Source organism: Monodelphis domestica, chromosome 1 (genome assembly GCF_027887165.1).
Source record: "Monodelphis domestica isolate mMonDom1 chromosome 1, mMonDom1.pri, whole genome shotgun sequence".
Classification (NCBI taxonomy): Eukaryota; Metazoa; Chordata; class Mammalia; order Didelphimorphia; family Didelphidae; genus Monodelphis; species Monodelphis domestica.
Window position 1 is genome coordinate 438,903,713 of NC_077227.1, and position 144,179 is coordinate 439,047,891.

A 144,179-nucleotide genomic window follows, 5' to 3' on the forward strand; every position below is an offset into this window, starting at 1 on the left:
TATCCAAGATGAAAAAGGAGACCTCACATCTAATGAAGTGGAAATTAAGGCAATCATTAAAAACTACTATACCCAATTATATGGCAACAAATATGGCAATCTAGGTGATATGGATGAATACTTACAACAATATAAATTGCCTAGACTAAAAGAGGAAGAAATAAATTACCTTAACAACCCCATTTCAGAAAAAGAAATTGAACAAGCCATCAAAGAACTCCCTAAGAAAAAATCCCCAGGTCCAGATGGATTCACAAATGAATTCTATCAAACATTCAAAGAACAACTAATCCCAATATTAAACAAACTAGTCATAAGAATAGGCCAAGAAGGAGTTCTACCAAATTCATTCTACGACACAAACATGATACTGATCCCAAAGCCAGGCAGTTCAAAAACAGAGAAAAAAAACTGTAGACCAATCTCCCTAATGAATATAGACGCAAAAATCTTAAATAAGATACTAACAAAAAGACTCCAGCAAGTCATCACAAGGGTCATCCACTATGACCAGGAAGGATTCATACCAGGAATGCAAGGATGGTTCAATATTAGGAAAACCATCCACATAATTGACCATATTAACAAGCAAACTGACAAAAATCACATGATTATCTCAATAGATGCAGAAAAAGCCTTTGATAAAATACAACACCCATTCCTATTGAAAACACTAGAAAGTATAGGAATAGAAGGGCCTTTCCTAAAAATAATAAACAGTATAAATCTAAAATCATCAGCAAACATTATCTGCAATGGGGATAAACTAGAAGCCTTTCCAATAAGATCGGGAGTAAAACAAGGATGCCCATTATCATCTCTATTATTTAACATTGTACTAGAAATACTAGCAGTAGCAATTAGAGAAGAAAAAGAAATTGAAGGTATTAAAATTGGCAATGAGGAGACCAAGCTATCACTCTTTGCAGATGATATGATGGTTTACTTAAGGAATCCTAGAGAATCAAGCAAAAAGTTACTCGAAATAATCAACAACTTTAGCAAAGTTGCAGGATACAAAATAAACCCGCACAAGTCATCAGCATTTCTATATATCTCTAACCCATTTCAGCAGCAAGAATTAGAAAGCGAAATACCATTTAAAATCACCCTAGACAATATAAAATACTTAGGAATCTATCTACCGAGACAAACACAGGAACTATATGAACACAACTACAAAATACTTTCTACACAGTTAAAACTAAATCTAAACAATTGGAAAAACATTGATTGCTCATGGGTGGGACGAGCTAACATAATAAAAATGACAATCCTACCCAAATTAATTTACTTATTTAGTGCCATACCTATTGAACTACCAAAAAACTTCTTTACTGAATTAGAAAAAACCATAACTAAGTTCATTTGGAAGAACAAAAGATCAAGGATATCCAGGGAAATCATGAAAAAAATGCAAAGGAAGGAGGACTTCCAGTCCCAGATCTCAAACTATATTACAAAGCAGTGGTTATCAAAACAATTTGGTACTGGTTAAGAAACAGAAAGGAGGATCAGTGGAATAGACTTGGTGTAAATGATCTCAGCAAGACAGTTTATGACAAACACAAAGACCCCAGCTTTTGGGACTCAAATCCATTATTTGATAAAAACTGCTGGGAAAATTGGAAGACAGTGTGGGAGAGATTAGGTTTGGATCAACACCTCACACCCTACACCAAGATAAATTCAGAATGAGTGAATGACTTGAACATAAAGAAGGAAACCATAAGTAAATTAGGTGAACACAGAATAGTATACATGTCAGACCTTTGGGACAGGAAAGATTTTAAAACCAAGGAAGATTTAGAAAGAGTCACAAAATGTAAAATAAATAATTTTGACTACATCAAATTAAAAAGTTTTTGTACAAAGAAAACCAATGTAACTAAAATCAGAAGGGTAGCAACAAATTGGGAAACAATCTTCATTAAAACCTCTGACAAAGGTTTAATTACTCAAATTTACAAAGAGCTAAATCAATTGTACAAAAAATCAAGCCATTCTCCAATTGATAAATGGGCAAGGGACATGAAAGGGCAGTTCTCAGCCAAAGAAATCAAAACTATTAATAAGAACATGAAAAAGTGCTCTATATCTCTTATAATCAGAGAGGTACAAATCAAAACAACTCTGAGGTATCACCTCACACATAGCAGATTAGCTAACATAACAGCAATGGAAAGTAATGAATGCTGGAGGGGATGTGGCAAAATAGGGACACTAATTCATTGCTGGTGGAATTGTGAATTGATCCAACCATTCTGGAGGGCAATTTGGAACTATGCCCAAAGGGCAATAAAAGACTGTCTGCCCTTTGATCCAGCCATAGCACTGCTGGGTTTGTACCCCAAAGAGATAATAAGGAAAAAGACTTGTACAAGAATATTCATAGCTGCACTCTTCGTGGTGGCCAAAAATTGGAAAATGAGGGGATGCCCTTCAATTGGGGAATGGCTGAACAAATTGTGGTATATATTGGTGATGGAATACTATTGTGCTAAAAGGAATAATAAAGTTGAGGAATTCCATGGAGACTGGAACAACCTCCAGGAAGTGATGCAGAGTGAGAGGAGCAGAACCAGGAAAACATTGTACACAGAGACTGATACATTGTGGTACAATCGAAGGTAATGGACTTCTCCATTAGTGGAAATGCAATGTCCCTGAACAATCTACAGGGATCTAAAAAACACTATCCACAAGTAGAAGATAAACTGTGGGAGTAAAAACACCAATGAAAAGCAACTACTTGACTACAGGGGTTGAGGGGATATGACTGAGGAGATACTCTAAATGAACATTCAAATGCAAATACCAACAAAATGGAAATGGGTTTGAATCAAGAACACCTGTGATACCCAGTGGAATCGCGCATAGGCTATGGGAGAGGTGGGGGCGTGGGGGTGGAGGGAAGAAAAGAAAATGATCTTTTTTTCCAATGAATAATGTTTGGAAATGACCAAATAAAAATAAAAATAAAATAAATTTGGTGGGTAGGTGTAAATCTTAAAAATTCTCAGACCCTACTTCATAAGATTTGGTTAAGACCATTCCCCATTTTTAAACAATGAAGGGACTTAGTCAGGAATGTGAGAACTCTACTTCACCCATACTTAAGCATGCCTTAGGGGAAGATAAAGTTGTAAACTCCTTGCCGAACAATGAAAAATACTTAACCTATACTTATAGTAAGGCAAAAGCTCTTAAGCTGTGCCTATTTTTAGATCTAATTCAAAAGGGTGCTATGTACCTATAAAACTCAGACAACTTGTATTCTTGCAAGTGGCAAAGAGGTGAGAACTTACTCAGAGGTTTTAGTCTACTCAGATGTGAATTACTCAAAAGTTTAGTCTACTCAGGTGTGAATTAAGAATAGTTTGTCCTTTGGAAAACGTCTACTGTGAGTGGTAGATGTAAGAACTTAGGGGAGGTGACATTGGAGAAAATTCTCTTTAAAAGGAGAACAGAAACTGAGAGCAGGGGACTCGCTCAGAGAACTCTCTCTGGAGATTGAGCTGGCCAAAGCTTAACTGGTTTCTCTCTGAACACTAGAATCTTGCTTGTGACAAATCTTGTGGTGAGTGGATAAAAGACTGACTGATATCTCTTTTAAGGATGGCCTAAGCTGGTCTAGCCCTTTTCTCATTATTTCCTATTACTCTCTCTCTCCCTTTCATTAATTCCTTAATTTGTATTAATTAATCTCTATAAAACCCAGCTGACATGGGTATATTTAATATTTGGGAATTTTCCCTGGCGACCACTGTATTTTTGATTTGAAACCATATTTTCACAATCTGAATTTAAGGCAACCACTCTTTTATCTGTAACAGTTTATGCCAAACACTACTTTAAATGCCACATAGGGACCTTCTATACAAACTCAGAGCCACAATAATTGCTCCCCAGATGGCTTCTTATCATTAGAAATACCAGAGGAATCTTTAAATTTACTCCCTGTAATTCTCTCAGAGAGTCAGAAGGAAAAGGAGCATCCCACCTTTGTAATACCTACGGATATACAAGAATCTCTTTGGGCCACGTCTTCTTCCGATGTAGGCCTACTTAAATCAGCTTTTACTGTGCAGATAAAAACTAAATCTAGGCCACCTCCCTCCATTCCTCAGTATCCCCTCTGAAAAGAGGCAATACAGGGTATTACCCCAGGAATGAACTCATTAATTGCCCAGGGAATAATAATTCCTTGTAAATCTGAATACAACACACCCATCCTGCCCGGTAAAAAACCAAAAAGGAGGGGGGGACAGTTGGGTCGCTCAGTGGATTGAAAGCCAGGCCTAGAGACGGGAGGTCCCAGGTTCAAATCTGGTCTCAGACACTTCCCAGTTGTGTGACCCTGGGCAAGTCACTTGACCCCCATTGCCTAGCCCTTACCACTCTTCTGCCTTGGAGCCAATACACAGTATTGACTCCAAGACGGAATGTAAGGGTTTAAAAAAAAAAAAAGGGGAGCCTGATGGCAAACACCTCAATAGATTCGTATAGAATCTGAGGGCTGTGAACAATCATATTATAAAGAGACACTCCATAGTTTCGAACATAAATACAATTATTTCCTCTATTCCTACCACAGCTACATACTTTACAGTAGTAGACTTGTGCTCAGCCTTCTTTTCCATTCCCATATATGAGAACTCCAGGCATATCTTTGCTTTCACCTGGAAGGGCTCACAAATACATGGAGTCATCAGCCACAGGGTTACATGGAAAGCCCGAATTTATTTGCACAAATTTTGAGCCAAGACACAGATAATATAACATTTAAAAATAGAAAATTAATCAAATATGTAGATGATCTACTCTTGGCTTCAACAGAAGGAAAAACACATCAGGAAAATAGTAAACACCTTCTTTTGGAATTGCACAAAAGAGAGCATAAAATCTCAAAGGATAAGGTTCAGTGGTGTCTCCCTAAAGTAGAATATTTGGGGTTCATCCTGAATGTGGGTGCCCACTATATTTCTCCCAAGTGAATTGAGAATATTCAAAATTTAAACGCTCCTACCACTAAAAAACAGTTGAGAGCAATTTTAGGAGCAACTGGGTTTTGTAGAAAATAGATTCCTTGCTATGGAGAAATTACTAAACCCCTTATAGAACTAACAGGGGAATTGGTCCCTGAACCCCTCAAATTAGAGGCAAAACACTTGTCAGCTCTATCAGATCTAAAATAGGCTATCCTGTCTCTAGGCATCCCACATTACAACAAGCCATTTACTTTGTATCTACATGAGCAAAAAAGGGGTAGCTTCAGGTGTTTTAACTCAGACTTTGGACCCTTCTCAGTGCCCAATTGTTATTATTCTGCATAGCTGGACCCAGTAGCTTCAGGAGCACCACCATGTCTTAGAGGAGTAGCTGCTACAGCCTTACTAGTGACAAAAACTGTTGACCTAGTGTTGGGATGCCCATTAACAATTATGAACCTACATGAGATAGAAGCATTGTTGCTAAGACATAGAACACAGATATTCTCGGATCAGCGAATTACAAGGTATGAAATAACCTTGATAAATAGTGAAAACATTACCTTGAAACACTGTACAACCCTTAAACCTGTCATCTTGCTTCCAGATTTACCAACTTCAGGAGAACCATGACACAGTTGTGAAACACTAGTGTCCATGACAGAAAAGCCTCGAGATAATCTCTTGGACACCCCCTTAGAGAATCCAGATCTGGTCTTATTTACTGATTGTTCCTCTTTTATGAGGGATGCCATCCACTACACTGGAGCTGCTGTAGTCACAGAATTTGCCACTGAGTGGTCAGCTTTACTGCCCTCTAATATTAATACTCAAGAGGCAGAACTCATAGCTCTGAAACATGCCTGTATAATTGCCAAGGATAAAAGGGCAACAATGCATACAGATTCTAGATATGCCTTTGGCATTTGTTGCTCACTTGGGATGCTATGGCTCCAGGGAGGATTTTTAACCTCAGCTGGAAAATCTATCGCTAATGTAGAAATTATTAATGAAGTTCATTCTGCTCTCCAGTTGCTGGAAGCCCTAGTTGTAGTTCATTGCTCTGCCCATACAGGTGGCACTGACCTTGTGTCTAGGGGAAATGATTGAGCAGCTGCCGCTGCAAAGCTGGCAGCCGTAGAAGGGCCTGAATTAATTTTAACATTAACAACTACTGATGACTTAAATTTATCACTTTCCTACAATGAAAAGAAAGTGGAAAATGGAAGCAAAAATTCAAAGCAAAACAAATTAATGGAGTATGGGTGTCATCTGAAGGAAAACCCCTGCTCCCTAGAAGAAATATCACCAAATCTGCCAATCTATTCATAAAAATGGTAACTTTGGTACCCAGGGCATCGTGGACTCTGTTAAGAGAGTATGGATAGCCCCTGGTATAACTACTATATCCTCTGAAGTGTGTACAGCCTGCTCCACCTGCCAAGCATATAACCAACATGCCTTTTGTGGCAAAGGCTTTGGTGGGGGTCCTCTGGCTTACACACCTTTTGAGCACCTACAGATTGATTTCATAACAATGCCAAAGGCTGGGCATTATAAATTTTGTCTAGTCATAGTAGATCAACTGACCAGATGGCCAGAGGCATTTCCTGCAACCCAAGCCACAGCAGTTTTTGTTGAGAAGGTGCTTTTAAAAGAAATTATTCCTTGCTTTGGCCTTGTGAAAATGGAGATTTGAACTCCGGACTTCAATCCCCAGAAGCCCTTGCGAGTTCCCAAATTGCCCTCTAATCTCCCTAAATCTCCCTGAGTGCGAGATCACAAATAATTATTTAAAGAGACTCCGCCTACTGCTCACTCCCTTGGCTTCCAGGCTCATGCGGCTCTACCAGGCAGGATGTAGAGTGAGTGATTGTGAATGGGCTCTCTGGGACTAGACACGTGTTTTTCTTATTTTATTTTCTATTTCCTTTATTTCTTAATCTTTAATAAAAGTTTATAAAAATATAATATTTCTAGCAGAGAAACTAATTTTAATCTTAACAGCCTACCAGCACATACTGATTCAGATAGAGGAAGTCATTTTACTGATTCTGTCCTAAATCAGATATATTCTTTCTTGGGGATAACTCCCAAATTCCATGTTCCATATCATCCCCAGAGCTCAGGCCAAGTTGAAAGAATAAACAGTGAACTTAAAACTATGATTGGAATGTTATGCACTGAGACACATTTAAAATGACCTGAAATTCTTCCTCTGGCCCTATTTTATCTTAGAAGCGGGCCTAGAAGAGACCTACACTTCTCACCATTTGAGATGCTTTTTGGACATCCACCTATTTAGGCTAAGCCTTTCTTCCCTGCATATACATCACTATTAGGAGGAGATACTACTATTGCTTCCTATATACAGGAATTACAACACAAACTGCATGAACTTCTTGAATCCAGAGCTGCAGTACAAGCCGGACCACTAGACTTTTCTCTTCATGACCTGAACCCAGTACACAAGGTGTATATTAAAAATTTCCAATGTACTGGAACAACTCAGCCTTCTTGGGAAGGGCCATTCCAAATATTGTTAAGTACTCCAACATCTATAAAGATCAGAGAGAAGGAATCTTGGATTCATTGCTCACATGTAAAGAGAGTATCTGCTATTGAAATTGACTGTATCCTATATATGCATTAGAGATAATAATCCATTGACACTTAGAAGCTATTTTTTTAACACATTGAATTCCTGAATTTTTTTTCCTTCCCTCTTTTCTCTTTTTCCTTATTTTAATTATTGCTTTTATTTTATTTTGATTAGAATATTTGATTTTAACCTTTTCTCATTTTTGGTACTTAAGGTACATACAATCAATATTAATTTAATTCCAAAATAAGTTTAATATATATATATATTAATATATCTTAATATTATATATTATATATTATATTATTATATATTATATTATATATATAATAAAAATATTATATAATATATTATATATTAATATAATTAATATATTTATATATATATATATATATATATATATATATATATATATATATATATATATATATATATATATATATATATACTTGCTATAATGTTAATACATACCCAAGGACTTCCGGGTAATCATGGCTGCAATCTAGACGCCACACGCTTCCTCTCCCCAGCACCGAACAAAATAGACTACATCAAAGGAGCATAAAAATGACCTTTGGAGGAACAGAAGGACTCCCCGGTACTCCCCAGTACCCTACAGAGGCAAAGGTACGTGGGGTTTGAACATTTCCACACTATAATAAGAAGGAGGAAAGCTTGCACAGAAACATGAACTGAGCCGCCCTTCCCCCCCCCCACCTCCCCACCAAACCATAGTGAGCTACCTGAGCACTCACTGGGACAGCGAGTGAGTGAAGACTGTCTCTGTCTGGAGGGGCACTCCAGGGTCCTTGGGATCTAGGGACTGCCAGGAAAAAAAAAACACTGGAGAATCCTGCACCGAGCAAAGGGGGCCTAGGGAGCTGTACTCGGGGTGGTTGTGCTGAACATCTGGGCGGAGCTAAACACCAGGGCAGTGTGGCTGTGATCAGGGGCCCAGCTCTATAAGAAACCTTGGAGGCTAGGAAGAACTAGTCTGAGGCAACCTAAATTCACAGAAAACCCGCCCATATCACCCAGACCCCAGACCAAAAAGGAAAGGGGAATAAAACCACCAAAGGGATGGCTCACATGGCCCAAAATCAAGTCTCCAGGAAGAAAGGGAAAAAGGTGACTATTGAAAACTTTTATGGTGGAAGTACCCAAGGAAAAGAGGAGAATGAGGATGAAATCCAAAAAAAAAAAAAATCACAACATGCCTCCCAAAATGGAAACTATCAACAAGCTCTGGAAGATCTCAAACTGGAGCTTACCCAAAAGATGGAAACCTAGAAAAAAATGGGAGAAAGAGATCAGCAGTCTGACAGATAAGACTGCTCAATTGGAAAAAGAGCTTGAAGCATCCAATAGAAGGGCAGACAAAGCTGAAAAGCAAAATCAGGCCCTAACGACCAGAATTAAGCACCTCGAAGAAAGTGAGATCATAAAACAGCAAGAATCAATAAAGCAAAGCCAAAAAGTTAATGAATTAGAAGAAGACATAAAATATCTCACTGAAAAGGTCACTGACTTAGAAAACAGAGGAAGAAGAGACAACCTCCAAATTATCAGTCTCCCAGAAAAACCAGAGATAAACAATAAACTCGATGATATTCTATAGGAGATTATAAAAGAAAATTGCCCACACGTTCTGGAGCAAGGGGGCAAAATAGAAATAGAAAGGGTTCATATAACACCCTCTATACTAAATCCCCAAAAGACAACCCCTAGGAATGTAATTGCCAAATTCAAGAGCTTCCAAGAAAAGGAGAAAATCCTACAAGAAGCCAAGAAGAGGAGCTTCAGATATAGGGGGGCTCCCATAAGGATCACACAGGACTTAGCGGCTAACACACTAAGAGACTGCAAAGCATGGAACATGATATTTAGAAAGGCAAGAGAGCTGGGTCTCCAACCAAGAATCAACTACCCAGCAAAACTGACTATATACTTCCAGGGGAAAGTATGGGCATTCAACAAAATAGAAGATTTCCAAGCATTTGCTAAGAAAAGACCAAAACTTTGTGGAAAATTTGATATACAAGCACAGAAAGCAAGAGAATCATGAAAAGGTAAATATGAAAGAAAGGGAAAAGGAGATAAATCTTATCTTTTTCTTTAAGTTAAACTCTCTTCTATAAGGACTACATTTACATCAAATTATATATATTAATATGTGAGGAAAATGTTTTGTGTAACCCTCAAAAATTGTATGCATCATAAAAGTAGTTAGAAGAAACATGCAAAGGGAAATATTGGGGCATTAAGAAGATTTGGGGAAAGTGGGAGCAATTTGTTGTCTTCAAGAAACACATATGAGGCAGGTTGACACTCACAAGGTTAGAATTAAAGGTTAGAGTAAGACCTTTTGGGCCTCAACTGATAGAAAGAAGGCAGTAGTTGCAATCATGATATCTGACAAAGCCAAAGCAAAAATAGACCTGATCAAAAGGGATAGGGAAGGTAAATATATTCTGTTAAAAGGGAGTATAGAAAATGAGGAAATATCACTAATCAACATGTATGCACCAAACGGAATAGCATTCAAATTTTTAATAGAGAAACTAGGAGAATTGAAGGAGGAAATAGACAGTAAAACCATATTAGTGGGAGACTTGAACTAACCACTATCAAATTTAGATAAATCAAACCAAAAAATAGACAAGAAAGAGGTAAAAGAGGTGAATGAAATCTTAGAAAAATTAGAGTTAATAGACATATGGAGAAAAATAAATAGGGACAAAAAGGAATATACCTTCTTTTCAGCACCACATGGCACATTCACAAAAATAGATCATACACTAGGTCACAGAAACATGGCACTCAAATGCAGAAAAGCAGAAATAATTAATGCAGCCTTTTCAAATCTTAAGGCAATAAAAATATTGATCTGTAAGGGTACATGGAGAGCCAATTCAAAAATTAATTTGAAATTAAATAATATGATACCCCAAAATTGGTTAGTTAGAGAAGAAATCATAGAAACAATTAATAATTTCGTTGAGGAAAATTACAACGGTGAGACATCCTTTCAAACCTTATAGGATGCAGCCAATGCAGTACTTAGAGGAAATTCATATCCCTGAGTGCATATATTAACAAATTAGGGAGGACAGAGATCAAGGAATTCAAAATGCAAATCAAAAAACTTGAGAACGAACAAATTAAAAACCCCCAAAAGAAAACCAAACTAGAGATCCTAAAAATTAAGGGAGAAATTAATAAAATCGAAAGTGACAGAACTATTGAGCTAATAAGCAAGACTAGAAGCTGGTACTTTGAAAAAACAGACAAAATAGACAAAGTACTGGTCAATCTAATTAAAAAAAGGAAAGAAGAAAGGCAAATTAACAGCATCAAGGATGAAAAGGGGGATCTCACCTCCAATGAAGAGGAAATTAAGGCAATCATTAAAAACTACTTTGCCCAACTATATGGCAATAAATATACCAACCTAGGTGATATGGATGAATATTTACAAAAATATAAATTGTCTAGACTAACAGAAGAAGAAATAGATTTCTTAAATAATCCCAGATCAGAAAAAGAAATCCAACAGGCCATCAAAGAACTTCCTAAGAAAAAATCCCCAGGGCTTGACGGATTCACCAGTGAATTCTATCAAACATTCAAAGAACAGCTAATTCCAATACTATACAAACTATTTGACATAATAAGCAAAGAGGGAGTTCTACCAAACTCCTTTTATGACACAAACATGGTACTGATTCCAAAGCCAGGCAGGCCAAAAACAGAGAAAGAAAATTATAGACCAACCTCCCTAATGAATATAGATGCAAAAATCTTAAATAGGATACTAGCAAAAAGACTCCAGCAAGTGATCAGAAGGGTCATCCACCATGATCAAGTAGGATTCATACCAGGGATGCAGGGCTGGTTCAATATTAGGAAAACTATCCACATAATTGACCACATCAACAAGCAAACCAACAAGAACCACATGCTTATCTCAATAGATGCAGAAAAAGCCTTTAATAAAATACAACACCCATTCCTACTAAAAACACTAGAAAGCATAGGAATAGAAGGGTTGTTCCTAAAAATAATAAACAGTGTATATCTAAAACCATAAACTAATATCATCTGCAATGGGGATAAACTAAATCCATTCCCATTAAGATCAGGAGTGAAACAAGGATGCCCATTATCATCTCTATGATTTGACATTGTACTAGAAACACTAGCAGTAGCAATTAGAGAAGAAAAAGAAATTGAAGGCATTAAAATAGGCAAGGAGGAGACCAAATTATAGCTCTTTGCAGATGACATGATGGTCTACTTAAAGAATCCTAGAGATTCAACCAAAAAGCTAATTGAAATAATCAACAACTTTAGCAAAGTTGCAGGATACAAAATAAACCCATATGTCATCAGCATTTCTATATAATTCCAACACAGCTCAGCAGCAAGAACTAGAAAGAGAAATCCCATTCAAAATCACCTTAGACAAAATAAAATACTTAGGAATCTATCTCCCAAGACAAACACAGGAACTATATGAACACAACTACAAAACACTTTCCACACAACTAAAACTAGACTTGAACAATTGGAAGAACATTAACTGCTCATGGGTAGGACGAGCCAATATAATAAAAATGACCTACCCAAACTCATCTATCTATTTAGTGGCATACCCATGGAACGTCCAAAAAAATTTTTTTACTGATTTAGAAAAAACCATAACAAAGTTCATTTGAAAGAACAAAAGATCAAGGATATCCAGGGAAATAATGAAAAAAAAATACAAAGGAAGGGGGCCTTGCAGTCCCAGATCTCAGACTATATTATAAAACAGCAGTCATCAAAACAATTTGGTACTGGCTAAGAGAAAGAAAGGAGGATCAGTGGAATAGACTGGGGGCAAGCAACCTCAGCAAGACAGTATATGACAAACCCAAAGATTCCAGCTTTTGGGACAAAAATCCACTATTTCATAAAATCTGCTGGGAAAATTGGAGGACAGTGTGGGAAAGATTAGGTTTAGATCAACACCTCACACCCTACACCAAGATAAATTCAGAATGGGTGAATGACTTGAACATAAAGAAGGAAAGTATAAGAAAATTAGGCGAACACAGAATAGCATACATGTCAGACCTTTGGGAAGGGAAAGACTTCAAAACCAAGCAAGACTTAGAAAGAGTTACAAAATGCAAAATGAATAATCTGGAATACATCAAAATAAAAAGTTTTTGTACAAACAAAACCAATGTAACCAAAATCAGAAGGGTAGCAACAAATTGGGAAATAATCTTCATTAAAAACCTCTGACAAAGGTTTAATTACTCAAATTTACAAAGAACTAAATCAATTGGACAAAAAATCAAGCCATTCTCCAATTGATAAATGGGCAAGGGACATGAAAGGGCAGTTCTCAGCCAAAGAAATCAAAACTATTAATAAGCACATGAAAAAGTGCTCTACATCTCTTATAATCAGAGAGATGCAAATCAAAACAACTCTGTGGTATCACCTCACACCTAGCAGATTGGTAACATGACAGCTATGGAAAGTAATGAATGCTGGAGGGGATGTGGCAAATTGGGGACACTAATTCATTGCTGATGGAGTTGTGAATTGATCCAACCATTCTGGAGGGCAATTTGGAACTATGCCCAAAGGGTGATAAAAGACTGTCTGCCCTTTGATCCAGCTATAGCACTGCTGGGTTTGTACCCCAAAGAGATAATAAGGAAAAAGACTTGTACAAGAATATTCATAGCTGCGCTCTTTGTGGTGGCCAAAAATTGGAAAACGTGGGGATGCCCATCAATTGGGGAATGGCTAAACAAATTGTGGTATATGTTGGTGATGGAATACTATTGTGCTAAAAGGAATAATAAAGTAGAGGAATTCCATGGAGACTGGAACAACCTCCAGGAAGTGATGCAGAGCGAAAGGAGCAGAACCAGGAAAACATTGTACACAGAGACTGATACACTGTGGTACAATCTAAGGTGATGGACTTCTCCATTAGGGACAATGCAATGTCCCTGAACAATCTGCAGGGATCTAAAAAATACTATCCACAAGCAGAGGATAAACTGTGGGAGTAAAAATACCGATGAAAAGCAACTGCTTGACTACAGGGGTTGAGGGAATATGACTGAGGAGAGACTCTAAATGAACACTCTAATGCAAATACCAACAACAGGGAAATGGGTTCGAGTCAAGAACACATGTGATAACCAGTGGAATCGTGTGTCGGCTATGGGAGAGGGAAATATGGTGGGAGGGGGGCCAGGGAGGAAAATAAAATGATCTTTGTTTTCAGTGAATAATGTTTGGAAATGACCAAATAAAATAATGTTTAAAATAAAAAAAATACATACCTAAACAGCTTTAGACTATGGGAACCTGCCATTTACTGATAATTGTTATGGGACTGTGATTAACATTTGTGTCTGATTCTAGGAAACGAGATAAAAAAGGAGCCAGACTTAAACTGAATAGTGCCAAAAGTGCACACAGATCAAAAAAGAAAGAAACCAATCAAGGTAAGATTGACGCACTTCTAAGCCAATACAAAGGACTTGAACCTAGTGTGAGACTCTAGGTTGCAATGCTTGACATATGTTAGGACATAGACCTTCTTTGTATACACACTCTTTGTGAAAATACTTACAGACAAGTACCAAAGTTTGGCTATCAACGTGGGTCCCTCTATCTCTGAGAATGAAGGTTAAATCAGTCCAGGGAATGAAACTTCCCTATCAAAATAAAATTCTAGTTCCTTTTCTTCTAATAGTATGGCAACTTCCTGTAGTCTTGGCTGCAAATGGGTAAGTGAAATATTACCGAATTCTGTCCTACAGACTTGTGGGATAGAAATTACTTTAAATTGGACCTCTACAAGGGCCTATTATGAATTTATTCTTGCTTACTCAACATTTTATATACATAGATTTTGGTATTTTGATTCTGATTTTGAATTTTTTTCTTTTTCTCCCAAAAACTTAAGTTTCTTCCATTTTTTCCTTATATTTTTGGTTTTGTTTTTCTCTTCTTTTTAATAATTGACTCACACACCCCATAATTAAAACATTGCATTCTGAGCTGAACTGGATTTTTTAAACACCCACTTCAGGGGGGATTGTATTTTAATAAAAATCCAAGATTTTGAAATTTTTGTTTGAGAAAGATCTTCAAGGAAGAAGTTTGCTAACTCCTAAATCCAGAGAATGAACTGTTGCATAAAGATGTCAGAAAACCTACACTACATCAAGAAGATCAAGAATGAACTTTGGATGTGGTTGATTGATTGGAAGTTTGATTGAACATTTATTTGAATCTAAACTTCTATGCCAAATGGGGACTGCCCCCAATTGGTTTTTGTCAATGCACTCAGCAAACATTGGTTTATTGTTTGTCTTTCTTCTATTTCCCTCTTTATCTAACTATTGTAACTTATAATTTCCCCTTAAAAATTGAATATTGTATACATCTGTAATTAGAAGTACTTTAGGACTACAACATGTTTATGTTAAATAATCAGTGGGGAGACTAGTCTCCCAATGATCATCAGGGGGGATTGTGAAGATTCAATTTAGCTATCTCCTGATATGTTACAATGAAGATGCTTATTCTAACAAAATCAGGGATGTCTTGGGAACTTTGAATTACTCCACCCTACTTTGTCTGAAAAAATCGAGAATGTCTGTAACTATGTTTGAGGATTGAGTTTTAAGGGGGTGGACTTTGATAGAGAAATTGACAAATAATAAACAGCTAACAGACTCCTGGGATGTCCTAATTCAAGCTTAGGCTACCATTGGTACAGAGGAGATGCAGGAAAGTGAGGTAGACTCTCCTAGCTTTTTTCATGGGGCTTGCTCTTGTTAGTCTCTTTTCCCGGAGAGGTGGCTCTGGCTGGCAGCATGGTACACATTCCGACATCTTGGCATGGTGGCAGCTATTTGTTCGGGTTTAGGCAGTGAGTTTCCCCTTGAGCTAATTCAGCTTCAGGAATCTTGGCTGAACCCTCTTGGAATTCAAGCTGATTCCTTCCAACTTTACTCTCCAAAACTTTATTTTCCTAGAGCCTCTAATCTTCCCTCCTGGAACAAGCCATGAAGGAGAAATCCTACACCTTTTCCTTCTTCCTTCTTCTTAATTTCTTTCCACTATATTAATTAAATCACCATAAATTTCAAGCTGACTTGGGTATTTTTTTATTTGGGATATCCCATGGTGACTAATAATTAATATAGTTTAGGTCACAACTCTAAAATTATCCTTTACACTATAATCTCACTTGAGTCTCCACCTGGGCAAAATCACAATTAGTATTTAACTGGCAGTAATGCCTGTGAAAGATAATTCTATAGTTATGACTTAAAATATAAATTAATTAGTTGCCATGGGATATCCCAAATAATAAAATACCTAAGTCAGCTGGAAATTATGGTGATTTTAATTAATATAGAGAGAAGGAATTAAGGAGAAGAGAGAGGGGGAGGAAAGAGTTAATTTAAACTGCTCCGGCTCAGGCTAAGCCAGGCAGGAGTTAAAGGCCTTGGCTAAAGGGGTCTTCCTGAGCCCAAGGGAAAAAGAAGTCAGTCTTTTCACTCACCATGAGACCATCTCAAGGAAACTGTCTGAGTGAGCTCCTCCAGGCTGAGTTCCAGGATCGAACTGGCGCCCAGGGTGCTCACAGGAAGTGATCAGCCAGATTCACCTCTCCAGGGAATGAGAGTGAAGGGAGGAAGTAACGTGCCCTATATAGATGGTTTTACGTCATTTTCCTGTGTCTCATCTGTACCAATGGTAGCTTAGCTTGACTTAGGACAGTCCAGGTGTCTGTCAGCTATTTCTGCACGTGTCTGTTGAAGGCCATCCTCCTAGATACTTAACCTTAAGTATGGGTACAGACATTCATGACCTTGTTAGACTAAGTAGGGTGGAGCAATGTAAAGTTCCAAAGGCATTCTTGATCATGATTCTCCAGTGTTACAATAAGGAAATAGATAAATCAAATCTTCTAAAGTACAGTCTGAGTAGGGTGGAGTAGTTTTTGAAGTTTACACGCCTCCCATGCTCTTCTCTTCCATTGCAATGATGTAGTGGTAAACTAAGCTCAGGGATTCTGAATTGGCTAATCAGCCACGGGTACATGATTTTTATTTTGTATCTTCTTTATTCCTTGATTTCTAATAATCCTTAATAAACCTTAAAAAATATAATATTTTTATTACTAGATATAATTTAATTTTTACAGTTAATGGCAACCACAACATTGGATGAGAACTTCTCCATTTTTTTTAAAGATAGCCTAGATAATTTTTTTAAGTCACATTTCTCCTGCCAAGCCTTTTCAGCAAAGCTTCTGATTGAGCTTGCTCCTGCTGTCTGCTTCTGCGCTCCATCCGCGCTTGCCTCCAGGCATCCACTCTGGATCTGCTTGACCCAGATCGCTCTCCCAGTCCCAACCCACCCTGGATCAGCCCCAACTGATCTCCAGCTTCTGAGCCAGATTGCCCCAGGCCCATCCCCAGGATCCAGGTTGCTGGTAGCTGCTCCTGTGTCTTCAGAAACACAAACCAGCTGGTAAAAACTGGGGTGTTCTTTCCTTAGGCAACAATAAGCCTCCACTTGGCAGGGGACCTCAGGGGGGGTGAAAAGAGGAGAAGGAAGAGACTTTTCCAAACAGGAAGTTACAAGTATGGCATATTCTATGGGAGAGCAGTGCATTGCCTATTTCAAAGGATATTTTTTGAGTACACTGATCCTTTTACTTATCTTACCTGAGATTCAGGAGAGAATTCATCTCCCTGCAACTCTTTGCCATTTAGATCTGCCTAATTTGAGATTCCTAAAATCCATGTTCTCCACTATGGGGAATTCCACAGTACTGACAAAAGGCATTTCAATGGATAAAATAAAATAATTTTAAAGAGACTGGAGGTTACATTTTAAGGCTTTTCAAACTCCAATGTTTTATAAAAATCTCTGTATTTTATTGCATTTTGCTTATTGTTTTGTTTAAGATTTAATTTTGTTGGTTTTAAGTTCATATATTAATGTATTCAATACTATTCTGTTACACTGAATCATTTTAATGTACTGGGTTTTAACTACAGTTATGTTCTGTTGCTTTCCCCCAATAACTATACTGAAAAAACATTATGGAATAAGCCCATATATAAAAATAGCCTTTTTTTTTCTATTTTGACTTTGTAAATTGTCACATAGAGGATGGATGAACTTCATCAAAACTGGTTACAATTGGATAATAGCCTTTGGAAATTTTGATGAGCTAAATATCTCAAATTAATTTTAAGGGGTCTTTAGAAATGATTTTTAGATTTTTTTTCAACAACTGATCATTTTGCCTGCCTCTAACAGGAGGTAAGGTCCATTTTAGTAGCTGAAGTGAAATACATTAATAATCCCCACCTCCCACATTTATAAAAATGTGAATGGATGGGACATCACAGTTTCATACCAAAGGAGCCAGGAAGTTAATCCCAGGGCATGGTAACTCTGGATGGCTCCCAAAAGGGAGCATCTCTCATTTATAACTCTTCAGTTCACTTTACTTCCACCAGAATGATCTCTAGATTTCTTGATGATGTTCTAGACCCAAATAAGTTTTTCTTTGTTTAAAAATATATTTACCTAGGTTGAAAGATTTGCTACACCTGAAAAACTTGTGACAAGTATCCATTTTCTTTAAATGTCATACAGCAACTTGTGTGAAATATGATAGTAGGTTTATTTGCTATTGTAATTAACTGGGCTATTGCAAATTTTGGGGATTTTGATACTTTTTGAATGTGCATTACCTGTTGTACTCCTGTTCTTTATACAAAAAACTGTTACTTTGTGAAATTCATTTGCTTATACTCACAGTGGATCATGGCCAGTTATGAAGAGGAAATGGATCTCATTTTTGGTGAGAAACCTTGTATTCTACATTTCCTTAGCTGACACAGTGTGTCAATTATTATAAGCTATATTTTTTTTATTTTTTATTCTTTTATTATATTTTTCTTACATGTACAATATACTATTTCAGTTTTTTATTTTTTCTCTCCTTTTCATATTTGAAGCACATGTCACCAGTATTAAGATTTTCTTTAACTTTTTTTTTTATTTTGCAGTAATATAAGTTTAAAATATAAAATATATTTGCTATAATGTCAATGTATGCCCCAAAAGCTTGAGACTATAAAAATGATTCCATTAATTGTTTTTAAAAAAGTATGGGACTTTGCTTAATGATCCTGTCTGATTCCAGGACAAGAGAATACAAAAAGAGCCATTGCACAGTGCCAAAGAAGCACAAAACTAAACTGCATAGTGCCAATCGAGCACAAGGTCAGAGACCAACCAATCCTGGTAAGGTTGATGAAAATTTTGAGCCATGACAAGAGGACTTGAACATGTTTGAAGTTTGAGGTTGTGGCTGTTTAACATGTGTTAAAGGCCTTGTTTCTTGTTCCATATTCTTCCTTGTTCCATATTCTACCAAGTATCTCAAATTTGGCTCCTACCTGGCTCCTAAAATCTAGTCCCTTTTCTGTCTTTCATAATGTGGCAACTTTCTGTAGTCCTGGCTACTGATTGGGTTAATGCTTAATTGCTTATATCATTTTAATTGGGCCCTGATTCAAGGACCTGTTATAGATTTATTTTTTCCTATACTTAGAATTTTTACATATAAGACTTTGATAGTCTATATTTTATACAGAAATTATCTTTCTTTAATTTGGAGGGTTTTTTTGTTTTTGATTTCTCTTGCCAACTGATCCATATACCTCATAACTCAGCCATGCATCCCTAAATGATCCCTGTGATTTTCAATCACCCTCTTCAGGGCGGGTATGTATAAAATATTATTATTTTAAATTGCAAAGTTTAAATTCCTTTTGAGAGTAATTTTAGGTTAAGAAACATAGTACCTCTCTAAATCCAGAAAGTGAACTGTTTGGAGAAGACACCATTAAGATGCCTGCACAGACCACAAGGTGCACCAGAAGATCCAGAGTGAACTTTGGGATGTGGTGATTTGAACTGTGCAGGGTTTGACTGCATTTATTTTTTATGTATACTCTTATGCCAAAGGGGACTGTCCCCTAACTGGCTTTTTGTCAATGTGCCTAGTAATCATTTAAGGTGATTATGTTTCCATGATCCTTTTGGGGAAACTGGTTTCCCAATAGGATCACAGGGGGATGTATAAATGGAGATTTTAAACCCTAGACTTCAATCCCCAGAAGTCCTTGGTATTTTCCAGAATTCCCTATAATCTCACCTGAGTCTCCACCTGGGAGAGATCACAATTAGTATTTAACTGGCAGTAACACCTCCCACGCTCTTCTCTTCCATTGTAATGATGTAGTGGTAAACTAAGCCCGGGGATTTTGAGTTGGCTAATCAGCCATGGGCACATGGTTTTTATTTTGTATCTTCTTTATTCCTTGATTTCTAATAATCCTGAATACACCTCATAAAATATAATATTTTTATTACTAGATATAATTTAATTTTTACACTCTTCATCCCTGTGTAGTTGCTGTTGTTTTTTTTAAATCCTTACCTTCTGTCTTAGAATTAATACTAGGTTTCTGTTCCAAAGCAGAAGAGAAGTAAGGGCTAGGCAACTGGGGTTAAGTAGCTTACCCAAGGTCATACAGCTAGGAAGTATCTGAGATCAGATTTGAACCTCGAACCTCCTGAGTCCAGGCCTAGCTCTCTATCTACTGAGCTACTTAGTTGCTTCCTCAGTTTTAAAGAAACTCTTTCCCCAAAGGATGGGTTAAGGAGGATGGGGACTCAAAAGACTTCTTAATAATTAGACCTAGCCCAAAGTAGAAGGCATTACTTTGGGAGGTAATAGCTTCCTAGATATTGAAGGTCTTTAGAGGTGTTTTAGCTTGTGAGAGGTATGGATTACAGTTTAGGGAATAGATTCATTGATCTTTTTAGGTCCCTTTCACCTCAGAGATTTCTACCTGTTTCCCAGTCCTTCCTTTTCACCATCCCAAGGAATTAATGAGCTGAGAAATGGCCAGCAACTGAAGATTAAAAAAAAAATACTAGGGCCCTGAATAATCCATTACTAGTTGGATAATCAGTCTCTAAATAAAAATAAAGAGATTTTATTTGATTCATTTGGTAAACAAAGAGGCCTCCTGAACCATAGATGCTTCAGAAGACAGCTTAACTAGGGGTGCATTGAAAACTTTGATAGAGGACCTTTGCTCCAGGAAGAGTTGTCAAAGGAGGAATTTTGTCCCAGAGCTTGGGATTTTAAGAGTACTTAATTGCAATTGTACCCCTTCTTTAGCAAGGAGGAGAGTGGAGATGTGTTCAGACACAACTAGTGACCCAACAGGTTGATAAAAGGAGAATGAAGAAAAGGCCTTTGTAGGGGAAGCAAGGAATATCTTTTAGGATTTAAGACTAGGCTGTGGTCCTGGAAGTCTATACCTCCTCCCCTTTCTACTTACCTATTGCAGTGAGCTGGTCCACTCAGCAACAGTCCTCTGCCTGATTTCTTCAGAGATCTTGCTACAGGGAGAGTTGAGTCATCAAAAGGATCAACTTTAGTCTTGGAAAGGTTCTCCTTTCCCCATTCCTTCCCCACCCACCCCATTGCTCATTGCTCAAACAAAAGCAAGGTAAAATGGTGACAGCACTGACTTTCAGATATAGGTCCCAAGGGGGGGTAAGGAAGGCAACAGCACCTTCTTGATAATAATAATCTTAATCATAATATTAGTTAGCATTTATATAGTGCCTACTATGTACTAGGCATTGTGTTAAGCACTTAAAAAATATATATTATCTCATTTGATCATCAAAACCACCCTTTGAAGTCGGTGTTATAATTATCTCCATTTTACAGTTGAAGAAATTGAGGCAAACAGAGATTAAGTGACTTGCCCAGGACCACATAGTTCATAAATGTGGGAGGTTGAATTTGAACTCAGGTCTTTCTGATCCCAGGCACAGGACTCTATCCACTATTCCACCTAACTGCCTTTTCTACTGGATATTCTGCCTTCCTAGGCATGACTTCTGCCTCCTCATCCAGGCCAGGAAACTATTTTTCCCTCACAGTTTTGCTCTCCAATGAAGATGGTCCAAACCTTTACTAGTGCCAGGTTCAAAGTATAGATTGGAGCCCTATTAGGGGACAGGGAAAAAGGAGGAGGACACTTCAAGAATCTCAGGTCCTGCAGAAGGAGAAATCTTCCCCTAAGTTTAGTTCTCCTCCTTGTTCCATCATGGTTTGCCCAGGGCATTAAGGGCCCAATACCTGATGGGGAGAAAGTCAGCCCCTGAGTCCCATATTCCTGAGGTTTTTGCCCCTCAGAACTTTCCAGACGAGTGAAGGGGATTGAGCATTGGAGTCAAGGTGTCTTGGATCTAGACTCACCCTCACCCATCACCCATCAGCACTCAGTTGTTTGGACATGACAAAAAAAAATTTACTGTGGCTTCAAAGTATACTTCACAAGTATACAATGGGAAGCTATGGTTAGGTAATAGTTTGCTTGAAAGAAGATCTGAGTGGGACAGCTAGGTGGCTTAGTGGATAAAGAACCAGGTCTGGGTAAGGGAGGTCCTTTATTCAAATATAGCCTCAGACACTGCCTAGCTGCATACCTTTGGACAAGTTTCTTATCCCTGATGGTCTATTTAGCCCTTACTGCTTTTCTGCCTTAGATTCTAAGACAGAAGGTAAGGGTTAAAAAAAAATGGGGTTTTGTGGCCTGCAAACTCAAGAAGAGTCAACCAGTATGATATGGCAGCCAAGAAAATAAAAACAAATATGACCTTGGGCTGTTTTAAAAGAGACATAGCTTCTACAAAAGGAAGGTAATATAGTTCCTCTAGTCTGCTCTGGTCAGACATTTGGAGTATTATGTTCTACTCTGACTGCCATGGTTTAATGAATATGTGAATGAAAAGCATTTATTGTTTGTTTGTTTGTTTGTTTTACTATGTACTAACCATTGGTGGGAACCCAAATGGGAAAGTGAGACAGTCCTTTCTCTCCAAAAGCTCATCTTCTAACTGACAAGATAACAGGTTTGGCTTTAGGGCAGATGGAAAGGCCCTGGGATCCTTAAGATTCAGAAGGGTGGGGAGCTGCTAAGAGTCAAGGATCCATATTGCTCAGCTGGGGAGCAGATAGCAGTGCCCAGGGGCCAGAGGTCACTGGGCCTCATAAGGCCTGCTGGTCCAGCATCTAACCCAAAAGATTTTAGCTGATGAATCTTCACACTGGTGTAAGCAGTCATTCCTGCTCCAGCAGCTAGGGGGCCCACAATTGTTGGGAAGCTAGTGGTGGGCCTTAGACTAGAGTGGGACAATGCTCCAGTTTCCCTCTTGTGGGAGAGATGGGGAAAGTCAGCATCCATCCAGGATAGAAAAAAGGAAAAGGATATTGTCCGGAAGGTTTTGGGGTGGCAAAGGCAAGGGAAGCCTACCTCTGCCTGATCCTACTTCTTTCTGGCATGATCTACTCATTGATATGGTGGAGAATATACAGAGGTCAAGTGAGATCTCTATAAAGGATATCTGAAGAAACTAGGGATGGCTGGAAGAGAAAACCCATATTAGGGAACATGAAAGGACCTTCATGTGGAAATGAAAATAGACTTGTTGTATTTATCCCCAAAGAACAGAACCAAGAGTAGCAGTTAGAATTAGATTTGGGCTTAGAGAATAGGGTACATTTGTTTCAATCCCCTTTTCAACTTCTTCTCCCAAAGCATCTATCTATTTGCTAAGGATTACCACTCCATTCCTAATTAGGCCTTGAATGCCAAAGTATGAGGAAGCAATTGACCTTACACCTAGTCCTTAAGAATGATTAGTTTAAATAGGAAGCTACCAAATAGTTCCATTCTTCTGGGGAGTAGAAGGGGACCATATCCCCAGCAATAATTTTCTAATAACTTGATCTCTTCCTCTGCCTACCCATGGTAAGCTCACTCCACCCTACCTTCCAAATGAGGGCACCTTAGTGCAGGATATCTGATCTAGTCAAATGACAGCCTTTTCCCACTAAGAGAAAGGGAGAGCATTGCTCTTCAGAAAAAGCTGTGGCCTCCTGGAAATGCTTTTGCCTTGGGATCCTTTCTTCTGAATGATGAGTCTTTGACCTGGACCCTATTTCAAGACTCAGTCATTCTGTATTCACTTCACTCCCAGCCCTACTTCACATGCTCCTGTCTTCTCTACTTCTCTAGTCCATCTACTTTTTTTTTTTTTAACTCTTGCCTTCTGTCTTAAAATCAATACTAAATACTGGTTCTAAGACAGAAGGGTAGAAAGGACTGGGAAACTAAGGTTAAGCAACTTACCCAGGGTCACATAGCTAGGAAATGTCTGAGGCCAGATTTGAACCCATGATTTCCCATTTACTGGTAGAACTCTCTATCTCTTGAGCCACTTAGCTGTTCTCTCTGACTTATTTTATATGCTCGCTTCCTCTATTAGAATGGAAGATGCTCAAATAAACTCTGAAGCTAGGCAATATCTTTTTTTTTTCCACCTAGCACAGTGCAAGCATTTCCTACCTGGAATTAAGTATGTTTAATAAGTGGGCTAAATAATAAATGTCCTTAAATATGCTACTTGCAACTAGGTAGGTGCTAAATAAGTCTATTTTCTGTCTATCCGTCCATCCATCCATCCATCAATCTCTAAGGTAAACCTTGGGCAAAAGGGTACATGAAATGGAACTGATGGTAAGCAATGAGGAAAATCAGCCATAAGTGGTGTGTAAAAGGAAAATTTCCCTCCCCTCTTTTTACTATGTGTACCTGGTGTGAGTTTCTGGGCATGAGTTGGGAAGTGAGGACTTGTGAGGGAAATCATTGGATAAATTTAGTCACTAGGGTAGAACAACAACCAGAAAGGTGAATCAATGGAGTCAAGAATATCTTGAGACCAGAAGGGCAAGATGATCTTCCCTGCAATGCCCCTGGATTGCCCCTCTGGGTGGCCCAGGCAAATTAAAAAATCATGGTTGGCTCCTGAGACATCACATGTGAGAATCAGTGGGCAGAGAATAGGCTTGATAAACTGAGGCAAGATGGGAGCTTGCTTTCTGAACTTCCATGTTTCCTAGTGATGGCTTTCTTCAGTGTTAGTGTGAGTAGGGGTCCCAAAACAGCAGTCATAGATTTAGCAAGCTAATGTATCAGTAAATGAAATATATATATATATATATATATTTCTTCTATTTTTGTTTTTTTCTCCTACTACTTTTGATTTAAGAAAATTACTAATTCTAAAGACCAGTCTCCTAATTTTAATTCTTTGCAATGGACTTTAAAAGATAATTCAATTCAGAAAAGTCCAGTGGGATAACCTGAGTCTCCTGGGGGCTAAATGAGAGAGAAGGGATATGTGGTCTGTCAAGAAGTATAGGAAGAGGAGGAACCCTCTTGAGTTGTAGATGGGTAGTCAGATTGAGGGTGGGGACTTTCACCTTTCTTTGTATCCCCAGCCTTATATGTGAAGTGAGATATTAGTGCTATTCTCGTTATTAATGGTTATTAATATCTCCAAAAAAAGTTAGTAAAAGCTGCCCCCCCCCCCCAGGCTCACCCTTTCAAAGGCTTTAAAGCCTTAAGTGAGTTTTTCTGGAAATTTTCCAGGGGCACGAGTCCTAGATCCCGAAATGCCCCGTGATCAAATTTCTAGTACCAATCTTAAGTATCCTTTTGTTTGTTTGGAAGTCTCCCATTGCATCAAACCTAGTGGCTGGAATGATAACATCAGTCCTACCCAGACAATCCAGTCCCAAACTCCTCCACTTTGTATCTGTCTCCAACTTCTAGATAATTCTTTAAAATGTTAATTAGCTTGAATGTGTTCATTGTAAAGCCACTGTAAAGCTATTCTGTCTCCAACCCTTGTAAAAATGTTATAATCCCTTTAGGAAGCCTTGATTGCATCAGGATTCTCCTATAAGTAAGGGGTATTTCTGTGAATTTGGGGGCATTTGTCTTAGGTCTATGTCTTGAGGCAGTGTCCTGCATTTTCTCTGTAAATCCTTGGTGAGGTGGGCATCTGTTTCAAGTCAAAGACTTGAGACACTGCTCTCCTACTTCCCTCTCTTTCAGTAAAGCATTATATTTTAAGTGGTAGATTTCCCTGGTCCTATTATTTTAGTGATAAAAGAGGGTGAACTTTGAAATTTCCAAATTCCTCTCAATTTCCATTCCACACATTTAGCATAGAGTCTGGCACATTTGTTCTGTGTTTTCAGTCATGTCAAATCTTCATAACCCCATTTGGGGTTTTCTTGGCAGAGGTACTATAGTGATTTGCCATTTCCTTCTCCAGCTCAGAATTGAGGCAAAGTTAAGTAACTTAGCTAGGGTCACACAGCTATTAAGTATCTGAGGCCAAATTTGAACTCAGAAAGGTGAGTTTTCCTGACTCTAGGTCCAGTATTCTATCCACTAAATGACAGCTCTGGTAGACTTAACTTTATCTCATTATTAACTAGATGCTAAGATGAGTTGTTTGTAGCTCCTTTAGTAATCAAGTAAGTTCTGGGCCTTCTGATTGAATTTCTGTGCCCTGGTGAAAAATCCCACTCTAATCAAGATTTCGCTTTCAGGCTTCTTCAATTCAATTCAACAAACACTTCAATTAATTTTTTTTATTTTATTTTAGTTTTATTATGAACTTAACAGACAACAACAACAAATCAAGTGAGCACTTCCATATACATTGTTTAGCATAAAGGACTAAATGTAAAACAGGTAATATTCATTACATAGAATTTGCTTTTCTTTTAAAACATTTAATTAGTTCAACATGTAACTTTCAGAACTGGCTTTCAAAGCTTCCTTCCTTCTGAGCTGCCCTCTGTTCTCTTATTTAACCCAGCTCCATTCTCCTTCCCCTAATCCCCCCACCAAAATGAAATAAAAAAGAAAATCCTGAAACAGTGCATGGTCAAGCGAAAAGAATTGCCACATTGATGAATCATGTCCAAAACAGGTCTCCTTCTTGCTCTTGAGTCCATTTCCTTTCTTTGGTGAGGCAGGTAGCAGCATAGTAATTTCATTAATCAGAGTTCTTAAAGTCTTTCAAAATTCAAACATTTATTAAGCATATACTATATACAAGGATCATAGGACAACAAATCTAGATTTAGTTGGAAGGGACTTTAGACCTGTCATTTTACATATGAGGAAACTGAAAGATAGAGAAATTGAGCCATTTTGTTGAGGTTAAATGGGTGGTTAGTAGCAGAGGAGCAATTTGAACTATGTTCCTCTTATTTGAAAGCTAGTGTTCTCTTCCTCTGTACCACTAGATGCTGGTATGCAAAGAAAAGAATGAAACAATCTTTGCCCTAAAGAAGTTTATATTCTATGAGGAGGGATACAAATACATATATGAGATTCCCCTGGATGCTTCATCTCTGTCCCAGCAGAGCAACAACTGACATGTAAGTGACCTAGTCACCTGTATTCAAGAATCCTGATGCTTACTAGCTTCTTTACTATGGCCACTCTGATGTTTTGTTTGTTTGTTTTAACTAATTAATTTGTTTGTTACATTCAAATATTCCCTTCTTCCTCTCTCCCTACTAAAGAAGGCATAGTTTGACAAGAAGATATATTATATATGTAACTATATCTTATTTATATTCATCAATTCTTTCTCAGGAGATGGACATCCACAAGTCATTCTTTATTTTCTGTTGCTGCATATAATGTTTTCTTGGTTCTGTTTATTTCACTCTCCATAATTTCATGTAGGTCTTTCCATGTTTTTCCAAATTAACTGATCTTTGGTTCTAATTCTCACGATGAGCTATGCCTCTCCATCTGATGGTGGGCTCTGTCTAAAATAATGTTCCCTTCATCTCCCTCCCCCACTCTCCATATCTCATTGCTGTTCCTGTCTACTGAGAACCTAACTGCTAACTCCAGAACCCTTCCCAAGGACCCTAACACAAAAAAGATTCTAAGCCTAGCTGTCTTTCCATTTGCGTTCTGGAGCTGATTGTAAAGACTTCCCATCCATTCTGGCCAGTTTTTTTTTTTTCCTGGGAGTTCTGGGAATGAGTGTAACAATTATTTAAACTAGCTTTGCCACTATCCTAAACTATCTAGAATAGGCTTCAAAAAGAAAGACAGTTGCTAAAATTTAGAATTCTTAAAATATAGATTTGTGACCCTAAGTAGGATGTACCAGAAGCTTTCCCCCAAGGGAACAAGGATCTTTAGCCTTGCACTACATAATCTTAGGTCCTCATAGAATCATGTAAACTAAGAATTTAGAGGGACCTTAGACGCCTCTCCATGCAGAGATCCCCTCTACACCATCCCTGACATAGTCATCGGATCCCTGCTTATATAGCTCCAGGGACAGGGGACACCTCTAGATGCAGCCAACCCCATCATTGGCCTGCTCTTAATATTAGGGAGTTTTTCTCTCTTTTTTTTTTTAAGCCAAATTCTTACACTGTCACACTTAACCCTCCGCTCAATTGGCTCAATTGGCATGCTTCTTGGGGCCCAAAAGATGAAGTTGGCTTTCTCTTTGTAGAGTGGTATTCTAGTTCAGTCTAAGGATGGATGTATATGAAATTATAGGATCTTGGTTTAATCTGTGATTCAGCCATTTGTTACCTGTGTGGCCAAGAGGCAAGTCATTTAACATTTCTAGGGTCACTCCTGTATAAAAAGAGATGGGGGCTAGATAACTTCTAAGGTTCCAACTCTCAATCTAGAATTCTATGATGGGGAGGTGTCATGTGATGAAAAGGGCTTGTGAATTGGGGGACAGGAAGAGCTTAAACTCAATTTCTATCTCTGATTCACTGGTTCTGTGACTGAGAAAAATAAATTTTTTTTTTGGTTTTCATTTTCTTTATCTGTAAAATGAGGCTAATATTCTTTATAGGACTTACCTTTAAAGGATTGTTTCAAGGATTAAGTGGGGGGGACTATGTATGTTAAGCAAATTGCAAAGACTCTTTTTTGAATTCCCTTTGGGACTTTGGGCAAGTAATCTTGGGCCTCTGTTTCTCTATCTTTAAATCTATGATCATGTGATCTTTCACATGATTTGCCTTTGAGTACATAAAGGCAATTATCCTAGCCTCCACAAGTCTTCTCTTTTTCAGGCTAAACATGCCAAGTTTCCTTCAAAGAATCCTTGAGTAGTGTCAGAAACAACTGCAAATATAAAATAATATATCTGGGCCACATACACACACAAAGATTTAGTGGCAGGAATTCTACACATATCTAGTTTATAGAAAGAACAAGTATTTGAGGCAATTTTGTCTTGCTCTTTGAGGTGATATTTTCTTTTCTTTTCTTTTTTTTAATTGTTTCTCTTTTTTTTTAATTAATTTACTTAGTTGAGGTGATATTTTCTTATCAGACCAGAGAGGCCTTTTTGAAAAATCATAGTATTGATCTAATATCGAAACTACATAGAGAACTTTGTCAAATTTATAAAAGTAAGAGCCATTTCCTAATTGATAAATAGGCAAAAGATATGAACATACAGTTTTCAGATAAAGAAATCAAAGCCACATATAGATATATGAAAAAATGTTTTAAATCCCCACTGAATAGAAAAATGCAAATGAGGTATCATCTCATATCCATCAGATTGGCTAAAATGATAAAAAGAAAAAGTTACAAATGCCAGAGGTTATGTAGAAAAATGGGGACACCAATACACTGTTGGAACTGTGAACTGATCCAACCATTTTGGAGAACAATAAACAAAGAGTATAAAACTGTGTATACCATTAGATCCAGCAATACCATTTCTAGGTCTCTTTTCCAAGGAGATCAGGGAAAAAGGAAAAGAACTTATTTGTTTCAAAATATTTGTAGCAGCTTTCTTTGTCATGTCAAAGAACTAGAAATCAAGGGGATGTCCATCATTTGGCAAATGGTTAAAAAAATCATGGTTTAAGATTGTAATGGAATACTACTGCATCACAAGCAATGATGAGCAGGTTAACTTTTTTAAAACATGGAAAGAACTACTTGACGTAATGGAATAGAACCAAAAGAGCATTATAGACAGCTCCAAATTTAATATTTGAAGAGCACCTTGTGAATGTTTAATTCCAGATGATGAAATGAAAAATGGAAACACAAAAGGCATAATCTATATAAACCTATCTGTTTGCTGGATCATGCCTTTTACAGTATGGGGAGGGCCTGAGATACCTAGAAATAAATTCTATTAATAAGAAAAAATAAATAAAAACCCAATCATAGTTATCATAAGAGAGAGCAGGGATGTAACTGGCCAGGGCTGAGATGGTAGCAACAGCTTGGTTGTAGTGGTTGGTCCAGCTTTTTCCTACCTTTCTCCTTCAGGGTTTTGGCAAGAAGCCCTGGCTGGTTTGTCTCCTTGGAAAGCAGTCAGAATCTTCGGTGTGGTGCATCTGTGTTTAATCTGGTAAAGTTTACCTTGCATTATCTATGAGGTTAGATAATCTGAAAGGGGACCCAATAGGTAATGATGGTGTCTTACTGATTTGGCCTGAAAATGTATATCAGACTCACCATCACTGAAGTCAACATTCCCCAATTCCTCCCTCTGGGGAAGGCTATCTTGTGGTAGATTTGTTTGTACCACATGGTATGATTTTGAATGCCCTCTCCCTGATAGTCTTTCTCTGGTCACACTTCAATTTAGGAATGTCTTTCCTAACTTTCCTTAGTCCTTAATCCCTAGCACTGAACACCATATTCCATATAAGGCCAGCCCAGAGTAGACTATAGAAGAACAACCTTTCCCTCTCTCTGGATGTGTAAGGACCAGAATGTAAGGGGTTAAAATTAAAGGGTTGGATAAGATATTTAAGAGTGTGGTCACCAAGAATTATTACTCAATTCCAACTGAATTTTTGTGGTAATTTATTTATAAAAGGAGAAAGAATGAAAATAAGAAAATCAGAAAGAGTAGATAATTTACTTTGACCTGGTCTGAACCAGGCAGGGCTTAAGAGGCCCCAGCAAAGGGGATCCAGAGGTAAATTAAAACAAGAGTTTTAGCCACAAGGCCTCCTCTTGGGAGGTTAGTACTACCAGGATAGCCAGAGAAAGGAGTCATCCTTTTTCACTCATCCACATGGTAGTTCAAAGGGAAAATAGAAGCAGTCTAAAGTCCTCAGCTAGAGCTCCTCCAGGGTCTAGTTGAAGGCAAAAGCCATACTTTTACCAACATACCCTAAGTTTACATTAGCTTTTTTTGGCTGCTCCATCACACTGCTTACTGATATCAAGTCATCAGCCAACGAAAAATCTCCCCCATTTTACAGAACCCCCTTACTCTCCCCTAGGATCAGGTACAAACTCATGTTGGCATTTGGGACCTGGTCAGCAATGGGTTCTAGCCTACTTTCTGCGGTTTGAGTTTTTCTTTTTTCAATTGCTGAAATTCTTTCAAGTTCTGAAGATACTCAGCCCTCCCTTCTCTAGTGTTCCTCTCTTCCCACCCTACCCCATCCAAGGAAATCTGATCTGTGTCTGATTCCACATTCCTGAACACATTGCATAACTGGCTCTTCATTAGGTTTTCTTATATGTCTCTTTAAAAAAAAACACTAATATATTAATTTCAATAAATTTACCAAGGTAATGTTGATGTTTTTGCCTGTTGATAATTGATCACATCATGAAGATTTATTCAAGTAAAAGACAATTTTTCTAAGTTAACTTCTGGGTGCAACAAACTTATAGATTGTATAACACTACCATTTGAAAAGGATTTCCAATAAGAAAAGTGTTGTTTATATGTTGAGGTCCCCTAAATCAAAGATGAATTCATTCAGCCAGTTAATCATTCAATAAGCATTTATTGAGTACATATTATATGCAAGGTATACATAGCCATTGCCTACCTAAAGATTACAATCTAACTGGGAAAATAAGATATACACACCAAATAACAAAAATAGAATGACAAGATAGCATGATATTCTAATATAATAAAGTGCTAAATGATATAACAAAAGCAACTAGAAAATAACAATGGTAACTAATAATAATAATAGCACGGATACAGTGTTTTATAGCATATGGAGTTCTTTGCTTTTCTCAGAATAATGTTATAAGATATAACAGGATAAAATGTAATAAGGTGCTAATCGTGCAGTACAGGCATCCTGACTTGGTGTTAGGATGCATTGACAGGGGAACAATTCTACTCAAATCAAAAATTAAACATTGATTAAGTGAATGCAGTAGTATTTATGTAGCAGAGCAATTTGCTAGGGTAGATACTAAGATACATAGCTCTTGCCCTCAAGAAGTTTAAAATCTAATAAAAACAGGCTACATATGTATAGGGTATGATATAAAAAAGACAGTAAGGAGAATTGTGGGAGAAGTGAAAACAAAGTGCGATGTGAGGTACTACGAGGGAAAGATCGATCGTGGACGATGTTTTTCTCTCAATTTAACAAACACTGATTAAGCACCTACTCTGTGCAATTAAATGCCTACAATGTGCAATATTTGAAAGCACCTACTCCGTGCAACATTATTATTAAGTACCTACTATGTGCAAACCAATAAGCGCATACTACATTGCCACATGCAAAAGCTAGAAAAGAAGGCATTCTCAACTATATTCCATATTGATCAGGCCTTAGATATGAAAATTACTTTTTTTTGTGGGCCTTTATTTTAAAAGATTGTGAGAACATGAGGAGGTTTGGGGAATAGCACCAGATTGAAAAAAAGGTGATGGGTTTTGTTTTTTGTTTTTTGTTTTTTTGCCTGGGAAGAGAATACTGAATAATGATTTACTAATGATATTCAAGTCTATAAAGGTATATTATACAAATCAACATTTTCATTTAGGAGAACAATCTCAAGGGAAATAGTTTGAACTTATTTAGAGCACAAGGTGATGTTATTAAACATTAAAGTTGTGAAACATTGGGGGGAGAGGTTATAAAATCTCATACCCAAGAAGATGACATAGGGCTACTATGGCTTAGGTGACCTACCATCTTGAGGGAGGGCTATGTAACATCGCTGAGCTCATAGAACTTAGATCTCAGGAAACTTCACTTGGATCATAACACCCCAAAGTCTCCCGATTCTATTTTTCTAGGCTCCCAATGAAATGAATAACCCTAACTCATTTATCTATTCCATTTCAATAAAACTTCATTCCTCTCATCACTTGAATTTTATCTATAAAATGGGGGTGTCAGAAATGGTTCCTTTTAAAATGAACAAAAATACTTTGTAGCAAAGAAATGGAAACCCAAATGCTCTTCAGATAAGAGATGACTAAACAAATCACTGTCTGTATGGTAATGAAACTGTAATGAAATAAAGAATATATTATACTGAAATAGAGAATGAGTATTTGGAATTCTGAGAAGCAAGAAAATATTTATGTGAGATGATGCATGGTGAACTAAGGAAAAGGTATAAGGCAGAAGAAATAAAATGATGGGGATGGAGAACAGGCAAACCTCAATGAAAAGAAATGAAAATAACAAAAAAGAGAATTTGGGAGGCAAAATAATGAAATATGTCTCCTATATTGGCATAAGAAGAGGAAGAACATTTAACTCAAAGGGGAAATGGAATCACCCTATCTTTATACAGAGTAAAATTTCACTGTGAAGAATTGTTTCTAGAATCATAAAAATACAATTCAACATTGACTTTTTTATTGACTTAAGAAAGGGATACAAAAATTGCTTAGAGTGAATATAAACCTTATAAGTATGCAATTTTCAAAGAACTATTGGTTAAACATTCACTAGCACACTCATTATTTGTGTCCAGTATTACATGACTGGTTAGACAATGATATTCCATTGGAAAACAAATACCAAGTTATATTTATGTATAATAACACATGGTTCAATATCAGTGTAAGGGATGAGCCAAATGATGATAGAAAGATTATATGGGAATACACACAAATTTGAAAGGAAAAAATAAAAATGATGTCTGAGAAAGACTGAAAAAAGGAGATAACATATAATGACTATAATAACAATGAATTACTAGTGATGTAAGAAAAATAAGAAGGTATAGTGGGCCACCTATACTAGAAGATTCAGTTACTGTTATGTGGCTTGTGGTTACAGTCAGTTTTCTTTGCTATGGGGTCCAGGCAAGGAAAAAGGTACATTGGCCTAGAACCCAATTCTGTTTTGTTTTTGATCTGTGAGGAACAGATACCCTGAACTGCAAAGAATTGGAAAGAACCAAGGAGTACTACTGCTAGTGAACAAAATAAACATAAAACCATATACTGTCAAGATCCTGGCCACTGAATAATGGAGACAGGAGATCTGCACTCTGATTGGATATCACAACCCTCCTTGGTTTCAGAGAACAGATGAGAATGTAGGTCAATATGTCTGTGCTCAGAGGTAAGGCACCCTGGGTGAAATGAAGTAATTGCCCTAGCGGACAAAGTAACCATGGAATTGAACCATAACCCAATGTGTGGTCTTTGCTATAGGGACAACACAAGGGGAAATTAAAATGGAGATGGAGCCCATATTCATTCTACCTTGATTCGGCTGTAAAGAGAGTCCTCTGTAAAAAAGAATGAGATATAAAAGGAAATAACCAGCACATGGCAGATGAATGCCTGACCGCTCACTGACAAAAGGCATGCTACTGAGAAATGGAGTCTGATTAGATATGACCCTGCTTGGCTTAAAAGAGCACTTTAGCAAGTAGGTTTATAAAACTATATTGAGATGGGGGTGGTTACGGTTGGAATACAGTGCCTAACTTAGTAAATAAACAAAGGTAGGTTTGACCTGTCTCTGATTGCCTTTTCCTAAGGGATCAAGGCAAAGAAAAAGAGAGAAGGGGTTGTTTACACCTTAGATGTTTTAATTTCATACTGGTGGAAAGGAATGCCATAGGGGCAAAGTGTATGGATATTAAAAAGGGGCTTGATTTGAAAATGGAAGCTATAGCAAATAAGAAGATCCACAAAGATGAAAAGATAGATTAATTTGGGCAAAGTTCCAAATTTCGTAAGTATATGTGGCTATAGCTGTACGAGTAGACAGAGGGGTATAACTATGTTTATTATGGGCGAAGGAAATGAGAAAAGAGAAAAAAATCTTTAAGAATGAGATAAAATGCATAGTAAGAAAAAGACAAGAAATAAGGTAGTCAAAACAGGGTGAAACAAGAGAAGAATTAAGAGGAAGAGTGTTACTCAAATGGCCAGAAAAGGGTTCCCTTTTAGAATGAATATTGAGATGGAGAATGGCAGAAAAAAAAAGTGAATATAGAGTAAAGACAGAAATGAAAATCCAAATCTTAAAAAAACTGAAACAAGCAGGTAGTACAGTGGGTAGAAATAGCTGCAAAAGAAAGAAGATGAGAATAATGTTGAGCTGCAAAGCACACTACAGGTGCAATGTGTTACCTTCACTGTCAGAAAGGGTTCCCTGTTGATGGATTATTGAGACAGTGAAACAAGGAACAAGGTGGGGTCTTATGGGAACAATGTGGTATCAAGCCAGTGAGAAAGGGTTCCCTATTGAATAACTGATGGGAAAGTGAATTTCCTATTTTGGAAGGCTTGGTCAATGAGCATGAAACCTGGAGAGAAATCCAAGTGGAGGTCTAATCAGTGCTGGAAGAATGGAAGCTTCAGGTGACAAAAAAGTCGAAACAAACCAGTGGTCCTACAGTAGGAGAATGGCTGATAAACCTGAGAATTTTAAAAAAAGATGTTTGGTTGGAGGCTAGAGGAAAAATTTAAAGTTAGCCTACTATCAATGAAAGAAAAGACTAAATAGCTACGGAAAAAGGATATGAGAAATGGTACCCCCAACCCTGGGCAGCAAGGTGGGAGACTTCAGTTGCAATGTGATATAAATCCTATCAGACAGGGTTCTTTATTGGCTCACTGATGGGACAGGAATTTTCCTTTCCTACAGGCCTTCAACCAGTATCTCCAACAGCTCATGAAAGAACCATGTGAAAGAATCCTGAGTTATCGTGGAATGGAAGCCTCATGTGACAAAGGAGTGGAAACAAACCTGTGGCCCTTCAGAAGGAGAATGGCTGAAAAATCAGAGATATTCAATGTAGGATTTAGGTTTAGAAGTTAGAGGACAGAATTAAGTTCGTTGTCAATGACTGGAGAGAGTAATAAGTTGTATAGAAAAAATATCAAAAATATTGCCTCCACCCCGGGGCTGAAAGGGGAGAGGCTTGGGGTACAAAGCTTTCTCATCACTGTTAGACAGGGTTCCTTATTGGATGACTATTGGAAAGAGTGAAATTCCTTTGCTAAAGGGCATCAACCAGAATCTCCCACAGTCCATGAAAGAACCGGAGAGAAGCATCCTGGGTTATGGTGGAAAGGAAGCCTCATGGGACAAAGGAGTAGAAACAAACTGGTGGACCTACGGGAGGAGAATGGTTGACAAACCTGAGCTTTTCAATTGAAGATTTTGGGGTGAAATTTATAGGAAATCATTAAAGAAAACTTTGCAGTCAAATAGTAGCAAAAGTAATAAGTTGTAGAGAAAGAGTATCAGAAATATTGCCGCAATGCATGGGATGCAAGGTAGGAGACTTCTGGTAGAATATGGTGCAAAACCTGTTAGGCATAGTTTCTTATTAGCTGACTATTGGGAAGAGTGAAATTCCTTTGCTACAGGGTTTCAACCAGTATTTCCCAGAGTTCAGGAAAGAACTCTGAGGAGGCATTCTGAGTTTTAGTGGAATGGAAATCTCATGTGACAAAAGAATAGAAACAAACTGGTAGCCCCACAGGAGTAGAATGATTAACAAAGCTGAGCTTCAAAACTGAGGATTTAGTGTTGGAGGCTAGAAGAAAGAATTAAAAGAAGCCTCTCTCTCCATGACTACGGAGTATAAAAGAGTGAACAAAACGAATATCAGAAATATTGCCACCACCTCTACGCTGCAAACTGGGAGACTTTGGATGCAATGAGTTGTCATACCTGTTACACACGGTTCCTTATGTGGTCACTGTGGGGACAGTGAATTTTCTTTGCTACAGGGTTCAACCAGAATCTCCCACAGGCCATGAAAGAGTCGGGTGGAAGCATCCATGGTTAGGTGGAAAGGAAGCTTCATGAGAAAAACGAGTGGAAATAAAAGAGTGTACATATGGCAGGAAAATGGCTGAAAAACCAGAGATATTCAACTGAGGATTTTAGGTTAGAAGTCAAAAGGCTGAATTAAAGGACACTGCCTCCAACCCAGGCTGCAAGGTGGGAGAATTCGGGTGCAATGTGGTGTCATCCCTGTTACACAGGGTTCCTTATTTGTGAGGGAATGAAATTCTTTTATGGAAGTCTCATGTGACAAAGGAATGGAAACAAACTGGTGGCCCTACAGGAGGAGAATGGGAGAATAACCTGAGCTTTTCACCTGAGAATTTAGGGTTGGAAGCCAGAAGAAAGATTTAAAAGAAGTCTTGCTATTAATGAATGAAGAGTCTAATAAGTTGTAGAAAAAAAATGAGAAATATTGCCCCATCCCAGGGCTGCAAGGTGGCAGATGTAAGGTGCAATGTGGTATCATCCCTGTTAGACAGGGTTCTTTATTTTTTGATTGTTGGGAGAGTGTAATTCCTTTGCTACAGGGCTACAATCCAAATCTCCCAAATTCCATGAAAGAACTGTGTGGAAGCCTCCTGGGTTATGGTGGAATTCAAGTTTTATATGACAAAGGAGAGAAAACAAACTGGAGGCTCTACAGGAGGAGAATGGTGGACAAACCAGATCTTTTCACCTGAGTATTTATCTTTGGAAGACAGAAGAAATAACAAAAAGAAATCAATCTGCCAATGAATGGACAGTTAAAGTTGTATAGAAAGAACTTTAGAAATATTTCCCCCACCTCTGGACTGCAAGGTGACTGACTTCAGATGAAATATGGTGTCATTCCTGTTAGACAGGGTTCGTTATTTGTTGACTGTTTGGAGAATGAAATTCTTCTGTTACAGGGCTTCAATCAGCATCTTCCACAGCTCATCTAAGAACCATGAAGATGCAACCTGAGTTTGGAAGAAACAATTAAAAGAAGTCTCCTTGTCAATGAATGAAGAGTCTTAAAAGGTGTATAGAGCAATTAATAGAAAAATTGCCCCAATCCCTTGGCTGCAAAGTGGGAGACTTCAGGGGATATGTGGTGTCATCCCTGTTAGACAGGGTTTCTTATTTGTTGACTGTTGGGAGAGTGAAATTCCTTTGCTATAGTGGTTCAAAACAGAATCATCCACATTACATGAAGGAGAAATGTGGAAACATTCTGAGTTGTGGTGGAATGAAAGCCTCATGTCACAAAGAAGTGAAAACGAACCTGTGGCCCTACAGAAGGACAATTGTTGACAAACTTGAGGTTTTAAACAGAGGAATAAGGTTTGGAGGCTAAAAGAAAATGTAAAAGGAAGCCTCGCTGTCAATGAAAGGAGAGTCTAACAAGTTGTATAGAGTGATTATTAGAAATATTGCCCCCATCTCAGGGCTCCAATGTGGGAGACGTCAGGTGAAATGTGGTGTCATACCTGTTAGACAGGGTTCCTTGTTTGTTGAGTGTTGGGGGAGTGAATTTCCTTTGCTACAGGGCTTCAATCAGCATCTTCCCCAGCTCATCTAAGAACCATGAAGATGCATCCTGAGTTTTGATGGAATAGAAGCCTCATGTAACAAAGGAGTGGAAACAAACCGGTGGCCCTACGGGAGGAGAATGGTTGACTAACCAGATCTTTTAACCTGAGGATTTATGTTTGGAAAACAGAAAAAGAATTAAAAGAAGCCTCGCTGTCAATGAATGGAGAGTCAAATAAGTAGTATAAAAAGCAAATGAGAAATATTGCCCCCACCCCTGGGCTGCCAGGTGGGATGCTTCAGGTGAAATGTGATGTCATCATTGTTAGACAAGGTTCCTTATTTTTTGACTGTTGGGAGAGTGAATTTCCTTTCTTACAGGGCTTCAATCAGCATCTTCCACAGCTCATCTAAGAACCATGAAGATGCATCCTGAGTTTTGATGGAATGGAAGCCTCATGTAACAATGGAGTGGAAACAAACCGGTGGCCCTACAGAAGGAGAATTGATGAGAAACCTGAGCTTTTAAACTGAGGAATAAGGGTTGAAGGCTAAAAGAAAATGTAAATGGAAGCCTCGCTGTCAATGAATGGAGAGTCTAACAAGCTGTATAGAGAGAGTAATGGAAATATTGCCCCCACCCCTGGGCTGCAAAGTGGGAGACTTCGGTGCATATGTGGTGTCATCCCTGTTAGACAGGGTCCCTTATATGTTGACTGTTGGGAGAGTGAATTTCCTTTGCTACAGGGCTTCAATCAGCATCTTCCCCAGCTCATCTAAGAACCATGAAGATGCATCCTGAGTTTTGATGGAATAGAAGCCTCATGTAACAAAGGAGTGGAAACAAACCGGTGGCCCTACGGGAGGAGAATGGTTGACTAACCAGATCTTTTAAGCTGAGGATTTATGTTTGGAAGACAGAAAAAGAATTAAAAGAAGCCTCGCTGTCAATGAATGGAGAGTCTAATAAGTAGTATAAAAAGCAATGAGAAATATTGCCCCCACCCCTGGGCTGCAAAGTGGAAGACTTCAGGTGAAATGTGGTGTCACCTTGTTAGACAAGGTTCCTGATTGGTTGACTGTTGGGGGAGTGAATTTCCTTTGCTACAGGGTTTCAATCAGCATCTTCCCCAGCTCATCTAAGAACCATGAAGAGGCATCCTGAGTTTTGATGGAATGAAAGTCTCAGGTGACAAAGGAGTGGAAACAAACCGGTGGCCCTACAGAAGGAGAATTGGTGAGAAACCTGAGCTTTTAAACTGAGGAATAAGGTTTGGAGGCTAAAAGAAAATGTAAAAGGAAGCCTCGCTGTCAATGAAAGGAGAGTCTAACAAGTTGTATAGAGTGATTATTAGAAATATTGTCCCCGTCTCAGGGATGCAAGGTGGGAGACTTCAGGTGAAATGTGGTTACTGTTAGACAGGGTTCCTTATTTGTTGACTGTTGGGAGAGTGAAATTCTTTTGCTACCGGGCTTCAACCAGAATCTCCCACAGTCCCTTGAAGACCTCTGTGGAAACATCCTGATTTATGGTGGAATGGAAGCCTCGTGACAAAGGAGTGGAAACAAACCGGTGGTCCTACAGAAGGAGAATTGGTGAGAAAACTGAGCTTTTAAACTGAGGAATAAGGGTTGGAGGCTAATAGAAAATGTAAATGGAGGCCTCGCTGTCAATGAAAGGAGAGTCTAAAAAGCTGTATAGAGAGAGTAATGGAAATATTGCCCCCACCCCTGGGCTGCAAAGTGGGAGACTTCGGTGCATATGTGGTGTCATCCCTGTTAGACAGGGTTCCTTATTTGTTGACTGTTGGGAGAGTGAATTTCCTTTGCTACAGGGCTTCAATCAGCATCTTCCCCAGCTCATCTAAGAACCATGAAGATGCATCCTGAGTTTTGATGGAATAGAAGCCTCATGTAACAAAGGAGTGGAAACAAACCGGTGGCCCAACGGGAGAAGAATGGTTGACTAACCAGATCTTTTAACCTGAGGATTTATGTTTGGAAGACAGATGAAAGAATTAAAAGAAGTCTCATTGTCAATGAATGGAGCGTCAAATAAGTAGTATAAAAAGAAAATGAGAAATATTGCCCCCACCCCTGGGCTGCCAGGTGGGAGACTTCAGGTGAAATGTGGTGTCATCCTTGGGAGACAAGGTTCCTTATTTTTTGACTGTTGGGAGAGTGAATTAACTTTGCTCCAGGGTTTCAATCAGCATCTTCCCCAGCTCATCTAAGAACCATGAAGAAGCATCCTGAGTTTTGATGGAATGAAAGTCTCATATGACAAAAGAGTTGAAACAAAACAGTGGCCCTACAGACGGACAATTGTTGGCAAACTTGAGGTTTTAAACAGAGGAATAAGGTTTGGAGACTGAAAGAAAATGAAAAAGGAAGCCTCGCTGTCAATGAAAGGAGAGTCTAACAAGTTGTATAGAGTGATTATTAGAAATATTGCCCCCATCTCAGGGCTGCAAGATGGGAGACTTCAGGTGAAATGTGGTGCCATCCCTGTTAGTCAGGGTTCCTTCTTTGTTGACTGTTGGGAGAGTGAAATTCTTTTGCTACAGGGCTTCAACCAGAATCTCCCACAGTCCCTTGAAGAGCTCTGTGGAAACATCCTGATTTATGGTGGAATGGAAGCCTCATGTGACAAAGGAGTAGAAACAAACCGGTGGCCCTACAGGAGGAGAATGCTTGACAAACCTGGTCTTTTAACCTGAGGATTTATGTTTGGAAAACAGGAGATAGAAGTAAAAGAATTCTCACAGTTAATGAACGGAGAGTCTAATAAGTAGTATAAAAAGCAAATGAGAAATATTGCCCCCACCCCTGGGCTGCCAGGTGGGAGACTTCAGGTGATATGTGGTGTCATCCTTGTTAGACAAGGTTCCTTATTTTTTGACTGTTGGGAGAGTGAATTTCCTTTGCTACAGGGCTTCAATCAGCATCTTCCCCAGCTCATCTAAGAACCATGAAGATGCATCCTGAGTTTTGATGGAATGGAAGCCTCATATAACAAAGGAGTGGAAACAAACCGGTGGCCCTACAGGAGGAGAATGGTTGACAAACCTGATCTTTTAACCTGAGGATTTATGTTTGGAAAACAGGAGATAGAAGTAAAAGAATTCTCTCTGTTAATGAATGGAGAGTCTTATAAGTTGTATAAAAATCAAATGAGAAATATTGCCCCCATCCCTGGGCTGCCAGGTGGGAGACTTCAGGTGATATGTGGTGTCACCTTGTTAGACAAGGTTCCTGATTTGTTGAGTGTTGGGAGAGTGAATTTCCTTTCTTACAGGGCTTCAATCAGCATCTTCCACAGCTCATCAAAGAACCATGAAGATGCATCCTGAGTTTTGATGGAATGGAAGCCTCATGTAACAAAGGAGTGGAAATAAACCGGTGGCCCTACAGAAGGAGAATTGGTGAGAAACCTGAGCTTTAAAACTGAGGAATAAGGGTTGGAGGCTAAAAGAAAATGTAAATGGAAGCCTCACTGTCAATGAATGGAGAGTCTAACAAGCTGTATGGAGAGAGCAATTGAAATATTGCCCCCACCCCTGGGCTGCAAAGTGGGAGACTTCGGTGCATATGTGGTGTCATCCCTGTTAGACAGGGTTCCTTATTTGTTGACTGTTGGGGGAGTGAATTTCCTTTGCTACAGGGCTTCAATCAGCATCTTCCCCAGCTCATCTAAGAACCATGAAGATGCATCCTGAGTTTTGATGGAATGGAAGCCTCATATAACAAAGGAGTGGAAACAAACCGGTGGCCCTACAGGAGGAGAATGGTTGACAAACCTGATCTTTTAACATGAGGATTTATGTTTGGAAAACAGGAGATAGAAGTAAAAGAATTCTCTCTGTTAATGAATGGAGAGTCTTATAAGTTGTATAAAAATCAAATGAGAAATATTGCCCCCATCCCTGGGCTGCCAGGTGGGAGACTTCAGGTGATATGTGGTGTCACCTTGTTAGACAAGGTTCCTGATTTGTTGAGTGTTGGGAGAGTGAATTTCCTTTCTTACAGGGCTTCAATCAGCATCTTCCACAGCTCATCAAAGAACCATGAATGCATCCTGAGTTTTGATGGAATGGAAGCCTCATGTAACAAAGGAGTGGAAACAAACCGGTGGCCTTACAGAAGGAGAATTGGTAAGAAACCTGAGCTTTTAAACTGAGGAATAAGGGTTGGAGGCTAAAAGAAAATGTAAATGGAAGCCTCGCTGTCAATGAATGGAGAGTCTAACAAGCTGTATAGAGAGAGCAATGGAAATATTGCCCCCACCCCTGGGCTGCAAAGTGGGAGACTTCGGTGCATATGTGGTGTCATCCCTGTTAGACAGGGTTCCTTATTTGTTGACTGTTGAGGGAGTGAATTTCCTTTGCTACAGGGCTTCAATCAGCATCTTCCCCAGCTCATCTAAGAACCATGAAGATGCATCCTGAGTTTTGATGGAATGGAAGCCTCAGGTAACAAAGGAGTGGAAACAAACCGGTGGCCCTACAGGAGGAGAATGGTTGACAAACCTGATCTTTTAACCTGAGGATTTATGTTTGGAAAACAGGAGATAGAAGTAAAAGAATTCTCTCTGTTAATGAATGGAGAGTCTAATAAGTTGTATAAAAAGCAAATGAGAAATATTGCCCCCAACACTAGGCTGCCAGGTGGGAGAATTCAGAAGAAATGTGGTGTCAACATTTGGAGACAAGGTTCCTTATATTTTGACTGTTGGGAGAGTGAATTATCTTTGCTGTAGGGTTTCAATCAGCATCTACCCCAGCTCATCTAAGAACCATGAAGAAGCATCCTGAGTTTTGATGGAATGAAAGTCTCATGTCACAAAAGAGTTGAAACAAAGCAGTGGCCCTACAGACGGACAATTGTTGACAAACTTGAGGTTTTAAACAGAGAAATAAGGTTTGGAAGCTAAAAGAAAATGTAAAAGGAAGCCTCGCTGTCAATGAAAGGAGAGTCTAACAAGTTGTATAGAGTGATTATTAGAAATATTGCCCCCATCTCAGGGCTGCAAGGTGGGAGACTTCAGGTGAAATGTGCTGTCATCCCTGTTAGACAGGGTTCCTTATTTGTTGACTGTTGGGAGAGTGAAATTCTTTTGCTACAGGGCTTCAAGCAGAATCTCCCACAGTCCCTTGAAGAGCTCTGTGGAAACATCCTGATTTATGGTGGAATGGAAGCCTCATGTGACAAAGGAGTGGAAACAAACCGGTGGCCCTACAGGAGGTGAATGGTTGACAAACCTGATCTTTTAACCTGAGGATTTATGTTTGGAAAACAGGAGATAGAAGTAAAAGAATTCTCTCTGTTAATGAATGGAGAGTCTAATAAGTTGTATAAAAAGCAAATGAGAAATATTGCCCCCATCCCTGGGCTGCCAGGTGGGAGACTTCAGGTGATATGTGGTGTCACCTTGTTAGACAAGGTTCCTTATTTTTTGACTGTTGGGAGAGTGAATTTCCTTTCTTACAGGGCTTCAATCAGCATCTTCCACAGCTCATCTAAGAACCATGAAGATGCATCCTGAGTTTTGATGGAATAGAAGCCTCATGTAACAAAGGAGTGGAAACAAACCAGTGGCCCTACAGAAGGAGAATTGGTGAGAAACCTGAGCTTTTAAACTGAGGAATAAGGGTTGGAGGCTAAAAGGAAATGTAAATGGAAGCCTCGCTGTCAATGAATGGAGTCTAACAAGCTGTATAGAGAGAGTAATGGAAATTTTGCCCCCACTCCTGGGCTGCAAAGTGGGAGACTTCGGTGCATATGTGGTGTCATCCCTGTTAGACAGGGTTCCTTATTTGTTGACTGTTGGGGGAGTGAATTTCCTTTGCTACAGGGCTTCAATCAGCATCTTCCCCAGCTCATCTAAGAACCATGAAGATGCATCCTGAGTTTTGATGGAATAGAAGCCTCATGTAACAAAGGAGTGGAAACAAACCGGTGGCCCTACGGGAGGAGAATGGTTGACTAACCAGATCTTTTAACCTGAGGATTTATGTTTGGAAGACAGAAAAAGAATTGAAAGAAGCCTCGCTGTCAATGAATGGAGAGTCTAATAAGTAGTATAAAAAGCAAATGAGAAATATTTCCCCCACGCCTGGGCTGCTGGTGGGAGACTTCAAGTGAAATGTGGTGTCATCCTTGGGAGACAAGGTTCCTTATATTTTGACTGTTGGGAGAGTGAATTAACTTTGCTGTAGGGTTTCAATCAGCATCTTCCCCAGCTCATCTAAGAACCATGAAGAAGCATCCTGAGTTTTGATGGAATGAAAGTCTCATGTGACAAAAGAGTTGAAACAAACCAGTGGCCCTACAGACGGACAATTGTTGACAAACTTGAGGTTTTAAACATAGGAATAAGGTTTGGAGGCTAAAAGAAAATGTAAAAGGAAGCCTCGCTGTCAATGAAAGGAGAGTCTAACAAGTTGTATAGAGTGATTATTAGAAATATTGCCCCCATCTCAGGGCTGCAAGGTGGGAGACTTCAGGTGAAATGTGGTGTCATCCCTGTTAGACAGGGTTACTTATTTGTTGACTGTTGGGAGAGTGAAATTCTTTTGCTACAGGGCTTCAACCAGAATCTCCCACAGTCCCTTGAAGAGCTCTGTGGAAACATCCTGATTTATGGTGGAATGGAAGCCTCATGTGACAAAGGAGTGGAAACAAACTGGTGGCCCTACGGGAGGAGAATGGTTGACAAACCTGATCTTTTAATCTGAGGATTTATGTTTGGAAAACAGGAGATAGAAGTAAAAGAATTCTCACTGTTAATGAACAGAGAGTCTAATAAGTAGTATAAAAAGCAAATGAGAAATATTGCCCCCACCCCTGGGCTGCCAGGTGGGAGACTTCAGGTGAAATGTGGTGTCATCCTTGTTAGACAAGGTTCCTTATTTTTTGACTGTTGGGAGAGTGAATTTCCTTTCTTACAGGGCTTCAATCAGCATCTTCCACAGCTCATCTAAGAACCATGAAGATGCAACCTGAGTTTTGATGGAATGGAAGCCTCATGTAACAAAGGAGTGGAAACAAACCGGTGGCCCTACAGGAGGAGAATTGGTGAGAAACCTGATCTTTTAACCTGAGGATTTATGTTTGGAAAACAGGAGATAGAAGTAAAAGAATTCTCTCTGTTAATGAATGGAGAGTCTAATAAGTTGTATAAAAAGCAAATGAGAAATATTGCCCCCATCCCTGGGCTGCCAGGTGGGAGACTTCAGGTGATATGTGGTGTCACCTTGTTAGACAAGGTTCCTTATTTTTTGACTGTTGGGAGAGTGAATTTCCTTTCTTACAGGGCTTCAATCAGCATCTTCCACAGCTCATCTAAGAACCATGAAGATGCATCCTGAGTTTTGATGGAATAGAAGCCTCATGTAACAAAGGAGTGGAAACAAACCGGTGGACCTACAGAAGGAGAATTGGTGAGAAACCTGAGCTTTTAAACTGAGGAATAAGGGTTGGAGGCTAAAAGGAAAAGTAAATGGAAGCCTCGCTGACAATGAATGGAGAGTCTAACAAGCTGTATAGAGAGAGTAATGGAAATATTGCCCCCACCCCTGGGCTGCAAAGTGGGAGACTTCGGTGCATATGTGGTGTCATCCCTGTTAGACAGGGTTCCTTATTTGTTGACTGTTGGGAGAGTGAAATTCTTTTGCTACAGGGCTTCAACCAGAATCTCTCACAGTCCCTTGAAGAGCTCTGTGGAAACATCCTGATTTATGGTGGAATGGAAGCCTCATGTGACAAAGGAGTGGAAACAAACTGGTGGCCCTACGGGAGGAGAATGGTTGACAAACCTGATCTTTTAACCTGAGGATTTATGTTTGGAAAACAGAAGATAGAAGTAAAAGAATTCTCACTGTTAATGAACGGAGAGTCTAATAAGTAGTATAAAAAGCAAATGAGAAATATTGCCCCCACCCCTGGGCTGCCAGGTGGGAGACTTCAGGTGACATATGGTGTCATCCTTGTTAGACAAGGTTCCTTATTTTTTGACTGTTGGGAGAGTGAATTTCCTTTCTTACAGGTCTTCAATCAGCATCTTCCACAGCTTATCTAAGAACCATGAAGATGCATCCTGAGTTTTGATGGAATGGAAGCCTCATGTAAAAAAGGAGTGGAAACAATCCGGTGGCCCTACGGGAGGAGAATGGTTGACTAACCAGATCTTTTAACCTGAGGATTTATGTTTGGAAGACAGAAAAAGAATTGAAAGAAGCCTCGCTGTCAATGAATGGAGAGTCTAATAAGTAGTATAAAAAGCAAATGAGAAATATTGCCCCCACCCCTGGGCTGCCAGGTGGGAGACTTCAGGTGACATGTGGTGTCATCCTTGTTAGACAAGGTTCCTTATTTTTTGACTGTTCGGAGAGTGAATTTCCTTTCTTACAGGGCTTCAATCAGCATCTTCCACAGCTCATCTAAGAACCATGAAGATGCATCCTGAGTTTTGATGGAATGGAAGCCTCATGTAACAAAGGAGTGGAAATAAACGGGTGGCCCTACAGAAGGAGAATTGGTGAGAAACCTGTGCTTTTAAACTGAGGAATAAGGGTTGGAGGCTAAAAGAAAATGTAAATGGAAGCCTCGCTGTCAATGAATGGAGAGTCTAACAAGCTGTATAGAGAGAGTAATGGAAATATTGCCCCCACCCCTGGGCTGCAAAGTGGGAGACTTTGGTGCATATGTGGTGTCATCCCTGTTAGACAGGGTTCCTTATTTGTTGACTGTTGGGAGAGTGAATTTCCTTTGCTACAGGACTTCAATCAGCATCTTCCCCAGCTCATCTAAGAACCATGAAGATGCATCCTGAGTTTTGATGGAATAGAAGCCTCATGTAACAAAGGAGTGGAAACAAACCGGTGGCCCTACGGGAGGAGAATGGTTGACTAACCAGATCTTTTAACCTGAGGATTTATGTTTGGAAGGCATAAAAATTATTGAAAGAAGCCTCGCTGTCAATGAATGGAGAGTCTAATAAGTAGTATAAAAAGCAAATGAGAAATATTGCCCCCACCCCTGGGCTGCCAGGTGGGAGACTTCAGGTGAAATGTGGTGTCATCCTTGTTAGACAAGGTTCCTTATTTTTTGACTGTTGGGAGAGTGAATTTCCTTTCTTACAGGGCTTCAATCAGCATCTTCCACAGCTCATGTAAGAACCATGAAGATGCATCCTGAGTTTTGATGGAATAGAAGCCTCATGTAACAAAGGAGTGGAAACAAACCGGTGGCCCTACGGGAGGAGAATGGTTGACTAACCAGATCTTTTAACCTGAGGATTTATGTTTGGAAGACAGAAGAAAGAATTAAAAGAAGTCTCATTGTCAATGAATGGAGAGTCAAATAAGTAGTATAAAAAGAAAATGAGAAATATTGCCCCCAACCCTAGGCTGCCAGGTGGGAGAATTCAGAAGAAATGTGGTGTCATCCTTGGGAGACAAGGTTCCTTATATTTTGACTGTTGGGAGAGTGAATTAACTTTGCTGTAGGGTTTCAATCAGCATCTTCCCCAGCTCATCTAAGAACCATGAAGAAGCATCCTGAGTTTTGATGGAATGAAAGTCTCAGGTGACAAAAGAGTTGAAACAAACCAGTGGCCCTACAGATGGACAATTGTTGACAAACTTGAGGTTTTAAACAGAGGAATAAGGTTTGGAGGCTAAAAGAAAATGTAAAAGGAAGCCTCGCTGTCAATGAAAGGAGAGTCTAACAAGTTGTATAGAGTGATTATTAGAAATATTGCCCCCATCTCAGGGCTGCAAGGTGGAAGACTTCAGGTGAAATGTGGTGTCATCCCTGTTAGACAGGGTTCCTTATTTGTTGACTGTTGGGAGAGTGAAATTCTTTTGCTACAGGGCTTCAAGCAGAATCTCCCACAGTCCCTTGAAGAGCTCTGTGGAAACATCCTGATTTATGGTGGAATGGAGGCCTCATGTGACAAAGGAGTGGAAACAAACCGGTGGCCCTACAGGAGGAGAATGGTTGACAAACCTGATCTTTTAACCTGAGGATTTATGTTTGGAAAACAGGAGATAGAAGTAAAAGAATTCTCTCTGTTAATGAATGGAGAGTCTTATAAGTTGTATAAAAATCAAATGAGAAATATTGCCCCCATCCCTGGGCTGCCAGGTGGGAGACTTCAGGTGATATGTGGTGTCACCTTGTTAGACAAGGTTCCTGATTTGTTGAGTGTTGGGAGAGTGAATTTCCTTTCTTACAGGGCTTCAATCAGCATCTTCCACAGCTCATCAAAGAACCATGAATGCATCCTGAGTTTTGATGGAATGGAAGCCTCATGTAACAAAGGAGTGGAAACAAACCGGTGGCCTTACAGAAGGAGAATTGGTAAGAAACCTGAGCTTTTAAACTGAGGAATAAGGGTTGGAGGCTAAAAGAAAATGTAAATGGAAGCCTCGCTGTCAATGAATGGAGAGTCTAACAAGCTGTATAGAGAGAGCAATGGAAATATTGCCCCCACCCCTGGGCTGCAAAGTGGGAGACTTCGGTGCATATGTGGTGTCATCCCTGTTAGACAGGGTTCCTTATTTGTTGACTGTTGGGGGAGTGAATTTCCTTTGCTACAGGGCTTCAATCAGCATCTTCCCCAGCTCATCTAAGAACCATGAAGATGCATCCTGAGTTTTGATGGAATGGAAGCCTCAGGTAACAAAGGAGTGGAAACAAACCGGTGGCCCTACAGGAGGAGAATGGTTGACAAACCTGATCTTTTAACCTGAGGATTTATGTTTGGAAAACAGGAGATAGAAGTAAAAGAATTCTCTCTGTTAATGAATGGAGAGTCTAATAAGTTGTATAAAAAGCAAATGAGAAATATTGCCCCCAACACTAGGCTGCCAGGTGGGAGAATTCAGAAGAAATGTGGTGTCAACATTTGGAGACAAGGTTCCTTATATTTTGACTGTTGGGAGAGTGAATTATCTTTGCTGTAGGGTTTCAATCAGCATCTACCCCAGCTCATCTAAGAACCATGAAGAAGCATCCTGAGTTTTGATGGAATGAAAGTCTCATGTCACAAAAGAGTTGAAACAAAGCAGTGGCCCTACAGATGGACAATTGTTGACAAACTTGAGGTTTTAAACAGAGAAATAAGGTTTGGAAGCTAAAAGAAAATGTAAAAGGAAGCCTCGCTGTCAATGAAAGGAGAGTCTAACAAGTTGTATAGAGTGATTATTAGAAATATTGCCCCCATCTCAGGGCTGCAAGGTGGGAGACTTCAGGTGAAATGTGCTGTCATCCCTGTTAGACAGGGTTCCTTATTTGTTGACTGTTGGGAGAGTGAAATTCTTTTGCTACAGGGCTTCAAGCAGAATCTCCCACAGTCCCTTGAAGAGCTCTGTGGAAACATCCTGATTTATGGTGGAATGGAAGCCTCATGTGACAAAGGAGTGGAAACAAACCGGTGGCCCTACAGGAGGTGAATGGTTGACAAACCTGATCTTTTAACCTGAGGATTTATGTTTGGAAAACAGGAGATAGAAGTAAAAGAATTCTCTCTGTTAATGAATGGAGAGTCTAATAAGTTGTATAAAAAGCAAATGAGAAATATTGCCCCCATCCCTGGGCTGCCAGGTGGGAGACTTCAGGTGATATGTGGTGTCACCTTGTTAGACAAGGTTCCTTATTTTTTGACTGTTGGGAGAGTGAATTTCCTTTCTTACAGGGCTTCAATCAGCATCTTCCACAGCTCATCTAAGAACCATGAAGATGCATCCTGAGTTTTGATGGAATAGAAGCCTCATGTAACAAAGGAGTGGAAACAAACCAGTGGCCCTACAGAAGGAGAATTGGTGAGAAACCTGAGCTTTTAAACTGAGGAATAAGGGTTGGAGGCTAAAAGGAAATGTAAATGGAAGCCTCGCTGTCAATGAATGGAGTCTAACAAGCTGTATAGAGAGAGTAATGGAAATTTTGCCCCCACTCCTGGGCTGCAAAGTGGGAGACTTCGGTGCATATGTGGTGTCATCCCTGTTAGACAGGGTTCCTTATTTGTTGACTGTTGGGGGAGTGAATTTCCTTTCTTACAGGGCTTCAATCAGCATCTTCCACAGCTCATCTAAGAACCATGAAGATGCAACCTGAGTTTTGATGGAATGGAAGCCTCATGTAACAAAGGAGTGGAAACAAACCGGTGGCCCTACAGGAGGAGAATTGGTGAGAAACCTGATCTTTTAACCTGAGGATTTATGTTTGGAAAACAGGAGATAGAAGTAAAAGAATTCTCTCTGTTAATGAATGGAGAGTCTAATAAGTTGTATAAAAAGCAAATGAGAAATATTGCCCCCATCCCTGGGCTGCCAGGTGGGAGACTTCAGGTGATATGTGGTGTCACCTTGTTAGACAAGGTTCCTTATTTTTTGACTGTTGGGAGAGTGAATTTCCTTTCTTACAGGGCTTCAATCAGCATCTTCCACAGCTCATCTAAGAACCATGAAGATGCATCCTGAGTTTTGATGGAATAGAAGCCTCATGTAACAAAGGAGTGGAAACAAACCGGTGGACCTACAGAAGGAGAATTGGTGAGAAACCTGAGCTTTTAAACTGAGGAATAAGGGTTGGAGGCTAAAAGGAAAAGTAAATGGAAGCCTCGCTGACAATGAATGGAGAGTCTAACAAGCTGTATAGAGAGAGTAATGGAAATATTGCCCCCACCCCTGGGCTGCAAAGTGGGAGACTTCGGTGCATATGTGGTGTCATCCCTGTTAGACAGGGTTCCTTATTTGTTGACTGTTGGGAGAGTGAAATTCTTTTGCTACAGGGCTTCAACCAGAATCTCTCACAGTCCCTTGAAGAGCTCTGTGGAAACATCCTGATTTATGGTGGAATGGAAGCCTCATGTGACAAAGGAGTGGAAACAAACTGGTGGCCCTACGGGAGGAGAATGGTAGACAAACCTGATCTTTTAACCTGAGGATTTATGTTTGGAAAACAGAAGATAGAAGTAAAAGAATTCTCACTGTTAATGAACGGAGAGTCTAATAAGTAGTATAAAAAGCAAATGAGAAATATTGCCCCCACCCCTGGGCTGCCAGGTGGGAGACTTCAGGTGACATATGGTGTCATCCTTGTTAGACAAGGTTCCTTATTTTTTGACTGTTGGGAGAGTGAATTTCCTTTCTTACAGGTCTTCAATCAGCATCTTCCACAGCTTATCTAAGAACCATGAAGATGCATCCTGAGTTTTGATGGAATGGAAGCCTCATGTAAAAAAGGAGTGGAAACAATCCGGTGGCCCTACGGGAGGAGAATGGTTGACTAACCAGATCTTTTAACCTGAGGATTTATGTTTGGAAGACAGAAAAAGAATTGAAAGAAGCCTCGCTGTCAATGAATGGAGAGTCTAATAAGTAGTATAAAAAGCAAATGAGAAATATTGCCCCCACCCCTGGGCTGCCAGGTGGGAGACTTCAGGTGACATGTGGTGTCATCCTTGTTAGACAAGGTTCCTTATTTTTTGACTGTTCGGAGAGTGAATTTCCTTTCTTACAGGGCTTCAATCAGCATCTTCCACAGCTCATCTAAGAACCATGAAGATGCATCCTGAGTTTTGATGGAATGGAAGCCTCATGTAACAAAGGAGTGGAAATAAACGGGTGGCCCTACAGAAGGAGAATTGGTGAGAAACCTGTGCTTTTAAACTGAGGAATAAGGGTTGGAGGCTAAAAGAAAATGTAAATGGAAGCCTCGCTGTCAATGAATGGAGAGTCTAACAAGCTGTATAGAGAGAGTAATGGAAATATTGCCCCCACCCCTGGGCTGCAAAGTGGGAGACTTTGGTGCATATGTGGTGTCATCCCTGTTAGACAGGGTTCCTTATTTGTTGACTGTTGGGAGAGTGAATTTCCTTTGCTACAGGACTTCAATCAGCATCTTCCCCAGCTCATCTAAGAACCATGAAGATGCATCCTGAGTTTTGATGGAATAGAAGCCTCATGTAACAAAGGAGTGGAAACAAACCGGTGGCCCTACGGGAGGAGAATGGTTGACTAACCAGATCTTTTAACCTGAGGATTTATGTTTGGAAGGCATAAAAATTATTGAAAGAAGCCTCGCTGTCAATGAATGGAGAGTCTAATAAGTAGTATAAAAAGCAAATGAGAAATATTGCCCCCACCCCTGGGCTGCCAGGTGGGAGACTTCAGGTGAAATGTGGTGTCATCCTTGTTAGACAAGGTTCCTTATTTTTTGACTGTTGGGAGAGTGAATTTCCTTTCTTACAGGGCTTCAATCAGCATCTTCCACAGCTCATCTAAGAACCATGAAGATGCATCCTGAGTTTTGATGGAATAGAAGCCTCATGTAACAAAGGAGTGGAAACAAACCAGTGGCCCTACGGGAGGAGAATGGTTGACTAACCAGATCTTTTAACCTGAGGATTTATGTTTGGAAGACAGAAGAAAGAATTAAAAGAAGTCTCATTGTCAATGAATGGAGAGTCAAATAAGTAGTATAAAAAGAAAATGAGAAATATTGCCCCCAACCCTAGGCTGCCAGGTGGGAGAATTCAGAAGAAATGTGGTGTCATCCTTGGGAGACAAGGTTCCTTATATTTTGACTGTTGGGAGAGTGAATTAACTTTGCTGTAGGGTTTCAATCAGCATCTTCCCCAGCTCATCTAAGAACCATGAAGAAGCATCCTGAGTTTTGATGGAATGAAAGTCTCAGGTGACAAAAGAGTTGAAACAAACCAGTGGCCCTACAGATGGACAATTGTTGACAAACTTGAGGTTTTAAACAGAGGAATAAGGTTTGGAGGCTAAAAGAAAATGTAAAAGGAAGCCTCGCTGTCAATGAAAGGAGAGTCTAACAAGTTGTATAGAGTGATTATTAGAAATATTGCCCCCATCTCAGGGCTGCAAGGTGGAAGACTTCAGGTGAAATGTGGTGTCATCCCTGTTAGACAGGGTTCCTTATTTGTTGACTGTTGGGAGAGTGAAATTCTTTTGCTACAGGGCTTCAAGCAGAATCTCCCACAGTCCCTTGAAGAGCTCTGTGGAAACATCCTGATTTATGGTGGAATGGAGGCCTCATGTGACAAAGGAGTGGAAACAAACCGGTGGCCCTACAGGAGGAGAATGGTTGACAAACCTGATCTTTTAACCTGAGGATTTATGTTTGGAAAACAGGAGATAGAAGTAAAAGAATTCTCACTGTTAATGAACGGAGAGTCTAATAAGTAGTATAAAAAGCAAATGAGAAATATTGCCCCCACCCCTGGGCTGCCAGGTGGTAGACTTCAGGTGAAATGTGGTGTCATCCTTGTTAGACAAGGTTCCTTCTTTTTTACTGTTGGGAGAGTGAATTTCCTTTCTTACAGGGCTTCAATCAGCATCTACCACAGCTCATCTAAGAACCATGAAGATGCATCCTGATTTATGGTGGAATGGAAGCCTCATGTGACAAAGGAGTGGAAACAAACCAGTGGCCCTACAGGAGGAGAATGGTTGACAAACCTGATCTTTTAACCTGAGGATTTATGTTTGGAAAACAGGAGATAGAAGTAAAAGAATTCTCTCTGTTAATGAATGGAGAGTCTAATAAGTTGTATAAAAAGCAAATGAGAAATATTGCCCCTAACCCTGGGCTGCCAGGTGGGAGACTTCAGGTGATATGTGGTGTCACCTTGTTAGACAAGGTTCCTTATTTTTTGACTGTTGGGAGAGTGAATTTCCTTTCTTACAGGGCTTCAATCAGCATCTTCCACAGCTCATCTAAGAACCATGAAGATGCATCCTGAGTTTTGATGGAATGGAAGCCTCATGTAACAAAGGAGTGGAAACAAACCGGTGGCCCTACAGAAGGAGAATTGGTGAGAAACCTGAGCTTTTAAACTGAGGAGTAAGGGTTGGAGGCTAAAAGGAAATGTAAATGGAAGCCTCGCTGTCAATGAATGGAGTCTAACAAGCTGTATAGAGAGAGTAATGGAAATATTGCCCCCACTCCTGGGCTGCAAAGTGGGAGACTTCGGTGCATATGTGGTGTCATCCCTGTTAGACAGGGTTGCTTATTTGTTGACTGTTGGGGGAGTGAATTTCCTTTGCTACAGGGCTTCAATCAGCATCTTCCCCAGCTCATCTAAGAACCATGAAGATGCATCCTGAGTTTTGATGGAATAGAAGCCTCATGTAACAAAGGAGTGGAAACAAACCGGTGGCCCTACGGGAGGAGAATGGTTGACTAACCAAATCTTTTAACCTGAGGATTTATGTTTGGAAGACAGAAAAAGAATTGAAAGAAGCCTCGCTGTCAATGAATGGAGAGTCTAATAAGTAGTATAAAAAGCAAATGAGAAATATTTCCCCCACCCCTGGGCTGCTGGTGGGAGACTTCAGGTGAAATGTGGTGTCATCCTTGGGAGACAAGGTTCCTTATATTTTGACTGTTGGGAGAGTGAATTAACTTTGCTGTAGGGTTTCAATCAGCATCTTCCCCAACTCATCTAAGAACCATGAAGAAGCATCCTGAGTTTTGATGGAATGAAAGTCTCATGTGACAAAAGAGTTGAAACAAACCAGTGGCCCTACAGACGGACAATTGTTGACAAACTTGAGGTTTTAAACAGAGGAATAAGGTTTGGAGGCTAAAAGAAAATGTAAAAGGAAGCCTCGCTGTCAATGAAAGGAGAGTCTAACAAGTTGTATAGAGTGATTATTAGAAATATTGCCCCCATCTCAGGGCTGCAAGGTGGGAGACTTCAGGTGAAATGTGCTGTCATCCCTGTTAGACAGGGTTCCTTATTTGTTGACTGTTGGGAGAGTGAAATTCTTTTGCTACAGGGCTTCAACCAGAATCTCTCACAGTCCCTTGAAGAGCTCTGTGGAAACATCCTGATTTATGGTGGAATGGAAGCCTCATGTGACAAAGGAGTGGAAACAAACCGGTGGCCCTACGGGAGGAGAATGGTTGACTAACCAGATCTTTTAACCTGAGGATTTATGTTTGGAAGACAGAAAAAGAATTGAAAGAAGCCTCGCTGTCAATGAATGGAGAGTCTAATAAGTAGTATAAAAAGCAAATGAGAAATATTTCCACCACCCCTGGGCTGCTGGTGGGAGACTTCAGGTGAAATGTGGTGTCATCCTTGGGAGACAAGGTTCCTTATATTTTGACTGTTGGGAGAGTGAATTAACTTTGCTGTAGGGTTTCAATCAGCATCTTCCCCAGCTCATCTAAGAACCATGAAGAAGCATCCTGAGTTTTGATGGAATGAAAGTCTCATGTGACAAAAGAGTTGAAACAAACCAGTGGCCCTACAGACGGACAATTGTTGACAAACTTGAGGTTTTAAACAGAGGAATAAGGTTTGGAGGCTAAAAGAAAATGTAAAAGGAAGCCTCGCTGTCAATGAAAGGAGAGTCTAACAAGTTGTATAGAGTGATTATTAGAAATATTGCCCCCATCTCAGGGCTGCAAGGTGGGAGACTTCAGGTGAAATGTGGTGTCATCCCTGTTAGACAGGGTTCCTTATTTGTTGACTGTTGGGAGAGTGAAATTCTTTTGCTACAGGGCTTCAACCAGAATCTCTCACAGTCCCTTGAAGAGCTCTGTGGAAACATCCTGATTTATGGTGGAATGGAAGCCTCATGTGACAAAGGAGTGGAAACAAACTGGTGGCCCTACGGGAGGAGAATGGTTGACAAACCTGATTTTTAACCTGAGGATTTATGTTTGGAAAACAGAAGATAGAAGTAAAAGAATTCTCACTGTTAATGAACGGAGAGTCTAATAAGTAGTATAAAAAGCAAATGAGAAATATTGCCCCCACCCCTGGGCTGCCAGGTGGGAGACTTCAGGTGACATATGGTGTCATCCTTGTTAGACAAGGTTCCTGATTTGTTGACTGTTGGGAGAGTGAATTTCCTTTCTTACAGGGCTTCAATCAGCATCTTCCACAGCTTATCTAAGAACCATGAAGATGCATCCTGAGTTTTGATGGAATGGAAGCCTCATGTAACAAAGGAGTGGAAACAATCCGGTGGCCCTACGGGAGGAGAATGGTTGACTAACCAGATCTTTTAACCTGAGGATTTATGTTTGGAAGACAGAAAAAGAATTGAAAGAAGCCTCGCTGTCAATGAATGGAGAGTCTAACAAGCTGTATAGAGAGAGTAATGGAAATATTGCCCCCACCCCTGGGCTGCAAAGTGGGAGACTTTGGTGCATATGTGGTGTCATCCCTGTTAGACAGGGTTCCTTATTTGTTGACTGTTGGGAGAGTGAATTTCCTTTGCTACAGGACTTCAATCAGCATCTTCCCCAGCTCATCTAAGAACCATGAAGATGCATCCTGAGTTTTGATGGAATAGAAGCCTCATGTAACAAAGGAGTGGAAACAAACCGGTGGCCCTACGGGAGGAGAATGTTTGACTAACCAGATCTTTTAACCTGAGGATTTATGTTTGGAAGGCAGAAAAAGAATTGAAAGAAGCCTCGCTGTCAATGAATGGAGAGTCTAATAAGTAGTATAAAAAGCAAATGAGAAATATTGCCCCCACCCCTGGGCTGCCAGGTGGGAGACTTCAGGTGAAATGTGGTGTCATCCTTGTTAGACAAGGTTCCTTATTTTTTGACTGTTGGGAGAGTGAATTTCCTTTCTTACAGGGCTTCAATCAGCATCTTCCACAGCTCATCTAAGAACCATGAAGATGCATCCTGAGTTTTGATGGAATAGAAGCCTCATGTAACAAAGGAGTGGAAACAAACCAGTGGCCCTACGGGAGGAGAATGGTTGACTAACCAGATCTTTTAACCTGAGGATTTATGTTTGGAAGACAGAAGAAAGAATTAAAAGAAGTCTCATTGTCAATGAATGGAGAGTCAAATAAGTAGTATAAAAAGAAAATGAGAAATATTGCCCCCAACCCTAGGCTGCCAGGTGGGAGAATTCAGAAGAAATGTGGTGTCATCCTTGGGAGACAAGGTTCCTTATATTTTGACTGTTGGGAGAGTGAATTAACTTTGCTGTAGGGTTTCAATCAGCATCTTCCCCAGCTCATCTAAGAACCATGAAGAAGCATCCTGAGTTTTGATGGAATGAAAGTCTCAGGTGACAAAAGAGTTGAAACAAACCAGTGGCCCTACAGATGGACAATTGTTGACAAACTTGAGGTTTTAAACAGAGGAATAAGGTTTGGAGGCTAAAAGAAAATGTAAAAGGAAGCCTCGCTGTCAATGAAAGGAGAGTCTAACAAGTTGTATAGAGTGATTATTAGAAATATTGCCCCCATCTCAGGGCTGCAAGGTGGAAGACTTCAGGTGAAATGTGGTGTCATCCCTGTTAGACAGGGTTCCTTATTTGTTGACTGTTGGGAGAGTGAAATTCTTTTGCTACAGGGCTTCAAGCAGAATCTCCCACAGTCCCTTGAAGAGCTCTGTGGAAACATCCTGATTTATGGTGGAATGGAGGCCTCATGTGACAAAGGAGTGGAAACAAACCGGTGGCCCTACAGGAGGAGAATGGTTGACAAACCTGATCTTTTAACCTGAGGATTTATGTTTGGAAAACAGGAGATAGAAGTAAAAGAATTCTCACTGTTAATGAACGGAGAGTCTAATAAGTAGTATAAAAAGCAAATGAGAAATATTGCCCCCACCCCTGGGCTGCCAGGTGGTAGACTTCAGGTGAAATGTGGTGTCATCCTTGTTAGACAAGGTTCCTGATTTGTTGACTGTTGGGAGAGTGAATTTCCTTTCTTACAGGGCTTCAATCAGCATCTTCCACAGCTCATCTAAGAACCATGAAGATGCATCCTGAGTTTTGATGGAATGGAAGCCTCATGTAACAAAGGAGTGGAAACAAACCGGTGGCCCTACAGAAGGAGAATTGGTGAGAAACCTGAGCTTTTAAACTGAGGAGTAAGGGTTGGAGGCTAAAAGGAAATGTAAATGGAAGCCTCGCTGTCAATGAATGGAGTCTAACAAGCTGTATAGAGAGAGTAATGGAAATATTGCCCCCACTCCTGGGCTGCAAAGTGGGAGACTTCGGTGCATATGTGGTGTCATCCCTGTTAGACAGGGTTCCTTATTTGTTGACTGTTGGGGGAGTGAATTTCCTTTGCTACAGGGCTTCAATCAGCATCTTCCCCAGCTCATCTAAGAACCATGAAGATGCATCCTGAGTTTTGATGGAATAGAAGCCTCATGTAACAAAGGAGTGGAAACAAACCGGTGGCCCTACGGGAGGAGAATGGTTGACTAACCAAATCTTTTAACCTGAGGATTTATGTTTGGAAGACAGAAAAAGAATTGAAAGAAGCCTCGCTGTCAATGAATGGAGAGTCTAATAAGTAGTATAAAAAGCAAATGAGAAATATTTCCCCCACCCCTGGGCTGCTGGTGGGAGACTTCAGGTGAAATGTGGTGTCATCCTTGGGAGACAAGGTTCCTTATATTTTGACTGTTGGGAGAGTGAATTAACTTTGCTGTAGGGTTTCAATCAGCATCTTCCCCAACTCATCTAAGAACCATGAAGAAGCATCCTGAGTTTTGATGGAATGAAAGTCTCATGTGACAAAAGAGTTGAAACAAACCAGTGGCCCTACAGACGGACAATTGTTGACAAACTTGAGGTTTTAAACAGAGGAATAAGGTTTGGAGGCTAAAAGAAAATGTAAAAGGAAGCCTCGCTGTCAATGAAAGGAGAGTCTAACAAGTTGTATAGAGTGATTATTAGAAATATTGCCCCCATCTCAGGGCTGCAAGGTGGGAGACTTCAGGTGAAATGTGCTGTCATCCCTGTTAGACAGGGTTCCTTATTTGTTGACTGTTGGGAGAGTGAAATTCTTTTGCTACAGGGCTTCAACCAGAATCTCTCACAGTCCCTTGAAGAGCTCTGTGGAAACATCCTGATTTATGGTGGAATGGAAGCCTCATGTGACAAAGGAGTGGAAACAAACCGGTGGCCCTACGGGAGGAGAATGGTTGACTAACCAGATCTTTTAACCTGAGGATTTATGTTTGGAAGACAGAAAAAGAATTGAAAGAAGCCTCGCTGTCAATGAATGGAGAGTCTAATAAGTAGTATAAAAAGCAAATGAGAAATATTTCCCCCACCCCTGGGCTGCTGGTGGGAGACTTCAGGTGAAATGTGGTGTCATCCTTGGGAGACAAGGTTCCTTATATTTTGACTGTTGGGAGAGTGAATTAACTTTGCTGTAGGGTTTCAATCAGCATCTTCCCCAGCTCATCTAAGAACCATGAAGAAGCATCCTGAGTTTTGATGGAATGAAAGTCTCATGTGACAAAAGAGTTGAAACAAACCAGTGGCCCTACAGACGGACAATTGTTGACAAACTTGAGGTTTTAAACAGAGGAATAAGGTTTGGAGGCTAAAAGAAAATGTAAAAGGAAGCCTCGCTGTCAATGAAAGGAGAGTCTAACAAGTTGTATAGAGTGATTATTAGAAATATTGCCCCCATCTCAGGGCTGCAAGGTGGGAGACTTCAGGTGAAATGTGGTGTCATCCCTGTTAGACAGGGTTCCTTATTTGTTGACTGTTGGGAGAGTGAAATTCTTTTGCTACAGGGCTTCAACCAGAATCTCTCACAGTCCCTTGAAGAGCTCTGTGGAAACATCCTGATTTATGGTGGAATGGAAGCCTCATGTGACAAAGGAGTGGAAACAATCCGGTGGCCCTATGGGAGGAGAATGGTTGACTAACCAGATCTTTTAACCTGAGGATTTATGTTTGGAAGACAGAAAAAGAATTGAAAGAAGCCTCGCTGTCAATGAATGGAGAGTCTAACAAGCTGTATAGAGAGAGTAATGGAAATATTGCCCCCACCCCTGGGCTGCAAAGTGGGAGACTTTGGTGCATATGTGGTGTCATCCCTGTTAGACAGGGTTCCTTATTTGTTGACTGTTGGGAGAGTGAATTTCCTTTGCTACAGGACTTCAATCAGCATCTTCCCCAGCTCATCTAAGAACCATGAAGATGCATCCTGAGTTTTGATGGAATAGAAGCCTCATGTAACAAAGGAGTGGAAACAAACCGGTGGCCCTACGGGAGGAGAATGTTTGACTAACCAGATCTTTTAACCTGAGGATTTATGTTTGGAAGGCAGAAAAAGAATTGAAAGAAGCCTCGCTGTCAATGAATGGAGAGTCTAATAAGTAGTATAAAAAGCAAATGAGAAATATTGCCCCCACCCCTGGGCTGCCAGGTGGGAGACTTCAGGTGAAATGTGGTGTCATCCTTGTTAGACAAGGTTCCTTATTTTTTGACTGTTGGGAGAGTGAATTTCCTTTCTTACAGGGCTTCAATCAGCATCTTCCACAGCTCATCTAAGAACCATGAAGATGCATCCTGAGTTTTGATGGAATAGAAGCCTCATGTAACAAAGGAGTGGAAACAAACCGGTGGCCCTACGGGAGGAGAATGGTTGACTAACCAGATCTTTTAACCTGAGGATTTATGTTTGGAAGACAGAAGAAAGAATTAAAAGAATTCTCTCTGTCAATGAATGGAGAGTCAAATAAGTAGTATAAGAAGAAAATGAGAAATATTGCCCCCAACCCTAGGCTGCCAGGTGGGAGAATTCAGAAGAAATGTGGTGTCATCCTTGGGAGACAAGGTTCCTTATATTTTGACTGTTGGGAGAGTGAATTAACTTTGCTGTAGGGTTTCAATCAGCATCTTCCCCAGCTCATCTAAGAACCATGAAGAAGCATCCTGAGTTTTGATGGAATGAAAGTCTCATTTGACAAAAGAGTTGAAACAAACCAGTGGCCCTACAGATGGACAATTGTTGACAAACTTGAGGTTTTAAACAGAGGAATAAGGTTTGGAGGCTAAAAGAAAATGTAAAAGGAAGCCTCGCTGTCAATGAAAGGAGAGTCTAACAAGTTGTATAGAGTGATTATTAGAAATATTGCCCCCATCTCAGGGCTGCAAGGTGGGAGACTTCAGGTGAAATGTGGTGTCATCCCTGTTAGACAGGGTTCCTTATTTGTTGACTGTTGGGAGAGTGAAATTCTTTTGCTACAGGGCTTCAACCAGAATCTCCCACAGTCCCTTGAAGAGCTCTGTGGAAACATCCTGATTTATGGTGGAATGGAAGCCTCATGTGACAAAGGAGTGGAAACAAACCGGTGGCCCTACGGGAGGAGAATGGTTGACAAACCTGATCTTTTAACCTCAGGATTTATGTTTGGAAAACAGGAGATAGAAGTAAAAGAATTCTCACTGTTATTGAATTGAGAGTCTAATAAATAGTATAAAAAGGAAATGAGAAATATTGCCCCCACCCCTGGGCTGCCAGGTGGGAGACTTCAGGTAATATGTGGTGTCATCCCTGTTAGACAAGGTTCCTTATTTTTTAACTGTTGGGAGAGTAAATTTCCTTTCTTACAGGGCTTCAATCAGCATCTTCCACAGCTCATCTAAGAACCATGAAGGTGCATTCTGAGTTTCGATGGAATGGAAGCCTCATGTAACAACGGAGTGGAAACAAACCGGTGGCCCTACAGGAGGAGAATGGTTGACAAACCTGATCTTTTAACCTGAGGATTTATGTTTGGAAAACAGGGGATAGAAGTAAAAGAATTCTCTCTCTTAATGAATAGAGAGTCTAATAAGTTGCATAAAAAGCAAATGAGAAATATTGCCCCCACCCCTGGGCTGCTAGGTGGGAGACTTCGGGTGATATGTGGTGTCACCTTGTTAGACAAGGTTCCTGATTTGTTGACTGTTGGGAGAGTGAATTTCCTTTCTTACAGGGCTTCAATCAGCATCTTCCACAGCTCATCTAAGAACCATGAAGATGCATCCTGAGTTTTGATGGAATGGAAGCCACATGTAACAAAGGAGTGGAAATAAACCGGTGGCCCTACAGAAGGAGAATTGGTGAGAAACTTGAGCTTTTAAACTGAGGAATAAGGGTTGGAGGCTAAAAGAAAATGTAAATGGAAGCCTCGCTGTCAATGAATGGAGAGTCTAACAAGCTGTATAGAGAGAGTAATGGAAATATTGCCCCCAACCCTGGGCTGCAAAGTGGGAGACTTCGGTGCATATGTGGTGTCATCCCTGTTAGACAGGGTTCCTTATTTGTTGACTGTTGGGAGAGTGAATTTCCTTTCTTACAGGACTTCAATCAGCATCTTCCCCAGCTCATCTAAGAACCATGAAGATGCATCCTGAGTTTTGATGGAATAGAAGCCTCATGTAAGAAAGGAGTGGAAACAAACCGGTGGCCCTACGGGAGGAGAATGGTTGACTAACCAGATCTTTTAACCTGAGGATTTATGTTTGGAAGGCAGAAAAAGAATTGAAAGAAGCCTCGCTGTCAATGAATGGAGAGTCTAATAAGTAGTATAAAAAGCAAATGAGAAATATTGCCCCCACCCCTGGGCTGCCAGGTGGGAGACTTCAGGTGAAATGTGGTGTCATCCTTGTTAGACAAGGTTCCTTATTTTTTGACTGTTGGGAGAGTGAATTTCCTTTCTTACAGGGCTTCAATCAGCATCTTCCACAGCTCATGTAAGAACCATGAAGATGCATCCTGAGTTTTGATGGAATAGAAGCCTCATGTAACAAAGGAGTGGAAACAAACCGGTGGCCCTACGGGAGGAGAATGGTTGACTAACCAGATCTTTTAACCTGAGGATTTATGTTTGGAAGACAGAAGAAAGAATTAAAAGAAGTCTTATTGTCAATGAATGGAGAGTCAAATAAGTAGTATAAAAAGAAAATGAGAAATATTGCCCCCAACCCTAGGCTGCCAGGTGGGTGAATTCAGAAGAAATGTGGTGTCATCCTTGTGAGATAAAGTTTCTTATATTTTGACTGTTGGGAGAGTGAATTAACTTTGCTGTAGGGTTTCAATCAGCATCTTCCCCAGCTCATCTAAGAACCATGAAGAAGCATCCTGAGTTTTGATGGAATGAAAGTCTCATGTGACAAAAGAGTTGAAACAAACCAGTGGCCCTACAAATGGACAATTGTTGACAAACTTGAGGTTTTAAACAGAGGAATAAGGTTTGGAGGCTAAAAGAAAATGTAAAAGGAAGCCTCGCTGTCAATGAAAGGAGAGTCTAACAAGTTGTATAGAGTGATTATTAGAAATATTGCCCCCATCTCAGGGCTGCAAGGTGGGAGACTTCAGGTGAAATGTGGTGTCATCCCTGTTAGACAGGGTTCCTTATTTGTTGACTGTTGGGAGAGTGAAATTCTTTTGCTACAGGGCTTCAACCAGAATCTCTCACAGTCCCTTGAAGAGCTCTGTGGAAACATCCTGATTTATGGTGGAATGGAAGCCTCATGTGACAAAGGAGTGGAAACAAACTGGTGGCCCTACGGGAGGAGAATTGGTGAGAAACCTGAGCTTTTAAACTGAGGAATAAGGGTTGGAGGCTAAAAGAAAATGTAAATGGAAGCCTCGCTGTCAATGAATGGAGAGTCTAACAAGCTGTATAGAGAGAGTAATGGAAATATTGCCCCCACCCCTGGGCTGCAAAGTGGGAGACTTCGGTGCATATGTGGTGTCATCCCTGTTAGACAGGGTTCCTTATTTGTTGACTGTTGGGGGAGTGAATTTCCTTTGCTACAGGGCTTCAATCAGCATCTTCCCCAGCTCATCTAAGAACCATGAAGATGCATCCTGAGTTTTGATGGAATGGAAGCCTCATGTAACAAAGGAGTGGAAACAAACCGGTGGCCCTACAGGAGGAGAATGGTTGACAAACCTGATCTTTTAACCTGAGGATTTATGTTTGGAAAACAGGAGATAGAAGTAATAGAATTCTCTCTGTTAATGTATGGAGAGTCTAATAAGTTGTATAAAAAGCAAATGAGAAATATTGCCCCCATCCCTGGGCTGCCAGGTCGGAGACTTCAGGTGATATGTGGTGTCACCTTGTTAGACAAGGTTCCTGATTTGTTGACTGTTGGGAGAGTGAATTTCCTTTCTTACAGGGCTTCAATCAGCATCTTCCACAGCTCATCTAAGAACCATAAAGATGCATCCTGAGTTTTGATGGAATGGAAGCCTCATGTAACAAAGGAGTGGAAATAAATGGGTGGCCCTACAGAAGGAGAATTGGTGAGAAACCTGAGCTTTTAAACTGAGGAATAAGGGTTGGAGGCTAAAAGAAAATGTAAATGGAAGCTTCGCTGTCAATGAATGGAGAGTCTAACAAGCTGTATAGAGAGAGTAATGGAAATATTGCCCCCACCCCTGGGCTGCAAAGTGGGAGACTTTGGTGCATATGTGGTGTCATCCCTGTTAGACAGGGTTCCTTATTTGTTGACTGTTGGGAGAGTGAATTTCCTTTGCTACAGGGCTTCAATCAGCATCTTCCCCAGCTCATCTAAGAACCATGAAGATGCATCCTGAGTTTTGATGGAATAGAAGCCTCATGTAAGAAAGGAGTGGAAACAAACCGGTGGCCCTACGGGAGGAGAATGGTTGACTAACCAGATCTTTTAACCTGAGGATTTATGTTTGGAAGGCAGAAAAAGAATTGAAAGAAGCCTCGCTGTCAATGAATGGAGAGTCTAATAAGTAGTATAAAAAGCAAATGAGAAATATTGCCCCCACCCCTGGGCTGCCAGGTGGGAGACTTCAGGTGAAATGTGGTGTCATCCTTGTTAGACAAGGTTCCTTATTTTTTGACTGTTGGGAGAGTGAATTTCCTTTCTTACAGGGCTTCAATCAGCATCTTCCACAGCTCATCTAAGAACCATGAAGATGCATCCTGAGTTTTGATGGAATAGAAGCCTCATGTAACAAAGGAGTGGAAACAAACCGGTGGCCCTACGGGAGGAGAATGGTTGACTAACCAGATCTTTTAACCTGAGGATTTATGTTTGGAAGACAGAAGAAAGAATTAAAAGAAGTCTCATTGTCAATGAATGGAGAGTCAAATAAGTAGTATAAAAAGAAAATGAGAAATATTGCCCCCAACCCTAGGCTGCCAGGTGGGAGAATTCAGAAGAAATGTGGTGTCATCCTTGGGAGACAAGGTTCCTTATATTTTGACTGTTGGGAGAGTGAATTAACTTTGCTGTAGGGTTTCAATCAGCATCTTCCCCAGCTCATCTAAGAACCATGAAGAAGCATCCTGAGTTTTGATGGAATGAAAGTCTCATGTGACAAAAGAGTTGAAACAAACCAGTGGCCCTACAGATGGACAATTGTTGACAAACTTGAGGTTTTAAACAGAGGAATAAGGTTTGGAGGCTAAAAGAAAATGTAAAAGGAAGCCTCGCTGTCAATGAAAGGAGAGTCTAACAAGTTGTATAGAGTGATTATTAGAAATATTGCCCCCATCTCAGGGCTGCAAGGTGGGAGACTTCAGGTGAAATGTGGTGTCATCCCTGTTAGACAGGGTTCCTTATTTGTTGACTGTTGGGAGAGTGAAATTCTTTTGCTACAGGGCTTCAACCAGAATCTCCCACAGTCCCTTGAAGAGCTCTGTGGAAACATCCTGATTTATGGTGGAATGGAAGCCTCATGTGACAAAGGAGTGGAAACAAACCGGTGGCCCTACAGGAGGAGAATGGTTGACAAACCTGATTTTTAACCTGAGGATTTATGTTTGGAAAACAGGAGATAGAAGTAAAAGAATTCTCACTGTTAATGAATGGAGAGTCTAATAAGTAGTATAAAAAGGAAATGAGAAATATTGCCCCCACCCCTGGGCTGCCAGGTGGGAGACTTCAGGTGAAATGTGGTGTCATCCTTGTTAGACAAGGTTCCTTATTTTTTGACTGTTGGGAGAGTGAATTTCCTTTCTTACAGGGCTTCAATCAGCATCTTCCACAGCTCATCTAAGAACCATGAAGGTGCATTCTGAGTTTCGATGGAATGGAAGCCTCATGTAACAACGGAGTGGAAACAAACCGGTGGCCCTACAGGAGGAGAATGGTTGACAAACCTGATCTTTTAACCTGAGGATTTATGTTTGGAAAACAGGAGATAGAAGTAAAAGAATTCTCTCTCTTAATGAATAGAGAGTCTAATAAGTTGCATAAAAAGCAAATGAGAAATATTGCCCCCACCCCTGGGCTGCTAGGTGGGAGACTTCAGGTGATATGTGGTGTCACCTTGTTAGACAAGGTTCCTGATTTGTTGACTGTTGGGAGAGTGAATTTCCTTTCTTACAGGGCTTCAATCAGCATCTTCCACAGCTCATCTAAGAACCATGAAGATGCATCCTGAGTTTTGATGGAATGGAAGCCTCATGTAACAAAGGAGTGGAAATAAACCGGTGGCCCTACAGAAGGAGAATTGGTGAGAAACCTGAGCTTTTAAACTGAGGAATAAGGGTTGGAGGCTAAAAGAAAATGTAAATGGAAGCCTCGCTGTCAATGAATGGAGAGTCTAACAAGCTGTATAGAGAGAGTAATGGAAATATTGCCCCCAACCCTGGGCTGCAAAGTGGGAGACTTCGGTGCATATGTGGTGTCATCCCTGTTAGACAGGGTTCCTTATTTGTTGACTGTTGGGAGAGTGAATTTCCTTTGCTACAGGACTTCAATCAGCATCTTCCCCAGCTCATCTAAGAACCATGAAGATGCATCCTGAGTTTTGATGGAATAGAAGCCTCATGTAACAAAGGAGTGGAAACAAACCGGTGGCCCTACGGGAGGAGAATGGTTGACTAACCAGATCTTTTAACCTGAGGATTTATGTTTGGAAGACAGAAGAAAGAATTAAAAGAATTCTCTCTGTCAATGAATGGAGAGTCAAATAAATAGTATAAAAAGAAAATGAGAAATATTGCCCCCAACCCTAGGCTGCCAGGTGGGAGAATTCAGAAGAAATGTGGTGTCATCCTTGGGAGACAAGGTTCCTTATATTTTGACTGTTGGGAGAGTGAATTAACTTTGCTGTAGGGTTTCAATCAGCATCTTCCCCAGCTCATCTAAGAACCATGAAGAAGCATCCTGAGTTTTGATGGAATGAAAGTCTCATTTGACAAAAGAGTTGAAACAAACCAGTGGCCCTACAGATGGACAATTGTTGACAAACTTGAGGTTTTAAACAGAGGAATAAGGTTTGGAGGCTAAAAGAAAATGTAAAAGGAAGCCTCGCTGTCAATGAAAGGAGAGTCTAACAAGTTGTATAGAGTGATTATTAGAAATATTGCCCCCATCTCAGGGCTGCAAGGTGGGAGACTTCAGGTGAAATGTGGTGTCATCCCTGTTAGACAGGGTTCCTTATTTGTTGACTGTTGGGAGAGTGAAATTCTTTTGCTACAGGGCTTCAACCAGAATCTCCCACAGTCCCTTGAAGAGCTCTGTGGAAACATCCTGATTTATGGTGGAATGGAAGCCTCATGTGACAAAGGAGTGGAAACAAACTGGTGGCCCTACGGGAGGAGAATGGTTGACAAACCTGATCTTTTAACCTCAGGATTTATGTTTGGAAAAGAGGAGATAGAAGTAAAAGAATTCTCACTGTTATTGAATTGAGAGTCTAATAAGTAGTATAAAAAGGAAATGAGAAATATTGCCCCCAACCCTGGGCTGCCAGGTGGGAGACTTCAGGTAATATGTGGTGTCATCCCTGTTAGACAAGGTTCCTTATTTTTTGACTGTTGGGAGAGTAAATTTCCTTTCTTACAGGGCTTCAATCAGCATCTTCCACAGCTCATCTAAGAACCATGAAGGTGCATTCTGAGTTTCGATGGAATGGAAGCCTCATGTAACAACGGAGTGGAAACAAACCGGTGGCCCTACAGGAGGAGAATGGTTGACAAACCTGATCTTTTAACCTGAGGATTTATGTTTGGAAAACAGGAGATAGAAGTAAAAGAATTCTCTCTCTTAATGAATAGAGAGTCTAATAAGTTGCATAAAAAGCAAATGAGAAATATTGCCCCCACCCCTGGGCTGCTAGGTTGGAGACTTCAGGTGATATGTGGTGTCACCTTGTTAGACAAGGTTCCTGATTTGTTGACTGTTGGGAGAGTGAATTTCCTTTCTTACAGGGCTTCAATCAGCATCTTCCACAGCTCATCTAAGAACCATGAAGATGCATCCTGAGTTTTGATGGAATGGAAGCCACATGTAACAAAGGAGTGGAAATAAACCGGTGGCCCTACAGAAGGAGAATTGGTGAGAAACTTGAGCTTTTAAACTGAGGAATAAGGGTTGGAGGCTAAAAGAAAATGTAAATGGAAGCCTCGCTGTCAATGAATGGAGAGTCTAACAAGCTGTATAGAGAGAGTAATGGAAATATTGCCCCCAACCCTGGGCTGCAAAGTGGGAGACTTCGGTGCATATGTGGTGTCATCCCTGTTAGACAGGGTTCCTTATTTGTTGACTGTTGGGAGAGTGAATTTCCTTTCTTACAGGACTTCAATCAGCATCTTCCCCAGCTCATCTAAGAACCATGAAGATGCATCCTGAGTTTTGATGGAATAGAAGCCTCATGTAAGAAAGGAGTGGAAACAAACCGGTGGCCCTACGGGAGGAGAATGGTTGACTAACCAGATCTTTTAACCTGAGGATTTATGTTTGGAAGGCAGAAAAAGAATTGAAAGAAGCCTTGCTGTCAATGAATGGAGAGTCTAATAAGTAGTATAAAAAGCAAATGAGAAATATTGCCCCCACCCCGGGGCTGCCAGGTGGGAGACTTCAGGTGAAATGTGGTGTCATCCTTGTTAGACAAGGTTCCTTATTTTTTGACTGTTGGGAGAGTGAATTTCCTTTCTTACAGGGCTTCAATCAGCATCTTCCACAGCTCATCTAAGAACCATGAAGATGCATCCTGAGTTTTGATGGAATAGAAGCCTCATGTAACAAAGGAGTGGAAACAAACCGGTGGCCCTACGGGAGGAGAATGGTTGACTAACCAGATCTTTTAACCTGAGGATTTATGTTTGGAAGACAGAAGAAAGAATTAAAAGAAGTCTCATTGTCAATGAATGGAGAGTCAAATAAGTAGTATAAAAAGAAAATGAGAAATATTGCCCCCAACCCTAGGCTGCCAGGTGGGAGAATTCAGAAGAAATGTGGTGTCATCCTTGTGAGATAAAGTTTCTTATATTTTGACTGTTGGGAGAGTGAATTAACTTTGCTGTAGGGTTTCAATCAGCATCTTCCCCAGCTCATCTAAGAACCATGAAGAAGCATCCTGAGTTTTGATGGAATGAAAGTCTCATGTGACAAAAGAGTTGAAACAAACCAGTGGCCCTACAGATGGACAATTGTTGACAAACTTGAGGTTTTAAACAGAGGAATAAGGTTTGGAGGCTAAAAGAAAATGTAAAAGGAAGCCTCGCTGTCAATGAAAGGAGAGTCTAACAAGTTGTATAGAGTGATTATTAGAAATATTGCCCCCATCTCAGGGCTGCAAGGTGGGAGACTTCAGGTGAAATGTGGTGTCATCCCTGTTAGACAGGGTTCCTTATTTGTTGACTGTTGGGAGAGTGAAATTCTTTTGCTACAGGGCTTCAACCAGAATCTCCCACAGTCCCTTGAAGAGCTCTGTGGAAACATCCTGATTTATGGTGGAATGGAAGCCTCATGTGACAAAGGAGTGGAAACAAACCGGTGGCCCTACGGGAGGAGAATGGTTGACAAACCTGATTTTTAACCTGAGGATTTATGTTTGGAAAACAGGAGATAGAAGTAAAAGAATTCTCACTGTTAATGAATGGAGAGTCTAATAAGTAGTATAAAAAGCAAATGAGAAATATTGCCCCCACCCCTGGGCTGCCAGGTGGGAGACTTCAGGTGAAATGTGGTGTCATCCTTGTTAGACAAGGTTCCTTATTTTTTGACTGTTGGGAGAGTGAATTTCCTTTCTTACAGGGCTTCAATCAGCATCTTCCACAGCTCATCTAAGAACCATGAAGGTGCATTCTGAGTTTCGATGGAATGGAAGCCTCATGTAACAACGGAGTGGAAACAAACCGGTGGCCCTACAGGAGGAGAATGGTTGACAAACCTGATCTTTAACCTGAGGATTTATGTTTGGAAAACAGGAGATAGAAGTAAAAGAATTCTCTCTGTTAATGAATAGAGAGTCTAATAAGTTGCATAAAAAGCAAATGAGAAATATTGCCCCCACCCCTGGGCTGCTAGGTGGGAGACTTCAGGTGATATGTGGTGTCACCTTGTTAGACAAGGTTCCTAATTTGTTGACTGTTGGGAGAGTGAATTTCCTTTCTTACAGGGCTTCAATCAGCATCTTCCACAGCTCATCTAAGAACCATGAAGATGCATCCTGAGTTTTGATGGAATGGAAGCCTCATGTAACAAAGGAGTGGAAATAAACCGGTGGCCCTACAGAAGGAGAATTGGTGAGAAACCTGAGCTTTTAAACTGAGGAATAAGGGTTGGAGGCTAAAAGAAAATGTAAATGGAAGCCTCGCTGTCAATGAATGGAGAGTCTAACAAGCTGTATAGAGAGAGTAATGGAAATATTGCCCCCACCCTTGGGCTGCAAAGTGGGAGACTTCGGTGCATATGTGGTGTCATCCCTGTTAGACAGGGTTCCTTATTTGTTGACTGTTGGGAGAGTGAATTTCCTTTGCTACAGGACTTCAATCAGCATCTTCCCCAGCTCATCTAAGAACCATGAAGATGCATCCTGAGTTTTGATGGAATAGAAGCCTCATGTAACAAAGGAGTGGAAACAAACCGGTGGCCCTACGGGAGGAGAATGGTTGACTAACCAGATCTTTTAACCTGAGGATTTATGTTTGGAAGACAGAAAAAGAATTGAAAGAAGCCTCGCTGTCAATGAATGGAGAGTCTAATAAGTAGTATAAAAAGCAAATGAGAAATATTGCCCCCACCCCTGGGCTGCCAGGTGGGAGACTTCAGGTGAAATGTGGTGTCATCCTTGTTAGACAAGGTTCCTTATTTTTTGACTGTTGGGAGAGTGAATTTCCTTTCTTACAGGGCTTCAATCAGCATCTTCCACAGCTCATCTAAGAACCATGAAGATGCATCCTGAGTTTTGATGGAGTAGAAGCCTCATGTAACAAAGGAGTGGAAACAAACCGGTGGCCCTACGGGAGGAGAATGGTTGACTAACCAGATCTTTTAACCTGAGGATTTATGTTTGGAAGACAGAAGAAAGAATTAAAAGAAGTCTCATTGTCAATGAATGGAGAGTCAAATAAGTAGTATAAAAAGAAAATGAGAAATATTGCCCCCAACCCTAGGCTGCCAGGTGGGAGAATTCAGAAGAAATGTGGTGTCATCCTTGGGAGACAAGGTTCCTTATATTTTGACTGTTGGGAGAGTGAATTAACTTTGCTGTAGGGTTTCAATCAGCATCTTCCCCAGCTCATCTAAGAACCATGAAGAAGCATCCTGAGTTTTGATGGAATGAAAGTCTCATGTGACAAAAGAGTTGAAACAAACCAGTGGCCCTACAGATGGACAATTGTTGACAAACTTGAGGTTTTAAACAGAGGAATAAGGTTTGGAGGCTAAAAGAAAATGTAAAAGGAAGCCTCGCTGTCAATGAAAGGAGAGTCTAACATGTTGTATAGAGTGATTATTAGAAATATTGCCCCCATCTCAGGGCTGCAAGGTGGGAGACTTCAGGTGAAATGTGGTGTCATCCCTGTTAGACAGGGTTCCTTATTTGTTGACTGTTGGGAGAGTGAAATTCTTTTGCTACAGGGCTTCAAGCAGAATCTCCCACAGTCCCTTGAAGAGCTCTGTGGAAACATCCTGATTTATGGTGGAATGGAAGCCTCATGTGACAAAGGAGTGGAAACAAACCGGTGGCCCTACGGGAGGGGAATGGTTGACAAACCTGATCTTTTAACCTGAGGATTTATGTTTGGAAAACAGGAGATAGAAGTAAAAGAATTCTCACTGTTAATGAATGGAGAGTCTAATAAGTAGTATAAAAAGCAAATGAGAAATATTGCCCCCACCCCTGGGCTGCCAGGTGGGAGACTTCAGGTGAAATGTGGTGTCATCCTTGTTAGACAAGGTTCCTTATTTTTTGACTGTTGGGCGAGTGAATTTCCTTTCTTACAGGGCTTCAATCAGCATCTTCCACAGCTCATCTAAGAACCATGAAGGTGCATTCTGAGTTTCGATGGAATGGAAGCCTCATGTAACAACGGAGTGGAAACAAACCGGTGGCCCTACAGGAGGAGAATGGTTGACAAACCTGATCTTTTAACCTGAGGATTTATGTTTGGAAAACAGGAGATAGAAGTAAAAGAATTCTCTCTGTTAATGAATAGAGAGTCTAATAAGTTGCAAAAAAGCAAATGAGAAATATTGCCCCCACCCCTGGGCTGCTAGGTGGGAGACTTCAGGTGAAATATGGTGTCATCCTTGGGAGACAAGGTTCCATATTTTTTGACTGTTGGGAGAGTGAATTTCCTGTCTTACAGGGCTTCAATCAGCATCTTCCACAGCTCATCTAAGAACCATGAAGATGCATCCTGAGTTTTGATGGAATGGAAGCCTCATGTAACAAAGGAGTGGAAACAAACCGGTGGCCCTACAGAAGGAGAATTGGTGAGAAACCTGAGCTTTTAAACTGAGGAATAAGGGTTGGAGTCTAAAAGAAAATGTAAATGGAAGCCTCGCTGTCAATGAATGGAGAGTGTAACAAGCTGTATAGAGAGAGTAATGGAAATCTTGCCCTCGTCTTAGGGCTGCAAGTTCGGAGACTTTGGGTGAAATGTTGTGTCATCCTTGTTAGACAAGATTACTCATTTTTTGACTGTTGGGAGAGTGAATTTCCTTGGTACAGGGCATCAATCTGCATCTTCCTCAGCTCATCTATGAACCATGAAGATGCATCCTGAGCTTTGATGGAATGAATGTCTCATGTGACAAAGTAGTAGAAATAAACCGGTGGCCCTACAGATGGACAATTGTTGAGAGACCTGAGCTTTTAAACTGAGGAAAAAGGTTGGAGGTTAAAGAAATTTTTAACATAAGCCTCACTATCAATTAATGGAGAATTTTACAAGGTGTATAGGGAGATTATTAGAAATATTGCCCCCATCTCAGGGCTGCAAGGTGGGAGACTTCACTTGAAATGTGGTGTCATCCCTGTTAGACAGGGTTCCTTATTTGTTGACTGTTGGAACAGTGAAATTCCTTTGCTAGAATGCTTCCACATTACATGTAAGAGAGATGTGGAAACATTCTGTATTGAGGTGGAATGGAAGTCTCATGTGACAAGGAGTGGAAACAAACTGGTGGCCCATTTGGAAGAGAATTATCGACAAACCTGAGCTTTTCACCTGAGGTTTTAGGGTTTGAATCCAGAAGAAAGAATTAAAAGAAGTCTCACTGTCAATGAATGGAGAGTCTATTAAATTGTATAAAAAGAAAATGAGAAATATTGCCCTTACCCTGGGGCTGCAAGTTGGGAGACTTCAGGTGAAATGTGGTCATCCTTTTTAGACAAAGTTCCTCATTTGTTGACTGTTGGGAGAGTGAATTTCCTTTGCTACAGGGCTTCAATCAACATCTTCCACAGCTCATCTAAGAACCATGAAGGGGCATCCTGAGTTTTGATGGAATGAAAGTCTCATGTGACAAAGGAGTGTAAACTAATCTGTGGCCCTAGAGAAGGAGAATTGTTGACAAACCTGATCTTTTTATATGAGTGTTAACGTTTGGAGGCTAGAAGAAAATTTTAACGGAAGTCTCACTGGCCATGAATGGAGAGTCTTACATTTTGTATAGAGAGATTATTAGAAATATTGCCCCCTTCTCAGGGCTGGAAGTTTGGAGACTTCAGGTGAAATATGGTCTCATCCCTGTTACACAGGGTTCCTTATTTGTTGACAATTGGGAATGTGAAATTCTTTTTCTACAGGGCTTCAACCAGAATCTCCCACAGTCCATGAAGAGCTGTGTGTAAGCATTCTGTGTTATGGTGGAATGGATGCCTCATGTGACAAAGGAGTGGAACCAAACCAGTGGCCCTACGGGAGGAGAATGGTTGACAAACCTGATCTTGCTATCTGAGGATTTATCTTTGGAAGACTGAAGAACGAATTAAAAGAAGTCTCGCTGTCAATTAATGGAGTGCCTAATAAGTTGTATAGAATGAACATTAGAAATATTGCCCCCACCTCTGGGCTGCAAGGTGGCTGACTTTCAATGAAATATGGTGTTCTCCCTATTAGACAGTGTTCCTTATATGTTTACTATTGGGAGAGTGAAATTCCTTTGCTCTAGGGTTTCCATCGAAGGTCCCACCATCCATGAAAGAAGTGTGTGGAAGCACCAAGTTATGGTGGAATGGAAGTCTTATGTGACAAATGAGTGGAAAGTACAGGTGGATCTAGGGGAAGAGAATGGTTGACAACCATATCTTTTCACCTGAGGATTTATCTTTGGAAGACAAAAGAATGAATTAAAGAAGTCTTGCTTTCAATGAATGGACCGTTTATGTTGTAAAGAAAGAATATTAGGAATATTGCCCACACCTCTGGGCTACTAGGTGGGAGATTTCGGGTGTAATATGGTGTAATCCCTGTTAGATAAGTTTCCATATTTGTTGTGTGTTGGGAGAGTGAAATTCCTTTGCTATATGTATTCAATCAGAATCTTCCAAATTCCATGAAAGAACTGTGTGGAAGCATCCTGAGGTATGATAGAATGGAAGCTTCACGTGACAAGGGTTTGGAAATACTCCGGTGACCCTATGGCAGGAGAATTACTGAAATACCTAAGATATTCAATTGAGGATTTCGTGTTGGAGGCCAGAGGAAATCATTAAAGGAAGCTTTTCTGTCAATGAGTGTGTAAATCAATAAGTTGTAGATAAAGAATATCAGAAATAGTGCCCCTATACCTGGGCTACAATTTAGGAAATTTTGAGTTCAGGGTTTGTTAATCCTGCCTGGCCAGATTCCCTATTTAATGATTGTTTATAGGGTGAATTTCCTTTGCTATAGGGCTTGAAGTTGCATCTTCTTGTCATGGAACAATCATGTTCATGTCTCTTGGTTAATGGTGAAATCGAAGCTTCATGTGACAAAGGAGTGAATAGAAACTGGTCCCCCTAGGGGCCTGGAATAGCTGAGAAACCTGTGTCATTGAATGATGGTGAATGTTTTGATGGTACAGGAATGAAATGAAGAATTCTTTGTTGTTAATGAATTCAGCAACTGTTGAAGTTTCCTGTAATGATATCAGCAATGTTTCCTGAATCCCTGCACTTTCATTTGTGAAACAATGTGTCAGAATGTCAAAGCAAACCAGTTGTCCTACCCAGGATAAACTTTTGGAAAACCACTGGGTTTTTTCTGATTATTAAGTGTTGGTGGCAGAGCAAAGCAAAAGAGAAAGCCTCAATATCAATTAATTAAGAGGCTAGCAACATTGGTATTATGGAAATCAGAAATGTTGCCCCCATATTTTGATGCAAGGTGGACATCTAATGGTGCAATATGGGTTCTCACCTTTCAGACCGGATTACCTTTTTTCTTGCTCTTAGGGGAATGAATTTCCTTTTCCCAAGGTCTTGTTTAAGGAGCAACTGACATGTGGGTCGACACTTAAGTGGATGTCTCTTGGATTCCATCAGAATTGAAGAACTGTGTCTCAAAGAAGAGGAATTAAACTGATTCTCCTATGGGTAGAGAATAATTGAGTAACCTTTGCAATTTGCATGATGTTTTGGTGTGGGAAGCTAAACAAGAGTGAAATGCTGCTAAGGCCATTGTCATTGAATTTAGATTGTAGTAAGTCTGACAAAAAGGATATTAGAAATGATGATCCAAACTTTACTGACAGTCGTGGGTTGGAGGTCAAAGAAGAGAGAAAGGAAGCCTCTGTATCAGTGAATTCAAATCCAACAAGGATAGAAGAATAAAAGTTATAAAGAATGTCCCCACCCCTTAGTTGCTACTTCAGGGACTATGGGTGCAATGTGATGCCTACTCTGTCAGACAGGATCCCTTTTGATTGACTACTGGGAAAGTGAATTTCCTTTGCTAGAGTGCTTGGTCATGGAGCATTCAACCTGGCAGAACACATTCATGTAGACTGCTCCTAGGTTAGGTTAAAATGGAAACCATATGTCACAAAGTAAGCGAAACAGACTGGTGGTCCTATGTTTGAACAATGCCTGAAAACTTCATTTTCCCACCACTGATCTTCCTTGAAAAATGAAAGAAGTCTGTTTTAATTGAGACCTATTTCCTCATTTGTTTTCCTTTTTTTAAATTTCAATTGTGGTTTTAATGTGTTTTCTTTTTTCTGCTTTTGAGTATTGGTCAAATTTCACTGGTCTAGAATCCAATAATACCTTTATACTTTGTGATGGGGCACTGTGTAGTACTCTTGGTAGTCACTTTCAAGCTGAGTCATGATTCAATATTTGGTCTTTGTTATAGGAGTAATCCAAGAAGTAAATTTTTGTAAGTAGAGTCCTAATTTCATTCTACTTGATCCTATAGTAAAGATAGCCCTGAGTTGCAAAGCCTGGGAAAGAAATGTTGACTTTCTTTAAGTGGGAAATGAGAGACCAACCCTTGACCCATTCATTGATGGAAAACATGCAACTTACAAATTGAGTGAGAAGACCTGCCCTCTGACTATATATCCCAACCCTGCTTGGTCTCAGGGAGCATGTTGGTAGTGGTGTTTCCACACCTCTGTGCTTATGGGTTGGCAACTATGTATGCAATGTGGTGCCCCTGCTAGTAGAGAGAGGCACCTTTAATCTACCTTCAATTTTCTTTGCTAAGTGGCCAAGGCAAGGAGCAAGAGAGAGGGTACAATGCCATGATCATTGTGCATTCATCCTGATAGAATCCAAGGTCTCCCTTAAAAAGTACTTGTATAAGAAAATGAGATTTTTTTCTGGCATTTAAAATGTTTAACAAACCATGGTCTGTGCAATGTACTGAGTCTCTATGTTATTGAGTATTTTGCATTTCATTTATTCATGTTTGATCTGTGGATCTGTTTTTCCTCTTTTGTGTGTGTTTGTGTATCTTTTTGTGCATGTAAGTATATTATGGAGGAAGAAACAGGGAAAATGAAATTGATGTTTTTGGACTTAAATTGTGTGAAACATAAGGATAGAAGAATGGTTAGAAAGAAACATGCCACAACCATAGGGTTTTGTGGTGGGGGACTCTAGGTATAATGTAGTGCCTACTCTGTCAGACAGGGCTTCCTTTTGGTTGACTGTTGGGCAACTGAATTTTATTTTTTACTACAGGACTAGATTAAGGATCATCTCAAATGAAGTCAGACACCCATGTGTCTGACTTCTTGATGACTCCTTGATCATGGTGGAATGGAAGCACCGTGTAACAAAGAAGTGGAAATGAATTGGTTGATCTATGGATGGAGAATGGCTGAGAGACTTTTGTTTCTTCACTGAGAATTATGTGATGGGGGCAAAAGAGCAGGAGTATGGGTCTGCATGAGTCATTAGAGTGATCAGTAGTGTAGAGAGATTACCAGCTAGTATATCTGCTGCCTATGTCTGGTGAGAAAGATAAGCAACTCTAAATGCAATAGGACTCCTATTTTAGCAGGTGGGGTTAATTTTAGGTGGATTGTGGTTCCACTGAGTTTTCTTTTCTCTAAGATTTGGGCAGGAGGCACAGGGTCTGAACCCACTGCTCTTTTGCATTTGTTCTCAGTAGAATGGATACCTTGAATACCAAATAACTGTTTAGAAACCAGGGCACTGCCCCTGGAGAATGGATGACTAACCTAGAAACATACACTGCTGAAATCCTGACCACTGAAGAACGGAGACAGGAGTGCTGTCTTCTGAGTGGATATCATGACTCTCCTTGGGCTCAGAGAGCATTTGATGTTGTTGGGCTTACTCTGTGCTCAGAAGTGGGGCACTCTGGGTGAAATATGGTACCTCCCCTGGTAGACAGGGTCACCATGTAGCTGAGTCATGATTCAATGTATGGTCTTTGCTGCAGGACCAATGCAAGGAGGAACTTACATGGAGGTGGAGTTCTATTTTCATTCTACCCAGATCCTGCTGTAAACATAGCCCTCAGTAGCAAAGATTGGGAAAGAAATGGGGACCTCTTTCAAATGGCAAATGGCAGATCAACCCTTGACTGTCCACTCATGAAAGCCATGAAACTGAGAATTGGAGTGAGTGGACCTATACTTTGCTGGATATCATGATCCTGCTTGGTCTCAGAGAGCAGGTTATCAGGTGGGTTTCCACATCTCTGTTTTTAGAGGTGAGCAACCATAGGTGCAGTGCTGTGCCTCCCCTGGTAGACAGAGGACTCTTTGAGCTGCCTCTAGTTTTCTTTGCTAGGTAGCCAAGGCAAGGAGCAAGGCAAATGGGGGTATAAAGCCATGCTCATTCCATCTTTATCCTGGCAGAATGGAAGACCTCCCTGGCAAAAAAAAATGGTGTTTTTATGAAACTGGAATGTCTGATAAACTATGGTCTGTGTACTGGACTGATGGGTATATAGCTATGTGGCTGTGCATTTTGCAGTTCATTTTTATGTGCATGCCTGCCTGTGTGTGTGTGTGTGTGTGTGTGTGTGTGTGTGTGTTATAGAAGAAGGAAACAGAAAAGACAAAAGTGTTGTTTTTGGACTTAAAATAAATGAACAGAAAGGATAGAAGAATGGTAAGAAAGAACCATGTCACCACTAGATGACTTTGAGGTGGGCGAGTTACGTATGTATTATGATGGGTACCCTATCAGATAGGGTTTCCTTTTGGCTGATTGTTGGGAAAGTGAATTTTCTTCACTACAGAGCTAGGTCAAGGAATACATAGGGACAGATTCCTCCTTGATCCAGATGAAATTGAAGCACTCTTTTATAAAGAAATGGAAATATGTTGGCAGATTTAGGAGTACTGACTGAGAAATTTTGATCTTTACACTGAAGATTATTTCTTTGTTGTAATAGAATAAGAAGAGGAGGTCTTTACTTGAGTTATAGAACCAACACTAGGAAAATTAAGCTGTTCATAATATTGCTGTCCTGTTCTTACTGGAGCTATTGGGAACGTCAGGTGCAATTTGGTGCCTGCCATAGTAGACAGTGTTTCTTTTCACCTGATTATTTTTTCAGGTTTTTTCCCATGAGAAATAACTCAAGGAATGTTACAAAAAAAAAAGACCTCTTTTTTCATTTTCCTTGGGCTTGAGTTAATAGTATGCCCTCAAGTAACAAAATACCAAGTTCTACATAGTGACTCTACTTTTTTTGTTTGATAAATAAGAACAAATAGTTCCTAGGTTTTCTTCTGTTTATAGTTTCCAATTTGGATGCTTTTAAATAAAATTATTAATCAATTTTCCTTCTATTCCAAAGACCTATAGGAGTAAGAATTCAAATAATACTTTTTTTCTCCGAAACATGGCCACTTTTTCCTGAGCTATTGATTAATTCCTCCCCTATTCTTCTAACCATGTTCTAGGTATCATTTACATAGTTGTAGACAACCATGCTCATTTTACTTTTTTTATTTCAAAATTAATATACTTTCTAGCCACAATGTGAAATGAAACTGAAGGCTCTACAACTGAACAATTCTGGACAGTCAGTTGTTATTGTCTCTATTCTTATGGCTTCTGCTAATCAATAAAGAAGAAAAAAGCAAACTGTTGTCTAAATAATATTCTAATTCCCAGTATATTGACCTATTTATTTGTATGTCAGTGAACATGTAAAAGGTAACAAAGGAACCCTCTTCTAGTTTTACATTTTGATGCCTTTTCATTCATGGGGTTCTCATTAACTTTGATTTTTGCTCAGGTCTCCAGTTGCTTCTTTGTTTTACTACAAGGCAAGTTAATGGTGGAACTTACATAAGAGAGGTCAATCATACTCCTCCTACCTGAATCAAGACTAGAAATAGAAATAGAAATCACCCAGTAACCTTTCAGATGAGAATGACTGACAAATTTCTGACCAGATACTGACTATAATCTTGTAAAGGAAAAAAGAATGAAGAAGAATTTGTTGTCTGTGTATTTCCAAAGAACAATCTAGATTTCAAAGAGTAAACAAAGAAACATGACACCTTTCTCCCTATGTGTTGAGACTCTGGTGGATTTTTCTAAAACTTCGTCAGTTCAATGAATGCAATAAGCAAGTGAAGGAAAAGAACATTTTGATGAAGCCTTTCTTTTTGATAGTAACTCAATACTATTTTATAAGAATATGTGAATGTCAGGAATTTTGAGAATTCCTAGAAGATTTTTAGTAAACTTATATAAAGAAAATAGGTCTGAAATAAAAATATTTTCACTGTTTATAGTAATATATAAGTAAAAAGAATCTAAACTGAACAATTTTCAAGACCAATCCCCCCTCCCCCCAAGAGTAGATATTGACCCATGTCTCTCTCTATTGATCTTAGAGTTTGGGCTCTACAGTTTCACTCTTTTTACATTCGTTGCCTGACAGGGTCACCCTTTGGGTTGTTATTGCTTGTGTTTTTCTTTGCTACAAGGCATGTTCAAGGTGGATTTCCAGTGGGGACGACCATACCTGCTCTTTCTACCTTTTTATAGGTGCTGTCAATATACTTTGTAGTAAAGAATTGGAAACAACCCGGGTGCCTTCCCCTAGAGGAATGGGTGAGTAAATCATGTCCTCACGTACGAACGTAACATATTATTGTACAATAATAAAAGGAGAAATATTAGGAAATGAAGAAATATTTAAAGACTTCTTTGATCTTATGAATAAAGTAAGCTCAATTAGGAGCACAATATATACAATGACTACTATAATCTAAATGGAAAACAAAAACCAAACACTAAAAAGAAGCTAACCTCTGGCTAATTATAATGACCAGTCTTGGTTGTAGAGAGCACTTAATGCATTGTGCCTCCCCTCCTTGAGAAGAGAGGTTTGGATCTATAGCTACACAGTGTTGCTTACACTGTCAGCCAGGATGACCTTGGAGTTGCTAATGCCTAACTGTTTTCCCCTGCTACAAGGCAAATTCAGTGTGGAATTGAAATGGTTCTGATCATACCTGTTATACCTAATGACATGAACTATATATTTTTGACCAAAAAAAAAAAAAGGAAAATAAACCAAGTGCTCTTCAATCAGGGAATGACTGAATAAATTGTTTTCCAGTACCCATGTAATGGAGTATTATTATGTCATAAAAAAGAAAAAATTTGAGAAATTCAGAAAAATACGGGAAGATCTATATAAACTGATATAATCAAGTAAGTATATTCAAGAGAAGAGTATATAGATATATAGATATATACAATAAATGAAAATAATGAAAAAAGGAACCCAAATTCTTGTTGGTTCCAAGGACCAGATAATGAAATATGCCTTCTTCCCTTGACTGAGAGTTGGGCAACTATGGGTATAACCTATTGTATTTCCTGTCTGAGTTACTAAATTAGTGACTATTGCTTGTTTTTCTTTATTACAATGAATTATTTAATGCTGAAATAGAACAAGATTGACTGTTCCTGCTTCTTTTACCTTGATGTAGGTGTTGTGACTATTCCTAATGTGATAGCTGTGAATTTGATGCATTCCCTGGATGAAAGAAACTATGAAAATAAGTTGCAATACTATTGGTGCATGCAACAAAACCCATATATAATGCTGGTGTAGTAAATGATGGATAGGCTATAACCAGCACTATAATGGGGGAAAGGCACCAAGCTATTATGTAAGTTCTGTACTAATCATATTCTACCAGATTTTTGCCTACAGCCAGTGTCAGGAGACATGGTTTGGCTTGCAATTTTTGAAATAATTAACTCTTCCATAATGGGATCTGTCCTTATTGTGGTTATAAGATTGCTTTTCAGGGTCAGGAGAAGGCCCTTTTCTAGGTAGGAGAATTTCTTGCTCCTCCCTCTTCTTCTTTGCTAATCATACCCCCAGACCAAGAAATCTTGCTGCCTTTGCAGCCACCTGGAAAGTCACACATGCCAGTGTCACAATGTTCCCAAAGAGGGGCAAAAATCAAGTCTCTAATTGCAGAGGCTTGGTTATGGTTGCCTTGGGCCACATTCTAGCCAGTGCTTTCTCAAGCACAGCCAACAAACAAATTGGAAAGTCCTTCCAAAAAGGAGCTCAATCGGGGGAGTGAGCAAAGAGGAGGAGGGAAGGGGGAGAAAGTAAGATCTCCAGCTGTCAGCTCTCAGACTGCAACAAGCGTGGTGCTGTTGGAGAAATTTTTTTGTCCCCCTTCAAAATGATCCCCTTCCCTCATGCTAGGGTCCAAGAGAAGCCTTTGGCCAATGGACTTTCCTTTTTATGATGGCCCAGCTCTGTCCTTCACAACTCTTGAATGCTGTGACAATTACAAGATTCTCTATAACATCTCCCTTATAAACTCTGTGACTCTCAGGACAGTGTCCTATGCAGAACCATAGCTCTACTGGCTGAGGAGCATCTTACAGATCTCCCCACAGCAACTCTCTAAAGACCCACTTCTAAGTTGTAGAGGGGTCGCAACATTTATAGGGAGTACCCACAATATTCTTAAAGTGTTTAAGTAAAGACTCAGAATTGGGAAGGATTTTCAAAGTGAGCTAATCCATCTTCCCACTCTATGACATCATTGTTGGGGGGAAGAGAAGCTTCTCTGAGCCTCTGTTGGAACTTTACAGTGTCAGGAAGCTCACTCTCTTATAAAGCCCATTGATCTATTGTGGGAAAGCTCTGATTGTTAGGAAAATTGCTCCTAGTACTAGGTTACAATTTCCCCACTGTGACTTCCACCCAATGGTACACACTCATTTGGCGTAGTCTTCCCACAACTATTTTCCCTTTGTTGAACATGCCTCTCTTGCTACCAAGGAAGGACTGAATCCCAAAGGGGAATACAGTTCAGCAATGTTGAAGATTCCAAAGACTGAGATGTTTGTGAGCTTCTCTAAGGTCCAGAAGGAAACATTTTCCTTTTAGGACTTTAACCAAAGAAATAATAACCCAGCCTAACAAATAATAATAATAATAAGTACCAACCCAAGAGAACTGTGTGCCTAGCCCAATGCTAGGTCTCATTTACCCTGGGAGCTACAAAGACATATAAAGCACGTTCCCGGCCCTCAACACAAACTTGAGCTCACCATTAGGCTAGGGAGCCCAGGCTCACACATAAGTTAAGCTGAGTAACAATACAAGACAACAATAGAAGAACACTCACTGGACAGTATATGATGTGAGTGCCAACTAAACAATACAGTACAGACAAGTGCTTTTTGAGTTCAGAAGAGGGAGAGGAGACCCCCCCCCCAGATTGTGTGGGTCAGGGAAGGCTTCATGGAGGATGTAGGGCTTGAGCTAAGCCTTTGAAAGATGACAGGGTTCAAGTCTGATCTCCTCTGTAAAGCTCAGCTCAAGTGACTCTCTTCAGAGGTCTCACTGTGGTGTGGAGAAGATGACTTGGGATCCTTGAAGTCTGTGCCCCGGGGTGGGGTGGGGGTGAGGGAAATGGGTAGGATAAGTAAATCCCCTTGGCAAGTCTCCAAGGATGGGCCGAGGACAGACTGATGTTTGAGGACCAGCCAAGCTAAGTTCAAAAAGCCTCAGGGCCAAGTAGACCTCATGGTGATGGAAGCTTTTGAAAACAGTATCTCTCAAAGAACGTCGGTTTAGGCTTAGCCACAGAGAGGGTTTACAACCTGTGTCAGTGGAAGGAGTTCCCACACCAGTAAAATGACAGATCCTTGAAGCGTTGAATCATTTGAAGGGTGGGAGATAGGGTTGGAAAAGACAATATGGGACTGGAATGTGGCCACCAGCCTAATGAACCTGTATCTGATCCTATTAAGAATAGGGACTCGCTGAAAAATCTTTCAATAGGGAAGTGACATAATGAATGAAATCAGTAGTCTAGTGACAACTCTGGCATAATCCCTCCCTCTCCCTGAGCGACCAACTCTTCCAACCAACAGGCTTCACTCAGCCATCCTAAGAGGGAGTTTAGCCTACAGTGTCTGTGGCCCCAGAGCCCCTCCAGGAGCATACCTGGAGCCACCCAGAGCCCATGCTCCGTTAGGCACAATGGTTTCCAGGAGCCAATGCTCCATTAAGCACAATAGTTTCTAGGAGCCAATGCCCCATTAAGTACAATGGTTTCCAGGAGCCAATGCTCCATTGAGGAAAATGGTCTTGGGCCAAAAGAATAGGGTGTGGCTCCCTGGAGAGATCACATTGCTCCATGGTTCTGATTATTTTTATCGCCCAGCAGCTGCTTGAGCCCAGAGTAATAGTTTACACCAAAGTGACAAAATGATCTGTTTGTGTCAGTTATTACCTAGGCTGAAGCTGTTCTTCTTTAGAAATGCCAGGAAATAATCAAATGCTTTCTACCCAGGTACATGCATTATTTGCAAGGATGCTGGGATGCTTACTTCTACAATAAAGCTAATTAATAGTGAACCAGGAGGTCAGGCCAGTTTGCCCTCAAGGCCTCAGTTTTACCAGCTGCAAATTTACCGAATAGGACCAGAGTATCACTAAGGTCCCTTCAAAAGAGCCTTGGAATTGAAATCAGAAGACTGAGTTCAAATCCCAGCTTTGCCACCTTTGTGATTTGGGGCAAGTACTTCCCAAGATGGTTTCTCCATCTATTAAATGAGGGGGATGGACTGGACAGTCTCTAAGAACTACAGAATAACTCTTCAACTCTGAGGTTTTATGACCCAATTCCAGGCCATATTTTCCTGAGGGGTTACAGAAATCATCCCTCAACTTGTCAGTGTAAAAATCCCCTCTAAGTTTCTTGCCGGATTTTAGGGAGGCATCCCCAAATCCTCCTTATATTTCTTGTCCTCCTTTTGATCTTCTCTCAAGACCCCAGATGAGATAAGGCTAGATACTAGGCACTGATTAATGCAAAGAGGGGGCTGTTACTGCAGAACATTTGACCGACCTTTGTAACCATCTTCGAAGAATGTTCTTCCAGTCCAGCTTCCTTTTCCGCTTCCTCTTCCTCTTCCGCTTCTTCCTTCTCTTCTTCTTGCTCTTCCTTTTATGCATCCCGGTCGACGATCGATCTGTTCTCTCTTACATGGGTGATTTGCTTCTGATCCTAAAAGGAAAAGAATGAAATCATCAAAGCAAAGTCTAAGTGTGCTTTTCTTGTGCTGCCTGGGAGAGAGGCATGACTTTTACTTTTTACTAGGTAATGATTTATCCAATAATTTTTTAAGCCATCATCCTTCATTAGAAAAAGAACAGACTGGAAGAAAAACAAACATTTCTATCTTGCAGTAACAGCAACCTCACAGACAAGGGTTTTGGAATGTTCAGTTCAATGTTCATTTTCATGAACACAGCTAGGCACATTTATGATCTTCAAGGGAAAGAGAGAGAATTGGTGAAGAGGACTAAAAACACAGGAGAGTTTATGCTAGAGCTGGATCTTTACTTTTCTGACATCTGCAAAGGCAGACCTTTCCATCCTCAATATAAAAAAGGGAGGGTGAGGGTTCAGGGATGGCCATGTGGACCTAGGTCCCATTACAAGTTGGAGGCAGTCCATTATGCCCTTCTGGGAAGAAGTCCCTCTTGCTGGAAAGAGGAGGTGTTTTCTTTCCCTGATATGAGATTGCTCTTACCCTTCTAAATGGTTCTCACCAGTCAAGCCAAGGGCACCTCACAGGTGAACTCACTTTCATGTTACAAGCAAATAAAATCTTTAATAGTAGAAGCAGGAGGATTTAGTTTTTAAATGAATATTTAAAAAATAGAATCTGGTTTTAGATGTGTGAATCAAGTTGACAAAGTGGGAAGGGGGCACAGAATTTTGGAAACATTTTCTCCAAAATGTTAATAAAAAATCAGCATCTTATTGTTCAGATACATGACTCCTAAAGATTTCAGGATTCAGTTCCACATACCCTGGGGATGAGGCACACTGAAAACCATGTTTAAAAGTGTTATCCATTAGGTATATTAATTTAGAGGAAGGGGCTACCCTTGAAAACCACACTGGGGTACATATTATTCCCAGAGCATGAGTTCTTGGGCCTATCAGAGCCAGTCCCACTGCTCTCTGTTCCCACTATCATTTTATAGGATGGTTTGTCAAAAAGACACTTGAGTGGTTTATGTATAAGCTCTGTAGCTTCTTCTTCTTCTTTTAAATTTATGTTTCTTAAAAATCAGCGCTTGTCCATATATGGTCAATAACAAGAATAAGCCAGGTTCAGACTATTACTTTCGATTGTACTGAATTATTTTCAATTGTACACCCTGGAAGAGGAATTCTTGGCTTTTCTAACATGTAAATGCTAGTTACAGAATGTAGGGCTTTTTTTTTTTTAAAACCCTTACCTTCTGTCTTGGATTGGTTCCAAGTCAGAAGAGTGGTAAGGGCTAGACAATGGGGGTTAAGTGACTTGCCCAGGGTCACACAGCTAGGAAGTGTCTGAGGCCAGATTTGAACCTAGGACCTCCCATCTCTGGGCCTGGCTCTCAATCCTCTGAACTACTTAGCTACCCCCTAGAATGTAAGGTTTTAAAGCTAGAAATTTCAGAGGTCAGCTTATCTATGTCCTCTTTTTACAACTTGGGAAACTGAGCCCAGAGACAGAAAGTAGTTTGCCAAATGTCAAATAACTGCCTAAACTAGTAAATAGGTCAGCTTACTCTAAAGTCCTCTGTTCTTTTCATCATAAACCATACTAGCTCTCTTCCCATCTCAAGGGACAGAATTCTAATTGAAGTTCTTTCTTCTTTTCAGAAATGAAATCAATTAAATTTTTTGACTTAAAAAAAATAAATACATGGTTCCAAAGTGGGCAAGGGAAATGTTAGAAGAATTAAGGATTTTTTTTAGCATATTTTCTTTACCAACATGAAAATGTCATCTTTTCCCTTTTGTGTTCCCTTTCTCCACCCCAATTCTTGAAGAAGTTTATAATTTTACAAGGAAGTTAATATATCGCCTTTAAAAATTTCTTAAAAAACAAGTTAAGCAATTCTTGTATGTGTTACAAGCCACATCTTCAGTGCTTTGCCAATGTCTCTTAGTGCCCCCCAGAGCCATAACAAAAACACTTCCACTAGGGGCCAGCTTCATAAAATACGAGTTGTGCCAGTTGTAGAAAATGCACTTTCAGATCAATATTTAAAGATACATTAGGCTAGGTGAGAAGACTGAGATGGTGAATCTTTTGAAGGAGGAGGTGGAACATAAAAGGAACTTACCTGGGGTATAACAGCTAGGGGGAGTAAGTGGGTACCTTCTGGGAACTTCCTAGTTTAATGGGTTGTGCTTACAGTTAACTAAATGGTCAACTCAATCATATCTATGCTGCTGAAGGAGTATGAATGCTAACAGTGCCCTCAAAATGTCACCTCTATAAAGAAAAGCTTAGGTTACCCCATCCTAATTATGACTCTGAAACCCATTTTCCTTTTCAAACACCCTTTATTTTCCTTTTTTAAATAAAATCGAGATGTTAGGGATTGTCTTAAGTTGCTTGTTGACTACAAGAAAGGACTTGAAGATGCCCTTAGATTAAAAAAAGCTTTCCTACCTTCACTGAATAAATAGGCTTTCAGGATCAGGACATCTCAGGGTTTCACTTTGAGGTCATATACAATAGTGAAAAAAGCCCTGGATTTGCTTCATTTTTGTTTTTGTATCCTATGTCCAGCCTAGTGCCTGGTACAGCATGCCTCAGTTTAATATATGCTTGTTGACTGATTGATTGTTGGAGCCCAAAGACCTGGATTAGAATTCTACTTTAGTTAAGTCACTCTCTCAGCCTCAGAAAAGAGGAAATTGGACTTGAACCATAAGGGTCTCTTTCTGTACTATGACGGGGTATAGGAAACGATCAAAGAAGAATGAAAATGTTCTAAGAAGAAGTTCATTTTAAACTTCCACTATAGCAAAGAGAGAATTAAGGCCAATTTATTCTGGAATAATCAGAGTATAGAACTGCTCCCACCGACAGGGGATACCAATAAAGTGCCAGGTGACTTCAAACTGTGAAGTCCGCTGTGCCCCATTTCTTAAAACTTATTATAGTCTTTTGTCTGCAAAGCCTAGTTTGCACTGATGAGGAAAAGAGAAACACTAGCATCTGAAAAGGATGAAAGAGTCCAAGACTGGAGAATCAGTGGAACCAGGTTCTAATTCCCACCCTATCACTGATTCAGCAGCTAGATGTCTTAGTGGATAGAGTGCCTGGCTTGAAGTCAGGAAGACTCATCTTCCTAAATTCAAATCCAGCCTTAGACACTTTCTCGCTGTGTGACCCTAAGCAAATCACATAATCATATTTGCCTCAGTTTCCTCATCTGTAAAATGAGCTATAAAAGGAAATGATAAACCACTCACTGATATCTTTACCAAGAAAACCTCAAATAGGGTCACAAAGAGTCTGACAGGACTTAAAAAACAGCTGAACATCTGACACCCCTAATTTGCTATGTGCCATTGGATAAGTCTTCCACTCTGGGCCTCAGTTCCCCCAAATTGTAAAAGAAAAGGTTGGATTATGCCATTTCTAAGTTCTCTTTGGGCTCCAGCATTCTATGACTCTGTGATTCTGAATTTGCCTCTCAACACATTTGCCCTGGACCTTCTACACAGGGTTGGTCTGAAGAGCAATTGTTATCATGGTGTCCAAAGTGCTTTGTAAATACTCCTGATCCACACTTACAAAGTGCTTTGAAGTTTACAGTGTGTCTAGAGTTGTACAAATGTAAGATGTATTATTGTTCTTGTAAAATATTGCAAAGGCAAGTAAGTGCCCACCTACCTCAAAAACCTTGATCATAAAATGGCAAATTTGTGACCTACCCCTCTTGGGATTAGATAGCTTTAGTTCTCCTTCACACACACACACCTGCCCCCACCTCTCCTCCTGGTTATGTCTGGGTAAGGGGAGAGTTGGAAGGACATAGTCTTCTGTTTGGACAAGACATGTTCCCCTCAGTTAGGTTTATTGCCCACAAAAGAGTTATAGATTGGCCCTGGCCAAAATAATGTATCCCTTTCTGTCAGTTAGCTCACAACCCCAGGCAGAGTAGGAGTAGTTTCAATATATGGGGCATTGTGTGCAGAACTGGTACTTCTTTACAAGTAGCTAGTCTCCTGTACAGTTGTGTACTCCCACTTCTGTCAATATTCACCTCAACCCCTCCAGGAAGTCTCTGGAAGAATGGAAGGACAGAGTGGAAAAGACTATGACTTCTTTGAGAATAAGGATTATAGGGGGAGATGTTGGGGTTCTTTGTATTCCTAGCACTTAGAACAATGCTTGGAACATAACAGGTGCTTAATAAATTCTTGTTGACTTGCATTGACTTTAAGGGAGAGGAGAATAAGGAGCCATTAAGGAAATGAAAAATTTGGTTGGGCAAAATCCTTCCTTTTAAAGAAAGAAAAAAAGAAAAAAAGAAAAACAAGTGGAACAGATATCCTATTCCTTGCTTCTATTCCCTTGGGTACATATATCAGAATATTCACAATGGGATGGGTTAGGGCAAAGATTCTTAATACATGTACCCCTAGAAGGTATAAAAAAACTTGTCAAGGGAATATGAAGAGTATTTGGGAAATAATTCTATTATCCTAATGAAATTAATCATATCTATTATTTAATTGTTTTCTTATGTGCATATGAGTTATAACCTCTAGTATTTAATTCTTTTTCATGTTGAATAGGGGGTTCAGGAAAGTTTGCCAAAAGCCAAAAGTGTATCCAAGTGAAAAATGTTGAGAACCCCTTATATATACGAGGAGAGATGGAAGAATGATCCGTGATCCTTGGGTTACATGACGCCAAAGGAGCTTTGGGGCTGACTGGATCCTTGGGAACCTTTTATATTGAAGGCACCTTTGGTGCTTGGGGGCCAGAGGGTCCAGGGCGTGGTCTGCCAACTGAGTTGGGTATTGGCTCTTTGGACTAATTCTTGGCTCTAAGCCCTGAGAGTGGGGTGGGTGAACTGGTTCATATTTCCACAGCGCTTTAAGATTTACAAAGCACTTTTCTCATTATCATTCAATGAGGTAGATAGAAATAAGGGATTATTATCCTAATTTTACATAGGAAGAAACAAAGACTCGGAGAAATGCCCAGAGTCAAACAGCTAGTCAGTGCCAGGATTCAAACTTGAATCTTTCCCGAAATCTGAATCTAGCACTCTTAAACATTATGCTAAAAAAAAAAAAATCCTTATATTTCTTTCTGGATTGTCCAATCAAGTAGCTCAGGATAGGAAAGAAAAAGGAAATTTGAGATAGACTGACTAGAGCTGTGTCCCTCATGAAATTGAGCATGGTGGATGAGGTGTGGAGTGAGAAATCCTTCCAATGGCCAAAATACCTACCCCACCATCCTGTTCTGGATACCTGAAATTCCACAATTAAGGATCCAGTTGACCGAAGAAATTGTCTTGGTTAAAATGCAAATTAAGCCTTTGCCAGACCTAATTCATCATTAACAACTTAGTGTGGATTAGTTTAAAATACTCTTTTCTGAAGATATAGTTGGTTGAAAACTTTACCCTGCTCAAATAAGATACTAGACAGGTTAGTTTTGATAAAGGAGATTGTGATCATCTAGATCTAGAATATGGTTAAGATAAGAGGGCACCAATGAAAAATCTAAGCTAACTTGCCAATGGCCATGCCTTACTTGGCGATACTCTCAGATCTGGCCAAAGGGAGAAGTGTTACCTCTGAGTCCCTTGGGTCCCAAGAATAGACTTGGCAGTTCAAAGATGGCAAGAGCTGGGGCGGGGGGGGGGGGGGGGGGAGGAGGTAAGAGGGAGGGAGGGAGAGGGGAGAGATTTGATTTGGAACAAACTCAGGGAGTCAAAGTATACTCTTTGTTCAGTACTACTACTTTGCCCACATTTCTAGTAGAACTATGTTCAAAATGGGGAACCCTACAGCAGGCATCCAGAACCCCAAAATCACCACTTCTTTCTCAGCGTATCCTGATTTTTGCTCTGAAAGCCAAAGAGGCTAGTTGTAGCTCACCTGAACTGCTGAGCTAGGTGGGACAGATGGTTCCACGCAGTTTCAATGCTCATTTTCAGAGCAGCCGCTCTAATTTTATCTGCCAACGTGGATGATTTACTCTGCCAACATATACGATTTTCTGTGTCAAAATAGATGCTTTTCTCCATTCAGGAGACTGAATAGGAGATCTGAAGTTCCTGTAAGGAAGAAGAAAAAAAACCTTTAAAATTCTCAAGATAATAGCCCTTTCTTCTGTCCCTTTACAAATTATTAAAAACATATAGATTCATCATGAATCAAGCCATTTGAACACACAATTGGGAAAATAGTGTCTTCATTTAACATATAGCGTCGCCAAGTGCTAGAGTGCCCCTATCAATCCTTCTCATGAGATAACTCTGTTTCTGGACACTTAAAAAAGATTATTTTATCGATAATATTTCTACAAAACACCAGGATCTGGTATAGTTCTCTAAATGGTGACCTTGGTTTTTTTTTTTTCAAACTTGAACTTCTCTTTGCATTTCACTCCCTAACTCAATGCCAGCCCCCTGATGGAAAAGTTACACATTATTCACATGCTGACCAGAATTCAAGGGCTCCAGTTATCTACCCTACAGAGTCAAAGTGCAAGACTTTTTTTTTTTTCCCAAAGTGTATATTGTATTGACCTGGCTCTGGGAGCTTTCTGACCTTCCTTGTACATTTATTATCCACGTATTGTAACAATTCACACAATCTATCTTGATCATGTAAAAACAGGTAGTTGAATTAAGTCTTTGCGTTGCCCCATACTTCTCTTAATCCTTTCTATTTATGTAATTTTTTCCTCTAAAACGACAGGAACTCAGTACCAGCAAATGAACCCAGACAACAACAGTAGAAACCATGAAAAGGGGAATCCAGAAGACAGAAGTATTTCAAAATAAAATGTATCTCCGTTTTACAGATGGGGAAAACTGAGGGCACTGCCAAACTGATAGACTTGTCTGTCAAATGACTGAGCAACTTCTCTGTTTCTACAAACAGAAAAGAGACAAGTTTCTGTGTGGGCAAAGATTCCTGAATATTACTTTGTAATTCCTAACAAGGTTGGGCATCTGGTCTGGAACATGTTTTTAAACTGTGACACTGCGCTATTGCCCAGGAAATCACAAGAGTTTTCTACAGATGGCAATAAGTGGCTTTGTTAAGAATCCTTGCTCTACAGTAATATACGGCGCAAATTTTACATAGAAGAATAAGCCTCACATCCTCTTCTTGCTAAAAGTTCTATTGTATTTTTTTAACCCAAATTTAAGAGACTGCACTTTATGAGAGCTAAAAGGCCTGGCTTCTAATTCTATTGGAGATTTTATTTTTTTAGCCACTCCAAACTCACTGAAATAAGTATTTACTTTGGATCGGATTTGGTGGGTTCATCTTGGAACCCACCCAAGAGTTTAGTTAAAGTAATTAAAAAGACCTTGTTACAAGTATGTCTCTCCAGTAAAGCTCAGTACCTGTCCCCCAACCTTTAAAACAATGGGATTATAAACTCCCCAAGGGCAGGGACCCTGCCTCCTCCTTCCCTTCCTATCTTCCCCCACAGCGCCTAGCACGCCAAGAGCCCCGTACATACTTATTGACGAATTGACAGCGTTTCAAATGCATAGCACATTAGTTTCGCGAAGTTCCCGGAGTGTCCCACGAAGTCCAAACTCGCCGGGGAAGCGAGGGGAAATTCGGCCGTCGTCCAGATGTTCCGCTGTAGAATGCGCTGCAGCCGAGTCACGGCACTCTCTGCAGCCAGAGGGTCTCTGCAGAGATGAAACAGGAGACTTTGGAAGAGTCAGGGGCTGGTGTTCGCCCCGTGAAATAACTCATCCATCCTCGCGTCTCTGCAGACGCAGGAGTTGCTCCTGATCTCAGCAGTGGTGACTCTGCTCTGAGCGCAGCCCCTTTTAAATGTTGGGTCCTGACTCACCTTCCCTCTTTCCTCCCACAATGCCCAATGAGAGATTGTTAACAAGAAGAGATCCCAGGGTCTGTTTTCGGAGCAGATGGAAGCCTGCCAAACACGGAGGAGAGACTCGGCTTGCCTCCCAGCTCCACACAAGCTCACTGTCCCGGCAGAGCCAAACACCAAGAGCAAACTCCGGCATCCTCCCTCCTCCAAACTCCTCGAACTTCCAGCCCTAGTTTCGCAGCAAAATGGACCCCAGGTGAGTTCTCCAGTCCCCACAGCAGCAACAAGTCAGCCCCTTAGAGGCCAACTTCTCTATTCAAAGCCTGCTGGGGAAATGTCTGAGGCTCCCTTTGCTGAGAGGCCTGTCTGGCTGGGGGAAAAAAGGGGGGGATCCTTTTTTAAAAATTTTAACTTACGTTTTATTGCTGATTAAAGGAGAGCTTATTAGCAGAGATTGCTTGCAGAAGAAAAACAAAGCCCTATTGCAGTCACCAGCTATCTGCCCAAAGATGCTGAAGGAACCTCCTGTCATTAGTCTCATATAGAGACCCCCACACATAACAGAGGGTATATGTTGCCTTAAAAGGTATGTAGTTGAATACACTGGAAAAAGCACCTCAATATAAGGAGCATAGGACCAAATATCAGGAGATATGAGTTCCTGCCACTAAAAACCTTGTATGATTTCCTACTTTGCCCCTAAAACTCACTGTCCCTTGGAGAATCACTTCCCTTCTCTTGTCCTCAGTTCATTCTGCAAAATGAGATCAGACTAGATGATCTCTATGGTTCTTTCCAGTTTTCTGACATATATAATTCAAAGACTTCATTCCTCTCAGCCTCAGTTTCCTCACCTGTCAAATAGGAATCATAAGTCTTGCTGCACAGTTTTTGGGAGGATCAAAAGAAATGTTAAATGAGAAAGTGCTTTACAAAACACTTTGCACTATGACCTACAGAGGTGTCACAACAATCATTTCTAAGCATTTTTAAAGTAAAAGGATGACCCTTAACAAACATCTGATCCAGCTGGGAGCTTCCTAACTCTTAAGTTCCTTCATGGTTTTATGCCCTGATGGTGGAGGACCAGAGATGAAGGACAACTTTATCTTTCATAAAATCTTAGCAACTGAAACTATGGAAAGATTATTACCCAGTACTGCTTTCCTTCCCCTTTGAGAAAGGACGCTCCCTTGGGGCTGCAGCTGCAGTGGGGTGTTTCCCAACCTTTTTCAATCAGAGCTCCACCTGTGAACATGCTGGGACACACCATGCCCCTACCCACCTGTCCCAACGTGTCCATCCTTCACCATTCTTGACACCTGTCTATCCACACTTCCCACTACTTGCACATATAAGGCTATCCTCAATCCTCTCCTCAAAATAGCTGCTACCATCCTTCCATCCCCACCACTCCCTAACCGTAAAAAAGTTGACAGATGGAAGTAAGGACACAAACCTTACCCAACCTTTAAGGGCCAGCAAAATCCCACTTGTTCTATGAAACCTTCCCTGACCACTCTAACCTGTTCTGATTTCTCAGTATAGAATACCCATCTATAGCATTTAGAATCTCTGTCACACAGCAGAACTCTTAATTATGTTCTGTCCGTATTGCTCTATGTTGTTTGAGGATACAAGTCCTATCCCTACAATTAAACTCAGTGATCCTTAAGGACATTGAGTATGTCTTATTTCTGTCTCCCCAAGTACAGGCTAGTGCAGTGCTTGATGCACAGTGGGTATCCCCTTCAAAAAAAAAAATCAAAATCCAACTATTGGATTGATTCTTTAGAATAAACCAGAGCGTCCTGGTGCCCTCTTTTATCTCTTTTTCAGGTTCTATCCTTAACCTAAAATGAAGTAAGCTTTTCAGATTAATTCCTTCTCACACAAGATAGGTGAGGCGGGGACCTGGAGGACTGAAGAAGTGTTGAAATAGAAGGGTGGGGTGGGTGACAAATTACTAAAAACAAATTTATGCACTTTCCATAATGTCCATAATTTAAGTATTGCTACAGTTTCAGGACTAGAAAAAGTGCAGGACTTGCCATTTTGCATTTTATAGAAGGTATCTGATTTGAAAGAAATTTTTGGAGAGCAGTAGTAACACTGGCATTGTCGGGGTTCCGAGGGAACTGTGTTGAGAATTCCCGCTTTATCCCAGACTGAGGGCATGGTCACACTTGGATCAGCTCCTCTCGATACCCCTAGAACCTACTAGATCAACCATCCTCAAAAGCTGGGGTTCTTAATCTTTTTGTGTATCATGAACCCTTTTGACAGCCTGGTGAAACCTATAGACAACCCCCCTTTTCAAAAAACTTACAAATTAATAAATGACTACAAATGAATAAAATAGATAGTATTACAAAGGATACCAATTATGATTAATTGTGATTAACAACATATTTTTAAAACAAGTTCTACGACCCTGCCCTAAGGAAAATATTGCCTCTGATAATATACGGAGTGCCACCAGAGTGCTGGGCTGGCTATAAGAGACTTAGATATGTGGGTCCAAAATTAATCCTCAAAAGATTACATGTTTAACGTATTAGTTTTATTAAGTTCCCCTGAGCCATATTTCTACCTTTACAGCCCACCTAGTTCCTGTTAATGAAGCCTGTAGGACTAGCAATCAGGCAAAGTCAGGTCGGGAAATGCCTACCTTATTAATAGAAATTTTCTTTTTGCTTTGATTGAATGATAACTCCCTAAGTCTAAGAACTGGCCCTTAGATTTAATGAAAAAAGGTTAACACCCATTACTCCAGTGAGGTCCCCAAGAGCAGCATGAAATAAGTGCCCTCTCTATCTCTGAACATCTTATACTGACTGTCCGGCTGTGTGGTCTGCTCTAGTCTCTCCATAGAGGCAGGGTTCCCAATGCCAGAGAAACCGGCTAGTATGTTTGTCCTTGGGAAGAGTGAGAAAAGGAGCAGAAAAACCCAAAGAAGCTTAGTTTTCTTGCCCCTTCAATAGAAAAGCATTGGAAGGGTGGTGTCGGGAATCCACATATCAGCCGACCTAGCAAGTTCTAACTTTGGCCATGATTTTCAAAGACTAAAGGTTCCCCGTCTTGCATAAAGAGCATGAAGAAGAGTCAGAAATAAGATAATTTTTTAAAGTACTTAAATACAAAAGTACAAATATAGGGTCATGAATATGGAATCAGCTTATTTGAATGAACTGAATGATTGATTATAGATGCTTTGATTTCCTGTATATGAATTTACGTGAAGATTGAAAAAATTCAGGGAATCCTGTTTAAATCTTTTTGGGGCCTGATTTTTAAAAAAACTTAAATCATTTAAAAAAAGTGACTTAGCCCAAAATTTTAGGTTTTAAACTCTAAGTGTAGATTTTGTAAATATCCCATACATTTTCTATTAAAAAATTTAAAAATCATACCTACAGTACTTTAGTACCTGACTTGTATATTTATGTGACTATTGTTAGAAGTGACTAATTGGGTTTGATTAGCTTCATCATTAATATTCTGTCCATAATTTAACATGCTTCAATAAAATACCCTAAAGCAGTATAATGATTAGATTTCAGGAATATGTGTTTTGCAATTAAGTTGCTCTTGATTTTGATATGCAGATTAAGAAATGGTGGTCTCATTTAAAAAAAAAAACTGCCCTTATTAACTCAGCAGTATACTCTGAAGATTAGGTAAGAAATCCAAGATTTTCTCTTTGTATATGCTAGTTAAAATGTATTTCAATCAAGCGTATGTGGGCAAATCAGATTTGATTAGTTTAAGTTCACAGTCATTCTATCTAAATGAATAATGTGTCACCTAACATTGCAAAAATTTGATTAATAGTTTATCAGTTAATTAAAAACGAGGTTTAATTTTTCTTTTTTAGGAAAATGCAAGGTAGATATTCCTTGTGTTCATCATAAATGCAAATTATTTCAGCTCGAATCTATTGTTCCTTGTTCCCTTCTAAGCCAACTAGCAAGAAAAATAGAGCTCTTCGAATTATCTCTTGCGGGGAGTAGTAAAACTTTGTTTGCTTCCACATATGGTTGCCACTTGTCCCAGGCTTAGAAAAGATTTTCATTGTGGGCTGAGTCTGAGTCCGAGCAACCTCAACTTTTTCTCGGAGCTTTTCCCCGTCTCCGTCTCAGTCCCACAGCTCCTTCTGTCTCCTCTCCTTTTCCTCTTGCCATCAGCTTCTTTTTTTTCATCAAACTATTCTGTGTGCCTACTTCTATCGCAACACTCTCACCCTTCACCAGTTCATGGAATCAACTTTACTAGTCACCTCTTAGAAATAGCAAAGAAGTCACACCGTGACCCACTCACGTACCCACATTATATATATACACACTTCTATGTATATGTATGTGTATATAACATGCACAATTTAGAGGCTGAATTTTTGATATCCGGTCTCAAAAGACAGCTCATGAAATCTTCCCAGGTCTTGGTTTTTTTCATTTGGCAAATGAGTTTAGCCATTCCCTTCCAGCTTTAAATCTATACTCTTATCTGGGCTATTTCTAAAACCATCTAACTGGGTCAACCAGTACCAGTCATTTAATGTCTTCTAAGAGACTTAAGTAAATCGTATTGCCTGAGCACAAATGTGATATCCTTGTAGTTACTGGTTGTTGATTTGCACATGATTCAAGGGATCTATCTATAGGCAAATATATTTGACTCTTTTAATGAGATTATCTGAAATGAACAGTTAACATTTATTTTTACTCAAGTCTTTTGTATTTAAGGCTCTGAAATCTGTGCTCAGGGAAGGGAGATACCAAAAAAAAACAAAAACAAAAACAACAATAACAACAACAACAAAAACAAAAAAACCCAAACCAAAAAAAAAACAAAACCAAAATAACAAAAATCCCATCAGAATGAGTCACCAGTCCTCATGACAGAATGTAGCCTCCTTGAAGTCAGAGATTGTTTCATTTTTTAAATTTTATATAGTCAGCACAGTGTCTGGCACATAGTAGGAGCTAAATAAATATTTATGAAATTCAAGTTAATTAAATTAGGGTAGTTTGGACATGAATATGAATAATTATAATAAAAAACACTTTATGGTGTCATAAAAAGAGGAAGAAAAAGTTATGGATGAGGATTCAAGGATGGGAAAAAACACTGGGGTGGGGTAGAAATAATTGTTTAAATATCTTAGCTTCCTTCCATCCATCCTCTGTGTCATTTTTCCATTAATTAGGTTAATTAGATGAAGCATCTTAGAACAACATAGAGTTGTGATTTTTAGAGTCCTTTAGATGAGGGAGGTCATTTAATGAGCAGTAAAAAAGTCCTGCCCACTAGGGTGTTGTGCAGGGAGAGGCTGGATCCCAGGGTAATTGCTGAAGGGACAGACAGCAGAGCCCAGTAACAAAAGAGAATGTCCTTCTTCCATTGAAGAGCTGGTCTCAATAAATATTAAATGAATTTAATTTAAAATAAAGGAGTTGATAGCCTGATTTCCCCCCTTGGAGTCAGGGAGGAGGCTACAAAAATCTAGATCCAGGGAAGTGGAAGCTATTCTTCTGACCAACTGGGAGTCTCTTCCTGACCCCAATAGCTCAGTCTTTTGATGTTGCTTCCAAGACAGTCCCCCCAAAACGGACTTAAGCCTCTCTACACATACCTTTTCTCCCTTCTCCCACTACCCTACCCACACCTTCCAGGCCTTCCTTCTTGTCAGATCTGGGCAGAATCAATAGAATACTCCCCTTCCCACTTCGAGCATGAAGTTGCTCCTTTCTACTTAGTAAAATCCATCCTTCAATGCCCACTTTGTCATGCACCTGCCAGAAAATATGCCCTGATTTGTGATACCATAAATTTAGATCTGGAAAGAGCCTTTCAGAAATTGCAAAGTCCCATCCCCTTATCTTAACAATTGCAGAAATTGAGACGGAGAAGTTTAGCAACTTGACCAGGCTCACCCAGCTAGTAAGTATCTGAAGCACGATTTAACCCCACTTCTTCCTGGTTTCAAGTCCAGTGCCTTATCCATAAATGGCCCACCACCTTTCCAGTCCACCTTAATTTCTTATAATCAGTATCCCATAACCTAGGGTCATAGCCTGTCCTCTATTGTTCCCTAATTGCTTTTGGGAGATTCTTGTGCCTTAGGGAAACATTAGGAGAGCAGGTCTCTTCTATTCCTGCTGCAGGGATTGAGCCCTCAGTGGGGGATCAGAAAAAAAAAAAAAACCTTGTCGTCTTAACTTGAATTTATTCTTAAAAGTCTCTCTACCCCCAGCCTCCATGCAAACTGATTTTCCTGCTGGGGAAGAGTCGGGGAAGAGAAGGGAGAGCGAGAAAGAATAGGAGAATAAATCTCAGAGTAAAATAAATCACTTGTTCTAAAATTATTTGTAAAAACATATTCAAGGATAAATCTTCAACTGGCTATGAGATAAAAAATGTCCGTGTAGTTTTGTTTTGTTTGGGTCCTAATCTGTAATTTCATCAATTTAGGCAACTCATCTGTAACTTAGGGTTTTAGAGAGTCGCCTGGGTCACTGAGAGTTTAAAGACGAGTATGTTTCAGATGCAGGACTTGCCGACTCCAAGATTGCTCTCTTCAGGGTCAATGGCCAAAGAGTATCATTTTTAAAAGTCATCAAAACTTCAGCAAAAGCTTTTGCCCACCACCACCTCCTCCCCAAACAAAAACATTCCACAGCAGATTAGGGACACCATTGTGCCACCTTTTTGAATTCAGATCTTCCAAGCTAATACGTCTTTTTCTTTTCTCCCAGAGATTGTAAATCCATTTTAAAAAAAATGTGGAAAAATTGACCCAAAGCCACAGAAAAGAATTTCTAAAATTTCTGATGTTATTAGTTGAATTTCTGATGTTATTAGTTGAATTTCTGATGACATTTCTATAAAGATTTCAGAGTAAGATCCATTGCTTTGAGGAGATTACAGAATAGATAAATTGTATGGATTTTTAAAAAAAAAAATCGAATTTAACCATGATATTCAAAAGGAACCATTCCTGGTCTCACTTTGACAATGGTTTTTCTAAACTGTACAGAAGCCAAATTTCTGAGTGCTCAGCGGCATCTGGTTATAATAAAGCCTTTATCCAGCATCTAGAATTCAGGCATACACCACTAAATTTGCAGGATGTATCTGGCCTGGGAGAGAAGTGCAGCTACATAAATGAATAGATAAACTCCTATCTATTTTATCTTTGGAGGTAGACAGGACAGAGGATAAACTGTATCCCTGCAGCGTCACAGATCAGTCAGCACCTGATCAAAGATGAGTCCACTTAAATAAGGGTCGTATTTTCAAAGGAGGGCCAAATTTCACTGTGAGATGTGACTATATAGGAGTGTATGAAGAAGTCATGTGTGAGCATCCAAGGGCAGAATTAGCATCTATGTTTGTAGCTCACACTGTCAAACTCTGCAGAAGTATTCTGAATTGGGTCTGGTACTCTCTTCCTCCTGTGCCTAGCAGCTCTCTCAAGACCCAAGTGTGATCTGTGTGAGGTGCACCCAGTAGGCAATTAATAAATGCTTGTCTAGCAGAATGTTGAATTTAGGCATGAATTCTGCTGGAATGGAGAAGGGGCAGAATGAGGATTTAGAGAAGAGAACAGAGCTTGAAATGTTGTCTTTTGGAGCTCATGGCTGAACAAGCCACGAAGCTGTCAGGATTGACACTTAAGATGAAAGCATCAGACTGAATACATTTCATTTTGTTCAGCTACATTTCTGATGCCAGACATTTTTCCTTTTCCATGGAATTGCTTGGCTATTTTGGCACCCAAGATGTGATCAACTAAGTCTCCACAAACTATTTCATGTGTCAATAATAATAATAGCTAGAATTTATAAAGAATTCTAAGATTTACAAAGCACTTTCCATGGTATCTCATCTGATCCTTGTGTCGACAATCCAAAACAATTTAGTAGGTACCTACTGTGTGCCAGCAGAGATTTTATTCATTCTCATAGCTTCAGTTATTACCTCTAAGAAAATGAATCTCCCTGTCTTAACAATAGATCCCTTTTCCAAGCTCCAGTTCTACATTTCCAAATGTCTACACAATCTACAAACATTTATTATCATATGCCTGGTATGGTTCAAGGTTCTAGCTATAAAAAGACAAAAATTAAGCAATCCTTTTCTTCAGGAACTTACATTGTTTTGGAGGAGACAAAGTACACATAAAAATATAAACAAAATTTATATAAAATAATTTCTGGGTAAATTTTACAGGAAGCTACTAACAGTTGAAAGGAATAGGAGAGGTGTTCCTGTAGAAGGTAGTTCTTAAGAAGAATTTTCTGTCTCTCTCCACTCCAATTCCAAACCCATTTCCATTAAGAATACCATCATTATTATAGTTCCCCAGGTCCAAAGACTTATAGTCATTCATCTTCCAAACTTTCAGTTTCTTGATCCCTTAGAGCTAACTTGTCACAGTGGTCTGTCAGTTCTTGCTTTGAAACACCTCTTGGATTTGACTTCTTTTTCTCTATTTCTATCATCACTGCCATAATTCAAGTGCCCATTCCTTTCTATCTATCTTTTTAACAGTAGCGTCTTAGTTAGTTATCCTGACTCGGCTTTCTCCCCATTTCTCTATATCCTGAATGTTTCTTTCTGATTAGACTTTCTTCTAAAGGAAATTTCTCCCCCTTTACTCCCTGACTCTGGAAGTTCTAATGGTTGCTTGCTGCCTATTGCCTTAATGAAAGGGCCATCCAAATTTGGCTTGGCTTGGCTTCCTTACCCACTTCAGAGGGTGCACCCTCCACTTCAGTCAGACTAATCATTCAATATTCTTTGTTTATTCTCAGAACCAGAGTCTTAGAATCTTGGAGGGAAAAGGGGATCAGTTGTACCAACTTCCCATCCCTTGTAGTAGAGAAAAGAACATTGGCCTTGGAATCAGAAGGCTTGGCTTCAAGTCCAAATCCTAACATTTATTATCTAGATGACCCTGGGCAAATCACTTAATATCTCTGGTCCTAATTATCCATATCTGTAAAGTTAGAGGATTGAAAGAGAAGGTTTAGAATTCTATGAGCCTATGTGGGAATCTTACCTGAGTACTTTTATTTATATCATCATCTCATTCTATTCCCTCCATTTTAGGAATTCTCTCCTCCTGCTACCTTCCCTGTCCAAAGCTTTTCAAGGTTCCTCTTCCATGTTCAAATAGTATGTGTTTAAAAACAAATACATTGATTGATTACTCCAGTTCACATTGGTGTGTCCTTTGGAATTGGTATCACACAGTTGAGCCTTAGATTGTTCTATAATTATTTTTTGTGTAGGGTGGATGATTTGCTTCTCCTAGACTGTATCTGACACAGGCTGCTGGACAGATAAATACTAAGCCTGTAGTCAGGAAGATTAGCACTAAATCCATCCTCAGGCACTTAGTATGTGTGACCCTGGCCATGTCCCTTAAATGCTATTTGCTTCAGTTTACTGTAAAATGGAAATAATAATAATAATAATAGAAGATATCTCACAGGTTATCGTGAGGATCAAGTAAGATAATATCTATAAAGCACGTAGCATAGTGCTTGGTACATGCTGGATAAATGCTTATTCTCTTCTCCTTCTTCCTCTTCCCTTTCCCTTATTTTCCCCTTATCATTTAACATAAGTCTAGGCTAGATAAAAGTTCATTTTTTTATTAAAATGCTTAAATTGGGGAAAATAATAGGGAGATAATTGGGCTATGCCCCTATGAGGTACCTACCACTTGGAGATGCCAGAACTCTAGTAAGAAAGGCCCCATATCCTATGCCTGATTCCTAGGTCGATTCACCCTTGAACTATTATTGACATTTGCATGTTCTCTATAGCTCTTTTAGGGTGCTCATTAGTACTAAATTCTTTTGTGCAGTCCAGAAGAGAAGAGAAGAGAAGAGAAGAGAAGAGAAGAGAAGAGAAGAGAAGAGAAGAGAAGAGAAGAGAAGAGCTTATTTTTAATTCAATACTTAACCTCCTTTGAGAAATCTTAAGGACAAAAACCTACTGTTAATAGGAGAAATATGAGCCTGAAACAACTAATAAAGTTGATGTCAGTCCAGTCGTAAATTGCCAGAGATTTGCTGGATTTCAGAAAATGGAGTCCCTGGTCCTTCCTTGGCCACATTTTCCAAAGGAAAAGCACAGAATTCAGTCAGTCTTCACAGGATGCATTGGGTTCAGCTTATTGAAGCCTTTTGTGCTGTTTATGGACCATTTCTGCATGTAAAACAGGAAATTAGAGTACTAAAAATGACTAACGGGCCAAATTAGCCTGTTTTCATCCTCATAGAATCCCCCCAAGGCCAAATTAACTGTGACCCAAGGGGTCACCTCAGGAGCCAGGGAGCCGCCTTGGAGCCAGGCTGGAGGAAAGGGGGCCCTCCCACCTCCCAGGACTAGGAACCCAGGCTCTGTTTCCTCTGAAAACACAGAAGGATGGGTAACCCCCACTCCTCCCATGGAAGCTCACTCAGGGATACTCCACCCAGTGCACAAACACAGTGAATGCCCACAGCTTTGTCTTAAACCCTTCCATCAACTATATTCAACTTCATTCAGTAGGCATTTATTTTTTCCTATTATATACAGGACCCATCCTGGGCCCATTCTGAGTCTCCAGGCATCCAGAAAATGGGGGCATGGGGATATGGTACAGGACAGCAATGCAATGACCTTTGGGGAAGAGGTGATAGTAGAGATGGGAGCATCTGTATAGCCTCCTCCTCCTCCACCCTTCTCCCAGCAAATTCAGAGATAACAATTATCATAGCAACTCCCATTTATACGGCATCATACAGTTCAAAGCAGATAGTACAGGTATTATTACTGACATTTCCAAATAAGGGAAACTGAGACTCAGAGAAATGAAGTAATTGTCAACATTCACACAATTGTAATCCTTGAAGCTAAAATGGAAAGCTTGGACTGCTTATTGATGAACTACCTATTCATTACTTCTCTCCCAATTCTACCCATACCCCATTGATAGGGAAACCCTAATATAAACTTTTTGAGGGCCAGAGACCAATTTATGTTTTATCTTTGTATCTGTAGGACCTAGCTCATAGTGAACATTTGTTGAAACTATGAAAATTAAAAATCACCTAAATGAGAGGAAATTGTTTTATAACAAAGGAATTCTTTCATTTTGCAAAAGATTCCTTTAGGAATTCCTTTAAGTGCTTTTTTATCATGCCTTAAATACTTGAGAGCCTAGAAAACCCTAAAATGGATGTGTGGAACTGTAGATCTTGGGAGAAAACTCAAGTCAGTCTGGTCTGTCAGGCTCTAGTACTGAATCTACTAGCCATACACCAGGTAACCTCCCTCGAGCCTTGGTTTCTTTATCTGTATACTTACAATAATAACCTGTCCTACTCACCTCCCAGGTTTACTGTGAGGATCAAGTGAGACAAAGAAGCACCTATACAGTTACGGCTGGAAGAGGCTTTAGATATTGAATCCAACCCTTCACTAGGTTTCCTCATTCACAAATGAGGAAATGGAATGCAAATGAATTTCCAAGGTTATGGTCACAATTAATTGTTATTAAGTAGGCTTCAACTTGTAGCACTACTTCAATTTGGCAGAGCTCTTCAGGGAAACTAGTCCCTTTGTTGTTATTTTGCATCTTTTCTCAGCCTCTGTCTCTCATTCTCCATTTCTTCCTTTCTCTCTTGTGCTCTTGTTTTCATTTTCTCTCCCTTCCCTCCTCCCTCCCCTGCCTCTCAACATACCTATTTCTCAATAACCACCTCCTTGGGTGGAATAATATCTCACTGGTGAGCACAAGAAGGTTGACATCTGTGGTAATATTTATTTTCTAGAGTGAGCGGAGTACCAATAACTCACCAATGGTACCTCTTCTAATGAGTAAAGACAAATACCATAACAGGGATCAGCTACAATGCACCCAACAGAGCAAAAAATATGCAAAAATAACATAAAAATTCACTTTGCATTAGTGGGACATATATATCACCCCCAGATTAAGGAAATTGGAATTTTTTCTTTATGAGACTGGGGTGACATCTGTCATGATAGTACTGATGCAAGGGAATAATAAGGACAGACCTTCTGAAGGGAAATAAATCCCAGTTCTTCAGTAAATCCAGGAATGAATCTTAGAGAGCTGATCTAGGCAATCTGAATCATTGTTTCACAGAGTAATAGACTGTTCCCAGCCTCAGAGATCTTCTAATCCAATCTTTTAATTTTACTGATGAGAAAAAAAGAGACAGAGAAGAGGAATGACTTACCATTAGGTAAGTAATCTAGACTGTAAACAGTAGAATTAAGAGCAAAACCTTTGTCTTCTGAATTCAAATACAGCCTTGCCTGACACAAAAATACTTTGTGAATAGTAAAAACAAACAAACAAAAAATGACAAAAACCAGTGTAACCAGATAATTTTTTTCTTTCCCTCTGACTTGCCATAGCCCCTTTATTTCAGATGTATTGCTTTCCCAATAACCTCCCAGTGAGACAGGTTATAAAAGTATAATTGTTCCCATTTTACAGGTAAGACAACTGAGACTCTGAACATCTAAGGGCCTTAATAAGCATAAGATAGCAATTATGTATTTGGGGTAGGTTTGTACCCGGTCTCATCTCCTGATTCTAGATACATAACTCTTTCAATTGTCCCATACTTTTTTTTTTTTTATTGGATCAAATCGTGCTTCCCCTTAGCAGTGTCTAAATCCTTCTCTTACTTCTCTTATGAGATTACAAACTCCTCCAGGAAAAAAACAAAACAAAACACCTGTCTTGTCCAAGGCTATATAGCTTCCTCACTACCTGCCTGGTATAGGGTCCCACACAGAGTAAGAGACTCAGTGAACATTTAATCATTAAAGACTCTATTTGGTGTTAAAAAAAAAATACATTCCCTTTGGAGGGATCCCAGCTGCTGGCTCTCCAGGGGAGCTTCCCATATTGGCAGCAAAGATGGGGAGAAGCAGGAGATTCACAGGACTCCAGGGAGGGACCCCAGAAATGGAGGCATAGTAAAATGCCAGAATCCTTCTCCTTTGAATTCCCACCCATGGGTATCTGGCAGCCTGCTGTTCTACAAGATTGTTATTCAGATAGATAGATTATTTTGTGAATGCCTGTGTGTGTGTAAGAAAGGAACACCAAAAAAAAAAAAGCAGAGGAAGAGAAATTGAGAAAGAGAAAAAAGCACAAAAATGAGAAAGAAAGAGGTTGAAAAGTGAATTGTAGAAAAGAATAATAGCTCTCATTTTTTTATAGTGCTTTAGGGTTTATAAAGCACTTTCCTCCTGACAAAACAGGAAAATAAGGCAACTATCTGATGAGTGAAATTTAGAAAATCATTTGTGAAGAAGCCCAGAAGGGCCTGAAGCAAAAAGTGGGGGAGAAAGGGCATGAGATTGGCTAAATTGGAAAAGTAAGATTTGGTTTGCCCATAAGATATTTAGGCAAATCCACTGCACTGGTTACTGGACCATGGGTTTACGTATAGTACACATTTAATAAATATTGAGTCAAATTGAAGTAAAAGATTGTCATCCTACTCCAAAGATGCCCAATCTAAACCTTGAGTATGGAGTCTTTGGAAATGGTGACTCTCATGTCCATAGGAAATCAGGCAGGTGATCCCAAGACTCTGAGTTTGTTTGATCCTCAGAGTTGACTCAGGCACATTAAAACTAGAATGAAATATGGGCCCTGCTCCAGAATATGTAGATTCCTTCTGAGTTGGGAACTTGGAAATCCAAGCTGAGCATCACCAAAATTCAAAGTCAATGAGAGGGACTCACCCCTGATTCTAGCCAATGGCATCCAAGCTCTACTATGCATAGACCACAATTTGGTGTGCATGAAGATAGCCTATATATCTATCTTCTCTGAATGAGATGAGCAACTTTTCAAGAACAAAACCGTATCTTCTCTAGATTCAACACTCTCATCCTAATCTGTCTAGGAAGACTTCTTTCCTGGGAAGCCAAAGTTAGGCAGGATCTCGCACAAGTCCTGCCAAGGTCAAACACCAGCAATCCTCGAATAGGAGACACATGGCCAAATTCAGGGAACAAGGAGCAGACATGAGTCAGGGATTGGGCAACAAGCAAAACCAGATAGATTGCGGTCAATGACCCATCTGGCTCTTGGCCTTCCTTTCATGTTATCCCTGGCCAATCTTCAGAACTCTGGGAAATGGTCCAGGCTAGAGTCCATGACTAGGCCAAGGGACAGAGTTTGGAGACTAGGACAAGAGCAATATTTGCCTTGGGTCCAGGCACAGATAGCAAGATGACGAATCTAGGTCAGAGGCTAGACAGGCCTGGATACTGCAATTCCTCTGTAAATATCTGCTGCTGTTGGTGGGCCTTTTAAATGAGTGGTATCCTACCCCTACAGCCACACCTGAGTGAAGCCAGAAGACTCAAAGTTGAGACCTCTTTCCCTTTTGAATTCTCATTTTTAATCTAGACAGATCACTTGTTGGGATCTTGGGAACAAAAGAGGGAAAATATTATGGGGCTCTGTTGTAGGATTCCTGATTGAAAGAAATGAATATTAGTTTTATTTTCCAGTTACTTCAGTATTTCAAGGATCAAATTTTCATCAGCAATAGGTCACTCTTAGCCTTCATGAGTTACTGTGTCTGAAAAAAAATCATCTGGTGATGAACTTCTTGGATATGAGCTTCTCTAAACTTGAATGGAAGACAATATATTTGGGTACCAAGACCATTCTCAAAGCCTTCCCCATCTTGCTTTCACCTACCAGAGCATGGCTGACACAATCATAGTATTCAGAAAGACTGTGTTACCTCCAAGCCATTATAAGGTGCTGAAGGAGGACTCTAAGAGTTTTCAATTTCCTCTGATGTCATTCTGTCAGAAAGCACTTCTGGCTCCTTCCATATTCCTCTGCCAAAGACCTCTGAGTATCTGGAGCAACAATTCTTTAGTCCAGTTCACTTTAGTTCACAAGCATGTTTTCATAACTCAGCCCAGTACAGGATGAATGATTCTAGTCTGAGATCTTCATGAGAACCTTCGCTGGCTGCCCATTAGCCTATCTTATATCACCTAAGGTGACCTTAGTCTTCTCATCTGCAACATGAGAATACTAGAGGAACCCTTAAATGCCTTCTAGCACTAATATTCTATGATCCTCTACCATTCTGGTCTCATCCTCTACTTGTCCTATCCCCTGCAACACTCATGCATGATATCTGACCTGAGGATCCCTCTGTGGTGTCCTATCTCCTACCCCTTCATCATCGATGAACAATTAGTATTTGTATTTTAAACCTTCTCAACTACTCCAGCTCAGAGTGACCCTTCTCTTCTCTGACTCCATATCATACCACAAGACTGACTGCAGATATACACATCACCTTCTTAGCAAGGCTGGGACAAAGAGCTACGTCTTCCTTTATTTCCCACAGACTGCCTAGCCCAGACTTTAGATCACGGTAGGTGTTCAATAAATTCATAATTAATTACAACATAGACCAAGTTGGGAATTCCCTACAGTCCCAGAAAAAGCTATGGTGACCTTTGCCTCCAAACCCTGGCAGAGAGAGCGTGTGGAAGAGGAGGAGGCAGGGCAGAGACATGACTGCACACAGCAAAGCTTGCAGTTAATTCTAGGCCAAAGGGGAAGATGGATAAAAGTAAATGTATGAGTGAGCTCTTGAAGTAATGAAGTGAAAGTAATACTGATTGGCCTCATTTAGAATAGTTCAGAAATGGATTGCCACCACTGAATAGCAGAGAATCAACTGACAATCATCACCATGGCCCAGCAACCACAGCTACCTCCAACAGTCAATGGAGAGATGTAATTAGGACCATTTAAACTGGATCACTTAGGAAAGGTGAATTTCCTCTCCCTACTAGTAAGTACCATGGAAAGGGAGGGAAATACAAGTATACAAAAAGAAAATTTGAGATACACAGAGACAGCGAAAGAAATAGAGAAAGGGAGTTGCAATGCTTGCCCTAAAATAAATTATTAAAACATCAAGTTCTTTAAAAACAGTAAGAATGTGCTCTTTATTGGGCACACCTGAAGTGGCAGACATCAAGGGGGAAGCTTGCTGCTCCCTGCCTCTATACAGCAGTATGACTTCAAGTTACAAAGACCAATTAATATAAAATTCTCTAGAGATTGTCATCTGCTTATATCAGGATGCAAAATTTCAGATTTGAACCTTAGGGTTCTTTGATAGGAAGCATATGACTAACTATCAAACAGAGTTTACCTAATGCCTAAATAGATGTTACTCCTGTTGCAACTGTTTGCTAGAAGGTAAATGAAAATATAAACACGTGAGTACGTCTGTGCATGTATGTGCGTGTGCAAACCTATTATCCTAGAAATTATTCTTAGGCTGTAGAACAACTTTCTCCCCAGAATAGACAACATTCTAATCCAGAAGGGAGGCTTAGGAGAAATAAAGACATCGAGTCTAGATCTGAATTAGCTAGTAGTATATTATTTGAAGAAATGTTGAACAGCTAGGCAAATATTTGATACCTTTGAGTTTGAATATAGCCATCAAGTCGGAGGCTGAGTTGGTGTTTTCAGAGCCAAAGCAAATGCTACTTCTTGAGACCCTTTTCTCTTTTGTCTCCCTTCTCAGTGATGTATCAGGTTATTATAATCTGCTTAGAAGGCAACCTCATGTTATGTGCTGAGACATAATTATAGTAGCCTGCCTGATGGGATTGTCTGTGACGTATACATAGCTTGATTCATTGGCCCTCATACTCAAGAAAAAGTCTCCAGGGGTGCAGGGGGAAGTAGACTAGATCAAACCCATGTCTTTATCTATGTGTGTGTATACACATACATATATATATATATATATATATATATATAGAGAGAGAGAGAGAGAGAGAGAGAGAGAGACAGAGAGAGACAGAGAGAGAGACAGAGAGAGACAGAGAGAGACACAGAGAGAGAGAGATGGCAGTTTATCCTCGCATTCCTTAGTCTCATTCAAAGATTAAAGCAAGTGTCTTCAGTTTCTGACTGATGCTTCTGTTGAAAGAGGTCAGAATGTCAGGGGTAAAAACTGCAGGATGGACATCTAGTTTGGCCCCTGATGAATAGTTTGTCTGTTATCATGTGGCCTTCTTGTGTGTCCTTCCAGAGTCAGTATGTTGATTTACTTCCCCTTGCAAACAGACACTTACCCTCAAGGAATGAGTTATGTCTGCTGATGATTTAATTTATCGTATAATTGAGTCAATTATAGATCCTCTGGGAAGAGAACAGGGTGGTAACTCATTTAGGTGGGCTGGTAAATTCTTTGCCCTTATTTTCAAGACAGAATTAAATCATTATTGTAAACCCTAACTTTGTTTATTATCATACACAGCACTATTTTTATACATCTCTTTGGCCCTTACCATGTTCTGTTTTGCACTACATTTATTTGTTTTCCCATCTCATGCATTCAACCAGACTACAAGCTCTTTGAGGGCAAGACTTGTGTCTCATTCATCTTTATATCCTATGCTCTGCACATAGTAGCTGTGTGAAGCACTTAAAGGTGGCATACAGACTACTGTGTCCCAAAAAGGCATCTGAAAATAGAAATGACTTTATATCTTTTAAATGGGGCATTCCTTGGGCATGCTACATGTACCATGTACCGATTGATATCAAGCATCATTGCCTCCAAAGAACCCCAGATTTCTGCAGATATATTTTTGGCGCATAGTTCTCTAGGCTTTCTTGTGAAGACACAACAAAACATACGTTATTTGGTAGGAAACCTCTCTCAGCATTTTCACATTGGAAGGCTGAAGGAAAGCATTCAGATGGTATTTTGGAGACTGATACAACTGATTTGATATTGGTTTTGCTGAATTTTATTTCTGTGAAGGAAAAAATAAGTTAATTTAAGGCCTTAAATGAGACCAAACAAGTCATCCACTCAGAGTGTTTTCATGGGTCCCACAAGCCTTTGGACATCTTGAACCACTAATGCTTTGAGGATTAAGGATGAACCTTGTACATAAAGCAGTGACCTCTACACAAAACTTTGTAGGTGTCTCCACAAGATGGCAGTAGAATCTTTGGAATCTCCCAATCTGAGTACTAACCTAGCACTTACCCAAAAAGGGAAAAAAAAAATATATATATATATATATATATAATTATATATATAATTATATATAAATATATATATATAGAACAGGATGGCAGTCTAACTGCAGCGTCCCGGAATCTTAAACCTTAGACTGGAGACAGAAGTGGCTTTATTTGGGACCATGAACCAGGGCGGTGTCAGCTGTGCCTGGAACATTCTGTCTCAGAATCTCAGCCTCCAAGACTGACTGGGGGGGGAAAACAGAACTCACTAATGCCGGTGTTTGGTTGTAAATCAGTCTCTCCTCCAGTTAATCAGCGCTACTAATTCCCCACCACCCCAAAGCTCTCATCTTCCCTAGTGTCACTGCCTCCTGCTGTTCCAGACAGTAAGGATGCTGATTGGCTCCTGCTGAACTTAAAAACAGAGAGAGAGAGAGAGAGAGAGAGAGAGAGAGAAAGAAAGAAAAAGAAAAAAAAGAAAGGAAAGGAAATTAACCCTCCTGGGAATAGAAAGCAAGAAAAGGAAAGTCTAAGAGGGCTATGTTGTAGTCTCTGGCTCCTGGCCACAGGGGTTTCATCCAGCCAGCCAGCCAGCCAGTCAGCCAAGCCAGCCAGACAGCCATCTATCCATCTATCCATTCATTCATTCATTTGAACATTTACTATGTACCTATTGCGCTTAAAGCTCTATGCTGGTCACTGGATAAAGCCTAAAGATGAATAAGATTGGGTCCTCCTTAGGCCTTCGGATGTCCAGACCAACATTTCAGTTTAATTCAACTTGACAAATATTTACTAAGCACCTGTTGTGTAGAAGACAGAGTGTCCTGAGGATACAAAGATTAAAACTATGCAGTTCCTGCCTTCAAGGAACATAAAATCCAATAGTGGTAATATAGCATATCCACAAATAAATATGATGCAAAATAGACTATGCTAGAGGCGAAAGAGAATGTAAAGTACTCTAGGAAAACTAGAAGAGGGAGAAATCCCTTTCAATGCAGGAAATGAGAGGAGGAAGAGGTATAATACATAAGCTGGAGAGGGATTTCAACCAGAGGAAATGAAAAAGGAACACAGTAATGTGATAGGAGACTGTGCTTGAAGATGGATCATCCAGCAACATACTTTCTCACTTGTCTTATGTCCCTGCAAACACATACAACACCACACACATACACATACATGCATTCACACACATATACACACACATACACATACACCTTCCTTTGTAGCAAGAAGAATTTATGAGAGTCTATATAACATACTGGGACCCCAGAAGGCATTGATTGTCCTGCTGGAGAATACCAGGAGAAAATATGACATTTTCTAGTTATCTAGATTCTAGTCCTAGATCTGCCACTAACTTAGCCTGCTCTTGAGCAAGTCTCTTCCCTTTTCTGGACCTCAGGTTTCTCCCCTATAAAATGAGGGGCTTAGGCTAGATGAACTATCTCAAGGGTCTTTGTCAGCTCTAGGATTTCATTATTCTCTGGTTCTGCAATTAAAGGCCCACTAAGGTTGGTTGGGAAAGTGGGAAAGTAGGAAAGACCCACTTAGGCTGAGCCTAATACAAAGGGTCAAGGGAAGGAGGTGAGAGGTATTAGGGTATTTCTCCCCTCTTCTCTGTTCCTAATGTCTTCTCCTTGGGTCAGTAACATCCATTACCAACCATGTCCACCCACAATTCAATCTGTCTCTCTATCTGTCACTCCTACCCCAGCAGAACCTAGACGATTTAGTGAGTACTTCTAATACTCATTGATGGCAATTTCCTCTAAATAGCCCCTTTTTCTAGGTGGTTCAGCAATTCAGACAATGAAGGATTCCTCCATCCATCCATTTATACATTCAGGGAAAACATTACTAATTGCAAGATCCTACTCTAGGATAGGTGCATAGGAGAAGACTAAATTTAATTTATCCAACCAAGAGGGGGCAGACAGCCCCAAGATAACAACACAATAGAAAGAGCACTGGGCCCGGGTGGCAGAAGAACCTAGTCCTAATTCTAACTGTCACTCACTACCTATGTGATGTTAGGCAAGTCAAAAGGAATCTTAGATTAGAGGAGACCTTCATATAAATTATCCCAGTCAAGTCCCTTAATTTTCAGATGAAGAAAGTAGGGCCTAGAGAAGTGAGATTTTCCCCAGCCAGCTAAGGAGAGTTGATCCTCAAGCCCATTGTAGTGAATATAATTTCAGGCCCAGGTTTCTTTTTTTATTATGGTGCACTACTATGAACCCTTTTTTTTTGCACCTTAATTTTCTCATTTATAAAATAAGGATCAGAAAAGGTAACTTCTTAGGGCCTCTCCAGTTCTTTCATTCTGTGCATCAAGGACAAATTTGGGATGAAGAAAGAGAGAAAGAGGAACCATCAGGGGATATGTAGACAAAGAGGAGTAAAAAAAGGGGGGAGAGATAAAGAGAAAGCAATAGTTCTTTTTGTTTTTTCATTTGAGAAAAAAATGAACATGTCTCAGTGAAAAGTTGTAAAAACCATTAATAAAAATTAACTCAAGGACTGTGACTATAAAAAATACACCTGATTCCTGGTGTGTGAACACTATTAGGAATGAGGTCCTGGCAGACCAGGACCAGGGTTAAAAACTACAGGATGGGCAGTAAAAGTACTCTTTCACCCTCACTTGCCTGATTGTTGAACTACTTACTGGCCTTCTCTGTTCTCTCTCCATAGATTGGTCAAGAAGATAGAGAGGTTTAGTATGAAGTAGGACAAGAGATAGGACTTTGGCAGTCTACTGGGAGGGAAATAAGGACATGAATTGATTGTGAGGGTAAGAAGGACCAGGGCCTTCACTTCAGTGACCTCCATCCCTTCTGATATCTCCCCTAAGGTCCTGTTAAGAACCTAAAAAATTTGATTTGGATGAAGTCTATTACTTCATTTTAAATTCAAAAGTCCTCAAAAACCTCAATATGATTGAGTTTATCAGACTGATCTCTTCTAACAAAAGAGGTCCCTTGTTTCAAGAACAATGGAAAGAGGAGATGGGGAGGAATAGGAAGGTGGAAAAAGGGGTAAAGGTCAGAATAAACTTTTCCAATTTCCAGATTTTGGAAATCAGGAATATAGACAGAACTTGGGATAACCTTCACTTGGAACAATATCCTACAAGAACCATCTGACTACAAAAATCAGCCTCAACTTCATCTGAAAGATGGATCATCCATTTGGCCTCTATGGAGAACTAACATTGGGAAGTCAAGGGCTGGAGAGAGTATCACTGAGATGAAATAGCACTTATGTTGCCTACCTCTTTGGGCCTTGGTTTCTTCATTTGTAACAGGAGAGGTCCCCTCCAACTCTAAATCTTAAGATTTTATGATCCTTTGACCATGTCAACATTCTTTCCTCTCCATTCCTTGTTTTTTTGGGTTTTTTTTTTGCTCTACGATTTCTGACACATGAAACCTCTTAGCACCATGCTCCTAGTCTCACTAATTTGCTCCATTCCCTGACCCCATGACCTAGTGCCTTGCTTCTAAAATGATGCAGACAGAGCAGGTCTCAATTTCCAGGAAAAGTAAGTGCCCCTCTTCCCTTATTATTAGCTTCTTCTAGAGTTCCAGTACTTGTGTCTCTGTATTCAGAGAGGCATTTTCTGAAGCCTGATCTGAATATCTTGAACTACAACCTGAAGTCAGAGTCTTTTCCATTCCTCTGTCCTTGAGATGTCAAAGGTAAGCCAGCTATGATAGACAATAGGAAGAAACAGGGTAGTAGGAAAGAGCAGGATATTTGGCATCAAACCTTTAGCAGGTTGTGTAATCTCTGTAGGTTGTGTCGCCTTTTTAAAAGAGGTCATGATCCCTGTGCTACCTATCTCCCACAATTGTTGTAAGGAAAATGACTTACAACAGGACCACGGAGATGGAACCTGTAAGATTTAAACCAAGATCCAATAACTCTAAGTATTATATTTTATAAGATTTATTAATAATCACTTGAAGTAGAAAACAATTTAGGAACAAAAGTAAAAGCCTGAGTAAAGACAAATGAGAAAAATTCTCTTGCCTCTCACCTCACCCCCACCTCCACAAATTGCAATCAGGGTTTCCCTGAGGGGTTGGGTCATACCCAAACTTTATCTCCAAAACGTAAGGACATAATGTGAGAACAAAAATGGGATGCTGGGATTTAGAGTCCTGGGGAGCAGATTCTAATTATTGGTAGTAATCTCTCGGTAACTGAGGATGACAATTGTCTGTAAGTTTTCATCTATGGTGTATAGATGAGTGCACAAAGACACTTGTAGGTGAAGGAGGTTTAAGTGGAAAAGTCATTGCACAGAGACAGTACCACTCTCTTGGCGTTGGAAGCCTGGGTCCAGTGGCACGAAAAATCGTTACACCTGGAAACTTCCTCAGCTGCATTGGATGGCCGTGTTGTCCTTTGTGCTCCAACACACCCTAAGCACTCCACAGTGCTTTGCTGCGTCGCCATCTCATCCATTGAACCTTCTTATTGGTTTCTTCTGTCTGTTCAGCCGAAGCAGTCTTCACATGCTGGGTAAGCAAAGCCTTAGTTCACCAGGGGTCGATAACGACCCGATGGCTACCCTCACAAGGTTTAGCTGGCCTGTGGAAGCCGTTGCCTGGGGTGTGGCTGCTGCCGCATGCTAGCAGCTACTGAGAGCCACAAGTGAGAGCTGGGTGTAAAGCTTCCTGGAAAATAAAGAGCTACATGAACCACTGTGTCTTAGATCAAACTAGAAAATCATTTGACCAAACCTCCTTTCTGAGCAATAATTTCGTTCACGTGCTTCTTAGTTTATACAAAATACCTCTCTTGGCTTTAATCCCCCACCCCATTTGTAAAATGGAAGTGGCTGGACTAGATGATCCCTGAGGTCCCATCCAACATTCATGTTTCAAAGATCTATAGCTATACTTTTCATTTTCAAAAAAGGTAAACCGAGGCAGGAGAGTGGAAATGACATGTTCAAGGTTGCACATATAGTGAATGGGAAAGGTTCAGACCAAAACCTGGTTGTCTTTAATTGAAGTTCAATGGAAGTCCCCTCCCTACCTTGCTGCCTCCTATAAATTATCCCAAAAGTTCTTTCAACCTTCAAGTCTAAAACCAATATAAAGTTCTATAAAAATGAGTTTGTCCTTGGGAGAAACAGTATCCCATGCAGAAAACCAGCATTTTTTCTATGGAGTCTAGACTCCAGACAGCAAAGGCATATTTGGGGGACTGGGAGGAAGAAGGAGGGAACTTCTCATTTCTGGCTCCAGTGCCCTCATCTTTTATTGAATAGCAGAGTAAATATTTAAATAAAAAGTAGTGTAAACTGCTGGCAGGTATGTGCCATACTAACTAGTCAGCATTTGCTTTTAAATAATTAAAAGTCAACACACAAGTACAACGTTCTTTTCAATGAAGAATACGAGAGACCATTGTGGGAAGAGAGGGCATTTTTGGCAATCATAGGGACACACGTGCATAGGCAGAAGTAAAGTCCCTGGTCTGAGAGACCCATAGATTCTTAGCCTTTGGGCTCATAGGGTTGAAATTATTTACACTCAGCTGCTAAATTGACAGTCCTTTTAGTCAGGAGGGTATGGAGGAAAGAAAGTCTTGATTTCCTTTGAATTATGCATAGTGGAAGTGTCAGGATAGCTTTGATGGCATTTAATTAAATATTTGGCAGCATTTAATTAATTAAATATTTAAACCTTAAATACCAAATAGGATGTGACTTAGTAGACATTTGTTATATTTCAATAGCCATTAGTCATTCAATAGTTTTCAGATCAGCTCCCCCCACTTCTGCCCTCCCCAGCAACTAAGGGAGGTCTTAAGTAGTCACTTAGAGAGCCTCATTCATTAATTAATAACTGAAGCTACCTTTGAGTTCTGCTGTCCAGAACCCATCAGCCACTCAAATGTAGATAAATGAGAATGTCACAGTTGGAAAGGACCTCAGAGATTTCTCTAGTCTTAAACTGAGCCATTTTACAGATGAGAAAAATATTTAGGGAAGTGAGTTGCCTGAGTTTACAAAGAAAGCTATTGCCCTGGGTGAGAGAAGAGAAGAGAAGAGAAGAGAAGAGAAGAGAAGAGAAGAGAAGAGAAGAGAAGAGAAGAGAAGAGAAGAGAAGAGAAGAGAAGAGAAGAGAAGAGAAGAGAAGAGAAGAGAAGAGAAGAGAAGAGAAGAGAAGAGAAGAGAAGAGAAGAGAAGAGAAGAGAAGAGAAGAGAAGAGAAGAGAAGAGAAGAGAAGAGAGGAATAAGATGGGAGAGGAGAGAATGGGAGAGGGAGAGGGACTATTTGCTTTCCATGAGTTCCTAGTTTTTCCCAGGGTTGGCTCACCTCCTTCAAGGTCTCTCTCCCTCCCTCAGATCACACAAGCAGTCAAAGGAAGGGTTTTCCCCTAGGAGTGGGTCACTCCCTGACTTTCTTGCGAAATGAATTGGGCTCTTGGCAAAGCTTTAACTAAAGTCAGACAATGTTCAGGTCCCAGGGGCACTGGGATTAGAACAGCAAAAATGTCTTACATTGACACTGTATTTTACAGCTACAAATAATCATAATAATTCACATTTATGTAGCACTTCAAGGTTTTTCAGAATACTTCATATCCATTCTCTCCTTTGATGCTCATAAGAAACCTGGGAGGGAGGTACATTTATGCCTATTTTACAAAATAGAACCTAGGTTTTCTTGATGTCATGTTCTGTCATTGATACCATGTTGCCTTTTTTACCAGTGATGGAACCTGTTCCCGTCCTTCAGGAATTTATAGTATAAAAGATAGGAAAAGAATAACAAAATAATTGGAGAAGAATGCTAGACTATATATAATTCAGCCCCCAATTTTTTTTATACCCTTACCTTCCATCTTAGAATCAGTACTGTGGTTTGGTTCCAAGGCAGAAGAGTGGTAAGGGCTAGGCAATGGGGGTTAAGTGACTGTCAGGCACCCAGTTTTTGAAGTCTAGGCTCTCTATGTATGGTAGAAGATAAGGGAGGAGGGAGCAGCATGGACTGAAATGGTCAAAGTAAAAAAGGCTTCACAACTTCACACTTGAAGAACAGATTTACTTGGAAAAGTAGTAGGGAGAGTGAAAGATATTCCAAGGAGAGAAGACAGGTAGGAAGGTACCCATGTTTGTGCTCTGTGTAAAGGGCAGTAGAAGTCCAGTTTGGCCATAGTAGGGGATGAATTATATGCCTGGGAACCATACCTTATTAGGATTAGGAGAAAGAACAGAAGGGGAGATTTAAGGAAGTCAAGACCACCATCGTCCATTTAATTAAAATTTAAAAGCATTTATTAAGTATCTGCTAGATCCACTGGAGAAGGAAATGGCAAGCTACTCTAGTACCCTTGCCAAGAAAATCCCACAGATAGCTATGGACTATGGGGAAATGAAGACTTAGACAAAACTGAACAAGAAAAGCTTGGCTGACATAGAGAAGAGTGAGAAAACTGGTCCTAATTCTGTCTTCCAAAGACAAATAGAAATTAAAGAGAAGGTTTGAAGGCTTCATATAAATTCTTATCAACTGAACTTGTCCAGATATGTTTGGGCTCCCTCAAGTGGATCTGAGTTTCCCATTCCTGGAATTCTTCCAGGAAAGCCTGGGTGACCAACTGCCAGGGATTGTACTGAAGGTGGGCATTCTTCATCATGTATAAATTAGACTAGATGACCCCTGAGATCCCTTCCTACACTGGGATTGCATGATTGAACAGGTAGGGTGGTCCTAGTAGAGAAGGCTGGATTCACTATGAGAAGCAAGAGGGAGCCAAAAAAGGTGTGTTATATGATGAAAGTGTTGTTAATGGTCTGACAATATTAGGGAGGGTGGAGTATAGTCAAAGTCAGCAAAATTTGACTCCACCACCTTCCCTTCACTTCTGTGCCCTCTCTGATCTCTGTAGTGCACCCTTATTTTCCTTTCAGGTGTTTTGCTCTTTCTTTCCCATCACCTGTTCAAGAATCCATTCACTACCACTGTAGATTTTCCTTCTCTATAAACCTCAGTTTCCTAATCTGTAAAATGAGGGGGTAAAGTGAATTATTTGACCTCTTAAGTTCCTTCCAGCTGTAACATTCAGTGATTTTATGATTCCAAGTCCTTCAACTAGCGGGACTTCCCTTGAGCAAAGAATTGGACAGTGGTGGATGGGTGGGGGCAACAACTCAGGGGCCCTCCTCTCCTTAGCAGCTGCCCAGAGCAGCTGCCCTGAGCAGCTGTTAAACACACAGACCCACCAAACAACCTAGAGATTGTTTGGCTTTATTTTTTATTTTTTTTTTAACATTTGTTTGCCATGCTACACAGTTGACAGTGTGGAAATTCAGGGTTGAAAAGCAAAACCCTTCAGCTCAATCCATCTTCCTGTGGCCAGAGCCAATTTAAGAAGTTATGACAAGGGTGGGCATAACCCACCCGTGCTGGCTGGGCACAGCCCCAGGAGGCCTGGCCATGGAGCTGAGTATCCAGGGGCTCCAGCTGCTGCTGCTTTCCTTCCTCCCTCCCTCCCCCACTGTCCCCCTTCCCACCACACAAGAACAGAAAGGGCCCCATAGGACAGCTTTCTTGTGTATTGGCCCCTCTGTCCCCTGGATATTGTGTGCTAACTGACCACTCTGAAGAAGGCCAGGATTTCTTTGTTTTTCTCCTTTAAGGGATTTTCTCTCACCCTCAAGTCACAGGTCTTTCCTTACCAGTCAGTTCCCCTGGCACGTCCATCCCAGTCCCTGTCCTCATTCTCCTCACCCCCAGACCCTCTCTTCTTTGTTTCCTGGCTGTTTATAAATATGTATTGGACCTGAAAGATGGGGGGTAAAGCATTTGCTGTTCCCTTTTTTAAGGGAAAATTAAACATGACAAACTTAGTTATTCATGCAAACCATCAGCCTGTTATCTCTGATTATGCAGGATCCAAACTGTGAATATTTGAGTGGAGACGAGCACTCATCAAAGGCTGCTGTCACAGGCGGCGGGCCTGCTCCTCCTAACCTAGCCTTACCTGTTTTCCTTTGTACTCAGATTTCATCATCCACACCAGGCAGTTGGGGTGCCTCATACTGACAGTGCCTGTTCCCAGCAAACAGGCCTCTGTACAAGTGTATTTTAAAGGGATTAATTAACCTTGTGAGATTTGTGGGGAAAATCTCCACCTGGCTATCTATTGAAATAAAGCATCACTTCACCAGTGTATTTTAAGCTCACAGTGCAGAGCATATGGTATTTCAAAGAACAGAAGTTGAAAGTACAGTACATATTTATTCCTTCCACAGAGTGCATTAAAGGGGTTTAAGTATTTTATTAAAGCCTATATGTGTGTGTGTGTCTGTGCATGTGTGTGTCTCTCTCTGTGTCTGTGTGTGTGTATGTGTGTGTGTGTATGTGTGTGGGTGAAATAAGCGGAAATATACTTCACGCATAGAAAAAAAATAAATTACACAGATTTATTTTCATCTCTCTGCCAACCTACCCCATAGCAACAGTGAAAATTTGGTCTATGTAAACTTGAGAAAACAAGAAATATTTTATCAAGTCATCTCAATTTATGGCTATTGCCAAAATTTACTCTCATGTTTGAATTGAGAAGTTTCCTCAGCTCCAGAGCTGCCAGTGAGGGAAAAGAGTGGGCGTGAGATGAAAAGGGCAAGAGAAGGAACAAGAAAGCCAGTGGCCCCCCATTCCCCTGCTTCAGGGAAGGGACCCTCTGGGAGCTCTAAGTGCATTCCAACCGAGAGCCACAATTCTGCTGTGGACTGGCATCTCTGGCTTCTGGAAAGTTCTGGAAAGAAACACCCAGCAGGGTGTTGGTTAACTTTCAGGAGAAGGCAGAAGAATGAACATCTGATCTCCACTGCTGCCTTTGAAGGCCTGCCCAAGGTTAGGGTCTCACATGGCACTCTGTGCATTGCTCAGGGTCCATTTCCTTTGCGGCTCCTTACAAGGGCAACCAAATGGTAGCTGTTGGGTTATTCCAGGGGACAGCTATTTCTAATCAATCAATCTTGGGATTTTAAAGCAGGAAGGAATGCTTGAGATCATGTAGGCCAACCCTCTCATTTTACACATGAGGGAGCTAAGGCCCAGAAGGTGAAGCAACATCCCCAAGGTCACACAGGTAGTAAGTGGTAGCTGGCTTTTATACCACGGACTTTTGACTTCAAATTTAGTAGTTTTTTCACTAGACAATGAATCAGTCATTAAGGATTTACTCAGTAGTACCCAGGGCTTGTGGAAGGTGTTGTGAAGGCTACAAGAAAGCGAACACTGTCCATGAGAAGCATAAAAACAAGAACACAGAATCTAAGTGCTGGAAGGCAGCAGTGTCAAATCTAAGTAGAACTGGGGACCACTAATCCATAAGGATCCCTACCAGTCTCACACAGATGTGTGTGGTCTTTTCATTATTATTATTTTATATATATATATATATATATATATATATATATATATATATATATATATATATATATATATATATATATATAATAACCTTTACCTTCTGTCTTAGAATTGATACTAAGTATTGGTTCTCAGGCAGAAGAGCAACAAGGGCTTAGGCAATTGGGATTAAGTGACTTGCCCAGGGTCACACAGGCAGAAAGTGTCCGAGTCCAGATTTGACTCCAAGTCCTCCCTATGCAGGCCTGACATTCTATCTATTGAGCCACCTAGTTGCCCCCGACTTAGTTTTAAAATATAATAAGGTTGTCTATACCCTTTTGTATTTGTATTTTTATTATTTCCCAATTATATATTATTTGGATTGAGACACATGTCTGATACCTCTGTTATAAGGGACCCCAAAGAACTTTGAATCTAACTTGTACCTGAGCACAAATTACCTTCACAGCATTCCTGACAGGTGGGCATCAAAACTTACTTGAAGACTTCCAGTGAGAGTCAACTCACTCTTTTCCAAAGCAACCTATTAACTTTTGGATAACTGTATGTTTCCTCCTCTTACCACCAAAATGTTCTCTTCGGGCTATCCAACCCTAATCCTTTCATGTGATCCTCAGATGGTCTGATTTCAAGAGCACTCACTGTCTCCTCAGTCTGCTCTCCAAGTTAGCAGTATTCTTCTCAAAATGTGGTGCCCAGACCTGAATACAATACTCTAGATGTGATCTGACCAGTATGATACAATGGAACTATCATCTCCCTACTTCTAGACACTATGCTTCTCTTAATGAAATCTTTGCATTAACTTTTGTGTGGGGCTATATATATAACCTTGCCATATTGTTGTTGAGTTTCCTTTAAAATACTCTTTTTTTTTTAGACCCCTACCTTCTTTCTTAGTATCAGTTCTGAGACAGAAGACTGGTAAGGACTAGACAATGGGAGTTAGGGTAACACAGCTAGGAAGTGTCCAAGGCTAGATTTTAATCCAGGACCTCAGGTCTTTAGGCCTGGCACTCCATTCACTGTGCTACTTACTTTGCGGCCCATCAATCATTTTTTAAAAACTGTTATCTATCCATGCCTCCTTGACCTTGTTATGAAGTTGATTTTTTGAGCCAAAAAAGACTTTACGTTTATCATTATAAATTTTCATCTTCTTAGATTCAGATCGATCTTATAGTCTATTGTAATATTTTCCCTGTCATTCAGAGGGTTAGCTACCATTCTCAGCTTTGTATCATCAGCAAATCTATCAGTTTCTGCTTCCACTCAATCCCTTGATAAAAATGCTAAAAAAGCACAGATTCCTGGGGTGTTAAACTAGAAACCTTCTTCCAAGTTGACATCTAAACATGTATAACTATTCCTTGTTTTCTAGTCAGGGACATAATTAGCAAAAATATAAAATAGCATAATACTAAATATTAAATTACAGAATATTAAGCAGCAAAATATTAATTATCCTGGAGTTCTGTGGTCAGGAAAGAAGAGAGTTTTAAGGTGGGGGGTCATAATCACAAGTCAAGTCTTACCATTCCAGGCAAATACTTCAGATTCAAGGTGACATTGAAGAATACTTTAGTCTCTCCCAGATCCCCAAAACCTTTATTTTGGTACTAAATTGACAAGTCCTAGGACATCAATTCATTTATTCAACAAATAGTTTTTGTGGAGCTGGTTCAGACAAACTGAGTTGTATCATTTGAACCCAAATCTATTTGTAACAGCCTGGGAGGATATCTAAGGCATCCAGAGGTCCAATGCAAACTATTGTCAAGAGGAAAATATCCCTGAGGATACAAAAAACAAGTGGGTTCAAAAGAATTTTCTTTACTGGCTTGGATCTCTAAATAATTGTATATTTCCTGTGATGTTCTCTTCTTGGTGTACTTATATAATGAAAACTTATAGATAACTATTGTATAAAGACCCAGGCAATTTTTGTTAGGACCAAAACTGCTCAGTCATGGGAAAACATTAGGGCAAGGCAGGTTGGTTAAAAGAAACAAAGGTTACTAGTGGTGGGAACTGGTGGGGAATGAAATGTTTGTAGGGGTGGGGTCTAGTCTATTTCTAGAAGTCCAGTGGAAAGCCTGAGTATACAGTTTAGCAATGGAGTCCAGTTGCTTCATTGGGAAGATCTTAGAATAGTAGAACTGTATTTGGTGCCAGTGGCTTTAGGTTTGAATGCAAGTTCCATGATTTACTCTCTATATGACCTTGGGCATTTGTTCCACTTGATCTCTGGTTCTTCCTTTTTTCCTTTGGAAAATGGTGTGTTTGTGTGTGTGTGTGTGGGGGGGGGGGTTATATGAGTATATGAACTCTAAAGCCTCTTGCAAGTCCTATATGGGATCTTCTGGCTTTTTAAAGAATTAGCTAACATCCAACAAGAAGCTAGGATCACAGGAGAGAGCAAGAACTCAGATACAGAACTCTGATCAGGGGAGGTTCCAAAGATAGGAACAAATGGAATAGAAGAGGGGAAGAACATTAAACAGAATTGATTGTGTATTTACTAGCCCCCAGGCTCTTCCCCTTTTTCTTCTTCCCTCCCTCTTCCTATCTACCTTTTGGTCATGACAAACAATAACAACCAATTTTTAGGAAGTACCTACTTCCTATCAATGAAGATAGAGCAAGACATGGTTTTTCTTTAATTTCTTCCCATCTACTTTGTATGAGCCCTCTACTTTTCCACCTCCCTTTGAATCAGTCCTCTCCTTCTCTGGGTTCCTCATGGAACCCTCAGTTGCCCCCTTCTCCCTGCTCCCCACATCCTCACCTTCCTAAATTATTCATCTCCTCATGCTTTTCATTCAAAACTTCGTTCCTCCCCAGCTTTAGAGGAAAGTAACTCGATTGTCTGATTACAGTAATTCATCCTAAGGGGAGAACAACTGCCATTAAGCTTAGCCCTCCTAGGAGGTATTTGTATGTTAAAATAGGGACTTGTTAATTCAAGTGAATCATAGAATCAAAATTTCTGAGCTGGAAGGGAGTCTTTGGAAGAACTGGTTAAAGAAAAATTTTTTGTGTTTGGGAGATCCTTCTTGTGGCCCTAGCCTACCCCTCTCCTGGGAAGAGCAGGAGTCAGCAACTTGGCAACCTACTTTTGAAAAGTTGCCAAGAAATTCTGCTCTTTTTTAGCAGCCCTTTTTAGGTCTGGGCAGGTGGTGTTGAAGCTGTTAGTTAAAATGGGATCATGGGATCATAAGTTTAGAACTAGAAGAGGTTTTAAAGGTCATCTAGTCCAACCCTTAATTTTTTTCCCCCATTAAATTCTTACCTTCTGACATAGAATCAATATTAAGTATTGCTTCCAAGGCAGAAGAGTGATAAGGGCTAAATAATTGAGGTTAAGTGACATGCCCAGACCCACAGGGCCGGAAAGTATCTGAAGCCAGTTTTGAATCCATGTCTTCCCATTTCTAGACCTGGCTCTCAATCCACTGAATCACCTAGCTACCCCTACCCCCCTTAACTTTTATAGATGAAGAAACTGAGATCCAGGGAGATTATATGACATGCTCAAGTTCATCCAATAGCAATGCTTAGGTTCTAACTCAGATCCTCTAATTCAAAACCTTGTATTCTTTCCTCTGTGGCACACTGAGTTGGGAGTTTTCTGCTCCTTTTAATTATATGCCCTATCTCTAGGCTCACCAACTATACATCCTTTATTAGTATGTATTTGCCTTACCCCCCAAATGCAGGCACAAAGTAAGAAGCCTGCAAAATTTGGGATTATAAGGGAGAATCCCAATGGAAAGAGGATACTTAGTCAACTAATTAGAATTCATTTGACATTTATGATCAAGTGTGCTTCTAGCTTTATTCTAGGCAGCCTATAGGAGACCAATCAGAGGACTTGGATTCAAATCCAAGCATTATATAACCTTGGGTAAATTCATTTTCCCTTTCTAGGTCAGTTCCCTCTTCTAGAAAATGGAGAAACTGAACTAGGTAATCTCCAAGACTACTATAAAATCTAAATCCTATAATCTCTCACTTGGTCCCAGTCCCGATAGAGGTCACAATCCAGTCAAAGAGATAAGACACACTTATACTTGCAAAGATAACTAGTCAGATAAGGGCCAAGAGAATGGCAGAGATAGTAAAAACCACTAGAGATTTTACTCAATGGTAAAAACTATTTAGTAGTATTAATAGTGGCATTAAGGAGGGAACCCAAGGTCAACTACCCTACAACTTCAGTGAGACCTCACCTCTCTTTCTCCCCTTCTTTGACAATATATGTCGATGAGAAGCCAGACTACTTTAGAACTGGGTGATCTGAGATGGGGAAGGGCTGAGACAGAACCTAACTAAAGGAGAACCTAATCTCCTTTTCACTCTCACCCCATTCTCCAAGATCAGGAGGAGTGATATGATCTTCCTCCAGAAAGACTCACATTCTACACCCCACCCCTCATCCCATGTTTCTCTGAGAACTAATTTTTGCACATATTCCTCAGCCAATTTCCTACCAGGCCCTGGAGGCCCAGGTAGACAACATCAGCTTCTTTGTCAACAGTTCAGTTTTATAGCTAGGAAAACAAATCATTCATCTACACATCAAGCATTGGAAGGAGACAAAATAGAAGAGAAATAAAGTAAGCATCTAATGCAAATCTTTATTTCTTCTTATCACTGTTATCTCTCCTTATCATGATAATGAAGAGGTGGGAGAAGCTTCTGTTGGCATGGGGAAAAGATGACTTCATAAAAAAGGACAATCTTTGGCTTCAGAAAGTTGGGAGACCCAGCATCATTGAATTACCTCTCAAAGAATAATAAAATGGTAGTGCTAACCCATTCCTATTGAAAACACTAGAAAGTATAGGAATAGGAGTGCCTTTCCTAAAAATAATAAACAGTATATATCTAAAACCATCAGCAAACATCATCTGCAATGGGAATAAACTCAAAGCCTTCCCAGTAAGATCAGGAGTAAAACAAGGATTCCCATTATCACCTTTATTATTTAATATTGTACTAGAAACACTAACAGTAGCAATTAGAGAAGAAAAAGAAATTGGAGGTATTAAAGTTGGCAATGAGGAGACCAAGCAATCACTCTTTGCGGATGATATGATGATTTACTTAAAGAATCCTAGAGAATCAACCAAAAAGCTAGTTGAAATAATCAACAACTTTAGCAAAGTTGCAGGATACAAAATAAACCCGCACAAGTCATCAGCATTTCTATATATCTCCAACCCAGTTCAGCAGCAAGAATTAGAAAGAGAAATTCCATTTAAAGTCACCTGAGACAATATAAAATACTTAGGAATCTATCTGCCAAGACAAACACAGGAACTATATGAACACAACTACAAAACACTCTCCACACAATTAAAACTAGATCTAAACAATTGGAAAAACATTGATTGCTCATGAGTGGGATGAGCTAACATAATAAAAATGACCATCCTACCCAAACTTATCTATCTATTTAGTGCTATACCCATTGAACTCCCAAAAAACTTTTTTTACTGAATTAGAGCAAACCATAACAAAGTTCATTTGGAAGAACAAAGAATCAAGGATATTCAGGGAAATGATGAAAAAAAAAATACAAAGGAAGGTGGCCTTGCAGTCCCAGATCTCAAACTATATTACAAAGCAGTGGTCATCAAAACAATTTGGTACTGACTAAGAGACAGAAAGGAGGATCAGTGGAATAGACTTGGGGTAAATGACCTCAGCAAGACAGTCTATGACAAACCCAAAGACCCCAGCTTTTGGGACAAAAACCCACTATTTGATAAAAACTGCTGGGAAAATTGGAAGACAGTGTGGAAGAGATTAGGTTTGGATCAACACCCCACACCCTACACCAAGATAAATTCAAAATGGGTGAATGACTTGAACATAAAGAAGGAAACTATAATTAAATTAGGTGAACACAGAATAGTATACATGTCAGACCTTTCGGAAGGGAAAGATCTTAAAACCAAGCATGACTTAGAAAGAGTCACAAAATATAAAATAAATAATTTTGACTACATCAAATTAAAAAGGTTTTGTACAAACAAAACCAATGTAACTAAAATTAGAAGGGAAGCAACAAATTGGGAAACAATCTTCATAACAAAAACCTCTGACAAAGGTCTAATTACTCAAATTTATAAAGAGCTAAACCAGTTGTACAAAAAATCAAGCCATTCTCCAATTGATAAATGGGGAAGGAACATGAATAGGAATTTTCAGTCAATAAGGAAAAAGACTTGTACAAGAATATTCATAGCTGCACTCTTTGTGTGGCAAAAAATTGGAAAATGAGGGGATGTCCTTCAATTGGAGAATGGCTGAACAAATGGTATATGTTGGTGATGGAATACTATTGTGCTCAAAGGAATAATAAAGTGGAGGAATTCCATGAGGACTGGAACAACCTCCAGGAAGTGATGCAGAGTGAAAGGAGCAGAACCAGGAGAACATTGTACACAGAGATTGATACACTGTGGTACAATCAAATGTAATGGACTTCTCCATTAATGGCAATGCAATGTCCCTGAACATTCTGCAGGGATCTATGAGAAAAAACACGATCCTCAAGCAGAGGACAAACTGTGGGAGTAAAAACACTGAGGAAAGGCAACTGCTTGACTATAGGAGTGGAGGGGATACAATTGAGGAGAGACGCTAAATGAGCACCCCAATGCAAATACCAACAACAAGGAAATGGGTTCGGAGCAAGGACACATGTGATACCCAGTGAAATCTCGCCTCCGCTGGGGGAGGGTTGGGGTGGGGAGAAAATGAGCTGTTTCCAATGAATAATGCATGAAAATGACCAAATAAAAATAATGTTTAAAAACTGGTAGTGCTATTAGGGGTCATCTAGTGGAATCCCCTCATTATGGAGAAATCATGATCCTGAGAGAGAGATGCTTGCTCCTTCCCCCCCACCCCCGCCCTGCCTTTTTTCTTCTATTATCAACTTCAAATTTCTTTCTTAGTATATATGTGGAGGAAGAGGCAGAAATAGAGCCAGAAGTTTGTGGGGAGGGCTTGACAAGGAAAAAAAAGATAACCAGATTATTGGTTGATGGTTTGTTGTAGTTTTTTAAGATTCTACTGCCTAGCTAGTGAGGCAGAAGCTATTTTAGAAAGGGTAATATTAGAAAAGTGTGTCCTGTTTCAAAAATAGACATTAGGACATAATGAAAAAATGAACCTAAATTGGGCTCCCTGACCAGAGACCAATCCAAACAAACCCACACAACTTCCATTTTCACTTGACAGTCTACTTGGAAATCTAGAGATAGAACATGGATACAATTAATTCTCCAGAACTAAGTTTGAACACACAGAGGAGGCTTTAGCATTCTGGGGACTGGATAGGTGCTGAGAATTACTAGCATTTCCTTTCCTTTGGTCAGTGATTTATCAATCAGCAAATTACTCTCCATTGTAATGGGAGTGTGTGGGGAAAGTTCTATGAAAGAGATTTCTATCCTAGGGATGAATTTTAGCCTACAATTGCCCTGCCATAAAAATTGAACTTTAGTGAAACATTTAAAGGACTCAATATGTTTGTGTTGATGAATCTCTAGAATTGTTGGAGAATTATAACACTATCAGTGTCTTTGTTCTAATGAAGTGGATCCCCCATTGTGAGTGGCCAACACTGGAGGTTACTCCATATGTAAGACAACACAGAAAGAAGAGTTCCATTTGGTTTTGCTACCTATTCATTGTGTGGCCTAAAGCATTTTTGTTGCTGGACCTCAGTTTTCTTTTCTGTAAAATAATGGGCCAGATGTTCTCCAAGAGCCTGATCAGCTCTGACATCTTTTGAATCTACCTCTGGTTTGGAGGTGTGAATTTCAAAACTACTCAACCCTGTTCAAACCATTCTTTAGAGGATGGGATTTGGCTATTTCCTGATCAATAACAATAGAGATACTTGGAATGACAGAATCAGGTCTTGGAAACTACAATCTCCACCCTACTCAAGGTAACAGGATTTAGAAAGGGCTACAGCAAAGCTCAAGATTTAATTATTTGAGAATATGACTTTCAACAGACATGTGCAAAGGGGACAGACCTCTGGGAGGTCCTGGATTAAGCTAGAGCCACCATGGCATAGGTGAGACACAGGAAGTGAGGTAGAGGAGAGCTGAGGAGGCCGGGGCTTGCTGTGTGGAGAGAGAGTGTGTTGGTTGGAGCCTGGTGCTTGGAGTGGAGGCCCTCAGACTGTTTCTCCATTTTGGTCATGTGAGTGATAGGGACTGATCTCTTTTCTTTGCCTTGGCTATCCAAGGCCTTGGGCCTTTGGCCCAGCCTAAGCAGAGTGGGTATTTAAGCCCTATTCCCTTCTCTCCTCTCTCTCTCTCTCTCTCTCTCTCTCTCTCTCTCTCTCTCTCTCTCTCTCTCTCTCTCTCTCTCTCTCTAATACCTTTCTTCCTCCTGTTAGTAATTAAAAAAAAAAACAAACTCCATAAAAGGTTGATTGCTGACTTGAGTTTTCATTTAGGAATTACATAGCTGAATTCCTTGGCAACCTTAAATTAATATATATCAGTCTTTTAAAGTGATTTCCACATCACATTGTGGCTGACCACATGGGAATCTAAAGAATTCTCTCAATAAACTTCTGAATTTTCTTGCCTTTTTACTCTACCTTCTCACCTAGTCCCTTTTAACAGCTAACTTGGCTTAAAGACACAGCTGCTAGAACAAGTGAGTATAAAAAACTACCCCCCCCTATACTAATGAACCCCACATTACTTTAAAGGTGGGTAACACCTATTATGATTGTCTATTAGACACTGGAGCTTCCTGGTCTGTATTAAAGAGAACATCTGATTTACAATGTTATTCTATTGGCTCAGAGAATGTAATGGGAGTATCAGGAATAACCCAAAGAGTTAAAAGACTTCCTTCTAGAATGGTGTCTCTAGGACCCCTAGAGGTACAACATTCCTTCCTTTTGATGCTGACTCCCCTTTAAATTTGCTGGGGAGGGACCTTCTATGCAAACTCAGAGCCACAATAACCTGCTCCCCAGATGGTTCCTTATCATTGGAAGTACTGGAGGAATCTTTAAATTTACTCCCTGTAATTCTCTCAGAGAGTCAGGAGAAAAAAGAGCATCCCACCTTTGCAATACCTGAAGATATACCGGAGTCTCTTTGGGCCACATCTTCTTCCAATGTAGGCTTACTTAAGTCGGCTGTTCCTGTGCAGATAAAAATTAAATCTAGGCCACCTCCTTCCATTCCTCAGTATCCCCTCTCAAAAGAGGCAATTGAGGGAATTACTCCAGTAATTAATTCATTAATTGCACAGGGAATAATAATCCCTTGTAAATCTGAATACAACATGCCCATCCTGCCCATTAAAAAAACAAAAAGAGGGCCTGATGGCAAACACCTCTATAGATTCGGGCAGGATTTGAGGGCTGTGAACAATCACATTATAAAGAGACACTCCATAGTTTCCAATATCAATACTATTATTTCTTCTATTCCTAGCACAGCTACATATTTTACAGTAGTAGACTTGTGCTCAGCCTTCTTTTCCATACCCATACATGAGAACTCTAGACATATCTTTGCTTTCACCTGGCAGAGCTGTAAATACTGCTGGAGTTGTCTGCCACAAGGTTTCGTAGACAGCCCGAGCTTATTTGAGCAAATTTTGAGCCAAGATACAGATGATATAAAACTTAAAAACAGCAAATTAATCAAGTACGTAGATGACCGACTCCTGGCCTCAACAGATGCAGAAACATGCCAGGAAGATAGCAAGCACCTTCTTTTGGAATTGCACAAAAGAGGTCATAAGATCTCGAAGGATAAGGTTCAGTGGTGCCTCCCTAAAGTAGAATATTTGGGGTTCATCCTGTCTACAGGTGCCTGCTTGATTTCTCCCAAATGAATTGAGAATATTCAAAATTTAAGTGCTCCTACCACTAAGAAACAGTTAAGAGCAATTTGGGAGCAACAGGGTTTTGTAGAAAATGGATTCCTTGCTATGGGGAAATTACTAAACCCCTTATAGCACTAACAAGGGATTTGGTCCCTGAACCCCTCAAATTAGAACCAGAACACCTGTCAGCTCTATCAGATCTAAAACAGGCTATCCTGTCTGCCCCAGCTCTAGGCATCCCAGATTACAACAAGCCATTTACTTTGTATGTACATGAGTGAAGGGGGGTAGCTTCAGATGTTTTAATTCAGACTTTGGGACCTTCTCAGTGCTCAATTGCCTATTATTCTGCCCAACTGAACCCAGTAGCATCAGGAGCACCACCATGTCTTAGAGGAGTAGCTGCTACAGCCTTACTACAAAAACTGTTACAAAAACTGTTGATCTAGTATAGGGATGCCCATTGACAATTATGTGCCCACATGAGGTAGAAGCATTGTTGTTAAGACATAGAATACAGGCATTTTCTGAACAGCAAATTACAAGGTATGAAATAACCTTGTTAAACAATGAAAACATTACCTTGAAGCGCTGTTCAACTCTTAACCCTGCCACCTTGCTTCCAGATTTATCAACTTCAGGAGAACCATTACATAGTTGTGAAACACTAGTGTCCATGGCAGAAAAGCCTCGAGATGATCTCTTGGACACTCCCTTAAACAACTCAGATCTGGTCTTATTTACTGATGGTTCTTCTTTTATGAGAGATGGCATACGCTACACTGGAGCTGCTGTAGTCACAGAATTTGCCACTGAGTGGTCAGCTTCACTGCCCTCTAATATTAGCGCTCAAGGGGCAGAACTCATAGCTCTGAAACATGCCTGTATAATTGCCAAGGGAAAAAAGGCAATAGTTTATACAGATTCTAGATATGCTTTCAGCATTTGTCACTCAGTTGGGATGCTATGGCTCCAGAGAGGATTTTTAACCTCAGCTGAAAAATCCATAGCTAATGCAGAAATTATTAATGAAGTTCTTTCTGCTCTCAAACTGCCTAAAGCCCTAGCTATAGTTCATTGCTCTGCCCATACAGGTGGCTCTGACCCTGTCTCTAGAGGAAATGACTGAGCAGATGCCGCTGCAAAGCTAGCAGCCATAGAAGGACCTGGATTAATTTTAACATTAACAACCACTGATGATTTAAATTTATCACTTTCCTATAATGAAAAGGAAGTGGAAAAATGGAAACAAAAATTTAAAGCAAAACAGATTAATGGAGTGTGGGTATCATCTGAAGGGAAACCCCTGCTCCCTAGAAGTTTCTATCACCAAATTTGCCAATCTGTGCATAAAAATGGTCACTTTGGTACCCAGGGCATCATGGACTCTGTTAAGAGAGTATGGATAGCCCCTGGTATAACTACCATAGCCTCTAAAGTGTGTTCAGCCTGCTCTACCTGCCAAGCATATAACCAACGCGCCTTTTGTGGAAAAGCTTTTGGTGGGCATCCTCTGGCTTACACACCTTTTGGGCACCTACAGATAGATTTCATAACAATGCCAAAGGCCGGACATTATAAATTTTGTCTAGTCATAGTAGATCAACTGACCAGATGGCCGGAAGCATTTCCTGCGACCTGAGCCACAGCGACTTTTGTTGCTAAGGTGCTTTTAAAAGAAATTATTCCTCATTTTGGCCTGCCAGCACGTATTGATTCTGATAGAGGAAGTCATTTTACCAATTCTGTCTTAAACCAAATATATTCTTGCTTGGGGATAACTCCCAAATTCCATTTTCCATATCATCCCCAGAGCTCAGGCCAAGTTGAAAGGATGAATAAAGAACTTAAAACTATGATTGGCAAATTATGCACTGAGACCCATTTAAAATGGCCTGAAATTCTCCCTCTAGCCCTATTTTATCTTAGAAGCAGGCCTAGAGGAGACTTACATATTTCACCATTTGAGATGCTTTTTGGACATCCGCCTATATAGGCTAAGCCTTTCTCCCCAGTATATACATCACTATTACGGGGAGATACTTCTATTGCTTCCTATATACAGGAATTACAGCATAAACTGCATGAACTTCATGAATCTGGAGCTGCAGTACAAGCTGGACCACTAGACTTTTCACTTCACGACCTAAACCCAGGAGACAAGGTGTATTTTAAAAATTTCCAGTGTGCTGGAGCAACTCAGCCTTCGTGGGAAGGACCATTCCAAATATTGTTAACTACTCCAACATCTATAAAGGTTGGAGAAAAGGACTCTTGGATTCATTGCTCACATGTAAAGAGAGCATTTTCTGCTGAGACTGATTGACTGTATCCTATCACATGCATTGAAGATAATAATCCATTGACAAGTGGATGCTGTTTTTTCAAAAACACATTGAATTCCTGATTTTTTCTTCTCTTTCCCTTATTTTTTTTATTATTGCTTTTCTTTTGAATATTTGATTTTTTCCCCTTTCCTCATTTCTTGTACAAAAGGTACATACAATTAAATTTTTTTCCCTCTCTCTCTGCAGTAATATAAGTTTAAATATACATACCCAAATAGCTTTAGACTATGGGAACCTGCAATTTATTGATAAAATGTTATGGGACTATGATTAATGTTTGTGTCTGATTCCAGGAAATGGGATAAAAACAAGGAGCGCAGACTTTACCTGAATAGTGCCAAAAGAGCACACAGGAAATACTAATGTGGACTCGAGGTTGCGACGCTTGATGTACGTTAAGTCGTAGGACTTCCTTGTATCTATACTCTTTATGAAGTACTCATACAAGTACAAAAATTTGACTATCATGCTGGCTCCCTATATCCTTAAGAATGAAAAAAAGTCAGACCAGGGAATGACTCTTCCCTATCAAAATAAAACTCTAGTTCCTTTCCTTCTATAATATGACAACTTCCTGTAGTCTTGGCTGCAAGTGGGTAAGTGAAATATTACTGCATTCTGTCCTACAGACTTGTGGGATAGAAATTACTGTAAATTGAACCTTTACAAGGGCCCATTATGAAGTTATTCTTGTTTACTCAACATTTTATACATAGATTTTGGTCTTTTGATTCTGATTTTGAATTTTTTTTCTTCCCTTTCTCCCAAAAGTTTGACTTTCTTCCATATTTTTCCCCTTTATATATTTTTGGGTTTTTTGTTTGTTTTGTTTTTATTGTTTTTGAATTCTTTTAATAACTGACTTATATATCCCCATAACTAAACAATACATCCTGAGCTGAACTGGATTTTTTTAACACCCACTTAAGTGGGGATTTTATTTTAATAAAATTCCAAGATTTTGAAAAGTTTTTTTTTTGTTTGAGAAACATCTTCAAGGAAGAAGCTTGCTAACTCCTAAATCCAGAGAATGAACTGTTGCATAAAGATGCCAGAAAACCTACATTACATCAAGATCAAGAATGAACCTTGGGGTGTGGTTGCTTGAACTGAAGGTTGATTGAATTTATTTTAATGTACACTCTTCTGCCAAAGGGGACTGCCCCCTAATTGGCTTTTGTCAATGTGCCTCTCTTTATCTCTCCTATTTTTCCTTTATCTCTAACTATTTTAATTTCATAGCTAGTATGTTTACAAGACCCATCGGAGAGGTTAGCCTTCCTTGGGCCTCAGGGGTGATTGTGAATTTCAAAACTACTCAACCCTATTCAAACCATTCTTTAGAGGATGGGATTTGGCTATTTCCTGATCAATAACAATAGAGATACTTGGAATGACAGAATTAGGTCTTGGAAACTACAATCTCCACCCTACTCAAGGTAACAGGATTTAGAAAGGGCTACAGCAAAGCTCAAGATTTAATTATTTGAGAATATGACCTTCAACAGACATGTGCAAAGGGGACAGACCTCTGGGCAGTCCTGGGTTAAGCTAGAGCCACCACTGGCACAGGTGAGACACAGGAAGTGAGGTAGAGGAGAGCTGAGGAGGCCGGGGCTTGCTGTGTGGTATGGAGAGAGAGTGTGTTGGTTGGAGCCTGGTGCTTGGATTGGAGGCCCTCAGACTGTTTCTCCATTTTGGTCACATGAGTGATAGGGACTGATCTCTTTTCTTTGCCTTGGCTATCCATGGCCTTGGGCCTTTGGCCCAGCCTAAGCAGAGTGGGTATTTAAGCCCTATTCCCTTCTCTCCTCTCTCTCTCTCTCTCTCTCCCTCTCTCTCTCTCTCTAATACCTTTCTTTCTCCTGTTAGTAATTTTAAAAAAACTCCATAAAAGGTTGACTGCTGACTTGAGTTTTCATTTAGGAATTACATAGCTGAATTCCTTGGCGACCTTAAATTAATATATATCAGTCTTTTAAAGTGATTTACATATCACAGAGGTAATCCAAGTAGAGCTTCCAAAAAGAAACATAATGCTGTGAATAAAATCTCTACTTCCAGTCCCACTCACCACACTGAAGTTGATCTCTTCAAGAGAAACCGTCATTTAGTGATTCAAGAATCAAGTATAAAATCCTCTGTTTGGCTTTTAAAGTCTGCTATAGATGGATCCCTTACTCCTCCATTCTTTTCTCTTATATTTTTATACCACCTTTCTTCCCATAGCCATCCATATAATCTTATCTATTAACCGTGGCCATCTTCTTGTTCTTTGTACAAGAAATTCAATTTCCAACTCAAAGCATCTTCAGTTGTCCCTGTGCTTCCAACTCTCTCCCTCCTCATCTCTCCTTCATAACTTCTTTGACTTCCTTCAAGTTGCACCTAAAATCCCACTTTCTGCCTTGTCCCTTTAATACCTTCTCCTTACATTTTGTCTCCATCAGACTGTGAGTTCCTTGAGGGCAGGGATTATTTTTTTTGCTTTTCTTTGTATGCCCAATGTTTAGCACAGTTCCTGGCACACTGATTAATGTGATTAATAAATATTTGTTGACTTAACTAAGGTTATACCAATAGTTAAATTTTATATAGCAGTTGGAAATGGTTCAAAGTACACAATCCTTAATCTAAATGGAATCTCACTATAGCATTATCTACCTACGTATCTATCTATCTAGTAGATGTCATAAGTATTGTTATCTTCATTTTTACAGATGGAGAAATTGAGGCTCAGAAAAGTAATATGACTTGCCCACAGACATACTAGTAAGATTCTGAGGCAGTATTTGAACTTTAGTTCCTCCTGACTCCAAATTCAGAGATTTTTCAAATATATCTCTCAGCTAGAAGATCCTTGATAGTCTACAGTGTGATCTGAAAAAGCAATGCTATAAAATCAAAGGATGATCTTTGCTGGTAAGAATCCTTATTTTCTCTACCACTTCAAACATAAGTTCTTATGTATAGTGGATATCCAAGAGATAAGTGTACATTTTCCATTCAATAAATATTTACTGTGAGTGAATTACTACATGCAAAGTACTGGGTTAGATGCTGGGGGGAAGGGAAATATAAAGGTTATATGAGAAAAATACAGTTCCTGCCTTGGCGGAGCATATCACCTAATGGGATAAAGCCATTGACACAAATCAATGTAACAGACTTAGAAGAAATGCACTTAGGGCTAAACAGCATGCTACTGGAGATCCAAGGGAGTTTTTGAATAAATTAATCCAATAACAACAACCAGCATTTGCTGGAGAGGAGTGACTTGGGCTTGGGGAAGTCCAGAGAAGGCATCATTTTCTAAACTTTGAAAAGTGAATCAACTAAAAACCTCTCAACTGTCATGTGGCTTAGGTATTGGGGGTATAAACACAAAAGTAAAACACTTGCTGCCCGGTGTGAGTTTATGAATCCTACTAGAATGAATGAGATGGAAGGACTCAGTTTCGCCCCAAACTAAGAAGCTAACTTCACAATCTCCTTTCTTCAGCCACTGATAAACAAACATAGATTGTGGTCTGAGGGAGGAGGGTGAATGGGTCAGAGTTTTGGGTTCTCTACCCAATTTTGTGTGATTGCTTTTCCAAGTCAGCCCAGCTGTCCTCAAACTCGCCTAGAGATGTGCCGATCATTCTCTGGATTTCCACAATGAGGAGAGCAGGAGACCCAGAGTGACACCGGAACTACATCTCCCGAGGCCTGACTCAGCCGGGATCAACGGGTGGGCATCAGGGCAGCTTCAGCAGGCAGCTGTATAGTTTGTCCTCATAGGTCTGGATCAGGTCAGAGCAGGCATGGGAAAGGCCCAGTCAAAGGCTGGAATGCCTAAGCCAAGAAAGTGATATGGTCCAAGAAAGTGATATGGTAGACAGAATCTGGAGGCGTTAAATGAAGAGGGGGCGGGGCTTAGAGCAACTGGGCCTGGGGGGCGGGACTTACACAACATGCGGAGAAAGAAGGCTTGGTATTGAGGCTTCTTGGTCCAGTTGGGAAAGGGTGGAGCCAGGCCCGAAGATGTAACAAGGTCCTCAAGTAACAGATGAGTTGGAGAGAAAGGGTGAGAAGAGGGAACTAATTTAGCCCCTCATGTGGCACTTGCTCTTTATATTTCTGCTCTTTCCGGTGTGATGGAAAGAGCCTTGATCTAGGAAGTAAAAGAACTGAATTCTATTCCTAGATCTGTCATGAATTGCCTGTGAGGCCCTGGTCCCATCATTTTCCCTCTCTGGCTCTCAGATTTTCTGTCAAATGATTGAATTGCACTCAGATGACTTGATTGAGCTTTTGGTTCTTCAAATACTGTACTTCTGTGCCCTTCCTATCTCTCTGAGGGTTCCTAATCTGTCTCTACTGCACCCCCACCCCCCCTTGACCTGACCCTTTTACAACAAAGTTATTTCCCATGTTCTGTCTTTGCCTCTCTTTTCTCTATAAGCCTTCTTTGGTGAACTCATCTTCCAACAAAGCTCCATCTGTCATCTTTTTTTTTTTGCAAATGATTCCTAAATATGTATCTTCAGTCCTTACTGTTCAGACTTGTCTTTCCAGCTGCCTACTAGATGTCTATAGTTGAATATTCCCACCACACCTCAAACTTAACACAACTAAAATCAAACTCATATTCATTCTCTCAAATCAGTTTCTCCTCCTCCTCTTTCAAATCAGTTTCTGGAAGTGGTACCATCCTTTTCCTTAAGTGCCACAGACTAAAAACTTCAATCATCTCTGACTCCCTTACTCTTACCTCATGCCTAACTCTAGCCCTCAGTCATCACCAGCTCCTGTGAATTATTTTTTCCTTTATCCTCCACCCTGTCTCCAGTAGAATGTAAGCTTCTTAAAGGGCAGGGATCATTTTGTCTTGATCTTTATATCTCCAGCACCTAGACTGGTGCCTTGTGAGATTATCAGTGAATAAATGTTTGTTGAAGTCTATTGTTTGGTTGACTTTTCATTTTACTCTTCTACTTGAAGTCCTTCAAAAACTCCCTGTAAAATTTAGGTTCTCCACAATCTAGTGCCAATCTACATTTCCAACCTCAGCTCAGTCTATTTCCCTTAAAACTCTATAGTCTTCCTCACAACTTCAAACTAGGTGATTCCCCATTCTCTGACAAATTTTCTTCTTTCTTGCTTACACCACAGCTAATGCATAGATTGTTATCCTTCACATATCTACCTATTGAAATATTATCCATTCTTCCAAATGTGGCTTGAATGTGACCTGCTTTCTGAAGCTTTCATACATGTACACACAAAGAGGCAAAAAGGGTCTTATCTTCTTTTTAACTCTTAGCACTTCATTCATTCTTTTCATATTCATTGTCATATTTTACCTTATTTTGTAGCTTATGCTTCATTTGCTATCCCCTAGATAGATTTTATGCTCTGTAAGGACAAAAGCTATGCATTGTTGATCTTTATATTTTCTTCAGTGCCTAGTTCATGGTATCTCATACAGTAGATACTCAGTAGAAATCTGTTGAATGAGGAAATGAATAAAGGAGAGAGTTGTTCTAGATGACTTCTAGAGTACATTCCAACTCTAACTTTCTATTATTATTCTATATTCTATATAATGAGATTATAGAATTTTAGAGCTGGAAAGGAACTTGGAGTTTGTATCTTTATGTAGTATTCCTATCCCACCATATGCCTATATTATACACAATGTTGATTGTAAAGGCTCTCCTTATTGTATAATAATCATACATATCATCAATGATGTACTAAGCCCATTATTACATTATGTGAGTCTTTAGAGCTTTTTTTTTTTTCAAATGAATTGTCACCACTTCCCCAGAGCTAACAATATACCCAAGTCTCATTTTTTAAAACCCTGTCTGATCCAGCCATCCTCTTCCTCATCCTCAAATTCAAATAGTTCTTTCATTAGAGCCCACATGGCCCAGGGATCTGTTCACCAGAGCAAATGAAACAGATGTAGTCTCTGCCCTCCAGATGTTACTGTCAGTTTTTGCAAGATTTCCAGCCAAGCCAAGTTGTTTGGGTCTGATCCGGGGGCCTCCTGGTGGTATTTTGGTCACATGTGGGAAAAACAAAGAAACCCAAAGATTCATATTTCCACTAGTAATGCCGATGGCAACAGGTGGGTGCTTTTAGTGACATGGGAGAAATGACCGAGCAGAAGTGTATTATACAGATTCCAAGGATTACACCAATATCCAATGCTCAATTAGGACAGGAAACTACACATTCCAAAGTGAGCATGTTTGGGGGCCTTTTCTCACCCTGTGTTCCCAGTTCTCAATTTTGAAGGTTATGCTTCTTGATAAAATGCTAAGATCATGCCAACCCAACCTGTCCCCATAATGCAGATGCTTGTGGGTAAGAATGTTGTTCAGACAAATGCAGGTAGTCCCTTCTCTTAGAAAACCCAATGAGCAAAAATCTAAATCTATAAAGCAAGTGTCTCATCTCTCAGATCTGTAAGGTACTTTCACTAATTCAACCTTTCCAGAGGAAGAAGGCCAGAGATAAGTGACTGACTTAAGTGCATAGTGAGTTAAGGGCAGGACCAAGGACAAAATACCAGTGTCTTTTGAGTCCCCAGTGTGGTGCTTTTCTCCCTATGGCTGTAGTATTAGATTAGAGCTAGCAGATATTTTAGAAGTCATCTCCCTCTCCATTTTCTGTAAGAGGATCCTGAAGCCTGGAAAGCCTATAAGCAATTCAGACCTAGGTATTCTAATTACAAATACAGCAGTCTTCCCCCTTTTCATAGGGTGACCTTTTTTTCTTTTCTTTCTTTTTTCTCCCTCTTACTTTTTTGAGATTGGGTCTCCTCCCTATCTTGCCTTGGCTGGAAATGTAGCAGCCACTCCCAGGCGGATCCCAGTACTGATCAGCACAGAAGCTTTAACCTGCTCTGTTTTTCCAACCTGGACTGGTTTGCCCCTCCTTAGCCAGCATGGTGGCCCTCCACTCCCAGAGGCTCAGCATATTACCCTCTTGCATTTCAGAACGCCCAAACTTAAGTGATCCACCAACCTCAGCCTCCCCAGTAGCAGGGACTACTAGTTTGTCACCACACCCTGCCATCCTTTGCTTTCCAAAGAATCTTTGAACAAGGTCTCTAAAGCAGAAAGTGAGTTTGGTGCATTTAGAGCAAGATTAATTTTACAAAAATTGAAACACATTAAGTCAGTAATGGAGTCATTAGGAGTATGCCAACAGAACTCTGTTTAAGAATTAAATTTCCACCAGCATGACCATCATTCACCATTTACAATCTGGTCTAGAGACCCTATTTCAGAATTTCACTTATCCTGTAGAGCCCACTCTCTCATCCCACCTTCGTCTGGGTAACAGGATGATATCCTCACTAATCCCCTCTCTGATAATACTTTTTCCTTGCAAAATAAGGTCACCCACACCTGTTCTTATGAACCTAATGGACCCTTCTGTGTCTTATAATACAATCTAATTTGTTGTCAATGTCAGCATACTTATTCATTAAGAAAAAATGTTTCCTACTAAGTTGATGGAGATGACAGGCATGGAGTTGTCTCTGGCTTCTAGAGATAGGGGACTGAGGTTTGTGTAGGCCTGTTGGAGAATCATCTAACTCAGCACTCTTCTTTTCCCTTATGTGTTCAATCCAGGGGTGGGGTAGTTGAGGGGTGTGTGTGTGTGTGTGTGTGTGTGTGTGTGTGTGTGTGTGTGGTAGAGGTAAAGTATGAGAATTTGTTTCCAGCACCATGGTAACCTTGCTTAGCATTCAAGTCTCCATGGTTCAACTATAAGGAAAGGGTCCACTGGGGACATCACAGGCAAAGATTTATTTCTGAAAGCAAAGCCTTGGAACCCAGTCAGGAAGGAAATGTGGGAGGACATGGGAGAACTCAAGTCCACCAGAGTACTGGCCCTACCAGCAAGTCCTGGAGAGAGAACAGTATCTCCCCTCTGGTTCTAGCACCCCCACTTCCTAGTACCACTGGCTCCTTGAGAATTCTCATTCTGTTGGCTGAGTGTGAGTTGAACATTTCCAAGATGAGACTGAGCAGGGGCGTAAGCTTGGATTCCAGGCCCCTGAGCTAAAATTTGGCAAAGCTGCCCTCTACCCCCCCATTGCTTGACCTTTCCTCCTTCCCACTTTCCACCCCAGAAATGCTGGCTCCTTCACTACCCCCTGCCTGGACCAGACCTCCTGGAGGCCTCTGGTAGGTTACTCCACCCCTCCACCTGGTACAACAAGGGCACATGTGTTCTTTGGCAGCTACTTCTGCTTTCCCTCTTAGGGACATTTCTAGCTTGTCCAGGAACTTCTCAGGAGGGATTAGTCCCTCTGAGATGGGATAAACTAGGGTTGCTATGCTGTTTTCTGGCTTTGATTTCTTTCCCCATGTTTCTCTTCCTACCTGAGGCTGATTTCTGGTATCAAAGTGTGGTTTCATGGGGACAGAGCTGAAGCCTCAATTTGGGGCCTCTACTGGGTTGACCTCTGCCTGCTTCCAAATGTTTTTTTTTTTAAACTTGGTTCTCCTCTCATTTGTTAGAGTGGCAAGGGAACCTTTTTCCCAGATTCAGAAGCTAGTATTCTTTCTCTCCAACTTGATGATAGAGCTCCTACTTCAGCTGTTATCTCAACAAGGTTTTCATTCATGGGTTCTTACTAGACAGGTTTAATCCCAAACAAGACAATTGTTCCAGTTAAGGTCTTGTCAATAGGAATCATAGTCCAAAGTGGCCAATGGCCAAAGTGGAACCTACCTCTAAAGTTTCACTATTGATTATACTTCCTTTGAAGAGGTCCAGGGTCCATGTTTCCAGGACTGCAGGGGAACCTTTTGCATTCCCCCTGTTTGGAAAGCTCAATCAATCAACAAATATTTATTAAGCACTCATGAGGGCAAGGCTCTGTGCTGCTTCTGTTGGAAAGATTAGAAAACATCTCTTCCCCTTATCTTTTCCTTTACCCCAAGGGGTCCTGCCTAGCCATTTCAAAGTGAACTAAGTTTATAAGTAACATTTTAACCCAACTTTGTAAATAAGTACAAACAACTCACTAGTCCACATTTCAGTTTCCCCTCACCCTAGACCTGCATCCACTGAAGTGAGATCCTGTGGGTACAGTGGGCAATTGGGCAATATTAGAAGTCATACTATCAGTTGTGAATTGATCCAACCATTCTGGAAAGCAATTTGAACCTATGCCTAAAGGGCACTAAAAGAATGCATGTCCTTTGATCCAGCAATACCACTACTAGGTTTGTTTCCCAAAGAGATTTAAAAAAATGATTGTACAAAAATATTTATAGCTGTGCTTTTTTGTGGTGGCAAAAAATTGGAAAATGAGGGAGGAGGTATCCCTCAATTGGGGAATGGATGAACAAATTGTGGTAATAATGGTGATGGAATACTATTGTGCTATAGGGAATGACGAACTGATTGATTTCTATAATAACTGGAAAGACCTACATGAACTGAAGCAGAATGAAATAAGCAGAACCAGGAGAACATTACATACAATCACTGAAAAATTATGGGATGATCAAATGATCAACTCTGCTACTAAAAGCAATGCAATGATCCAGGACAATGCTGAGGGACTTATGAGAAAGAATGCTGTCCACATTTAGAGAAAGAACTGTGGGAGTAGAAATCCAGAAGAAAACATATGATTTATCACTTGTTTATATGGGTATGTGATTTGGGGTTTGGGTTTTATAAGATTATTCTATTATAAAAATGAATAATATGCAAATAGGATTTGAATAATAATATATGTGTAACCCAGTGAAATTGCTTGTCAACTCTTGGGAGGGTAAAGGGAAGAGGGAGACAACAAGAATCATAAAATCATAGAAAAATCTTTAAAAAGTAAAAATAAATTCAGAAGACATACCACCACTTTGTCTTCAACATTCAGTAGCTAGAGGCCAGAAGGGAAAGTAACTTCCTGAGTATTCAGTGGAAAGTCTGATGCCTAGCTATGATATATTGATCAATGAGTATGGCTTTGGGTCCTTCTCTTTTCTGAACTTCAGCTTCTTCATCTCTAAAGTGGGGATCCTTACAGTGATTCTTAACCTTTTTCATGTCATGGTGAAACCTTTGACAGTCTGGTGAAGTCTTTCTTAGAATGAAATTTTTAAATGCATAAAATAAAATGCATAAGAAACCAATTTTATTGAGATATTGTTCTAGACAGCAGGCTAAGAACCTTGAAGATTCCTTGAAATCTTTTCCAGTTCTGGGAGTCTATGATTCTAACTTCGACCCATTCTCAGAACTTGACAGGACATATCCTTACTCTTATTATTTCAGAATCAAGGCTCTAAAGACAGGAAACTCTCTGTTGCTACATTAGCCAGAAATGAACAAGACTTCTTGGCACAGTTTATGATCTAAAGGCCACTCATTATCTTGGTCATTATAGTGATTTGCTGG

General features: G+C 40.1%; 2 long non-coding RNA genes and 2 other non-coding genes across 4 annotated transcripts; 1 reads left to right on the top strand and 3 right to left on the bottom strand.

The window, feature by feature from the left end:
* Nucleotides 1–31,421: 31,421 nt before the first annotated feature.
* Nucleotides 31,422–92,814, bottom strand: LOC103100410 (uncharacterized). Its single transcript, XR_008915292.1, has 4 exons — nucleotides 92,680–92,814; nucleotides 91,077–91,255; nucleotides 53,840–85,160; nucleotides 31,422–53,475 (listed from the first exon to the last, which is right to left on the bottom strand). It is a non-coding gene; the product is annotated as an uncharacterized LOC103100410 (long non-coding RNA).
* MIR12304-1 (microRNA mir-12304-1) lies at nucleotides 40,751–40,804 on the bottom strand. The gene is given in 1 exon segment (NR_162830.1): nucleotides 40,751–40,804. It is a non-coding gene; the product is annotated as a microRNA mir-12304-1 (primary transcript).
* Nucleotides 49,520–49,573, bottom strand: MIR12304-2 (microRNA mir-12304-2). The gene has a single exon (NR_162831.1). It is a non-coding gene; the product is annotated as a microRNA mir-12304-2 (primary transcript).
* Nucleotides 92,815–93,123: 309 nt separating the features above from the next.
* LOC130456437 (uncharacterized) lies at nucleotides 93,124–103,109 on the top strand. The gene is made up of 2 exons (XR_008915293.1): nucleotides 93,124–93,262; nucleotides 102,887–103,109. It is a non-coding gene; the product is annotated as an uncharacterized LOC130456437 (long non-coding RNA).
* The last annotated feature ends 41,070 nt before the right edge of the window (nucleotides 103,110–144,179 follow it).